Source organism: Oncorhynchus nerka, linkage group LG14, assembly GCF_034236695.1.
Source record: "Oncorhynchus nerka isolate Pitt River linkage group LG14, Oner_Uvic_2.0, whole genome shotgun sequence".
Classification (NCBI taxonomy): Eukaryota; Metazoa; Chordata; class Actinopteri; order Salmoniformes; family Salmonidae; genus Oncorhynchus; species Oncorhynchus nerka.
Window position 1 is genome coordinate 37,081,071 of NC_088409.1, and position 135,000 is coordinate 37,216,070.

At 43.8% G+C, this 135,000-nt stretch overlaps 5 protein-coding genes, 2 long non-coding RNA genes and 1 pseudogene across 10 annotated transcripts; 4 read left to right on the forward strand and 4 right to left on the reverse strand.

Moving 5' to 3' along the window:
• The first annotated feature begins 12,012 nt into the window (after positions 1-12,012).
• On the forward strand, positions 12,013-15,007 carry LOC115143544 (protein disulfide-isomerase-like). The gene is made up of 5 exons (XM_029684047.2): positions 12,013-12,266; positions 12,570-12,669; positions 13,562-13,705; positions 13,837-13,902; positions 14,138-15,007. Exons 2-5 carry the CDS (start codon positions 12,577-12,579, stop codon positions 14,351-14,353), a joined length of 519 nt encoding a protein of 172 aa, XP_029539907.1. The 5' UTR covers positions 12,013-12,266; positions 12,570-12,576; the 3' UTR covers positions 14,354-15,007.
• Positions 15,008-20,293: 5,286 nt separating this feature from the next.
• On the forward strand, positions 20,294-24,856 carry LOC115142381 (transcription factor SPT20 homolog). 4 transcript variants are annotated; one of them, XM_029681780.2, is made up of 5 exons: positions 20,294-20,396; positions 20,488-20,540; positions 20,631-22,527; positions 22,608-22,642; positions 24,160-24,856. In XM_029681780.2, the coding sequence occupies exons 1-4, from the start codon at positions 20,368-20,370 to the stop codon at positions 22,615-22,617; spliced, it is 1,989 nt and encodes a 662-aa protein (XP_029537640.2). In that variant the 5' UTR covers positions 20,294-20,367; the 3' UTR covers positions 22,618-22,642; positions 24,160-24,856. The 4 variants fall into 4 exon arrangements, with proteins under 4 accessions (XP_029537640.2, XP_029537639.2, XP_029537638.2 ...); XM_029681779.2 differs by lacking the exon at positions 24,160-24,856 and adding an exon at positions 22,722-22,953; XM_029681778.2 differs by lacking the exons at positions 22,608-22,642; positions 24,160-24,856 and adding an exon at positions 22,722-22,953.
• A 23,719-nt stretch (positions 24,857-48,575) lies between these two features.
• LOC115143547 (ataxin-2 homolog) lies at positions 48,576-50,408 on the forward strand (annotated as a pseudogene).
• A 13,406-nt stretch (positions 50,409-63,814) lies between these two features.
• LOC135559642 (hydroxysteroid dehydrogenase-like protein 2) lies at positions 63,815-65,539 on the reverse strand. The gene has a single exon (XM_065000026.1). It carries the CDS (start codon positions 65,537-65,539, stop codon positions 64,901-64,903), a length of 639 nt encoding a protein of 212 aa, XP_064856098.1. The 3' UTR covers positions 63,815-64,900.
• Positions 63,815-67,663, reverse strand: LOC135559641 (uncharacterized). Its single transcript, XM_065000025.1, has 3 exons — positions 67,581-67,663; positions 67,437-67,489; positions 63,815-67,347 (listed from the first exon to the last, which is right to left on the reverse strand). Exons 1-3 carry the CDS (start codon positions 67,607-67,609, stop codon positions 65,690-65,692), a joined length of 1,740 nt encoding a protein of 579 aa, XP_064856097.1. The 5' UTR covers positions 67,610-67,663; the 3' UTR covers positions 63,815-65,689.
• Positions 67,664-80,935: 13,272 nt separating this feature from the next.
• On the reverse strand, positions 80,936-82,938 carry LOC115142384 (uncharacterized). Its single transcript, XR_003865498.2, has 2 exons — positions 82,673-82,938; positions 80,936-82,423 (listed from the first exon to the last, which is right to left on the reverse strand). It is a non-coding gene; the product is annotated as an uncharacterized LOC115142384 (long non-coding RNA).
• A 1,676-nt stretch (positions 82,939-84,614) lies between these two features.
• LOC135559643 (uncharacterized) lies at positions 84,615-87,957 on the reverse strand. The gene is made up of 4 exons (XM_065000027.1): positions 87,849-87,957; positions 87,703-87,755; positions 86,072-87,612; positions 84,615-85,913 (listed from the first exon to the last, which is right to left on the reverse strand). Exons 1-4 carry the CDS (start codon positions 87,875-87,877, stop codon positions 84,615-84,617), a joined length of 2,922 nt encoding a protein of 973 aa, XP_064856099.1. The 5' UTR covers positions 87,878-87,957.
• A 15,829-nt stretch (positions 87,958-103,786) lies between these two features.
• On the forward strand, positions 103,787-105,910 carry LOC135574980 (uncharacterized). Its single transcript, XR_010465666.1, has 3 exons — positions 103,787-104,356; positions 105,539-105,646; positions 105,747-105,910. It is a non-coding gene; the product is annotated as an uncharacterized LOC135574980 (long non-coding RNA).
• The last annotated feature ends 29,090 nt before the right edge of the window (positions 105,911-135,000 follow it).

Consider the following 135,000-nt stretch of genomic DNA (forward strand, 5'->3'; position numbering starts at 1 on the left):
GCAACCCACCAATTCTCTCAGGGTCGGTGGTGCACCCGAGTACGCCCCGCTCTCAGGGTCGGTAGTGCACCCGAGTACGCCCGGCTCTCAGGGTCGGTAGTGCACCCGAGTATGCCCGGCTCTCAGGGTCGGTAGTGCACCCGAGTACGCCCGACACTCTCAGGGTCGGTAGTGCACCCGAGTACGCCCGGCTCTCAGGGTCAGTAGTGCACCCGAGTACGCCCGGCTCTTAAACAACGAGCTGATGTGAAAGTGGAAGCGCCTTGTACAAGATGGCATAACAAAACAACAAGAATCAGTTCAGAGTACTGGACTCCCTGACCCCAGGGTCCAGAAAGGAGGAGGAGAGGGGGAGTGAAGGAAAGAGAAGTGGAGGAGGTGGTCGAGGGAAGGGGAGGAGGGGTAGGGCGTCTAAACAATTCCATATTTCGCCAGGTCACTGAGTTCCATGTCACCGAAAGCTTCCCATGGGCAGACCACTGTGATGTCTGTGCCGAGACCCTCCATGCCGGGGATGTCGTCACCGAATCTGGTGGGAGAGGAGAGAGGGAGAAGTTCCATGAGCTAAAGGGATAGTGACACAGCAGACAAGGGTTGTGGTGGTAAAGTTGAGTTCGAGAGAAAGATGTATTGAAGTGTGTTGGTACTGTATAAAAGGAGTTGCATTTGGTATGTAAGGATGGATGCTTGTTATGTTAGAAGGCGCAATTAGTTTTTCTTGTTGTAGTAGAGTTATATTTGTGTGTTCTAAGGGAGTTTCCAACTCACCCCTTCTGGCCAGGCTTGGGGGCCTTGCTCTTGAAGGTACGGGTAGTCCTCTGCTTGAATTTAGGGGGGGCCTTCTTTTCAGCAGCAGTTGCAACGTCTGCCATTTCTGTTGGTTACCGAGAGCGAGAGAGAGGAAAGAGGTAGCTGGGAAATACGTAACTGAATAACAGTAGTAAATCCCATCAAGATATCAGTCAGGAGTAGATTATCGGTTTCTTTAACTCCATCGGTTTTATCCTCAATCTGTCTTAATCCAAAGCCCTTTCCCTAATACCTAGTTATTACCAACCCCTCCCTCTCTCTGTCCCGTTGCACGCCAAGAGTGATAATCCCTCTAAAATAACCCTGAGCGGTCTATATTGATTCAATCATACCAGATTAGATCTGGCACCAAGGCCAAAATAGTACCAAAATAGTACTGTACTAACCAAGGCCAAAATAGTACCAAAGCTACTTGTTAGCGTTACAATCTGTAGTTCGGCTGAGGTCACTTCAACCAGAACATTGTGTAACTAGAAGGTTCTTCTAGACCTTCGAAACCAGTAGTAGCCTATCCCAGTCTTCCATTTCAACTGCACTCTATACAATGTATATTTCTACAGTAGAATACATTGCACACATATGCTTTTGAGAGTTCATTGTCCATGCAAGCAATACTCTGCACCCAAACATGTTTTATTCCACCACTCTTGACATGCATCCTGTACAGGTGAATGACGTTCTGTTGTCAAGTCAACAGCCAATCAACATCTCTCCTACATCACATTCCATAGCTGCTCTACATGTGTTCCTTATATAGTGTCCTGGTATTGCCTATTGGTCTACTGGTCTCCTCCTAGTGTCCTGGTATTGCCTATTGGTCTGCTGGTCTCCTCCTAGTGTCCTGGTATTGATGATTGGTCTGCTGGTCTCCTCCTAGTATCCTGGTATTGCCTATTGGTCTGCTGGTCTCCTCCTAGTGTCCTGGTATTGTCTACTGGTCTCCCCCTAGTGTCCTCCAGCACAATTCAATTCCCTGTCTATCAGTGTGTTGAACGAAAAGCTCCAGCCTCTCTATTAGACGCTGCTCTCATCCTCAAGAGTCAGTTGTGTGAGCTGTCTCAAGTCTACAGCACACAAGTCTACCACAGGAGGCTGCTGAGGGGAGGACGGCTCATAATAATGGCTGGAATGGTATCAAACACATGAGAACCATGTGTTTGATGAGTTTGATATTCCATTTATTCCGTTCCAACTATGAGCCCGTCCTCCCCAATTAAGGTGACAATTAAGGTGACACCAACCTCCTGTGAAGTCCACAAAGGTCCTTCTCCAGAGCCAGCACTAAAGCAAGTGCATTGAACGCTACCCAGTCAATGACCATCAGCAATGGAGCACAATCTCAACAAGACAACTCCATGGAAACAGTACAATATTTCCAGCGAATTCTCTGCACTTTAAAATGTTTTCTGCAATTGTCTAAGGCATTGACGTCAAATGACCCTTACAGGGCATGCAATAAAGGTAACTAATGCTCAGAGCTGAGCGTAACAGGACGCTGCAGTTTCATCCTACCTGTCTGCAGTCTGTAGTGAACAGCTCTCCGGAGTTTGGTTGATCCTACTGAGATCCTGCTGTATCTCTCTTCCTCCTCTCCGACTGTCCTCCCCTTTTATACACCTCTGACTTAATCCCCTCTGACCTTTGCACTGTCACTCGCACACTCTGTCCCAGAGGTCAGAGTTAATCTCTGCAGGTAAACTGGAGGTAAACCCAGTGGCCAATGCATGACCGTGTGTACTGTGTATCCTACTGGGTGTTTACTGGCCACCAGCCCATCCCATGCTGCTAGCTGGCCTGACATAACATCCAGAGCATATAGCGAGTCCCAAATGGCACCCTATTCCTTATATAGCGCACCACTTTTGACCAGATCCCTATGGGTAATGAAAAAGGTGCCATTTTGGATGCAGTATATATGTATATCCACTGTGGGCCACGTTCCTGGAGAGTTAAGGCCCTGTAATAGGCTTACAAATGGCACCGACCACTTTGAGTATGTACAGCAGTGTATAATGTCTTGGCATGTGTAGGCTGTTGTGTAATTGAATGGATGAACACACATTGGTAACCCTGATGTAAAGTAAGCTTCAGGTTGGTATTTATAGGGAGAGAGGGACTGTTTTAGTCGGGGTGAGAGGGTAGTGTATCAGTGGCCTGTAGTTGTTGCAAGGGCTAATTGTGTTAACTGCAGAGATACTAAGAGAAGAGCTTTTGTGGTCTTATTAAGGCCCAGTTTAACTAAGTGTTTGCAACAAAAAACGAATCTAAAACAAACGCTATGTAGGATTTACACTTGGGCTCTATTCAATCTGTCTCACTGAAGTGTTACCGATTGTGTGATAGAAATGTAAAAGTCATTTCCGATTGAGCTGACATATTCAGATTTGACTGTGAACACAGTCCCCGCTAATTTCATTCACGCTGTAATGCTGCACTGCCATGATACGGATTGAATAGAGCCATTCGTGTTTTATCATTTATTCCAACTTCATTTGACCTTTTTGTTTATTCCTCAATGTTGAATTCCCCTTTTGAAAAGAAACTGGTTCAAACGCTAAGGAAATCTGGGTGTAAATGTTTAAAATGATGGGCAAATCATACTAAGCATATGTGTTTGTGTGAGCTTTACTATGAATTGACCCACGAATTGAACCTAACCCAGCTGCCCTGTGAACATAGTCCTTGTTCTATTATGTGTTTTGGACTCTCCACCTAACCCCAAAATGACGAAAGCAGGTTTTTACCTTATTTACATAAGTATTCAGACCCTTTGCTATGAGACTCGAAATTGAGCTCGGGTGCATCCTGTTTCCATTGATCATCCTTGGGATGTTTATACAACTTGATTGGAGTCTACCTGTGATAAATTCAATTGATTGGACATGATTTGGAAAGGCACACACCTGTCTATATAAGGTCCCACAGTTGACATGCATGTCAGACCAAAAACCAAGTCATGTCCATTAGGTAGAAGGAATTATCTGTTGAGCTCCGAGGCAGGATTGATCTGGGGAAGGGGAAGGGTACCAAAAAATGTCTGGCTCATTGAAGGTCCCCAAGACCAAGTGGCTTCCATCATTCTTAAATGGAAGAAGTTTGGAACCACCAATACTTTTTCTAGCGCTGGCCACCTGGCCAAACTGAGAAATTGGGGGAGAAAGGCCTTGGTCAGGGAGGTGACCAAGAACCCGATGGTCACTCTGACAAAGCTCCAGAATTCTCTGTGGAGATGGAAGAACCTTTCCGAAGGACAACCATCTCTGCAGCACTCCACCAATCAGGCCTTTATGGTAGTGGCCAGTGGCTTGGATTTTGCCAAAAGGCCCCTAAAGGACTCTCAGGCCACGAGAAACAAGATTCTCTGGTCCGATGAAACCAAGATTGAACCCTTTGGCCTGAATGCCAAGCATCACGTCTGGAGGAAAGCTGGCACCATCCCTACCGTGAAGCATGGTGGTGGAAGCATCATGCTGTGGGGGTGTTTTTCAGCAGCAGGGACTGGGAGACTAGTCAGGATCAAGGGAAAGATGAATGGAGCAAAGTACAGAGAGATCCTTGATGAAAACCTGATCCAGAGCACTCAGGACCTCTGACTGGGGCAAAGGTTCACCTTCCAACAGGACAACGACCTCAAGAACACAGCCAAGACAACACAGGAGTGGCTTCAGGACAAGTCTCTGAATGTCCTTGAGTGGCCCAGCCAGAGCCCTGACTTGAACCTGATGGAACATCTCTGGAGAGACCTGTAAATGGCTGTGCAGCGACACTCCCCATCCAACCTGACAGATATTACAGATGTGCCAAGCTTGTAGCATCATACCCAAGAAGACTTGAGGCTGTATTTTCTGCTGAAGGTGCTTCCACAAAGTCCTGAATAAAGGGTCTGAATACTTATGAAATGTGATATTTTGTTTGTTATTATTGGATATTGTTTGTAGATTGATAAAAAACAACAATTGAATCAATTTTAGAATAAGGCTGTAACGTAACAAAATATGGAAAAAGTTAAGGGGTCTGAATACTTTCCAAATGCACTGTATATGTGTTAGACAACCAACTTTGTGGTCAGTTTGTTTATGGTCTTTACTTGTTCTTGCCATCGTTGTTGTAATGCAATGTAACAAAACAGATACATTCTCAGCAACCTGCCCATAGCAACTCAATGGAATTTATTAATTGAAGGGTGTCTTCAAATGTCTTATATAATATTGTCTGCACAATCTCCATATAGACTGACGCCTTTGTTGTGGAAATCAATGACTCCCTGGTTCTCGGGACTAGCTTTACAGATGTAGGATCTTAATTAGAACTTTCCTGCAATGTAGGAATAAATACAAAAGAATCCACTGACATTTCAGACTTGATTTTCCCTTTTGAAAATTCCATCAACCCATACAAAAATGTCCATAAATTATAATTCACATAATAATTCACATTTCCTGTTGCTGCAGGATTGTTTTCCTGCTGTAGCAAGCTGGCTCAAATTAAGGTCCTACATCTGTAATGAACACCAGGGGAGACAGAGAGCTGGTTTCAAGCGCGCGGCGCAGCAGGTGTTTATTGCAAAGGTCCACAGGAGGAGGCAGGTAGCTGGGTCCAGGGGCAGGCAGAAGGTCATACACAGGGGGTCCAAAAGGCAACAGTACAGGCAGGGAAAAGGCTTGTAATGTAGTCCGGGAGATCAGGCAATAGGTAGATAACAGGGAATAGGCAAAAATCAAAGGCAACAGTGCTCAAAAGACATGTGTCACAAAACCAACAATACCTCACAGTGATGGGGTGCAAAGAACTGAACTAAATAGTGTGTGATAATGACATACAGTTGTGTGAACAGGTGATTAGAATTCAGGTGATTGGGAACTAGAGAGTGAGCTGCATTCAGGGGATCTAGGTGTTTGAGAGTGTGAGCCGGAAAGTGGTCTGGAAAGTAAGCTGTGTTCAGGGGATCTACGTGTTTGAGGGTGTGAGTTGGAAGCAGACTTTACAACTTCAAGTTTTAATATTACATGCACAAGTACATTGAAATGTCTTTCTTGCAAACTCAAAGCCCAACAATGCAATAATTAATAACAATGTATTACAAAAAAATAATAGTAATAAAAAATATGAAAAACACTAAGTAAAAACTCCATCACTCCCCTTCTTGGTCAAATAGTCCTTACACAGCCTGGAGGTGTGTTGGGCCATTGTCCTGTTGAAAAACAAATGATAGTTCCACTAAGCCCAAACCAGATGGGATGGCATCGCTGCCGAATGCAGTGGTAGCCATGCTGGTTAAGTCTGCCTTGAATTCTAAATACATCACAGACAGTGTCACCAGCGTAGCACGCCCACACCATCACACCTCCTCCTCCATGCTTCATGGTGGGAACCACACATACGGAAATCATCTGTTCACCTACACTTCATCTCACAAAGACGCAGCGGTTGGAACCAAAAATCGCAAATTTGGACTCATCAGACCAAAGGACAGATTTCCACCAGTCTAATGTCCATTGCTCGTGTTTCTTGGCCCAAGCAAGTCTCTTCTTATTATTGATGTCCTTTAGTAGTGGTTTCTTTGCAGCAGTTCGACCATGAAGGCCTGATTCACACAGTCTCCTCTGAACAATTGATATTGAGATGTGTCTGTTACTTGAACTCTGTGAAGCATTTATTTGGGCTGGGAACTCTAATGAACTTATTCTCTGCAGCAGAGGTAACTCTGGGTCTTCCTTTCCTGTGGCTGTCCTCATGAGAGCCAGTTTCATCATTGCGCTTGATGGTTTTTGCGACTGCACTTGAAGAAACTTTCAGTTCTTGAAATGTTCCGCATTGACTGACCTTCATATCTTAAAGTAATGATGGATTGTCTTTCTCTTCACTTATTTGAGCTGTTCATAATATGGACTTGGTCTTTTACCAAATAGGGCTATCTTATCTATACCACCCCTACCTTATCACAACACAACTGATTGGCTCAAACGCATTAGGAAGGAAATAAATTCCACATATGAACTTTTAACAAGGCACACCTGTTAATTGAAATGTATTCCATGTGACTACCTCATGAAGCTAGTTGAGAGAATGCCAAGAGTGTGCAAAGCTGCCATCAAGGCAAAGGGTGGCCATTTTGAAGAAACTCAATTATAAAATATAAATATAACACTTGTTTGGTTACTACATGATTCCATATTTGCTATTTCATAGTTTTGATGTCTTCACTATTATTCTACAATGTAGAACATAGTACAAATAAAGAAAACACTTTAGTGAGTAGGTGTGTCCAAACTTTTAACTGGTACTGTATATACAGCAAATATTTAGAACTCAATTCCAATACCATATTTACAAATGCAGGGATACAGGAGTGATGGAGGTAGATATGTATAGGGGTAAGGTGACTAGGCAACAGGATATGAGATCAACAGAGTAGCAGCAGCTTGTATGTGAGTGGGTGTGCTAGTGTGTAGAGACAGTATAAATGTATGAGCATATTATGTGTGAGTGAACAAATGATGGAGTGAGTGTTTGTGTGTGTGTTGGAGTGACAGTGTGTGCGAGTGTGTAGGGCCCTGAGAGTGTGCATAGAGACAGTGCAAATACTGAAATAAAAGGTTAATAAAGACACAAGGTCAACTCTGTCAAGGTAAACATCTGTACCACATGGGCGTGGAGTGAATCTGCCAACACCAATGGTGTTCAGTACAGAAGTCCCCCAGCACTAGTGGGTTAAATGTTATATAACTTCTGTTTAGGCAGAACATTTAGACAGATTTAACTCTTGCCCTAACCTGGATTAATTCCCTGCTCCTCCCTCCTTCGTAATCCTGAGCCAAGATTGGCTGCCTCCATTTGATATCCCCCTTTCCTTTGTCTTTCTTCTGGTAGGCTCTGCTTGAGTCCCAAATGGCACCCTATTCCCTACGTAGTGCCTTCCCTTTGAATAGAACCCGGTGGTCTGATAAAAAGTACTGCATTATGTAGGGAATAGGGTAGCATTTGGGATGTAAATTTGTCTTCGCCTGTTAATAACTCAGAAGACGGTGAGGCTTTGTAATCTACAGATCAGCTTTTACCTCAAACAAACTGTGATGACTTCAGAGACAACACCAGGGAACCGCAGTAATGACAGTAAATTGAGTTTAAAAAGCTATTTATACAAGTTACTGAGTGTAAAGTGAAAGCTGATTCATGGTGACTGAGTTTGAATTTATAAACACCTGTAATCTGAGAAAGAGATGATGACTGGACAGATAGATGGGTGGGTGATGAAAGAGGCACACGTGAGAGCATTAATATGGCTTTATCACTGATACTCTGAGAGAGTTAATACTACACACAGGCTCGGGTGTTCAGTCCCAAGGTAGGTTAAGGATCTCAACAGGCAGAGATGAATCCAGATGATGATGATGGGTAAACACACCTGACAACAGCCAGGTATAACGTGAGATGATGGTGATGGCACATCCTTCTCTCTTTCTCTCTCAGACAAGAAAATCAGAAGATGCACGAATTTGAACATTAATTTGTCTCTGTCTTCCCTCCACTCCAACTCTCTCGTTTTCCTCTTTTCATTCCAAATGTTTTTGGCAGTATTTCAGTGTTAAGATTTTACAACATGTTTTAAAACACCCGGGCCAGTTTACAGCAAAGGCCTTACATGTAATTAGTCTCTTTAACAAAGCATTTGTTTCCAAAAGCTAGAGATTTACTCTGGGACTGTAGTGGAAGGAAACCTTTTGATTCACTAGACTGTGAAATACCATCAGAGGCAAAAGGAGGAGTGAAAAAGTGGGAATAAGAGACGAGGAGATCAGCCAAGTGGAGTAGAGTATGTCAGAAACATGTAACAATGAGTGTGTTAAGTCTGAGCAAAACGTTGATGAATTGGAGTTCGAGGTCACAACAGTTGGTTGAAGGATATCATGCACCTATGGATATATAGATACATAACATATAGATACTGTGCATACATATGAGATCATGCAGCTATGGATACATAGATACATATAGATACTGTGCATACATATGAGATCATGCAGCTATGGATACATAGATACATATAGATACTGTGCATACATATGAGATCATGCAGCTATGGATACATAGATACTGTGCATACATATGAGATCATGCAGCTATGGATACATAGATACTGTGCATACATATGAGATCATGCAGCTATGGATACATAGATACATATAGATACTGTGCATACATATGAGATCATGCAGCTATGGATACATAGATACATATAGATACTGTGCATACATATGAGATCATGCAGCTATGGATACATAGATACATATAGATACTGTGCATACATATGAAATCATGCAGCTATGGATACATAGATACTGTGCATACATATGAGATCATGCAGCTATGATACATATAGATACTGTACATACATATGAGCTCATACAGAGATATGCCAAAGAGAGTGGTGACCGTCTGAGTGGAGTAGAGACACAACATACGTTTTGAGGCTCTCATGAGTTTAGCTCTTAAGAAGCCTTACTGTCTCTAATACTCTGTTAATAATATACACAATAATATACACGTACAGGCCAACATACAGTAAATTCACATGTATTTATTTTTTAATTTAACTAGGCAAGTCAGTTAAGAACAAATTCGTATTTACAATGACGGCCTACACCGGCCAAACCCTAACCCGGACAACGGTGGGCCAATTGTACACCACCCTATGGGACAGCCAGTTGTGATACAGCCTGGAGTCGAACCAGGGTCTGTAGTGACGCCTCTAGCACTGAGATGCAGTGCCTTAGACCGCTGCGCCACTCGGGAGCCCCATGCGTACATTGCAGACATTGAGGTGGTTAGAAAGAGACAAAAGGTAAATGTAAACTTAGAACACTGCAATCTATGCTCTCATGAGGTTTTTATTGGCCACGTTTCAGCCCTTCTTCACCAGGTTAGTTCTTATCTGATATTAAACACTTGTTCAGAAACATGGGATATGTGTATGTAACTTTCTCCAATATTGATTGGAGAGAGGATGAAACAAAAAAGTGCCTGCTTGAGACCCGATATGAGATATAACTAGAGCATGTTGAGGGATCTTTTAAATTCACACGTTCACATCGCCAAAGGGAGCTAAGACAAGATTGACACATATCACGATACTTGACGTCATCACCCTTCATCATTCAGTTGACATTGCAAGGTATTGCGCAACCAACAGATTATACCTACATGTTTACTATACTGGAGTGTAGATACAGGAAGTTACAGTATGTAAGAGGGACATGAAGCACTTGGAATGTGGCAAGCAACACGCTACAGTCGTGGATAATATGAAATGAACTCCCATTTTTATTTTCAGGAACAACAATGACCATAGAGACACCTTACCATAGAGACTTGATGTTGAGTTTGTTTTTCTTTTTGTTTAACACTTTTTTGGTTACTACATGATTCCATAAGTGTTATTTCATAGTTTTGATGCCTTCGCTATTATTCTACAATGTACAAAATAGTAAAATAAAAAATAAAAAAAGTCCTTGAATGAGTAGGTGTTATCTAAACTTTTGACTGGTACGCTATATGTAGATATATTTGTTTTTCCATTTTTTTTTAGAGTACATGTTAATTATACAGTTACATTTTTTTACAATATTATAAACAAGTAAAAATATGATAAAATCATATCTAGTTGTGAGAACTCTACAGGGTCACTTAGGTTATTGCTGATAGGGATGTCCCACAACTCATCACTAGGGAGGATTGGTCCTTGCTATTCGGGATCTTCCGTATATCCCTACCACACTGAAGTTGACATAAAAAATGGTTAAGGCTATGGTTATGGTTAAGGGAAGTTGCGGTTAAGGTTAGGGTTTAGGGTAGGGATGTCCCAGGGACCCTGGGTTACGCTAACCAAGGAGGATTCCCTTTAGATTGAGGACAGTCCACACCTGGCAAATTGCCCTCGCTATGACAAGTCTTAAGCTGGTTAAAAGCTGTTTATGAAACATCTAGCAGGACTGTGACACAGGTGACTCTGGTATTAGAGGACAATCTTTTCAAATGTGGGAACTGCTTTCATTTTAATGGAATAATCTCCTCAAAAAACGAAATGTTGGTATTCTTTTAATTAGTCCCAAAAGACTTTGAATGTCAGCGATCAAATTTTCAAGACATAGGACTTTCAAAAAGATAATTGTAACTTGCCACATCATCATGAGGATGTGTTATGCAAGTTAGTTCAACAGTGGACTAATGTGAAAAATACCAAAAGATCATTTTTGAACGGAGTATCCTTTAAGCCGCTTGTTTGTTCATTTTAAATGGCACATAGTGTACTGTACTTTGGGTAGTTTGTGTACTCAGACTCTATAATATAGAAAATATATACACCTTAAACAAATACTTTTCAGCACACATTTCCTCTTGGAATCCTCAAATTGCTTTTAATTGAAACTTTATTTTAAATAAATAAATCATACTACATATTCAACAATCTAAAATACTTCTCCTGCTTCGTTAATACATCTTCCAAAGATAAACATGTTACATAAAGGTTTGGTTTGTTGCGTGTCCGTTGGACACTAAAATAGCTGGTTGGCTTATTCTCTAGGGTCAGTCAGACCAAACAGCTGCCTGTTGCGTGCCACCACTATGGCCAGACCAGTGTCATCGGTAGGTATAAACACCCTGCTGATTCAGAGTGCAGTGTGGTCAAGTCACCACAGGAGGGAGGGCCACATCCAACCCTGCATTAGATTGAACGGCATGCACGCATGCATACAAATCAAATTCCTATAAAGTGGCATTGCTCTGTCAGAAAAGTAATGCTGTCATTTAGGTGAACAGCAGGACATTACAGAATGAGTAGGGAAAAGGATAAAGAAAATATATGCCCACTTCAAGTTGACTAGACCATTTAGATACTACAGATATTTATGTACCGAACAATCAGGATTAAACTAGAGATATACATCCTTGTTCAGTGAAGTGTCTGTATAGGCTGAAAATATGTGTCAGATTTGACTGCTTGGGATTTTTTCATATTGAGATTCTGAAGAAAAAAAACAAAAACATTTTGCATATGTATCCTCAGGTTAGGAGGTACATCCTTAGTCATACGCGTGTGTATGCCCGCCCGCCCGCCCGCCCACCCAGCCACACTCATGAACTGACACGGTGACACGTAGTCCAACACTCGCTGAACTTAACCTACCAATAACACCTGTCAGGTTCTCATACAGGCACCAATCAGCAGCACGAGGAAACGGCCATGTGGCAGACCCTGAGGTACAGAGGGACGGAAGGAGGGACACGACGGACACATGGACAGACGGACACAGACCTAAAACTCAACCGCCCGGCATAGAATCAAAAACGGACAAACTTCTCTGAGGCACTTCATTGTCTACAGCCTGCCGATAAAGTTATGGCACCGCTGCTCTCTCTGATTCTCTCCCTCCTGGCCGCCTCAGTCATAGCTGAAGGTGAGAATCTCTTTGCTTTTGGTCACGTACATGTTTTTAGATTTCCTAGATGTCTATCTTTTTAGTCTTTATTTCCTGTTTTCTTTTCTTTAAAGTCCTTCCTGAATGGTGTGATATTCTCTTCTATCTTTTTGACGTCTATGTTACGATATGCACACCAGTATACCCCTTAGAATATATATGCCCAATACATTGCTTCATTCTAAATGGTATGCTGAAATTGACATTGGGATTGAGCCTATGACTGGTTTCCTGAGAGCCATTCTACAGATTGATGGATTTTTCCTCTCCGTGTTTCTAAAGAGATGGAATGGTGGACAGCGCCCTCCCAACCCTGAGTGATGTCACTGCAGCCGAGGCCTTCATCGAAGCCTCTGAGGTGGACGTCATCGGGTTCTTTGAGGTCAGACAGGAAACAAGCGTGGGAAGGGCAGGATGGGAGGGGAATGTAACGCAGATTTTTAGCATCGTTGGCTAGACGCTACACCACTAACGTGCGGCCGGATGGGGCCAGCCAGATATAAACCATAACTCAGATTTGAGACGAGAAAAAAAAAACATGCATTCCTTCCTGTGCACTGTTGACTGTTCGTAGCTACAGTCCCAGCTGCTGTCAGGTTTGGTGAGAAACTAATTCCTGTGGCTGGCCACACGCTTGGCACATGAAGTGACTAGCTGGCGCTGCCTTGAGGATAGTAGGCGGCCGTCCCAGAGTGTCAAGTGGCGGCCCGAGCCCTTTGGCCAAACTCGGGGGACGATCGCTGTCATGCGGGGGACGATGGCTGGCTGGCGGACGGCAGGCTGCTGGACAAGAAAATGAGGATGCATCTGAGGAATTGGCACAGAGGAGGTCGCTGTAAACAAGTGTAAACAGAGCGTGGGTGAAGGGTGGAGAGAAGGGTGGAGAGAAGGAGTGGTGCAGAGAGAAAGGAGTGGAGGAGAGAGAGAGAGAGAAAGGAGTGGAGGAGAGAGAGAGAGAGAGAAAGGAGTGGAGGAGAGAGAGAGAGAGAGAGAGAGTAAATGGTGGACTGCCACGTACCTGCTGGGGACCAAAATATTATTTCAAGACATTCTTTGAGGATGATTGTATGACAAATACAAGGGACCTAAATATTATTCACTGAAATTCACATGGGCTAAGTGGCAATTTGAATCTCAAAAACAGACTTCAATAGTATATCACTGTAGTGAGTGTTAATAGACTCAAACATTCTTTCTCCCTCTCTGTTTGCCCCCTCTCTCTGCCCCCCCCCCCCCTCTCTCTCTCTCGTAATCTCTTTCCCTCTTTCTATCAGACTCCCTCAGATGAGACTTTTGGCTACAAGGAGTTTGTGGAGGCAGCTAAGTATGTGAAGCATATCCCTGTGGCTCTGTGCAGCGATAAGGAGGCATGGGCCAAACTCAGCATTGCGTCTGACACTGTCGCCATCTTCAGAAAAGTAAACTACTACACCACACCTTTCACTTTGTCCATCAGAAATCACCTGCTTGACTCCCGTTACAACTACTTCGACAACAAATTTACAAGAAAATATCAACTGAAAAATGTGATTTATGTGTGTGTGTTCAGGCAGATAACCACCAAGACAAGATCACCATGAACGAGCTTCGCTACATCACCGAGTACAACCAAGTTGTAGTCACTGACCACAGCACTGTTCATCTACACCTTACACACTACTCTATACAACAGCACCTATTAACAGTTATACCAGCCTTGTTATGATTACATCTTGCCAGCACATCTTTGTATTATTAGCCTTTCATGTTCAGTCATATAACCAGACCACACCTACAGACAGTTAATGTACTGGCACATGCCTATTTTGATATCTATTTCCTATAGCTCTCTCACTCTCCTCTCCTCTCAGACAGCAGTGGGTCTGTTCCAGTCTGAGGTGAAGGGGCACCTCCTGCTCTTCATCATCAGGGGGAGTGGTGACTATAAAGTACTCAAGGACCGACTAGGAGCTCTGGCCCCAGAATTTGTTGGGAAGGTGAGAGCAGGCAAGCAGCAACTGGACCTGAAAAGAGAGACTCAACAAAACCTCTGTTATATCGGCCATTTGATTCAAATCTTGAGATAATGTCCCTAATCCCCTATTTGGAATTGGCTCTTTTGAATCAACTATTTCATTCAATCTTGAATTTAATTTGCAAATTGGTTCAATGGAGTCCGATGTTTTGAGTCCCAGAATCTCAATGTACTGTATATTATATATAGTGCACTACTTTTGACAATGGTCTCGTCCAATAAAATGCGTGGGCATTTATGACGGAGACTCAGATATGAAGTGGCTCATGCCCGAGGGAGAGATCTCCACCGAGCGTGTGCGGGAATTCTGCCAGTCATTCATACAAGGCGATCTCAAGGTCAGAGGTCAAAACAGACTTTAGTTAAAATAGTATTGGTTCTCTTTCAAATGCCTTTGAAGGTTGATTGAGCCTGCCTGGATTGCCAGGGTTTGCACTTTTTGGACTATTTTATTGGTTCCATTCTGACAGGCAAGCTCAATTAAGAGCAGGTAAATAAGTATTGGAAAGAAAACTAATACTATTTGAACCCATATCTATGGCGCAGTATACGTTTCAGTGTCTTTGATAATATGTAGAAAGCAGCAATAAATTATACTGAGTGGCCTCCATTTAATGTATCTATATTGCTTCTCAAAATCTTTTTAGGAGGTGAAGCAGGCAGGAGAACCTCATCCTAAAACTGAGTTGTAAAATAAACAAATAAATGAATGTAAATAATTAGCTTTGTGACAATTATTGTGTCTGTTTTGGAGTCCGGATTGTTTTCTGCCTGAATCTTGTGTAGGCTGTGTGTGTGCTCTGGTGGTGTGTCTTTATGAGAGGGAAAGTCTGCCATCTGTGAGTTGACCACAGCTCAGTGGCTACTCACCACTGAGATTTTAGCCTAGTTTGTCAGCGTTGGCACTGATCTGATGGTTACAATCACAACAAACTGACCTCAGTAGACTAATAGGGCCTGGAGGGTCTAACAGAGAAAGAAGAATTGGAATTTGTCTTCAGAAAAAATAACAGTTGAGGATTTCAAATGCAATCGCAAAGAAACAATACAATGCAAAATATTACAATACATTTTGTGTATTTTCATGCAAATGCTATATTTAAGTGCGGACCTGTGTTCAAATACATGTACAGTATATTTGAGTGTCTGGTATATAAAAAACGTTTTCAAATACACAACCCAAAACAATAACTTTTATTTCCGTATTTGAATGGTTATTTGTAAAAACCAAATAGTCTGCCAAATTGTATTATTTGACAGTATTTTCAAATTCTTATGTAAATTCATGAGAGTGTATTTGAGTTTTTCAAAAGATTTAAGTGTATTTCCAAGTACATACAAAAATTAAACTACTTATCCTTTCAAATAAAAGATCAGAATACTTACTTCGAATGTATGAGCAATTAATTGAACTATTAAAAAATATGTGAACCGTTTGGAATAACCTGGGTGTCTGCATAAATTGGTCATACAATTTGATCTGATCTTCATCTAAGTCACAACAACAGACAAAGTCTGTTTAAACTAACAACGCAAAAAAATCTACGTTTTCATGTCTTTATTGAACTCACCATGTAAACATTCACAGTGCAGGGTGGGAAAAGTATGTGAAACTTTGGATTTAATAACTGGTTTACCCTCCTTTGGCAGCAATAAACTCAACCAAACGTTTTCTGTAGTTGCGGATCAGACCTGCACAGCGGTCAGGAGGAATTTTGGACCATTAATCTTTACGTTTCAGTTCAGCAATATTCATAGGATGTCTGGTGTGAACCGCTCTCGAGATCATGCCACATAATCTAAATCGGGTTGAGGTCAGGACTCTGACTGGGCCACTCCAGAAGGCCTGTTTTCTTCTGTTGAAGCCATTCTGTTGTTGATTTACTTGTGTTTTCGGTCATTGTCCTGTTGCGTCGCCCAACTTCTGTTGAGCTTCAATTGGAGGACAGACAGCCTAACATTCTTCTGCAAAATGTCTTGATAACCTTGGGAATTAATTTTTCTGTCAATGATAGCCAGTTGTCCAGGCCCTGAGGCAGCAAAACAGGGCCAAACCATGATGCTCCCTCCACCATACTTTGCAGTTGGGATGAGGTTTGATGTTGGTGTGCTGTGCCTTTTTTTCTCCACACATAGTGTTGTGTGTTCCTTCCAAACAAATCGACTTTGGTTTGAATCCTGACTCCAATGAGCTTTTGGAAAAGTCAACAGCCTAGGGGTTCAAATACTTTTTTCAACCTACACTGTGAATGTTTAAATGACGTATTTAATATAGACATGTAAAATACAATAATTTGTGTGTTATTGGTTTAAGCACACTGTGTTTGTCTATTGATGTGACTAAGATGAAGATCAGATAACATTTTATGACTAATTTACGCAGGAATTGAGGTAATTCCGAAGGGTTCACATACTTTTTCTTGCCACTGTAGTATTTGAACCCAGATCTGATTAAGTTGCATACAGTTGAAGTCGGAAGTTTACATACACCTTAGCCAAATAAGTAAAAAATAAGTAAAAAATCCCTGTTTCAGGTCAGTTAGGATCACCACTTTATTTTAAGAATGTGAAATGTCAGAATAATAGTAGAGAAAATGATTTATTTCAGCTTTTATTTCTTTCATCACATTCCCAGTGGGTCAGAAGTTTACATACACTCAATTAGTATTTGGTAACATTGCCTTTAAATTGTTTAACTTGGGTCAATTGTTTCAGGTAGCCTTCCACAAGCTTCCCACAATAAGTTGGGTGAATTTTGGCCAATTCCTCCTGACAGAGCTGGTGTAACTGATTCAGGTTGTTTAGGCCTCCTTGCTTGCGCGTGCTTCTTCAGTTCTGCCCACAAATCTTCTATAGGATTGAGGTCAGGGCTTTGTGATGGCCACTCCAATACCTTGTCTTTGTTGTCCTTAAGCCATTTTGCCACAACTTTGGAAGTATACTTGGGGTCATTGTCCATTTGGAAGACCCATTTGCGACCAAGCTTTAACTTCCTGACTGATGTCTTGAGATGTTGCTTCAATATATCCACATAATTTTTCTTCCTCATCATGCCATCTATTTTGTGAAGTGCACCAGTCCCTCATGCAGCAAAGCACCCCTACAACATGATGCTGCTGCCACCACCGTGCTTCATGGTTGGGATGGTGTTCTTCGGCTTGCAAGCCTCCCCCTTTTTACTCTAAACATGACGATGGTCATTATGGCCAAACAGTTCTATTTTTGTTTCATCAGACCAGAGGACATTTCTCCAAAAAGTACGATCTTTGTCCCCATGTGCAGTTGCAAACCGTAGTCTGTCTTTTTTAATGGCAGTTTTGGAGCAGTGGCTTCTTCCTTGCTGAGCGGCCTTTCAGGTCATGCCGATATAGGACCCGTTTTACTGTGGATATATAGATATATATCTATATATATAGATACTTTTGTACCCATTTCCTCCAGCATCTTCACAAGGTCGTTTGCTGTTGTTCTGGGATTGATTTGCACTTTTCGCACCAAAGTACATTCATCTCTAGGAGACAGAACGTGTCTCCTTCCTGAGCGGTAGGACAGCTGTGTGGTCCCATGGTGTTTATGCTTGCGTACTATTGTTTGTACAGATGAACGTGGTACCTTCAGGTGTTTGGAAATTGCTCCCAAGGATGAACTAGACTTTTGGAGGTCTACAACTTTTTTTTCTGAGGTCATGGCTGATTTATTTTGATTTTCCCATAATGTGAAGCAAAGAGGCACTGAGTTTGAAGGTAGGCCTTGAAATACATCCACAGGTACACCTCCAATTGAATCAAATTATGTCAATTAGCCCATCAGAAGCTTCTAATGCCATGACATAATTTTCTGGAATTTTCCAAGCTGTTTAAAGGCACAGTCAACTTAGTGTATGTAAACTTCTGACGCACTGGAATTGTGATACAGTGAATTATAAGTGAAATAATCTGTAAACAATTGTTGGAAAAATGACTTATGTCATGCACAAAGTAGATGTCCTAAATTTGTGGAGTGGTTGAAAAACAAGTTTTAATGACTTCCGACTTCAACTGTCCATGAAAGATCCAGTCACTGTAGGCCAGCCAACAGCAGTGGAAGAGGGGAGTTAGTGCAGATTTCTAGACATTAAGGGCCGTACAATAAAGTACAGAAGGATTGGAGCACTCGGGGTGAATATAAAAGACCAGAAAAAAGAACAGATTGTCTGCCTGCTGTGCTGAAAGAAACAGGAGAAGAAAACAACACACTCCAAAGAGAAAGAAAAGTTGAACGGTTGATCCAAATAAATTCCTTGAAAAGGGGATGGGAAGTTTCAAGGCAAAGACTTGGAATCAAGGATAATTAGTAGGGATGGAGTGCCAAGCGGAAACATCAGACGGAATAGGGAAACCACTATTTGGCAGATGTTGAGATTGAAAGGGATGGAGATATATACATAGCTACAGTATCTAAACAGCTGCATTCGAGTGCCTGTCTTTGTGGATGTGTACTGCAATCAAAGTTGAGACAACATTGGAAAAAATGCATCCACAAAGGAGGGTAGACGGTCAGATGATGAGGAGATGGGTTGTTGTCTTGTTTTATTTCATCCACACGAGGGAGACATTTTATGGAGATAGTGGGCACCTTAGAGCTGATCACTATTGTCAAGTCGGGGACAATTGTTGGTCACCGCCTTTCAAAGTGTGTTGCATTCTGGGGATTAAACATTTCTGACGTGGGTCTATATGTCGACTGCATGAACTTGACAAAAATCATGTGATCAAAGGTCATAAAGATTTGACTCCAAGTTTCTGCAGTTGCTCTTCACCAACTTCCTCCTGCATTGTGGGTGGCTCTATTGTCAACCAATCATTAGTGTTTTTGTTTAACCCACGCGAACAAAAACATGACTGAAACAGGAACCAATTTGCTGCAGTTAATGTGTAGCCTACAGTGCATAAATGATGTGATTGAGGCTCTCTCTCATTTATTGATTGTATAATGTAACACAAATTATTTCAGTTTGTGAGTGGGTGTTGGAGACGTTTTTTTTTACACCTTTTTCACACCTCTCCTGACTTTACTTCTTGACTTTGGCCAACAGTCAGTTGCTTTAGCCTTACCACTCAAACAAGCCCTACTATATGTTTGCCTCTGAAAAATTAAAGACTCAGATCATCAAAGCATATGTGTGTGCAGTGTTTGCATAATGTGAGTGTTTAATTGGCGTCTGTCTGAATTCAGGCCTACCTTCAAACTCAGTGCCTCTATGTGCAACTGAAACATGTTAACCATCTATTGTTGCTATGCTGAATGAAACACACAGTTTAAAATAAGGCATGTGTAAAATAATGGTGCCTAACTGCTCATTTAGCCTCTAATCTTCAAATGAACCAAGTGAATTTTGTACAAGCAATAATTTAAACCGATCAATGAAGTGCCAAGACAAAATGTGTTTCCTACTTTAGAGCAGTAGTGTCAAACTCATTCCGTGGAGGGCCTAGTGTCTGTGGGTTTTTGTTTTTTCCTTTCAATTAAGACCTAGACAACTACCGTAGGTGAGGGGAGTAATTAGTGGCCTTAATTCAGCAATCAAGTACAAGGAAGGAGCAAAAATCCCACAGACACTCGGCCCTCCGTGTAATGAGTTTGAAGCGTGCTTTAGAGTAAGGGCTGTCAAACCTGTCAGGAACTCAATTAGAGAATCAACCACACCTGAGTACATTTCTGAATTCCAAATCAACCCCTAGCCCCTACACTTACCACTTAGTCACTTATGGGCATTTGAAACGATCAGATAGGTTATAGCAATATGGTAATTGCATCACCGTGCCTTCTGATAGGCTGGATGCAATTGTTGCCATATTGCTGATGCACAGAAGTGTTTAGGCCAGGGTGTAGGATTTAGGGGTCAATTTGGAATTAGGAATCAATTGTAGTTCAGGGGCGTACAGCTGTCCTTAATTAGCCAATGACATTAGAAGGGTCTGGGATTTGTTTAAAAGGAGGAGCAACCAAAAAAGAGCATAAGGAATATTATGCTAGGGCTTATACCAGCCATTAGTTCTGATTACTGGGGAGCTTTTGAGGAGCAAAATGGCAGTGATGATTGGAATCGCTTTCAGGTAGGTTTTAAAAGTATTGCTCTAGTTTGTTTCCCTTGTCCTTCAGGTGTTACAGGTAGCTTTGTTTATAACATACTTTCTTTTTTTTTAGAGTTTCTTGGCTTTGTTGCCTGCTAATTGACGGGATAACCTGTTCTACATCAAGTGAGTTTCTACACATTAATTTCAAGTAACAGTTGTGGTACCAATAACTTCAAAGGCTGGAATTTTACTTTTTTTCTTTATCTAACCTGGGTGATGGGTATCCTGCACCAGGTTCTGATGCAGCAAGGCTCTATACAGGCCCACTTAGGTCAAAAGGATATGATAATTACAACTCTCCAACAGCTCAATTGCAAGCGCAGCTGACCAAAGAGCAACAGAAACATCTGGAAGCCATCCTGCAAAATCAACTGGCCCCCATGCCCCAGGAACCTCAGAAAATGTGGTATCCAGCTCAAATGCCCCAGAAGCAACCATTTACTGAACTTCAGCATCAGAAGGAACTGGCCTTCATACCCCAGCTATATCAGCAAGTGTGGTATCAACTTCAAATTCCTCAGCAGCAAAAGCAACCAGCTACTGTTCCTCAGCAGCAAACGGAACTGACCACCATGCCCCAGAAACAACCGTCTCCAATGCCTATACCGCATAAACGACCAACAACTATGCCCCAGAAAGCATGGTATCAAGCTCAAATGCAGCAAAAGCAACCGGCCACCATGCACCAGCAAGTGTGTCAACTGGCCCCCATTCCCCAGCAGCCTCATGACGTCTGGTATCCAGCTAAAATGGTCCAGAAGCAACAAGCAGCTGCAACTCGGCGGCAGAAGGAACTGACCACCATTCCTCAAGAGTGGCATCCAGCTCAATTTCCCCAGCAGCAGAGGCAACCAGCCCTAATACTTTTACCGCAGAAGGAACTGAACGCCATACACCAGCAGCCTCAGCAAGTGTGGTATCCAGCTCAAATGCCCCAGAAACAACCAACTGCTGAACCTCAGTGGCATCCAGCCAAATTTCCCCAGGAGCAACCAGTCCCTATGCGTCAACTGCAGAAGGAACTGACCGCCATTCCACCACTGTGGCAACCCGCTCAAATTCCCCAGCAGCATAAGCAACCGGCTGCCAAGCTTCAGCAAGTGTGGGAACAGGCCCCCATTCCCCAGCAGCCTCATGATGTTTGGTATCCAGCTAAAATGGTCCAGAAGCAACAAGCAGCTGCAACTCGGCGGCAGAAGGAACTGACCACCATGCCCCCGCAAGTATGGCATCCAGCCCAAATGCCTCAGGAGCAAAAGCAACCAGCTACTGAACCTCAGCAGCAAATTGAACCGACCGCCATGCCCCAGCCACCTCAGCAATTGTGGCATCCAGATCAATTTCTCCAGGAGCAGAAGAAACCAGCCCCTATGCATCTACCGCAGAAGGAACTGACCACCATTCCACCACAACTGTGGCAATCCGCTCAAATGCCCCAGCAGCATAAGCAACCGGCTGCCATGCCCCAGCAGCCTCACGACGTGTGGTATCCAGCTAAAATGGTCCAGAAGCAACAAGTCGCTGCACTGACCGCCATGCCGCAGACGCATCAGCAAGTGTGGCATCCAGCTGAATATCCCCAGCAGCAATTGGCCTCCATGACTCTACAGCAGAAGCAACTGACCGACGTGCCTCAGAAAGAGTGGCAACCAGCTCAAATACCGCGGAAGCAACCGGCTGCTGAACCGCAGCAGAACGAACCGGCCACCATACCCCAGCAAGTGAGGTATCCAGCTCAAATGTCCCAGCAGCAGAAGCAACACACTGCCATGCCACAGCACCAACTGACCCCCATGCCTCAGCAATTATGGCATGTAGCTCAAATACCCCAGAAGCAACTGAACCCAATGTCTCAGCAGAAGCACTACGAAAGCACTGAAGATGGTGCCTTTAGTAGCACTCAGGCCAGCATCGTTGAACAGTCTGGTGTCATCCCAATCTATTCCTACAGTTCCAAATCGCACTACGAGAATGGCAGGACTGTATTCTCCCAAACCCGCTACACTCCTAGGGAGGCTATGCCTGTTGACAGTGGAAGTGCTCCCAAGGACAGTTTTGTTGGTACTGGTGCACCTAGCGTATATCCATCACTAGTGAAGGATTCTGCAAGGTAATGGTTCACTTAAACCTGCTCTGAACTTTGCTCTCTAAATTTGAAGTCCTTTATACTAACCATATATCTTTCAACAGGAAATTGTAATAGATTCATCCTCTAGAAGCTAATGGTGAGAATTGCTTTTGACATTGGTTACTTAACATTCTGTGTTGCTGACACTAAATTCTTTCTGCTTTTGTTTCGACCAGGAAGTGTCTGGTGCTCTTGCTACTCTAGCGTGAGGGAGTACATGACCAATTCTACTTTCAAAACTGCCTTGTCTCTTTGAAATAATTGTTCTCGTGTCCATTGCTTGCTAATTGAGAACAGGTGGTGTGCAGTCTGTAGTAAAAATGACTGTTCAGTTAATTCTTTGGTTTTCTAATCTTTTACCTTTGCTACTGGTTGTTCAAAATAAAAGCTTGGGTCTACATAAGAGCATTTGTCAAGGGGTGAGTTGTCAGACATTCTTCATATGTTCATTAGATGTAGGCATGCATTGTATACAGTGAGACTGTCTTTAACCTCAGTCTAAGTTGTTGGTCAGTAAGATAACATATAGGGAATGGTTTTTATATGGTCAGACCATGGCTCATTTAGCTACTAAAATTGCATGACCTTTTGGTTTCAAACTTGAATTTGGCCTTATACTATAGCCCATACCACAAATGGCAATGAGTCAAATCAGTTTAGGAGTGTCTGTTCCATATCTAGCTGATGGCTGAAATGTTATTTTTTAGATGAGTCAACCCCTGTTGGCACATCTACCTCCATACTTCTGTTTGTATCGGTTACCTGTCTTACAATTGTGGGGTCAAAGAGGGAAACGTAACTATGTTCGGGAGTCAATTTCCCATAATAGTCAGTTTGTAGGCCAAACTGTTCTGAAGCTATAGATGTTTTTGAGACTGCTACAGACATATCTATCCTACCCTGCCTTTCTAAGGTCTTCGAAAGCAAAGTCAACAAACAGATTACCGACCATTTCGAATCCCACCGTACCTTCTCCGCTATGCAATCTGGTGTCAGAGCTGGTCATGGGTGCACCTCAGCCATGTTCACTACTAGCTGTAGTTTGTTTCCTCTTCTCTTCCAGGTTTTACAGGTAGCTGTGTTAACTGATTAGGATAAAATAACATTTGTAATATTCCTTGGATTTGTTGCCTGTTGATTGGAGGGATAACCTGCTATCCTCCACCTAAAGGTGTGTTTGTATAGCACAAAGTAATTCAGTTAAAATAACACTTTGTATAGTGCCAATAACTTTATTAAATGATGGCATTTTACTATGCTGAATTATCTTGGTTCCTAGGTACTTATCGATATAAAAAGACACCAGCTCCTATTCTAAAGCAACAAAAGGAACCGGCTCCTATGCCCCAGCAAGAAGGCCTCCCCTCCGGAGTGGTGCAGTGGTCTAAGGCACTGCATCGCAGCGCTAGAGGCGTCGCTACAGACCCGGGTTCAATCAGGGCTGTATCACAAATGGCTGTGATCGGGAGTCCCATAGGGCAGCGCACAATTGGCCCAGCGTCGTCCGGGTTAGGGGAGGGTTTGACCGGTGGGCTTTACAAGTAGCCGGTCACTGCAAATAAGAATTTATTGACTTGCCTAGTTAAAGAAACTAAACTGTCTCTTGTGTCCCAGCAACAAAAGGAACCGGATCCCATGCCGCCTCTGCAGAAGCAACCAGCTACAATGTCTCAGCAAGTGTGGCGGCTAGCGCAAATATCTTCGGTGAAGCAACCAACTGCCACGCAAAAGAAGCCTTAGCAAGTGAGGCATCCAGCCCCAATTCACCCAGCAGCAGAAGCAACCGACTACCATGCCTCAGCAAGTCTGCCATCCATCCCAAATGCCCCAGAAGCAACTGGCCCCATGTCTCAGCAGAAGCAATACGGGAGCACTAAAGATGGTGGTTCTGGTAGCTCTCAGGCCAGCATCGTTGAACAGTCAGTTCTCATCCCAATCCGTTCCTACATTTCAAAATCGCACTGAGGACGGCAAAATCCGCTACTCCTGGGAACGTTGTCTGTTAACAGTGGAAAAGCTCCCAATGACAGTGTTGGCATATTTGAACCAAGCACATACCCAACACTAGTAAAGGATCCTACAAGTTAACGTACAACTTTAATCTGATTTTAACTTTGCTTTCTGAATTTGAAGTTCTTTAACTAACCATGTTTCGGCCAACAGGGTAATCTAATGGTGGACTCATCCTTTAGAAGCTGATGGTGAGACTTTAATGTCAAATTGATGAAATAAGATTTTGTTGCTGACACTTTAATATCTTTCAGGTTTTAGTCATTCTTTTGTTTTGACCAGGAAGTTGCCGTTGCTCTTGCTACTCTTGCATGATTGAATCAATAAAAATGTGTCATTGAAAAACTGAGTTCTCTTGTGCCCACTGTGATTTCAAACATATAATGTGGGTTGTCAGTGCAGTTTGTAGTAAAAGGGAATGTGGCTCAGTTTTCAAATATCTGGGGTTTACATTTGCTACCGGTTATTCAAAGATTGGCTCTACATTGGTGTTGTCAAGTCGTGAAATGTCAGACCTTCCTCATGGTCATATTTTGTGTATATTGACACCCTTTCAAATGACTGGATTCGGCTATTTTGTCCTCACCAGCGTATAAAATCGAGCACACAGCCATCCATGCAGCCTTACTGAAGAGCTCAGTGACTTTCAACGTGGCACAGTCATAAGATGACACTGTTCCAAGTCAGTTTGTCAAATGTTACCCCGGTCAAATAAGTCCTGTTAATGTGATAGGCCACACAAACTCTCAGAACAATGCTGTACCGCATAATCGTCTGTCCTCGGTTACAACACTTGTTGTAAAGCTCGCTGCCATTGGACTCTATCACGATGGAAGTGAGTTCTCTGGAGAGACTGCTCACTCCATCGGGCAGGACGAATCTGGGTTTTGCGGATGCCAGGAGAACGCTACCTGCCCAACTGCATAGTGCCAACTAAAGTTTGGTGGAGGAATAATGGTCTGGGGCTGTTTTTGATGGCTTGGGCAAGACCGCTTTGTTCCAGTGAATGGAAATCTTAACGCTATAGCGTACAGTAACATTCTAGACAAATCTGTGGTTCCAACTGTGGCAACAGTTTGGGGGAAGGCCCTTTGCCATTTCAGCATGACAATGCCCCTGTGCACAACGCAAGGTCCATACAAAAACAGTTTGGTGTGGAATAATTTGATGGGCCTGCAAAGAGCCTTGACCTCAACCCTATCGAACACCTTTGGGATGAATTGGAACGCCGACTGCGAGCCAGGCCTAATCAATAATCAGCCCCATTAATGCTGTTGCGGTTGAATTTTATATTTTATTTTACCTTTAACTAGGCAAGTCAAGAACAAATTATTTTCAATGACTGCCTAGGAACAGTGGATTAACTGCCTGTTCAGGGGCAGAATTACAGATTTGTACCTTGTCACCTCGGGGATTTGAACTTGCAACCTTCCGGTTACTAGTCCAACGCTCTAAATGTAGTTGTGTAAGCATGCATTGTACACGGTGTTGACAATCCAGACGTATTCTTATACCTCAGTCTGAGCCTTAGGGAGCTAACATAAGGAATTGTTTTAAATGTTCAACCATGATCAATTGGCTGCATGAATCTTTGGGACACTTTAGCTATCAACATTTTATCGCAATGTTTTGATAAAATATAGAATTTTGCCTTTGCTACTATAGCCCACAGAAACACATTGAATAACACCTTTTCATTCATGGAAAAGTTTTGTAGTCTATCCATTATCTTGGTGATGGCACATATTTAACCCTTTATGTATGTTGGCACAACTACCTCCATACTTCCATTAGTTTGTATGGGTTACCTTCAGATGAGTACGTGAAACTTGTTGGGGTCGTAGAGCAAAACGGAACCATGTTTGTGAGTCTCCCCTTTCCATAGTGGTCATAATAGTTTGCAGGCCAAACCGTTCAGACGCCACAGACGCTTTCGTGAGAAGATGGAGTTCAGTTATGTCACATGGTCTGACAAACTCAGCTGTAGCTCGGCCCCGTACACCAGATGCGGAAGGGCGACATGGGCAGGCGGATAAAGTGGATTAAGATGCAGCCCATGCAAAAACCTGATATTTCTAGCTTAAATGTATAGATTTTTGTTGTTGTTTCCTATATTGATTCACATGAGCGTCAATAGGTTTTTAACCTATAGCTCATTCTTCCTGCAAGTGCATTAATCGATCCACAGGGTCTTAAAAAGTGGATTCAGTGTACTTTGATCTTTACAATGCCTGGAACGGTTTAACCTATCAATAAACAAAGATATTCCCAAACAGACAACAGAACGTCAATAAAGCCTCCTTCACTCATGTTGCCAAACACCCTCGTAAAACTGACTATCCTACCGATCCTTGACTTCGGTGATGTCATTTACAAAATAGCCTCCAACACTCTACTCAGCAAATTGGATGCAGTCTATCACAGTGCCATCCGTTTTGTCACCAAAGCCCCATATACTACCAACCACTGCGACCTGTATGCTCTCGTTGGCTGGTCCTCGATACATATTTGTCGCCAAACCCACTGCCTCCAGGTCATCTATAAGTCGTTGCTAGGTATAGCTCCGCCTTATCTCAACTCACTGGTCACCATAGCAACACCCACCCCTAGCACGCGCTCCAGCAGGTATATTTCACTGGTCATCCCCAAAGCCAACACCTCCTTTGGCCACCTTTCCTTCCAGTTCTCTGCTGCCAATGACTGGAACGAATGGCAAAAATCACTGAAATTGGAGACATATGTCTCCCTCACTAACTTAAAGCGTCGGCTGTCGCTGCAGCTGTACACAGCCCATCTGTAAATAGCCCATCCAACTACCTACCTCATCTCCATATTGGTTTTTGTTTATCTGGTTTTTTGCACACCAGTATTTCAACTTGCACATCCTCATCTGCACATATTTCACTCCAGTGTAAATTGCTAAATTGTAATTACTTTGTCACTATTGGCCTATTTATTGCCGTACTTCCTTACTTCATTTGCACACACTGTATACAGATTTTTCTATTGTGTTAATGACTGTACGTTTGTTTATCCCATGTGTATCTGTGTGGTTGTTTTTGTCGCACTGCTTTGCTTTATCTTGGCCAGGTCGCAGTTGTAAATGAGAACTTGTTCTCAACTGGCCTAACTGGTTAAATAATGGCGAAATAAAAAATAAAACAAGTCAATTTTTCTAAACCAAGTATTGTTGGTGAAATCATCTAACTACATAATATGAGAACTCAGACCTTAAATGGATCCATTTAAGTTCTAATGATGAAGCCGGCAAGGCACTAGCAGGGAAGCTTAGCTAGCATAATGTGACACATGGAACTCATTTCACAAACATTGACACAAATGAGCACAATTGCCTGCTGTAGTCGACTGCCTGTTTGGCCAAAGACTCATGACACGGGATGAAATTGTTTATGCATTCTTTGTGAGACACAGAGTAGGTGAACGGATGATCTCTGCATGTCTGGTTCCCACCATGAAGCATGGAGGACGAGGTGTGATGGTGTGGGGGTGCTTTGCTGGTGACATGGTCTGTGATTTATTTACAATTCAAGGTATAATGGCTACCAAACTATTCTGTAGCTATACACTATCCCATCTGGTTTGCGCTTAGTGGGACTATCGTTTGTTTTTCAATAGGACAAATGACCCAACACATCGCCAGGCTGTGTAAGGTCTATTTGGCCAAGAAGGAGAGTGATGGAGGGCTGCATCAGATGACCTGGCCTCCACAATCACCGCGACCTCAACCCAATTGAGATGGTTTGGCATGAGTTGGACCATAGAGTGAAGGAAAAGCAGCCAACAAGTGCTCAGCACATGTTCGAACTCCTTCAAGACTGTTGAAAAAGCATTTCAGATGAAGCTGGTTGAGAGAATGCCAAGAGTGTGCAAAGCTGTCATCAAGGCAAAGTGAGGCTACTTTGAAAAATCAAAAATATATTTTTGCACAACACACTTCTACCGGATGACTGAGGGTGCACCTGCAAAAGCCCCTGGCAGGATCTTAGTTAGCATGAAATAAGGGTGCACTTGATTAAGCTCACCCAGTGCACTGGGTAGGTAGAGTTCACTCTTTGAAACCATTGGATTTGCCCATGAATGCGCAAACCCTTCAGCACACCAGCTGAATGAAATCAAGCGCACCTAATCTCAATTGGGAAATTGGACCAATGGAAATTATGTTCAGTGGCTTGCAGATGTACCTAATTAACCTGCCAGATTAGAAGGGTCTAGGATTCCTTTGTAAGGTGCAACAAAAAAGACAATTAGATACAATATCAGGGATCATCTGGTAAGGCTTCTGGCTACCATTAGTTCTGAATACTGAGGATTTGATGAGAATAATGGCTGTGAGTTTTGAAATGTCTTTGAGGTAAGTTGTATGGCTCTAGTTTGATTCCCTTGTCTTCCATGTTTTAAAGGTATTTAACTGACTAGGATGTTTTTATTTTTATTTAGAATTTATTGGATTTGTTGCCTGCTAATTGGAGGGATAACCTGTTATCCTCCACCTAAAGGTGTGTTTTGTTCTGCACATATAATTCAGTAAAAGTAACACTGTATAAATAGCAGAACTTCAAATGATGGTATTTTACAATTTGAAACTTTCTTTTCTTTCGTAGGTAATTATAGATATATTCCCCCAAATCAATTAAAAGGAACTGGCCAAATGCAGCGGTAGCTACCGGCTCCCGTGCCTTGGCAGGTGTAGCAGCCACCCATAATGCCTCTGCAAGCGTCACGACTAGCCCAAATACCTTAGGTGAAGCAACTGGCCACAATGCTTCATCAAGCATCAGGACTGGCCCAAATAACTTAGGTGAAGCAACTGGCCATGGTGCCTCGGAAGCAACTGGTCACGGTGCCTCGGCAGTGGAAGCAACTGGACCCCGTGCCTCAGAAGCAGCCACCCACAATGCCTCAGCAAGCGTCACGACTGGCCCAAATACCTTAGCTGAAGCAATTTTCCACAGTGCTTCATCAAGCACCACGACTGGCCCAAATACCTTAGCTGAAGCAGCTGGCCACGGTGCCTCGGCAGTGGAAGCAACTGGACACAGTGCAATGCAAGCGGCCACCCACAATGCTTCATCAAGCGTCACGACTGGCCCGAATACCTTGGGTGAAATATCCGACTCCAGTGCCTCAGCAGAAGCAGCAACCCATAATGCCTCAGTAAGCTTCACGACTGGGCCAAATGCCTTAGCTGAAGCAACTGGCCACAATGCCTTATGTGAAGAAGCTGGCCACAATGCCTTATGTGAAGAAGCTGGCCACAGTGCCTCGGCAGTGGAAGCAACTGGCCACGGTACCTCATCAAGTGCGGAATATGGCTCAAATGCCTCGGCAGCAGCGACAGGCGCCCTTGCCTCGGCAGCAGCCACAGGCCTTGAACAGGAGGGCCAACTCCTCAAGCGACATGGATTTTAGTAGCAGTGATGTTTCTCAGGATTTTGGGTCTGAAGGTGACAATGAAAGCACCCAATGTCTCAGCTCCAGCAGCGTTCAAGGCAGCATCGTTGAATAGTCAGTTCTCATCCCAATATATTTACAAATCTGTGTATGAGAATGGCAAAACTGTCTACTCCCAAACCTGCCACACCACTGGGGAGGTTATGCCATTTTGATAGCGGAGATACTCTCAAGGACTGTAGTGACGTTGTCATCTCTGAACCAAGCATATCCCCACCTGCTAAAAACTCACAACCTGCTAAAGGAACCCTGCCACAAGGGAAGTCTACTGGGATGTAATGTGCAACTTTTACTCTCGCCTGCACTTTGCGTTCTGATTTAGAAATCATTTGTACTAATCATCTATCAACAGAATTGCAATGGTAGATTCATCCTTTAGATGACAAATCCAAGTTGTTGCTGACTCTTTCTTTAAGCTTCCACTGTATGCTTTTGCGTCGACCAGGGAGATGCTGCTGCTCATGCTACCCTGCATTACTTGTAAAACAATAAAATATTGTACCTTTTAAGTGCTTCCTTGTGTTTTGTAATACTGTGTTTAATGTCTACATTTGGCTTGCTGGTTGAGAACAGTGTTGATTGCCAGTGCAATTTGTAGTAAAAGGGAATGTTCCTATTCTTTTGGATTTGAAATGTATAATTAATTTGTTATCTTTGCTGCTGGTTGACAAATCCCAAGATTGGCCTCAGCAAGCGTCACGACTGGGCCAAATACCTTAGCTGAAGCAACTGGCCACAATGCTTCATCAAGCGCCACAACTGGCCCAAATGCCTTACGTGAAGCAACTGGCCACGGTACCTCATCAAGTGCGGAATCTGGTTCAAATGCCTCGGGAGCAGCGACAGGCGCCCTTGCCTCGGCAGAAGCGACAGGAGGGCCAACTCCTCAAGCGACATGGATTTTAGTAGCAGTGATGTTTCTCAGGATTTTGGGTCTGACGGTGACAATGAATGCACCCAATGTGTCAGGCAGCATCGTTGAACAGTCAGTTCTCATCCCAATATAGTTACAAGTCTGTGTATGAGAATGGCAAAACTGTCTACTCCCAAACCTGCCCCACCACTGGGGAGGTTCTACCATTTTGATAGCGGAGATACTCTCAAGGACTGTAGTGACGTTGTCATCTCTGAACCAAGCATCTCCCCACCTGCTAAAAACTCACAACCTGCTAAAGGAACCCTGCCACAAGGGAAGTCTACTGGGATGTAATGTGCAACTTTTACTCTCGCCTGCACTTTGGGTTCTGATTTTGAAATAATTTGTACTAATCATCTATCAACAGAATTGCAATGGTAGATTCATCCTTTAGATGACAAATCCAAGTTGTTGCTGACACTTTAAGCGTCCACTGTATGCTTTTGCGTCGGCCAGGGAGATGCTGCTGCTCATGCTACCCTGCATTACTTGTAAAACAATAAAATATTGTACCTTTTTAAGTGCCTCCTTGTGTTTTGAAATACTGTGTGTTTAATGTCTACCTTTTGTCACGCCCTGGTCAAAGTATTTTGTGTTTATCTTCATTTATTTGGTCAGGCCAGGGTGTGACATGGGTTTTTGTATGTGGTGTGTATGTATTGGGATTGTAGCTTAGTGGGGTGTTCTAGTTAAGTCTGCATATTCTTTGTGTGTTTCGTGGGTGATTGTCCTTAGTGTCTTTGTTCCTGTCTCTGTGTTAGTTGACACAAGTATAGGCTGTTTCGGTTTTCGTTACGCTCATTACGTTCTTTGTTTTGTAGTGTTTATAATTGATTCGTGTTTTACGTTTGTTTATTAAACATGGATCGCAATCTACACGCTGCATTTTGGTCCGACTCTACTTCACTACAAGAGAACCGTTACACCTTTGGCTTGCTGGTTGAGAACAGTGTTGGTTGCCAGTGCAATTTGTAGTAAAAGGGAATGTTCCTATTCTTTTGGATTTGAAATGTATAATTAATTTGTTATCTTTGCTGCTGGTTGACAAATCCCAAGATTGGCTCTACGTTAAAGCCACTGACCATCAATATCCCGTTCGGGATACTGAAGTATTTATTTTGTGTTGACATGTAAACATCAAATCCTCTTTTACAAAAACCTGAGAAAGCTTGTACCCCGGAGATGGGCTACTGTGGCATGTAACCCTCAATTCTGTTTTTGTGGTATATGCGCAGGCTCCATTTCACATCTCATGGTTGTCTGACTCTGTCAAATTAAGTGGGCTACTTGCTCAGTTTGATCCACCATAACTGAGCTTAACAGCTACTTTCACCCCTAATTTAGACAAGTTTCTGCTTACTTCCTTTAGGTAGGCCATTTGTCAACTATATTTTAATACATGCAGCTTCTCTTCTGTCATAACTTGTTGCCCCAGAAGACTAAATTAGTGCTCACATGTCTTACGTTGATAGAATAAATGCATTAGTAATCTTAACAGGTAAAATGATTTAAGGACCAGGTAGCATGCTAGAACACAGTGGAAACATTGGTCCTGTGACAAATGTCATTTTGACAGATTTTTAAGGAAATGAAATGCTGAGAATGGTGACTTCAGTTAGTCTTGGGTGTGTATTGAATGTGATTGAAATGCTGTCTGCTTGCAAAAGTGTCAAAGATGACACATTACATGTGCATTTTCCCCGAGAGGCTGATAGAAATATTTATCCACTCCTGTTCCAAAGACATTTTAAAGATGCATTTTTATCATTTCACTGCAACTGAAGGTAATATAAACTCTGCAAAAAAAGAAACGTCCTCTCACTGTCAACTGTTTATTTCCAGCAAACTTTAACATGTAAATATTTGTATGAACATAAGATTCTACAACTGAGACAAACTGAACAAGTTCCACAGACAGACATGACTAACAGAAATGGAATTGTGTCCCTGAACAAAGGGGGAGTCAAAATCAAAAGTAACAGTATCTGGTCTGCCACCTGCTGCATTAAGTACTGCCGTACAGCTCATGGACTGCACCAGATTTGCCAGTTCTTGCTGTGAGATGTTACCCCACTCTACCACCAAGGCACCTGCCAGTTCCCAGTTTTTAGGGGGAATTACCCTAGTCCTCACCCTCCCATCCAACAGGTCCCAGACGTGCTCAATGGGATTGAGATCTGGGCTCTTCGCCTGCCATGACAGAACACTGACATTCCTGTCTTGCAGGAAATCACGCACATAACGAGCAGTATGACTGGTGGCATTGTCATGCTGGAGGGTCATGTCAGGATGAGCCTGCAGGAAGGTTACCACATAAGGGAGGAGGATGTCTTCCCTGTAACACACAGCGTTGAGATTGCCTGCAGTGACAAGCTCAGTCCGATGATGCTGTGACACACCGCCCCAGACCATGACGGACCCTCCACCTCCAAATCGATCCCGCTCCAGAGTACAGGCCTCGGTGTAACACTCATTCCTTCAACGATAAATGCGAATCAGACCATCACCCCTGGTGAGACACAACCGTGACTCATCAGGGAAGAGCACTTTTTGCCAGTCCTGTCTGGTCCATCGACGCTGGGATTGTGTCCATAGGTGACGTTGTTGCCGGTGATCTCTGGTGAGGACCTGCCTTACAACAGGCCTACAAGCCCTCAGTCCAGCCTCTCTCAGCCTATTGCGGACAGTCTGAGCACTGATGCAGGGATTGTGCATTCCTGGTGTTTATATAAAAAAAAATGTGTTTCACCTTTAATTAATTTTAACCAGGTAAGCTAGTTGAGAACAAGTTCTCATTTACAACTGCGACCTGGCCAAGATAAAGCAAAGCAGTGCGACACAAACAACACAATGTTACACATGGAACAAACAAGCGTACAGTCAATAACACAATAGAAAAAAATAGTCTATATACAGTGTGTGCAAATGACGTGGAGAGAAGGCAATAAATAGGCCATATTAGCAAAGTAATTACCATTCAGAAAATTAACACTGGAGTGATAGATGAGCAGATGATGTGAAAGTAGAAATACTGGTGTGCAAAAGAGCAGAAAATAAAATAAAAACAATATGGGGATGCGGTAGGTAGATTGGGTGGGCTATTTACATATGGGCTATGTACACCTGCAGCGATCGGTTAGCTGCTCAGATAGCTGATGTTTGAAGTTAGTGAGGGAAATATAAGTCTCCATCTTCAGTGATTTTTGCAATTCGTTCCAGTCATTGGCAGCAGAGAACTGGAAGGAAAGGTGGCCAAATGAGGTGTTGGCTTTGGGGATGATCAGTGAGATATACCTGCTGGAACGTGTGCTATAGGTGGGTGTTATCGTGACCATTGAGCTGAGATAAGGCGGAGCATAGACCTCTAGATGGCCTGGAGCTAGAGGGTCTGGCGACGAATGTGTAGCGGGGGCCGGCCGACTAGAGCATACAGGTCGCAGTGGTGGGTGGTATAAGGGGCTTTAGTGACAAAACGGATGACACTGATAGACTGCATCTAGTTTGCTGAGTAGAGTATTGGAAGCTATTTTGTAAATGACATCGCCGAAGTCGAGGATCGGTAGGATAGTCAGTTTTACGAGGGTATGTTTGGCAGCGTGAGCGAAGGAGGCTTTGTTGCGAAATGGGAAACCAATTCTTGATTTCATTTTGGATTGGAGATCCAAAATTGTGGAAGGAGAGTTCTGGAAGGAGAGTTTGCAGCCTAGCCAGACACCTAGGTATTTGTAGTTGTCCACATATTCCAAGTCAGAACCGTCCAGAGAAGTGATGCTAGTCGGGCGGGTGCGGGCAACGATCGGTTGAAAAGCATTCATTTGGTTTTACTAGCATTTAAGAGCAGTTGGAGGCCACGGAAGGAGTGTTGTATGGCATTGAAGCTCGATTGGAGGTTAGTCAACACAGTTTCCAAAGAAGGGTGAGATGTATACAGAATGGTGTCCTCTGCGTAGAGGTGGATCAGGGAATCACCAGCAGCAAGCGCGACATCGTTGATACATACAGAGAAAAGAGTCGGCCCGAGAATTGAACCCTGTGGCACTCCCATAGAGATTGCCAGAGGTCCGGACAACAGGCCCTCCGATTTGACACACTGAACTCTGTCTGAGAAGTAGTTGGTGAACCAGGTGAGGCATTCATTTGAGAAACCAAGGCTGTTGAGTCTGCCGATAAGGATACAGTGATTGACAGTCGAAAGCCTTGGCCAGGTCGATGAAGACTGCTGCACAGTACTGTCTTTTATCGATGGCGGTAATGATATCGTTTAGTACCTTGAGCGTGGCTGAGGTGCACCAGCTTGGAAACCGGATTGCACAGCCGAGAAGGTAGGGTGGGATTCAAAATGGTCAGTGATCTGTTTATTAACTTCTTCGAGATAGGGGGCGCTCTTTTAATTTTTGGATAAAAAACCTTCCCGTTTTAAACAAGATATTTTGTCACGAAAAGATGCTCGACTATGCATGTAATTGACAGCTTTGGAAAGAAAAAACTCAGACGTTTCCAAAACTGCAAAGATATTATCTGTGAGTGCCCCAGAACTAATGCTTCAGGCGAAACCAAGATGAAATTTCATACAGGAAATGGTCCAGATTTTGAATGCCCTGTGTTCCAATGTCTCCTTATATGGCTGTGAATGCGCCATGAATGAGCCTCCACTTTCTGTCGTTTCCCCAAGGTGTATTTGTAGGCATATCATTGGAAGATTGACCATAAGAGACTACATTTACCAGGTGTCTGCCCGGTGTCCTCCGTCGAAATTATTGCGTAATCTCCAGGTCCATGCGCGTTCCATTTTCTTCAGAGGAGAAAGTCAACTGCCACGAATGATTTATCATCGATAGATATGTGAAAAACACCTTGAGGATTGATTCTAAACAACGTTTGCCATGTTTCTGTCGATATTATGGAGTTAAAACCAGTTAAGGATAGGCAGAATACTGCCCCCTTTGGAGGAATTGCGTGCCCATAGTAAACTGAAAATAAATCTGTCCAAAATTGCTAATATATGCATATAATAATAATTATTGGATAGAAAACACTCTAAAACCGTTTGAATTATGTCTGTAAGTATAGCAGAACTCACAGGGCAGGCAATCTCCCAAACTATTTTTGGGAGCCTCAAACTTGGGGCAACTTTGATGTCATCGCCCCCAACCAGCTATGGATCTGGAGACACTTTCTATGTCTTCCACTAGATGTCCTCATTCAGTACAGCGTTTAATTGTGCAAATCCCGCGTGTTTTGAGCCTTTGGTAGGCAAAAGACTGAGTGTCGTGAGAAAATTCAAGGTTACGGGAGCGCGCTTTTTGGAGACACGTTCCTTTGTTCCAGATCGCCTGCGAAGAAGCACGTTCGTCCGAGAGATTAGATAATAGTTTTGTACGTTTAGAACATCCTAAAGCTTGATTCTGCACTTAGTTTGACCAGTTTAGTCTACATATAATATGTAATTTTGAAGTTTTGATGCGCAACTGTTCGTGACCAGAAGTAAGTTTTGGTAGTATTTCAGCTGGAACTTGCAGCATTTGCTAATACAAAGACACACGAATTGAAACCAAACAATGTTTTGGGTAAGTATGACTTCTTCCACTACATTATGATCGAAGACCATCAAAGGTAAGGGAATATTTATGTTGTAATTTTGTGTTTCTGTTGACTCCAACATAGCGGAGAAATATTGCTTCTGTCTGAGCGCCGTCTCAGATTATTGAAAAATGAACGATTTCTGTAACGTTAAAAAGAAATGTGACAAAGCGATTGCATTAATGTAACGGCGTTCGTCTGTCGAAGGAGAGGACCAAAATGCAGCGTGGTGGTTACTCATGTTCTTTAATGAAAAAAAATAGCGATACATGAAATAACTAAATAAATACAAAACAACAAACGGAACGTGAAAACCTATCTGGTGAACACTACACAGAGACAGGAACAATCACCCACAAAATACACAGTGAAACCCAGGCTACCTAAAAATGGTTCCCAATCAGAGACAACGAGAATCACCTGACTCTGATTGAGAACCGCCTCAGGCAGCCAAGCCTATGCTACACCCCTACTCAGCCGCAATCCCAATGCCTACAAAACCCCAATACGACACACAACAAAATAAACCCATGTCACACCCTGGCCTGACCAAATATATAACGAAAACACAAAATACTATGACCAAGGCGTGACAGAACCCCCCCCCCCTAAGGTGCGGACTCCCTGACGCACCTCGAAACCATAGGGAGGGTCCGGGTGGGCGTCTGTCCATGGTGGCGGCTCCGGCTCGGGACGTGGACCCCACTCCATAAATGTCATAGTTCCTCCCCCTCGCATCCTGGGATAATCCACCCTCGGCGCCGACCGTGGCCTAATAGTCCTCACCCAGAACCCCACTGGACTGAGGGGCAGCTCGTGACTGAGGGGCAGCTCGGGACTGAGGGGCAGCCCGGGACTGAGGGGCAGCCCGGTACTGAGGGGAAGCCCAGTACTGAGAGGAAGCCCAGTACTGAGAGGAAGCCCAGTACTGAGATGAAGCTCAGGCAGGTAGTTGGCTCCGGTAGATCCTGGCTGGCTGGCGGATCTGGAAGATTCTGGTTGACTGGCAGATCTGGAAGAGTCTGGTTGACTAGCAGATCTGGAAGAGTCTGGTTGACTGGCAGATCTGGGGGGGGGGGGGGGGGGGGCCTTGAGGAACCTGGTAGCGTGAACAAGTTAATTTGGAAAAAAGTTTGCGTTGTAATGACTTAATTTTTTTTTTTTTTTACCCAAACGTGATGAACAAAACGGAGCGATTTGTCCTACACAAATCATCTTTTTGGAAAAACGGAACATTTGCTATCTAACTGAGAGTCTCCTCATTGAAAACATCTGAAGTTCTTCAAAGGTAAATGATTTTATTTGAATGCTTTTCTTGTTTTTGTGAAAATGTTGCATGCTGAAAGCTAGGCTTAATGCTATGCTAGGCTATCAATACTCTTACACAAATGCTTGTTTAGCTATGGTTCAAAAGCATATTTTGAAAATCTGTGTTGTTAACAAAAGGCTAAGCTTGAGAGCAAATATATTTATTTCATTTCATTTGCGATTTTCATGAATAGTTAACGTTGCGTTATGGTAATGAGCTTGAGGCTATAAATAAGATCCCGGATACGGGATTGCTCGTCGCAACAGGTTAACTTGGCTTTCGAAGTCTTAAGAAAGGCAGGGTTGGATGGATATAGATCTATAACAGTTTGGGTCTAGAGTGTCATCCCCTTTGAATAGCAGGATGACCGCGGCAGCTTTCCAATCTTAAGGGATCTCGGACAATACGAAAGAGGTTGAACAGACTGGTAATAAGGGTTGCAACAAGGGCGGCGGATAATTTTAGAGGGTCCAGATTGTCTAGGCCAGCTGATTTGTACGGGTCCAGGTTTTGCAGCTCTTTCAGAACATCTGCTATCTGGATTTGGGTGAAGGAGAAGCTGGGGAGGCTTGGGCAAGTAGCTGCGGCAAGTAGCTGTGTAACTCTGCAGTTGTTGCCATCCTGTACCTATCCCGCAGGTGTGATCTTCAGATGTGCCAATCCTGTGCAGGTGTTGTTACACGAGGTCTCAATGCAAGGACAATCAGCTGTCTGTCCTGTCTCCCTGTAGCGCGGTCTATGGCGTCTCACAGTACGGACATGGCAGTTTATCACCCTGGCCCCATCTGCAGTCTTCATGCCTCCTTGCAGCATGCCTAAGGCACGTTCACCCAGATGACCAGGGACCCTGGGCATGGTGTTTTTCAGAGTCAGTAGAAAGGCCTCTTTTAGTGTCCTAAGTTTCATAACTGTGACCTTATATGCCTTAACGACCGTTCAAGAGGTGCATGTTCATTAATTGTTTATGGTTCATTGAACAAGCATGTGTTTAAACCCTTTACAATGAAGATCTGTGAAGTTATTTGGTTTTTACGAATTATCTTTGAAAGACAGAGTTGTGAAAAAGGGAAGTTTCTTTTTTTGCTGAGTTTATTACATGTGAGGTTATAGTCCTGCCGTCAGTGTCCATATTTCAGTTACTATTCCATTTAACCCATACACTTAAATGAGGAATATTCTGTTTATTCATGCATACAGGGATACTCATGAGCGGGATATTAAAAGTGCATGTAAAGAGCTCATCCCGAGTAAGACCTTATGTGCTGTGCTCATGTTAACATGTTCAATGTCCAGTGGGGAAATGTCAGACCTTATTCATACAGTATGTTCATACTTTAGATGTAGTTATATGTAGGCATCAAATTGTATTAGTCAATTGCACCGAATGCAACAGGTCCTTACAGTGAAATGCTTACCTAAGCAACAATGCAGTTTAAAAACAAATATGACTAAGAAATAAAAGTATTTTATTTTTATTTTAACAAGTTTTTAAAGAGCAGCAGTAAAATAACAATAGCAAGACTATATACAGGGGGGTACAGAGCCAATGTGCAGGTGCACCGTTTAGTTGAGGTAATATGTAGGTGGAGTTATTAAAGTGACTATCCATAGATGATAACCGCAGAGAGTAGTAACGGTGTAAAGGCGGGATGCAAATAGTCTGATTAGCTGTTTGACTAGATGCTCAGGAGTCTTATGGCTTGGGGGTAGAAGCTGTTTAGAAGCCTCTTGGACCTAGACTTGGTGCTCTGGTACCGCTTGCTGTGCGATAGCAGAGAAAACAGTCTATGACTAGGGTGGCTGGAGTCTTTGACAATTTATAGGGCCTTCCTCTGACACGGCCTAGGACAGAGGTCCTGGATGGCAGGAAGCTTGGCCCCAGTGATGTACTAGGCCGTTCGCGCTACCCTCTGTAGTGCCTTGCGGACGGAGGCTGAGCAGTTACCATACCGGGCAGAGATGCAACCAGCCAGGATACTCTCGATGGTGCAGCTGTAGAACCTTTAGAGAATATGAAGACCCATGCCAAATCTTTTCAGTCTCCTGAGGGGGAATAGGTTTTGTCGTGCCCGCTTCACAACTGTCTTGGTGTGTTTGGACCATGTTAGCTTGTTGGTGATGTGGACACCAAGGAACTTGAAGCTCTCAACCTGCTCCACTACAGCCCCGTCGATGAGAATGGGGGAATGCTCGGTCCTCTCTTTCCTGTAGTCCACAATCAACTCCTTTGTCTTGATCACGTTGAGGGAATGGTTGTTGTCCTTGCACCACACGGCCAGGTCTCTGACCTCCTCCCTATAGGCTGTCTCGTTGTTGTCGGTGGTCAGGCCTACCACTGTTGTGTTGTCGACAAACTGAATGATGGTGTTGGAGTCGTGCCTGGCAGTGCAGTCATGAGTGAACAGGGAGTACAAGAGGGGACTGAGCACGCACCCCTGAGGGGCCCTGTGTTGAGGATCAGTGTGGCGGATGTGTTATTTCCTACCCTTACCACCTGGGGCGGCACGTCGGGAAGTCCAGGATCCAGTTGCAGAGGGAGGTGTTTAGGCCCAGGGTCCTTAGCTTATTGATGAGCTTTGAGGACACTATGATGTTGAATGCTGAGCTCTAGTCAAAGAATAGCAAAGAATAGCAGTGTGGAGTGCAATAAAATTGCATCATCTGTGGATCTGTTAGTGCGGTATGCAAATTGGAGTGGGTCTAGGGTTTCTGGGATAATGGTGTTGTGAACCATGACCTGCCTTTCAAAGCACTTCATAGCTACAGACGTGAGTGCTAGGGGTCGGTAGTCGTTTAGGCAGGTTACACCTTTGTGTTCTTGAGCACAGGGTCTATGGTGGTCTGCTTAAAACATGTTGGTATTACAGACTCCGACAGGGAGTGGTTGAAAATGTCAGTGAAGACACTTGCCAGTTGGTCAACACCTGCTCGCAGTACACGTCCTGGTAATCCGTCAAGCCCTGCGGTCTTGTGAATGTTGACCTCTTTAAAGGTCTTACTCACATCGGCTGTGGAGAGCGTGATCACACAGTCCTCCTGACCAGCTTTTGCTCTCATGCATGTTTCAGTGTTATTTGCCTCGAAGCGAGCAAATAAGTAGTTTAGCTCGTCTGGTTGGCTCGTGTCACTGGGCAGCTCTCTGCTGTGCTTCCCTTTGTAGTCTGTAAAGGTTCGCAAGCCCTGCCTCATCTGACGAGTGTCAGAGCCGGTGTAGTTCGATCAATCTTAGTCCTGTATTGACGCTTTGCCTGTTTGATGGTTCGTCAGAGGGCATAGCGGGATTTCTTATAAGGTTCCGGGTTAGCGTCCCGCTCCTTGAAAGCGGCACCTCTAGCCTTTAGCTCAGTGCAAATGTTGTCTGTAATCCATGGCTACTGGTTGGGGTATGTACGTACGGTCACTGTGGGGACGACATCATTGATGCACTTACTGATGAAGCCAATGACTGTGGTGTACTCCTCAATGTCATCGGAGGAATCCCGGAATATATTCCAGTCTGTGCTAGCAAAACAGTCCTGTAGCTTAGCTGCTGCTTCATCTGACCACTTTTTTATTGATCAAGTCACTGGTGTTTCCTGCTTAAATTATTGCTTGTAAGCAGGAATCAGGAGGATAGAATTATGGTCAGATTTGCCAAATGGAGGCCGAGGGAGAGCTTTGAATGCATCTCTGTGTGTGGAGTAAAGGTGGTCCAGAGTTTTTTTCCCCTCTGGTTGCACATTTAACATGCTGATAGATATTTTGTAAGATGTATTTAAGTTTCCATACATTCAAGTCCCCGGCTACTAGGAGCACCGTCTGCCGGTGAACGTTTTCCTGTTTGCTTATGGCAGAATACAGTTGATTCAATGCTGTCTTAGTGCCAGCCTCAGTCTGTGGTGGTATGTAGACAGCTATAAAAAATAAAGATAAACTCTCTAGGTAGATAGTGTGGTCTACAGCTTATCATGAGATATTCTACCTTAGGCTGGCAATAGCTTGAGACTTCCTTAGATATCGTGCACCAGCTGTTATTTACAAAAATACATAGTCCACCGCCCCTTGTCTTACTAGACGCCACTGTTCTATCCTGGAGGATAGCCAGCTGTATGTTGATAATGTCGTCAATCAGCCACGACTCCGTGAAGCAAAAGATATTACAGTTTTGAATTAATCTTCCGCGTAGGTCATGTATTTTATTTTCCAAAGATTTCACTTTTGCTAGCAGAATGGAAGGAAGTGGGAGTTTATTCGATCACCTACAAATTCTCAGAAGGCATTCCAGCCTCTGGCCCCTTTTTCTCCACCTTCTATTCACACAAATCACGGGGATCTGGGCCTGTTCCTGGGACAGCAGTATGTCATTCACGTCGAGCTTGTCGGATTCGTTAAAGGAAAAAAAAAGGATTCTGCCAGTCCGTGGTGAGTAATTGCAGTTCTGATGTCCAGAAGTTATTTTCGGTTATAAGTGTTGGTAGCAGCAACATTATGTACAAAATAAGTAAAATAATAAGTTCCAAACAACTCAAAAAACGAACAAGAAACACAATTGGTTGGGAATATGTCAAATATTCTCTACACACAACAGAATATCTTTGAACATGTACATTTTTCTAAACCAACTACTGTTGCTGAAATCATTCACTAACTGCATATTATGAGAATTCTGACCTTCAATTGATCTATTCATTGGAGGGATAACCTGTTATCCTACACCTAAAGGTGTTTGTTATCCACAAATTAATTAAGTTAAAAAAACAGCATTTGTATAGTTCCAATGACTTCAAATTCTGGCATTTGACTATTTTTGAACTTTTTGTCTTTGTTTCCTAGGTAAATTATAGATATATTCTCCACACTTCATTAAAAGGAACCTGCTCCTATGTCCCAGCAACAAAAGGAACGGGCTCGCATGCCTCTTCAGCAGAAGCAACCGTCCATGATGCCTCGGCAGAAGCAACCAGCCACAATGCCTCAGCAAGTGTGACGACTGGCGTAAATACCTTAGGTGAAGCAACCGGCTCTCGTGCCTCAGCAGCAGAAGCAACCAGCCAAAATGATTCGGTAGAAGCAACCGTCCAAAAGTTCCATTAGAAATCACCTGCTTGACTCGCATTACAAATACCTGGACAGCAAGATTTAAACCAGCCTGGTTAAAACTACACCTTGGCATCACATCTTTGTATTATTAGCCTGTCATGTTCAGTCATATAACCAGACTATACCTACAGACAGTTAATGTACTGGCACATGCCTATTTTGATATCTATTTCCCATACTTCTATCTTTCTTTTTGTCGCTCGCACTCTCTTGTTTTCTCACTCTAATACAGACAGACAGACAGACAGCAGTGGGTCTGTACCAGTCAGAGGTGAAGGGGTGACATCCTGCTCCTCATCAACAGTGGGAGTGGTGACTATGAAGTGCTCAAGGACCGGCTAGGTCAGGAGCTCTGGCCCCAGAATTTGTTGAAAAGTTGAGATCAGGCAAGCAGCTACTGGACCTGAAAAGAGCGACTCACCAAAACCTCTATTATATTGGCTATTTGATTCAGATCTAACCTCTTGCGACGAGCGATCCGGCATCGTAATCATAGCCTCAAACGAATTAGCATAACGCAGCGGACATAAATACCCCTAGAAACTTTTCCTATTCATGAAAATCGCAATATAACATCGCAATAAATATATTCAAACACAAGCTTAGCCTTCTGTTAACAACAGTCATCTCAGATTTTCAAAATATGCGTTACAGCCAACGCTAGACAAGCATTTGTGTAAGTTTATCATGGCATAATGCTATGCTAGGCTCTGCTGGCAGCAGGCAACATTTTCATGAAAATAAGAAAAGCAACCAAATTAAATCATTTACCTTTGAAGAACTTTGGATGCTTCACTCAGGAGACTCCCAGTTAGATAGCAAATGTTCCTTTTTTCCAAAAATATTATTTTTGTAGGCGAAATAGCTCCCGTTTGTTAATCATGCTTGGCTGAGAAATCGACCGGAAAATGCTACCTATACAACGCCGAACTTTTTTCAAAATTAACTCCATAATATCGACAGAAACACGGCAAACGTTGTTTAGGATCCATCCTCAATGTGTTTTGAACATATATATTCGATAATATATCCGTCGAGGCAATTGGTTTCTCATAAGAAGCGATTGGAAAAATGGCAACCTCAGTATTTTACGCAATATTTTAATTAGGAAATGTTTCAACTTTGGTTTGAGCACAAAAGTGACCTGTGTGTCTCTTTAGGAAGGAAACAATAAACATAGAAAAAAGGAAGAAAGAAATAATAAAAATCCCACCCACCCCGATTGTCAGACTAAAACAACAATCAAACATGAATACACTTGTAGAGATACGTTGCTGCTCGCTTTCCATCTTGCTCTTACTAGCTAAACCTTGGCGTAAACTAAAACCTGCGAACTCTCTAAGTTGAAAACAAACGTTGTGAATAGATATTTATGGCTGAATATTTACTGCCCACGGCAAGGGCTCCTTGAGTCGCTTTTTGAAAGATTAACATAAATGAGGGGGAAAGCAGTGGGCCTAAACCCACTAATTGCTTTGCCCAGTGGATATGGACTAAACCAAAATATACTCTCCTGTAAATGTAATAGAACTCACCCCGGAAAGATGTGGTTAGTTGAAAATGTACAAATCAATTATAGTGACCAGGAGATACCAGCAGTTCAGTCCGGATAAGAGAAAACAAACAAACTGCATTTTATCCCCCAGAGAGACCGTCCTGGCTCAGACGTTGCATTTTATCCCCCAGAGAGACCGTCCTGGCTCAGACGTTGTTCAGTTCTTTGAGAAAAGTGTGCATTTCTCCCGGTGTGTTGAAGAGATGGCTTCGGCCTTTGTACTGAACTTTCATCCGTGCAGGGTGGATGAGGTAGCCGGTGATGTTCTTCTCCTTCAGTGCTTTGGCGGCAGGTCTGAACTGCTTGCGACATATCTGGGAAAAGGCTGACCCTCTTTCCATCGATGGTGATGTCCTCTTTCAATCCCACCACACGGATATTACTACGTCTACTCTGGTTCTCCATCTGATCTACCTTGTTTTTTGAGGTAGGCATGGTCCCTTTGCAGTTGTATCAAGACCTGGTCATGTCTAGCGATGGTATCTTCAACTGTGCTAATGCGCAACTCTGCCTCAGTCGTTCTCAAAAGGAGATCATTCATGGAGGATTTCAGGTCGTCAATGGAAGAATGGAGTTCAGCCGATTTCTTAGCAATTTTCATAGAAAGACCTCTGTTACCATCCTGAATTTCCCGGAGGAGAGTAGCCAGCATGTCGGCAGGCTCGCAAGAGGCTGCTGCGAGCAACAGTCTGGAACTGTCGTCTGAGTTATGAGGGCTAATGCTAATCTTGATAGCTGTAGCGTTATCGTTATCTTGGGAATCAACAAAGTTTTGGTCCTCCTTCTTGCCTCTCGGTCGGAGGTCCATGGCTCTTTGGGAAGGTAAGTACTTGACAATTTATCAGCCGATGTTAGAATATTGTTTCAACGTTGTTATTTACAGTGCCTTGCGAAAGTATTCGGCCCCCTTGAACTTTGCGACCTTTTGCCACATTTCAGGCTTCAAACATAAAGATGTAAAACTGTATTTTTTTGTGAAGAATCAACAACAAGTGGGACACAATCATGAAGTGGAACTACATTTATTGGATATTTCAAACTTTTTTAACAAATCAAAAACGGAAAAATTGGGCGTGCAAAATTATTCAGCCCCCTTAAGTTAATACTTTGTAGCGCCACCTTTTGCTGCGATTACAGCTGTAAGTCGCTTGGGGTATGTCTATATCAGTTTTGCATATGGAGAGACTGACATTTTTTCCCACAGCGAGTCAGCCATAAAATGGCTCATGCCCGAGGGAGAGGTCTCCACTCACTCATAAGAGGCGATCTCAAGGTCTGAGGTGAAAACAAACCTGAGTTCAAATAGCATTGGTGTTCCTTCAATTGCCTTTGAGGGTTGATTGAGCCTGCCTGGAGTGACAGAAACTCTCAATTAGGAGCAGCTAGAAAAGTATTTGAAAGAAACAAATTCATATTGAACCCATGTCTATGGAGCAGTATATGTTTAAGTGGCTTTGATAATATATAGAAAGCAGCAGTGAATTATACTGAGTTACCTTTATAATCTATCTACATTGCTTCTCAAATACTTTTTTCTTAATTTTAGGAGGTGAAGCAGGCACTAGTACCTGATCATAAAACTGAGTTGTAAAAAAACAAATAAATGAATGTAAATAATAATTGTGTCTGTTTTGGAGTCCGTATTGATTTCTGCCTGAATCTGATGTAGGCTATGTGTGTGCTCTGGTGGGCATGGTGTGTCTTTATGTGAGGACTGCCATCTGCAAGTTGACAACAGCTCAGTGGCTACTCACCACTGAGATTTTGGATCTGATGGCTACAATCGCAACTGACTGACCTCAGTAGACTAATAGGGCCTGGAGGGTCTAACAGAGAAAGAAGAATTGGAATCTGTCTTCAGAAAAAAATAACATGTGAGGATTTCAAATGCAATCGCAAAGAAACAACAAATACAATAGAATGTGATGCAGTATAATACAATATATATCTGTGTATTTTCATGCAAATGTTAGATTTGAGTGCAGACCTGTATTCAAAAACGTGTTATAATATCTGGGTTATAATACAAATTGTATTATGTGACAGTATTTTCAAATACTTATTTAATACATTGGAGTGTAAAATAGTGTGATTTTGAGTTTTTCAAACACTTTCCAAGTGTATTTCCAAATGCATAACATTTAACTACTTATCTTTTCAAATAAAAGATCAGAATACTTACTTTGAATGTATGTGAAATTAATAGAAATATTTAAATAGTATTTGAACCCGGTCTGATTTAAGTGACATTCATTTGCCTTCCAGTTACAGTAGGCCAGCCTACAGCAGTGGAAGAGGGGAGTTAGTGCAGATTTCTAGACATTAAGGGCCGTACAATAACGTACAGAAGGATTGGAGCACTCGGGGTGAATATAAAAGACCAGAATAAAGAACAGATTGTCTGCCTGCTGTGCTGAAAGAAACAGGAGAAGAAAAGGACATTGGAATTTTCAAGGCACAGACTTTGAATCAAGTATAATTATCAGAGATGGAATGCAAGCGGAAACATCAGTCGGAATAGGGAAAACACTTTGGCTGATTTAAGGGGCTGGAGATATATGCATAGCTATCTAAACAGTTGCATTCGAGTTTATGTGTTTGTGGATGTGTACTGCAATCAAAGTTGAGACAACATTGGAAAAAAAGCTTCCACAAAGGAGGGTAGATGGTCAGAGGATGAGGAGATGGGTTGTTGTCTTGTGTTTTATTTCATCCACATGAGGGAGACATTTTATGGAGATAGTGGGAACCTTTAGAGCTGATCACTATTGTCAAGTCGGTGACAATTGTTGGTCACCGCCTTTCAAAGTGTTTTGCGTTCTGGGGATAAAACATATACCACGTGAGTCTATATGTCGACTGCATGAACTTTCCAAAAATCTGCAGAATCTCCAAGTTGCTCTTCACCAACTTCATCCTGCAGCCATCACCTGTCATGTGGGGTCTCCATTGTCACCCAATCATTATTGTTTTTGTTTAACCCACGTGAACAAGAACATGACTGAAACAGGAACCAATTTGCTGCAATTAATGTGTAGCCTACAGTGCATAAATGAATGATGTGATTGAGGCTCTCTCTCATTTATTACATTTAAGTCATTTATTGATTGTATAATGTAACAAAATTATTTCAGTTTGTGAGTGGGTGTTGGAGACATGTTTTTTTTTTACATAAAGGAAACCTTTTATAAACAATGGCAACACTGCCATGGTGATCTGAGCCTTGCTGTTGTAAAAGGACAGTATCGAATTTCGGTTGTCGCAGATGAACCTCTCCTGACTTTACTTCTTGACTTTGGTCTACAGTCAGTTGCTTTAGCCTTACCACTCAAACGAGCCCTACTATATGTTTGCCTCTGAAAAAGTAAAGACCCAGATCATCAAAAGCATAACAGGAGTGTTTAATTGGCGTCTGTCTGAAATCAGAATTTGTCCAAGATGTGGCACTATGTGCAACTGAAACCTGTTAACCATCTACTGTTGCTATGCTGAATGAAACACACGGTTTAAAATAAGGCATGTGTAAAATAATGGTGCCTAACTGCTCATTGAGCATCTAATCTTCAGATGAACCAAGTTAATTTTGTACAAGCAATAATTTAAACCGATCAATGAAGTGCCAAGACAAAATGATGGTGAGTAATTAGTCGCCTTAATTCAACATTCAAGTACAAACACCTCACCCTCTGTGTAATGAGTTTGAAGCCTGCTTTAGAGTAAGGGCTGTCAAACCTGTCAGGATCTCAATTAGAGAATCAACCACCTGAGTAAATTTCTGAATTCCAAATCAACCCCTAGCCCCTACACCTACCACTTAGTCACTGGGCATTTGAAATGATCAGATAGGGTAAAGCTATATGTTAATTGTTTCACCTTGCCTTCTGATAGGCTGGATGCAATTTTGGCCATATTGCTTATCCCTATTCAATCCTTTCTGATTCACAGAAGTGTTTAGGTTAGTTTGTAGGATTTAGGGGTCAATTTGGAAATAGAAATGGAATGTAGTTCAGTGGCTGACAGCTGTCCTTAATTAGCCAACGACATTAGAAGGGTCTTGGATTCCTTTAAAAAGAGCAACCAAAAGTCTGGAAAATATAGTAAAAGGGATATTCTGGTAGGATGTATGCCTACCATTAATTCTGAATACTGGCGAGGATTTGCGGGCAAAATGGCCGTGATGATTGGAATTGCTTTCAGGTATGTTTTGAAAAGTCTTGATTTAGTTTGTTTCCCTTGTCCTTCAGGTGTTACAGGTACATATGTTTATAACATACTTTTTTTAAGGGTTTCTTGGCTTTTTTGCCTGTTAATTGGAGGGATAGTGAGTTCTACATCAGAAGGTGAGTTAATTTAAAATAACACCTACGTAGTTCCATAACCTTTAAAGGCTGGCATTTTAGCTAACTTTTTTTTATTTTTATACCTAGGTGATTGGTCTCCTGCACTGGGTTCTAATGCAGCACGGCTCTATGCAGGATCACTTAGGTCTCTAGGATATGGCAATTATAAGTCACCAACAGCTCAAATGCAAGTGCAACAAAACATCCGGCCGCAATCCTGCGGAAGGAACTGGCTCCCATGTCCCAGCAACTTCAGCAAGTGTGGTATCCAGCTCAAATGCCCCAGAATCAACTAGCCACTGAACTTCAGAAGCGGAAGCAGCTGACTGCCATGAACCAGTAATTGTGGCATCCAGCTCCAATACCCCTGCAGCAGAAGCAACCGGCCGCAGAATCTCAGCAGCAGAGGAATCTAACACCTGTGTCCCAGCAAGTGTGGCATCCAGCTCTCATGCAGCAGCAACCGACTGCCGTTCCCCAGCAAGTGTGGCATCCAGCTCACATGCAGCAGCAGCAGCCGACCGCCGTGCCCCAGCAAGTGTGGCATCCAGCTTATATGCCCCTGCAGCAGAAGGAACCGACCGCATTGCCCGAGCAAGTTTGGCATCCAGCTCACATGCAGCAGAAGCAACCGACTGCTGTTCCCCAGCAAGCGTGGCATCCAGCTCAAATGCCCCTGCAGCAGCAACCGACCGCATTGCCCCAGGAAGTATGGCATCCAGCTCAAATGCCCCTGCAGCAGAAGGAACCGACCACCGTGCCCCAGAAAGTGTGGCATCCAGCTCAATTTCCCCAGCAGAAGCAACTGGCCCCTACACCTCTACTGCAGAAGGAACCAACCACCATAGCCCAGTAACCTCAGCAGGTGTTGCATCCAGCTCAAATGCCAAAGAAGCTACCAGCCACTGAACCTCAGCAGAAGGAACCGACCGCCATGCTCCAGCAAGTGTGGCATCCAGCTCAAATTCCCCTGCAGCAGAAGCAACCGGCCACTGAACCCCAGCAGAAGGAACCGACCGCCATGCCCCAGCAAGTGTGGTATTCGCGCTAAAATGCTCCAGCAGCAAAATCATCTGCCCGCCATGCCACAGAAGCATCAGGTCTCAATTTCCCAGCAGCCTCCGCTCGTGTGGCATCCAGCTCAATTTCCCCAGCAGCAGAAGGAACTGGCCGTCGAACCTCCGAAAGTGAGGTTTCCAGCTCAAATGCCCCAGCAGCAACTGGTCCCAATGTCTCAGCAGAAGCACTACGAAAGCACTGAAGATGGCGCCTCTAGTAGTTCTCAGTTCCAAATCGCACTACGAGAATGGAAAAACTGTCTTCTCCCAAACCCGCTACACTCCTAGGGAGGCTATGCTTATTGACAGTGGAAATGCTCCCAATGACAGTGTTGGCATATTTGAACCAAGCACATACCCACCACTAATAAGTCGCTCTGGATAAGAGCGTCTGCTAAATGATTTAAATGTAAATGTAGTAAAGGATCCTACAAGGTAACATACACATTTAATCTGGTCGTAACTTTGCTCTCTGAATTTGAAGTCCTTTTTACTAACCATGTATCTGCCAACAGGAACATCTAATTGTGGATTCTTCCTTTAGAAGCTGATGAGACTTTTTTAATGTCAAATTGATGACATAAGACTTTGTTGCTGACACTGTTCTAATTTCTTTCAGGTTTCAGTCATGCTTTTGACCAGGAAGTTTCCGGTGTTCTTGCTACTCTTGCATGACTGAATCAATAAACAATTTTACTTTCCAATATCTAGTGTCTTTATAATACTGAAGCTACTCTTGTGCTTGCTGATTTCAAAAAGATGGGGTGGGTTACCGGTATAGTTGGCAGTAAAAGAGAATGTGGGTCAGTCTTCAAATAGCTGGTTTTTACCTTCGCTACTGGTTGTTTAAATTCCAAGTTTGGCTCTACATTAGTGTTGTCAAGTGGTGAAATAACAGACCTTCATGTTCATACTTTTGTATGTTGACACAACTTCAAATGACGTGTTTCGGTATTTCAGCCACACCCGTTGCTGACTCGTATAATTTCTCACACACAGCCATGCAATATCCATATTCAAACATTTGCAGTAGAAGGGCCTTGATGAGTTTTGACTTTCAACATGGCACAGTCATAGGATGACCCTTTTCCAAGTCAGTTTGTTAAATTTCCACCCTGCTAAAGCATCCCTGGTCAATTTAAGTCCTGTTAAAATGTAATGGGCCACGATCTCACAACAGGGCTGTAGCAGTGTCATGTGTCCTAAGTTGAAACACTCAGCGTTCCAAACTACCTCCACGCATTGTCAGCACCAGAACTGTTGAGGATCTTCATGATGTGTTTCGATGAATGAGCAGCTGCATAAAGCCTACAATATGTGCAATTCCACTTGTGGCGTAAAGCTTGCTGATTGGACTCTAGTGCAATATGTTTCAGTATGACCATGCCCCCTGCACAACTCAAGGTCCATACAGAAACGGTTTGTTATTGGTGTGGAAGAATTTGACGAGCATGCAAAGAGCCTTAAACAAAACCCTATCGAACACCTTTGGGATGAATTGCAACGCAGACTGCGAGCCAGGCCTAATCAATCCACATCAGTTTCTGACCTCAATGCTGTTGTGGCTGAATGAAAGCAAGTCCCCACAAATGTTCAAACATCTAGTGGAACGCCTTCCCAGAAGAGATGAGGCTTTTATAGCTGCAATGTGGGGGAACCAACTAAATGCCTATGATTTTGAAATAAGATGTTCAACAAGCTGATCGTCCACAACTTTGGTCAAGTAGTGCACTTCAGATGTTATGTAGGCATGCATTTTACACGGTGTTGACAATCCAGACTTATTCTTCAAAGTCAGTCAGCCTTAGGGAGAGTATTAAGCTAACATGGAATTGTTTTAAACGTTCATACCATGATCAATTAGCTGTGTGAACTTTTGGGACATTATTTTAGGTATTTTATCACAATGTTTTGATAATATAGAATTTTGCCTTTGCCACTATAGCCCACAGAAACACAATGAATAACACCTTTTTATAAATGGCAAAGCTTTGAAGTCTGTCCAATATCTAGATGATGGGACATATTTAACCATTTTATGTATCACATTTTGCCACATAAGTCCGAATCCAGGTGAGTAATATATGGAATCAAGTAGTAACCAAAACAAGTGTTAAACAAATCAAAATATAATTGGCATTCTTCAAAGTAGCCACCCTTTGCCTTGATGACAGCTTTGCACACTCTTGGCATTCTCTCAACCAGCTTCGTGAGGTAGTCGCTTGGAATGCATTTCAATTAAAGAGGGTGACACAGCACATTTTTTATGCCAGTTCAAATAGGCTTTCCACTTTCCTTATATATTTATTTAGCAAAGGTGATAACACAAACACAGATTATTTTTTCATATAGGCTAATAATAGCAGCTGTGTGCAGCCAATGCGCCATGTCCATCTGGTCAGGGTAAACAAATTGGTAATGTTATGTATTTATAGTCCATTTGTGTGTCACGAGAAAATGTGATTTGCTGCTGAAATTGATCGGCGTGCATCAATGTCCATCAGCCGGTATAGAGAACGACAAGCCTCCGGGGACAGGCGTTCATTCGACGAGACGGACGAGTCCCCGTTCGCTGGTTCTAGCAGTGAAGAGGACGAACCGGAGGAGCTATCCACTTCCACCAATGATGAGAGCTCACTGGGTGAACAAGAACGGGTGGCCACACCAGGCCTAGCCACACCTCTAAACAATGCTGGCGGAGACCCTACTATCTTGGACCCTGACTCAGATTCGTCGCACCCCATCCCAGATGACAGTGGTGCTGCTGCTAAATCCGACTCCCAGACAAAAAACATAAAAGAGCCCTGTGATTGGCCAAAATACACTGCTAAAAAAAATAAAGGGAACACTTAAACAACACAATGTAACTCCAAGTCAATCACACTTCTGTGAAATCAAACTGTCCACTTAGGAAGCAACACTGATTGACAATACATTTCACATGCTGTTGTGCAAATGGAATAGACAACAGGTGGAAATTAGACAATTAGCAAGACACCCCCCAATAAAGGAGTGGTTCTGCAGGTGGTGAACACAGACCACTTCTCAGTTCCTATGCTTCCTGGCTGATGTCACTTTTGAATGCTGGCAGTGCTTTCACTCTAGTGGTAGCATGAGACGGAGTCTACAACCCACACAAGTGGCTCAGGTAGTGCAGCTAATCCAGGATGGCACATCAATGCGAGCTGTGGCAAGAAGGTTTGCTGTGTCTGTCAGCGTAGTGTCCAGAGCATGGAGGCGCTACCAGGAGACAGGGCAGTACATCAGGAGACGTGGAGGAGGCCGTAGGAGGGCAACAACCCAGCAGCAGGACCGCTACCTCCGCCTTTGTGCAAGGAGGAGCAGGAGGAGCACTGCCAGAGCCCTGCAAAATGACCTCCAGCAGGCCAAAAATGTGCATGTGTCTGCTCAAATGGTCAGAAACAGACTCCATGAGGGTGGTATGAGGCCCCGACGTCCACAGGTGGGGGTTGTGCTTACAGCCCAACACCGTGCAGGACGTTTGGCATTTGCCAAAGTACACCAAGATTGGCAAATTCGCCACTGGCACCCTGTGCTCTTCACAGATGAAAGCAGGTTCACACTGAGCACGTGACAGACATGACAGAGTCTGGAGACGCCGTGGAGAACGTTCTGCTGCCTGCAACATCCTCCAGCATGACCGGTTTGGTGGTGGGTCAGTCATGGTGTGGGGTGGCATTTCTTTGGGGGGCCGCACAGCCCTCCATGTGCTCGCCAGAGGTAGCCTGACTGCCATTAGGTACCGAGATGAGATCCTCAGACCTCTTGTGAGACCATATGCTGGTGCGGTTGGCCCTGGGTTCCTCCTAATGCAAGACAATGCTAGACCTCATGTGGCTGGAGTGTGTCAGCAGTTCCTGCAAGAGGAAGGCATTGATGCTATGGACTGGCCCGCCCGTTCCCCAGACCTGAATCCAATTGAGCACATCTGGGACATCATGTCTCGCTCCATCCACCACATTGCACCACAGACTGTCCAGGAGTTGGCGGATGCTTTAGTCCAGGTCTGGGAGGAGATCCCTCAGGAGACAATCCGCCACGTCATCAGGAGCATGCCCAGGCGTTGTAGGGAGGTCATACAGGCACGTGGAGGCCACACACACTACTGAGCCTCATTTTGACTTGTTTTAAGGACATTACATCAAAGTTGGATCAGCCTGTAGTGTGGTTTTCCACTTTAATTTTGAGTGTCACTCCAAATCCAGACCTCAATGGGTTGATACATTTGATTTCCATTGATAATTTTTGTGTGATTTTGTTGTCAGCACATTCAACTATGTAAAGAAAAAAGTATTTAATAAGAATATTTCATTCATTCAGATCTAGGATGTGTTATTTTAGTGTTCCCTTTATTTTTTTTAGCAGTGTATATGAATGGATCTTTACGGGATATGTTAGTGCAGGCAGGGCCACATCAGGAGGGGAATTTCCCAAGAGATGAGGGGCAACGAAAATGTTCGGTGGTCCACTACAATAGGTGGATGGCGAACGGTGAGCGAGTGGAGAGACCATGGCTTGTCTATTCCAAGCAAAACGATGCAGCCTTCTGTTTTTGCTGCAAACGTTTTTCACACTCGTGCAAATCTGCGCTGGTCAGGGATGGAACCAAGGACTGGAACAATCTGTGCCACCGCCTCAGCTTGCATGAGAAGTTGCATGACCACCTAAATAGTTTCCAGAGGTGGAAGGAGCTGGAGATCAGGCTGCTGTACAAGCAAACTATCGATGCCCAAGGCCATACGGGCAATTGCCGGAAAGACTCCCAACTGGGCAGCAGCTGCTACAGAGGCTTATAGCCCTGATACGCTTAAAGGCCACCCAGAATATTGCGCTACGTGGGACCACCGACTGGCTGAACAAGCCAAATAATGGGAACATTCTGAAGTTTGTGGTGATGCTGGGTATCTTTGATGGAATCATGAAGAAGCATGTAAGGAGAATACAGTCCAAGGAAACACATGTGAACTACCTTGGTAAAAGAATCCAGAACGGAATCATTGACATGCTGGCACAAGAGTTTCAGCAGGCAGTGTGCAGTGAGCTAAAAGCAGCCAAATATGTTTCTATAATTTTGGACTGCACACCAGACAAGAGCAAAAGTGATCAGATGACTACAGTGGTGCATTTTGTTTCAACTGAGGATGGTGTCAGTGCGCACGAGAGAGCACTTCCTGGAGTTTAGTGAACTGCTTGACTCAACGGGGTAGGCATGACCGAGTTGCTCATCTCAAAACTACAGAAACATGGCATCGCCATCATGGACATGAGAGGGCAGGGGTATGACAACGGGGCAAATATGCGGGGAAGGCACAGGGGAGATCAAAAGAGAGTGCATGATATCAATACAAGGGCATTTTTTTGTGCCATGGAGCACTCACTCACTGAATCTGGTTCTCTCTGATGCATTATTGTGTTTCTTGTAGGCAGCTGAGTTTTTTTAACACCATCGAAAGAGGATTTAGACATTTTTATCTGGAGCTACACACAGCTGGGACGTGCTGAAAGAGCATGTAAAAGATGGATTCACAGTGAAACCCCTCAGCACCATGAGATTGGAGAGCCGGGTGGAGGCTGTGAAACCTGTGCAATACCAACTCGGGGAGAATTATGATGCCCTGTGCTAAAACAAGGTTGGAGGCAAACAGCATTGCTGCCAAGATGAACAGATTTGGCTTCATGTGCGCAGTGGTCATTTGGTATGACACATTGTTCAAAGTGAAAATCACCAGAAAGAGTTTGCAGGTGGTGAGTTTTAACCTTTCACAAACAGTGGCTCAACTGAACTCAACCAGGGTATTCCTCCAAGACTACCACTCCGATGCAGCTTTCGCTGGCGCATGAGCAAGCGCAAATGAGTTAGAAGAGGAGATGTGTATCGTGCCCTGTTTCCGAGTGCAGCCATCCCAGGAAGAAGAGGAGTCTGTTTGGCTACGAGGGAGAGGATGAGCCTGTGACTGACCCTCAGCAGAAATTCAAAGTACATTTCTTTAATCAGTTTCTTGCTTCTGCTATTCAGTCCGTCAACAAGGGCCCTACGCAGCTCGAAGAGCACAGCAGTGTTTTCAGCTTCCTGTACAACACCCCACCATCAAGGACATGGACACTGTCGTGCTTACCGGGGACTGCGCAACACTCGAGAGGGCCCTTACGTACGGGGATTCCAGGGACATCAACACAAAAGAGCTGTGTAATGAGCTCAAAGTCTTGAACTGGAGACTGGTCAGTGAGGCAAAACCACTTGACGCACTGGAGTATCCAGACACCAAATGGCCTCCTTGTATCTCAATGCCTATGTTGCCCTGAGAGTTCTTCACACTCCCTGTGACAGTGGCAAGGGGAGAGCACACATTCTCCAAGCTCAAACGACCTGAGCTCTACTATGAATCAAGAGACTCAATGGACTCGCCACCATGTCAATTGATCATGAATGTTCTTACAAAATCAACCTCCAACAAGCAGTGCATGCGTTTGCTTCCAGGACGGCCATATAAGTCAACTTGTCTTTGAATGAAGGGAAGCGTTGATCATACACTCGTATTCATTCTGTCACTGAGTAATTTATTAAGATGAATTATTTATCGCCTGTTTACTTAGTATTTTTATTTATTTAAATAGACTACATCCTAATCTCTCTCTCTGTCTCTCGCTCTCTCTTCCTCTGTCGTGCTCTTTCTCACACTCACTCTCTCGATTTGATTTCAGGACCATAGACAGCTAGAAAGAAAACATCGCTGACTGCAATGCAGCTCAACAGCAGAGGGAAGAGGCCACTCTATGCGGGCCACGAAATAAAGAAATGGTGAAACTGATGTTGGACAATCAAATTCAATATGTAAATAAATACATTTGTTAAGGCTGGGTCATTAACATAAAGCTTATTTTACACTGCTCCAACGAAATGAGGCACTTGCTTCCCAAGATCAAATGATCTCACTCTTTTTTTACAGTTCTACAGGAATATTAAATTATATGTTAAATAAAAGTGTTATTTTTATTGTGTCGTGGCATGTGTGATAACAGGTGGCATATTTTTTAGTAAGAAACTCGGTTTCCTCATATAGGTAGTTGGCTGCATCGTGATTGCAACATTGTAACTTTCCGGTAAGGGCCCTCCTATATGTGCACAGGAGCACCAATCCTCTAATTACATATATAACTGGAGCCTATTTCTTCCTATTAAAAACAATAAGTGGTGAGCCTACCTGTTTGACAGACATAATTATGCTATCCATAGATGTCGGTATAGCCAAATCCTCCAATACTGCATGTACTCCTTAAATAGCTCCGTGAAGGGTTTGGTGTGTTTGGTTTAAACCAGGGCTCGGATTCAGTGAGGGTATCCCATACCCTTTGTTAAAGAAAAGGGTATCTACTGTTTGCTTTAAATGTAGAAAAACATACTTTCAAGGAATCCAGATGATATAAAGCGTTCTATAACAATGCTTAACTCTGTGATGCCTTATGGTAGAAACAAGCTTCCAAATGCCTGCAAAAGAAGTTTTAATTTAATTTTTTACCTTTATTTTACTAGGCAAGTCAGTTAAGAACAAATTCTTATTTTCAATGACGGCCTAGGAACAGTGGGTAAACTGCCTGTTCAGGGGCAGAACGACAGATTTGTACCTTGTCAGCTCGGGGATTCAAACTTGCAACCTTTCGGTTACTAGTCCAACACTCTAACCACCAGGCTACCCTGCCACCACAATGCATATGAGGATGTACTGATTCCTCTCTATGCCATTCTGAAACTGAGCCTATAATATTAGATGAGCTATTCTGTCCCTATTAATTAAAACAAATATTAAAAAGATGTTTGTTTGAACCCAGGAAGCTTTTAGGGAAGCACTTCTGTTGTTGGGTGGAAGCTTACATTTTTCTGCATTGGTAGAGCCTCTGTCTGGGTGGAAAGGGAACTTTTGAAAGTGCCATGGTTAGATTCATAAGGATGTCTAAGATGTAATTATTTGCAAACAGCATTGCAAACAAGACACCCAGGTTAGACATTGGAGAAATGGTAAGTTTGCTTAGTTGGGGGGTCGGCAGTTTTTTGTCTTGCCTAGGGCAGCACAACGTTGAGGGTCGGCCCTGAATGCAAACATGAATAAAGCAAGTAAAACAAGTATAAGGTTGCTGCAGTTTGACAGGGTTTTCATCCCCCCAGGGTGTAACGTCTGTCGTTAAATGGAAGACCAAGGTGCAACGTGGTAGGCGTACATTTTAAATGAATTTGAAATATTCCACCAAAAAACAATAAATAACTCAACGAATGTAAAGCTAGGAGTGCAACACATGCAACACACAAAGACAAGATCCCACAACTGAAGGTGGGAAAAAGGACTGCCTAAGTAGTATGATCCCCAATCAGAGACAACGATAGACAGCTGCCTCTGATTGGGAACCATACTCGGCCAACAAAGAAATATAAACATAGATTTACCACCCTAGTCACACCCTGACACAGGGCCAGTTTTCAGGAGTTTAAAAAAAAACATTTGACTTGATTAGAAAAAACTGGTCCCATCATAGCCCATATAAAATCCATTAACAACTGATTAATCACTGTCATACCTTATCGGGTCAAGCGTTTTCCTGGTAATGTTAAGGTGACACCAGTCTGCTTGCAGTTGTCAGTTATCGTCAGGTATGTGGATGATCAGGGCTTTATTCAGGAACGTTTCTTGGGCTGCTTTGTCTCAAGTGGGCGAGATGCGCAGTCTGTGTTTGACTTTGTGAATTCTGAGATGTCTGAGTTTAACTTAATGGAAAAACCCTTTGCCCAAACCTACGATGGCGCAGATGTAATGGAATGTATCTGCTATTTGTACTTTCAGATAAATCCCCTACTAATCCTTGATTAAGAGATCTGGGGAAGTGTACCAAAAAATGTCTGTAGCATTGAAGGTCCCTAAGAACACAGTGGCCTCCATCGTTTATAAATGGGAGGTGACCAAGAACCCGATTATCACTCTGATAGAGCTCTAGATTTCCTCTGGAGTTCAATCTCTACAGCACTCCACCAAGAGTGGTGAGGTGGAAGCCTCTCCTCAGTAAACGGCACATCACAGTTTGTCAAAAAACTCCTAAAGACTCTAAAACCATGAGAACAAGATTATCTGGTCTGATTAAACCAAGATAGAACTATTTGGCTTGAATGCCAAGCGTCACGTCTGGAGGAAACCTGGCACCATTGAGTGGCCCAGCCATAGCCCGATCAAACATCTCTGGAGAGACCTGAAAATAGCTGTGCAGCAACGCTCCACATCCAACCTGACAGAGCTTGAGAGGATCTGCAGAGAGGAATGGTAGAAACGTTAATTTGTAAATCATTATTATAAAGCAAATGAAACTCAGAGTTTGGTTTATATAGCCATATAAAAAAAGTTGTGTATGTATTTGGTTGTGAAGATCTTAGATTACATGTATTAAAAAAAACTACTCCATAAAAAATAAAAAAGGAATACTAAAATAGCCAATGTATCGTCATGTTGTATACATAATAACCCGAGGGGGGTCGAAATTGTTGTTCAATTGTTGCATGTAAATTTTTTAGTATCTAGATATTGTGTTATATGTTAGAATGTCTAATAAACAACTATATTGTATACATGAATGATATTGTTTTGTCAGAAATATATAAATATAACGATGACAGACGATACAGTTGTGTACTCTATCGCCCGCCCTGCTGATCAGGCTCTATCTGATCTACATTACGCTTTCATTATTTTGCTGAAAACCTTTATTGACCTTATATTATTATTGAATAGAGACTAGTGGTGAGGATAGGCAACAACATCTCCACCCTGCTGATCCTCAACACTGGGGCCCCACAAGGGTGCGTCCTGAGCCCTCTCCTGTACTCCCTGTTCACCCACGACTGCGTGGCCACGCACGCCTCCAACTCAATCATCAAGTTTGCGGACGACACAACATTTGTAGGCTTGATTACCAACAACGACGAGACGGCCTACAGGGAGGAGGTGAGGGCCCTCGGAGTGTGGTGTCAGGAAAATAACCTCACACTCAACGTCAACAAAACTAAGGAGATGATTGTGGACTTCAGGAAACAGCAGAGGGAACACCCCCCTATCCACATTGATGGAACAGTAGTGGAGAGGGTAGCAAGTTTTAAGTTCCTCGGCATACACATCACAGACAAACTGAATTGGTCCACCCACACGGACAGCATCGTGAAGAAGGCGCAGCAGCGCCTCTTCAACCTCAGGAGGCTGAAGAAATTCGGCTTGTCACCAAAAGCACTCACAAACTTCTACAGATGCACAATCGAGAGCATCCTGGCAGGCTGTATCACCGCCTGGTACGGCAACTGCTCCGCCCACAAACGTAAGGCTCTCCAGAGGGTAGTGAGGTCTGCACAACGCATCACCGGGGGCAAACTACCTGCCCTCCAGGACACCTACACCACCCGATGTTACAGGAAGGCCATAAAGATCATCAAGGACAACAACCACCCGAGCCACTGCCTGTTCACCCAGCTATCATCCAGAAGGCGAGGTCAGTACAGGTGCATCAAAGCTGGGACCGAGAGACTGAAAAACAGCTTCTATCTCAAGGCCATCAGACTGTTAAACAGCCACCACTAACATTGAGTGGCTGCTGCCAACACACTGACTCAACTCCAGCCACTTTAATAATGGGAATTGATGGGAAATTATGTAAAATATATCACTAGCCACTTTAAACAATGCTACCTAATATAAATGTTTACATACCCTACATTATTCATCTCATATGTATACGTATATACTGTACTCTATATCATCTACTGCATGTATCATCTAATACATGTATCACTAGCCACTTTAACTATGCCACTTTGTTTACATACTCATCTCATATGTATATACTGTACTCGATACCATCTACTGTATCTTGCCTATGCCGCCCTGTACCATCACTCATTCATATATCTTTATTTACCTATTCTTTATCCCCTTACACTTGTGTGTATAAGACAGTAGTTTTGGAATTGTTAGATTACTTGTTGGTTATTACTGCATTGTTGGAACTAGAAGCACAAGCATTTCGCTACACTCGCATTAACATCTGCTAACCATGTGTATGTGACAAATAACATTTGATTTGATTTGAATACATGGAAAACTAAGTATATGTTGTTTTCTAGGGTACACAAAAATTATTCTAATGATTGAAGTGTGCGTACCTAGTACGGTGTATCAGTACATACGTTAAGTTGTCTTTTAAAAAAACATATTGATGAGTTAGTTAATTAAGATGCTGAATATAAAAAAGGGGCTTCTTCATTTGAAGAACAATGGGAAAGTAATTCTGCTTTGAACGTTGATCAACTTGTAAACTCACTTTTGACAAAAATCGCCTTTGAATGTTTTGGAATCTAGTGAAGAGCTCTTCTTTGTCTACACCCATTCAGCATCGTTCACACCCTCTTATTAAGCTTTAGCCCCACCCTTCTTGTTTCACTCTCGGAGCACATACCTGATGCTCTGGCCGATGATTTGTTTACCTCTGGATAACATGAAAACAGCCTAACCTGTTCTGCTGGCAACAATTTCATTACACTTTTTTGCAGACGTTTACTGACACCGGACATATTCAAAGGGTGTTGTACACACGTCACATTAGCTAACGAGCCAGCTAGCTAATGTTAGCTAGTTGAACAACAATGCCATAATTACAATTCCTCAAACACAAGTATTTCACACCATTTTAAAGATAAACTTGTCTGATTTCAAAAAGACTTTACAATGAAAGCACATTGATGAGAAGGTGTGTCCACATTTGAATGGTACTGCATGCTAGACAAGAGATTGTCGGACAACAAAGAATTTAAATTTTTACATAAAATATGACCATTGGATGAATATACAATTTCATCCCATGTCATGAGTCTTTGGCCAAACAGACACATTATGCTAGCTAAGCTTCCCTTGCTAGTGACTTGCCGGCTTCATTGTTGGAACTTAAACGGATCCATTTAAGGTCTGGGTTCTCATACTATGCAGTTTGATGATTTTACTATACTTGGTTTAGAAAAATGTATATGTTCTTAGACCATCTGTTGTCTGTTCGGGAATATCTTTGTTAATTGATAGGTTAAACAGTTCCAGGCATTGTAATTTTGAAGTACACTGAATCCATTTTTTAAGACCCTGTGGTACGATAAATGGACTTGCAGGAGGAATGAGCTATAGGTTAAAAATCTATACATTTAAGCTAGAAATATCAGGTTTTTGCATGGGCTGCATCTTAATCCACTTTATCCGCCTGCCCATGTCGCCCTTCCGCATCTGGTGTACGGGGCTGAGCTACAGCTGAGTTTGTCAGACCATGTGACATAACTGAACTCCATCTTCTCACGAAAGCGTCTGTGGCGTCTGAACGGTTTGGCCTACAAACTATTATGACCACTATGGAAAGGGGAGACTCACAAACATGGTTCCGTTTTGCTCTATGACCACCAACAAGTTTCACGTACTCATCTGAAGGTAACCCATACGAACTAATGGAAGTATGGAGGCAGTTGTGCCAACATACATAAAGGGTTAAATATGTGCCATCACCAAGATAATGGATAGACTACAAAACTTTGCCCTTTATAAAAGAGGTGTTATTCAATGTGTTTCTGTGGGCTATAGTATCAAAGGCAAAATTCTATATTTTATCAAAACATTGCGATAAAATGTTGATACCTAAAGTGTCCCAAAGATTCATACAGCTAATTGATCATGGTTGAACGTTTAAAACAATTCCTTATGTTAGCTCCCTAAGGCTCAGACTGAGGTTGAAGAATACGTCTGGATTGTCAACACCGTGTACAATGCATGCTTACACAACTACATCTAGAGCGTTGGACTAGTAATCGGAAGGTTGCAAGTTCAAATCACCGAGGTGACAAGGTACAAATCTGTTGTTCTGCCCCTGAACAGGCAGTTATCCCACTGTTTCTAGGCCGTCATTGAAAATAAGAATTTGTTCTTGACTTGCCTAGTAGGTAAAATAAAATATAAAATTCAGCCGCAACAGCATTAACGGGGTCAGAAACTGATGATTAGGCCTGGCTCGCAGTCGGCATTTTTATTCATCCCAAAGGTGTTCGATAGGGTTGAGGTCAAGGCTCTTCGCAGGCCCATCAAATTCTTCCAAACCAAACGGTTTCTGTATGGACCTTGCGTTGTGCACAGGGGCATTGTCATGCTGAAAAAGCAAAGGGCCTTCCCCCAAACTGTTGCCACAGTTGGAACCACAGAATTGTCTAGAATATTACTGTACGCTGTAGCATTAAGATTTCCATTCACTGGAACAAAGCGGTCTTGCCCAAGCCATCAAAAACAGCCCCAGACCATTATTCCTCCACCAAACTTTAGTTGGCACTATGCAGTCGGACAAGTAGCGTTCTCCTGGCAAGCCGCAAAACCCAGATTCGTCCTGCCCGATGGAGTGATCAGTCTCTCCAATGGCAGCGAGCTTAACACCAAATGTTGTAACCGAGGACAGACGATTATGCGGTACAGCATTGTTCTTTGAGTTTGTGTGGCCTATCACATTAACAGGACTTATTTGACCGGGGTAACATTTGACAAACTGACTTGGAACAGTGTCATCTTATGACTGTGCCACGTTGAAAGTCACTGAGCTCTTCAGTAAGGCTACATGCATGGCTGTGTGCTCGATTTTATACGCTGGTGAGGACAAAATAGCCGAATCCAGTCATTTGAAAGGGTGTCAATATACACAAAATATGACCATGAGGAAGGTCTGACATTTCACGACTTGACAACACCAATGTAGAGCCAATCTTTGAATAACCGGTAGCAAATGTAAACCCCAGATATTTGAAAACTGAGCCACATTCCCTTTTACTACAAACTGCACTGATAACCCACATTATCTGTTTGAAATCAGCAAGCACAGTGGGCACAAGAGAACTCAGTTTTTCAATGACACATTTTTATTGATTCAATCATGCAAGAGTAGCAAGAGCAACGGCAACTTCCTGGTCAAAACAAAAGCATGACTAAAACCTGAAAGAAATTAAAGTATCAGCAACAAAATCTTATTTCATGAATTTGACATTAAAGTCTCACCATCAGCTTCTAAAGGATGAGTCCACCATTAGATTTCCCTGTTGGCCGAAACATGGTTAGTTAAAGAACTTCAAATTCAGAAATCAAAGTGAAGTGAAGATTAAAGTTGTACGTTAACTTGTAGGATCCTTTACTAGTGGTGAGTATGTGCTTGTTTCAAATATGCCAGCACTGTCATTGGGAGCTTTTCCACTTTTAACAGACAATGTTCCCAGGAGTGTAGTGAGTTTGGGAGAAGACAGTTTCGCCATTCTTGTAGAGCGATTTGGAACTGTAGGAACGGATTGGGATGAGAACTGACTGTTCAACGATGCTGGCCTGAGAGCTACCAGAACCACCAACTTTAGTGCTTCTGTAGTCCTTCTGCTGAGACATGGGGCCAGTTGCTTCTCGCGCATTTGGGATGGATGGCAGACTTGCTGAGGTATGGCAGTCGGTTGCTTCTGCATTGGAGCTGGATACCACACTAGCGGAGGCTGCTTAGGATCAGCGTCCAGCTGCTTCTGCGTCGGAGCTGGATGCCACACTTGCTGAGGCTTCTGTGGCATGCAACTGGTTGCTTCTGCGGTATTTGAGCTGGATAGCACACTTGCTGGCGTACGGCGGTCGGTTGCTCCTGCGGTAGAGGCGTGGAGGCCGGTTGCTTCTTCTGCTGGGAAAATTCAGCTGGATGCCACACTTGAAGTGTCTGCGGCATGGCTGTCAGTGCAGCGACTTGTTGCTTCTGTACCATTTTAGCTGGATACCACACGTCGTGAGGCTGCTGCGGCATAGGGGCCGGTTGCTTCTGTGCCCGATGCCACACTTGCTGAAGCATGGCAGCCGGTTGCTTATGCTGCTGGTGAATTTGAGCGGATTGCCACAGTTGTGGTGGAATGGCGGTTTGTTCCTTCTGCGGTAGATGCATAGTGGCTGGTTGCTTCTGCTCCTAGAGAAATTGATCTGGATGCCACAATTGCTGAGGTGGATGGGGCATGGCGGTTGGTTCAATTTGCTGCTGAGGTTCAGTAGCTGGTTGCTTTTGCTGCTGAGGCATTTGAGCTGGATGCCATACTTGCGGGGGCATGGTGGCCTGTTGCTTCTGTGGTTGAGGCATTGGGGCTGGTTGCTTCTGCAGCATGGTGGCCAGTTGTTTCTGCTGCTGGGGCATTTGAGCTGGATGCCACTCTTGCTGGGGCATGGTGGTCAGTTGCTTCTGGGGATTGTGCATTGGATGCCACACTTGCTGTGGTAGCTGGGGCATGGTGGTCAGTTCAATTTGCTGCTGAGGTTCAGTGGACAGTTGCTTCTGCAGCTGGGGCTTTTGAGCTGGAGACCACACTTGCTGAGCCAAGGTGGTCGGTTGCTTCTGCTGCTGGGGTTCAATGGTTTGTTGGTTCTGGGGCATTCGAGCTGGATACCACACTTGCGGAGGTTGCTGGTGTATGGCGTTCAGTTCCTTCTGCGGTAAAAGCATTAGGGCTGGTTGCCTCTGCTGCTGGGGAAATTGAGCTGGATGCCACTCTTGAGGCATGGTGGTCAGTCCCTTCTGTTGCCGAGTTGCAGCTGCTTGTTGCTTCTGGACCATTTTAGCTGGATACCACACGTCATGAGGCTGCTGGGGAATGGGGGCCAGTTGCCACACTTGCTGAAGCTTGGCGGCCGGTTGCTTATGCTGCTGGGGAATTTGAGCGGGTTGCCACAGTTGTGGTGGAATGGCGGTCAGTTCCTTCTGCAGTTAACGCATAGGGACTGGTTGCTCCTGGGGAAATTTGGCGTGATGCCACTGAGGTTCAGCGGTTGGTTGCTTCTGGGGCATTTGAGCTGGATACCACACTTGCTGAGGTTGCTGGGGCATGGCGGTCAGTTCAATCTGCTCCTGAGGATCAGTGGCCAGTTGCTTCTGGGGCTTAGCTGGATACCACACTTGCTGGGGCATGGCAGTCAGTTGCTTCAGCAGCATTTGAGCTGGATGCAACACTTGCTGAGGTTGCTGGGTTATGGAGGCCGGTTCCATCTGCTGCTGGGGTTCAGTAGCCGTTTGCTTTTGCTGCTGGGGCAATTGAGCTGGATGCCACACTTGCTGAGGTTGCTGGGGCATGGCGGTCAGTTCAATCTGCTCCTGAGGATCAGTGGCCAGTTGCTTTTGGGGCTTAGCTGGATACCACACTTGCTGGGGCATGGCAGTCAGTTGCTTCAGCAGCATTTGAGCTGGATGCAACACTTGCTGAGGTTGCTGGGTTATGGAGGCCGGTTCCATCTGCTGCTGGGGTTCAGTAGCCGTTTGCTTTTGCTGCTGGGGCAATTGAGCTGGATGCCACACTTGCTGAGGTTGCTGGGGCATGGCGGTCAGTTCAATCTGCTCCTGAGGATCAGTGGCCAGTTGCTTTTGGGGCTTAGCTGGATACCACACTTGCTGGGGCATGGCAGTCAGTTGCTTCAGCAGCATTTGAGCTGGATGCAACACTTGCTGAGGTTGCTGGGTTATGGAGGCCGGTTCCATCTGCTGCTGGGGTTCAGTAGCCGTTTGCTTTTGCTGCTGGGGCAATTGAGCTGGATGCCACACTTGCTGAGGTTGCTGGGGCATGGCGGTCAGTTCAATCTGCTCCTGAGGATCAGTGGCCAGTTGCTTTTGGGGCTTAGCTGGATACCACACTTGCTGGGGCATGGTAGTCAGTTGCTTCAGCAGCATTTGAGCTGGATGCAACACTTGCTGAGGTTGCTGGGTTATGGAGGCCGGTTCCATCTGCTGCTGGGGTTCAGGAGCCGTTTGCTTTTGCTGCTGGGGAAATTGAGCTGGATGCCACACTTGCTGAGGTTGCTGGGGCATGGCGGTCAGTTCAATCTGCTCCTGAGGATCAGTGGCCAGTTGCTTCTGGGGCATAGCCGTTGGTTGTTTCTGCGGTATAGGCATTGGAGCCGGTTGCTTCTGGGGCATGGTGGTCAGTTCCGTCCCCTGCTGAGGACCAGTAGCTGGTTGCTTTTGCTGCTGAGGAATTTTAACTGTATACCACACTTGTTGAGGTAGCTGGGGTATGGAGGCCTGTTCCTTCTGATGCTGAAGTTCAGTAACTGGTTGCTTCTGGGGTATTTGAGCTGGATACAACACTGCTTGAGGCTGCTTAGGATAACTGGCCGGTAGCGTCAGCTGTTGGGTCATGGCGGCCGGTTGCTTTTCCTGCTGGGGCATTTGAGTTTGATACCACATTTTCTCAGGTGCCTGGGGCATGGGGGCCAGTAGCTTTTGCAGGATGGCTGCCAGATGTTTCTGTTGCTCTTCGGTCAGCTGCACTTGCAATTGAGCTGTTGGAGAGTTGTAATTACCATATCCTTTAGACCCAAGTGAGCCTGTATAGAGACATGCTGCATCACAACCTGGTGCAGGACACCCATCACCTAGGTTAGATAAAGAAAAAATTAAAATGCCAGCCTTTGAAGTTATTGGTACCACAACTGTTACTTGAAATTAATGTGTAGAAACTCACTTGATGTAGAACAGGTTATCCCACCAATTAGCAGGCAACAAAGCCAAGAAACTCTTTAAAAAAAGAAAGTCTGTTATAAACAAAGCTACCTGTAACACCTGAAGGACAAGGGAAACAAACTAGAGCAATATTTTAAAAACCTACCTGAAAGGGATTCCAATCATCACTGCCATTTTGCTCCTCAAAAGCTCCCCAGTAATCAGAACTAATGGCTGGTATAAGCCCTAGCATAATATCCCTTAAGCTCTTTTTCGGATGCTCCTCCTTTTAAACAAATCCTAGACCCTTCTAATGTCATTGGCTAATTAAGGACAGCTGTACGCCCCTGAACTACATTTGATTCCTAATTCCAAATTGACCCCTAAATCCTACACCCTGGCCTAAACACTTCTGTGCATCAGAAATGATTGAATAGGTATAAGCAATATGGCAACAATTGCATCCAGCCTATCAGAAGGCAAGGTGATGCAATTACCATATTGCTATAACCTATCTGATCGTTTCAAATGCCCATAAGTGACTAAGTGGTAGGTGTAGGGGCTAGGGGTTGATTTGGAATTCAGAAATGTACTCAGGTGTGGTTACTCTAAAGCAAGCTTCAAACTCATTACACGGAGGGCCGAGTGTCTGTGGGATTTTTGCTCCTTCCTTGTACTTGATTGCTGAATTAAGGCCACTAATTACTCCCCTCACCTACAGTAGTTGTCTAGGTCTTAATTGAAAGGAAAAAACAAAAACCTACAGACACTTGGCCCTCCATGGAATGAGTTTGACACCCCTGCTCTAAAGTAGGAAACACATTTTGTCTTGACACTTCATTGATCGGTTTAAATTATTGCTTGTACAAAATTCACTTGGTTCATTTGAAGATTAGAGGCTAAATGAGCAGTTAGGCACCATTATTTTACACATGCCTTCTTTTAAACTGTGTGTTTCATTCAGCATAGCAACAGTAGATGGTCAACTTGTTTCAGTTGCACATAGTGCCACATCTTGGACAAATTATGAATTCAGACAGGCGCCAATTAAACACTCACATTATGCAAACACTGCACACATATGCTTTGATGATCTGAGTCTTTAATTTTTCAGAGGCAAACATATAGTAGGGCTTGTTTGAGTGGTAAGGCCAAAGCAACTGACCGTAGACCAAAGTCAAGAAGTAAAGTCAGGAGAGGTGCATCTGCGACAACCGAAATTTGGATACTGTCGTTTTCCAACAGCAAGGCTCAGATCACCATGGCAGTGTTGCCATTGTTTATAAAAGGTTTCCTTTATAATGTAAAAAAACATGTCTCCAACACCCACTCACAAACTGAAATAATTTATGTTACATTATACAATCAATAAATGAGAGAGAGCCTCAATCACATCATTCATTTATGCACTGTGGGCTACACATTAATTGCAGCAAATTGGTTCCTGTTTCAGTCATGTTCTTGTTCGTGTGGGTTAAACAAAAACAATAATGATTGGGTGACAATGGAGACCCCACATGACAGGTGATGGCTGCAGGATGAAGTTGGTGAAGAGCAATTGCAGAAACTTGGAGATTCTGCAGATTTTTGTAAAGTTCATGCAGTCGACATATAGACTCACGTGGTAAATGTTTAATCACCAGAACGCAAAACACTTTGAAAGGCGGTGACCAATAATTGTCACCGACTTGACAATAGTGTTCAGCTCCTCATCCTCTGACCGTCTACCCTCCTTTGTGGAAGCTTTTTTTCCAATGTTGTCTCAACTTTGATTGCAGTACACATCCACAAACACATAAACTCGAATGCAACTGTTTAGATAGCTATGCATATATCTCCAGCCCCCTTAAATCTGCCAAAGTGTTTTCCCTATTCCGACTGATGTTTCCGCTTGCATTCCATCTCTGATAATTATACTTGATTCAAAGTCTGTGCCTTGAAAATTCCAATGTCCTTTTCTTCTCCTGTTTCTTTCAGCACAGCAGGCAGACAATCTGTTCTTTATTCTGGTCTTTTATATTCACCCCGAGTGCTCCAATCCTTCTGTACTTAATTGTACGGCCCTTAATGTCTAGGAATATGCACTAACTCCCCTCTTCCACTGCTGTAGGCTGGCCTACTGTAACTGGAAGGCAAATGTATGTCACTTAAATCAGACCGGGTTCAACTACTATTTTTAAAAATTCTATTAATTTCACATACATTCAAAGTAAGTATTCTGATCTTTTATTTGAAAAGATAAGTAGTTAAATGTTATGTATTTGGAAATACACTTGGAAAGTGTTTGAAAAACTCAAAATCACACACTATTTTACACTCCAATGTATTAAATAAGTATTTGAAAATACTGTCAAATAATACAATTTGTATTATAACCCAGATATTATAACTCAGATACTGAAATACACATGTTTTTGAATACAGGTCTGCACTTAAATGTAGCATTTGCATGAAACAAATACTCAGATATATTGTATTATACTGCATCACATTCCATTGTATTTGTTGTTTCTTTGCGATTGCATTTGAAATCCTCAACTGTTATTTTTTTTGAAGACAGATTCCAATTCTTCTTTCTCTAGACCCTCCAGGCCCTGCCAGTCTTCTGAGGTCAGTCAGTTGCGATTGTAACCATCAGATCCAAAATCTCAGTGGTGAGTAGCCACTGAGCTGTTGTCAACTTGCAGATGGCAGTCCTCACATAAAGACACACCATGCCCACCAGAGCACACACATAGCCTACATCAGATTCAGGCAGAAATCAATACGGACTCCAAAACAGACACAATTATTATTTACATTCATTTATTTGTTTGTTTTTTTTACAACTCAGTTTTAGGATCAGGTACTAGTGCCTGCTTCACCTCCTAAAATTAAGAAAAAAGTACTTGAGAAGCAATGTAGATAGATTATATAGAGGCAACTCAGTATAGTTCACTGCTGCTTTCTATATATTATCAAAGCCACTTAAACGTATACTGCTCCATAGACATGGGTTCAAAATTCATTTGTTTCTTTCAAATACTTTTTTAGCTGCTCTTAATTGAGAGTTTATCTGTCACTCCGGGCAGGCTCAATCATCCCTCAAAGGCATTTGAAAGAAAACCAATGCTATTTGAACTCAGGTTTGTTTTCACCTCAGACCTTGAGATCGCCTCTTATGAGTGAGTGGAGATCTCTCCCTCGAGCATGAGCCATTTCATGGCTGACTCGCTGTCGTAAATGACCCAAGATTTTTTGGGAACTTCAGCCCGTTTACCAGCACAAACAGAAACTGAGACAAATAAATCATAGTTATGTTCAGTAGGGCACAGCGTAGCAAAACGTTCTGCAACCGAAACTAAAACTAAAATCAGTGTATTTTTTGGGACGAGACCAATGTCAAAAGTAGTTCAATATATATATACACTGCTCAAAAAAATAAAGGCAACACTAAAATAACACATCCTAGATCTGAATGAATGAAATATTCATATTAAATAAATTTTTCTTTACATAGTTGAATGTGCTGACAACAAAATCACACAAAAATGATCAATGGAAATCAAATTTATCAACCCATGGAGGTCTGGATATGGAGTCACACTCAAAATTACAGTGGAAAACCACACTACAAGCTGATCCAACTTTGATGTAATGTCTTTGAAAGAAGTCAAAATGAGGCTCAGTAGTGTGTGTGGCCTCCACGTTCCTGTATGACCTCCCTACCATGCCTGGGCATGCTCCTGATGAGGTGGCGGATGGTCTCCTGAGGGATCTCCTCCCAGACCTGGACGAAAGCATCCGCCAACTCCTAGACAGTCTGTGGTGCAACGTGGCGTTGGTGGATGGAGCGAGACATTATGTCCCAGATGTGCTCAATTGGATTCAGGTCTGGGGAACGGGCGGGCCAGTCCATAGCATCAATGCCTTCCTCTTGCAGGAACTGCTGACACACTCCAGCCACATAAGGTCCAGCATTGTCTTGCATTAGGAGGAACCAAGGGCCAACCTCACCAGCATATGGTCTCACAAGGGGTCTGAGGATCTCATCTCGGTACCTAATGGCAGTCAGGCTACCTCTGGCAGGCACATGGAGGGCTGTGCGGCCCCCCAAAGAAATGCCACCCCACACCAAACCGGTCATGCTAGAGGATGTTGCAGGCAGCAGAACGTTCTCCACGGCGTCTCCAGACTCTGTCATGTGCTCAGTGTGAACCTGCTTTCATCTGTTAAGAGCACAGGGCGCCAGTGGCGAATTTGCCAATCTTGGTGTTCTCTGGCAAATGCCAAACGTCCTGCACGGTGTTGGGATGTAAGCACAACCCCCACCTGCGGACATCGGGCCCTCAAACCACCCTCATGGAGTCTGTTTCTGACCGTTTGAGCAGACACATGCACATTTGTGGCCTGCTGGAGGTCATTTTGCAGGGCTCTGGCAGTGCTCCTCCTTGCACAAAGGCGGAGGTAGCGGTCCTGCTGCTGGGTTGTTGCCCTCCTACGGCCTCCTCCACGTCTCCTGATGTACTGGCCTGTTTCCTGGTAGCGCCTCCATGCTCTGGACACTACGCTGACAGACACAGCAAAACTTCTTGCCACAGCTCGCATTGATGTGCCTTCCTGGATGAGCTGCACTACCTGAGCCACTTGTGTGGGTTGTAGACTCCGTCTCATGCTACCCCTAGAGTGAAAGCACCGCCAGCATTCAAAAGTGACCAAAACATCAGCCAGGAAGCATAGGAACTGAGAATTGGTCTGTGTTCACCACCTGCAGAACCATTCCTTTATTGGGGGTGTCTTGCTAATTGCCTATAATTTCCACCTGTTGTCTATTCCATTTGCTCAACAGCATGTGAAATTTATTGTCAATCAGTGTTGCTTCCTAAGTGGACAGTTTGATTTCACAGAAGTGTGATTGACTTGGAGTTACATTGTGTTGTTTAAGTGTTCCCTTTATTTTTCTGAGCAGTGTATAGACAGTGGGGCAAAAAAGTATTTAGTCAGCCACCAATTGTGCAAGTTCTCCCACTTAAAAAGATGAGAGAGGTCTGTAATTTTCATCATAGGTACACTTCAACTATGACAGACAAAATTCAAAAAAAAAATCCAGAAAATCACATTGTAGGATTTTTAATGAATTTATTTACAAATGATGGTGGAAAATAAGTATTTGGTCAATAACAAAAGTTTATCTCAATACTTCGTTATATACCCTTTGTTGGCAATGACAGAGGTCAAACGTTTTCTGTAAGTCTTCACAAGGTTTTCACACACTGTTGCTGGTATTTTGGCCCATTCCTCCATGCAGATCTCATCTAGAGCAGTGATGTTTTGGGGCTGTTGCTGGGCAACACAGACTTTCAACTCCCTCCAAAGATTTTCTATGGGGTTGAGATCTGGAGGCTGGCTAGGCCACTCCAGGACCTTGAAATGATTCTTACAATGCCACTCCTTCGTTGCCCGGGCGGTGTGTTTGGGATCATTGTCATGCTGAAAGACCCATCCACGTTTCATCTTCAATGCCCTTGCTGATGGTAGGCTTTGTTACTTTGGTCCCAGCTCTCTGCAGGTCATTCACTAGGTCCCCCGTGTGGTTCTGGGATTTTTGCTCACCGTTCTTGTGATCATTTTGTCCCCACAGGGTGAGATCTTGCGTGGAGCCCCAGATCGAGGGAGATTATCAGTGGTCTTGTATGTCTTCCATTTCCTAATAATTGCTCCCACAGTTGATTTCTTCAAACCAAGCTGCTTACCTATTGCAGATTCAGTCTTCCCAGCCTGGTGCAGGTCTACAATTTTGTTTCTGGTGCCCTTTGACAGCTCTTTGGTCTTGGCCATAGTGGAGTTTGGAGTGTGACTGTTTGAGGTTGTGGACAGGTGTCTTTTATACTGATAACAAGTTCAAACAGGTGCCATTAATACAGGTAACGAGTGGAGGACAGAGGAGCCTCTTAACCTCTTCAACCAATGGGGGCGCTATGTCATTATTGGATAAAAAAACGTGCCCGTTTTAAGCGCAATATTTTGTCACGAAAAGATGCTCGACTATGCATATAATTGCCAGCTTTGGATAGAAAACACTCTAACGTTTTCAAAACTGCAAAGATATTATCTGTGAGTGCCCCAGAACTGATCTTACAGGCGAAACCAAGATGAAACTTCAAACAGGAAATAAGCAGGATTTTTGACGCTCTATTTTACTATCGTTTCCTTATATGGCTGTGAATATGCTGTGAACGAGCTTATGCGCTCTGCCGTTCGTCCAAGATGTCTGCAGCATTGTGACGTATTTGTAGGCATATCATTGGAAGATTGGCCATAAGAGACTACATTTGCCAGGGGGCCGTCCGGTGTCCTTTGTCTAAATTACTGTGCAACTCCCAGTGGCACTCATTTCACCATGCGATACAGAGGGAGAAGCAGCCTTCCAGGAACGATACATCATTAAAGAGATATGTAGAAAAACACCTTGAGGATTGATTCTAAACAACGTTTGCCATGTTTCAGTCGATATTATGGAGTTATTTTGGAAAAAGTTCGGCGTTTTTATAACTGAATTTTCGTTTTTTTTTGGTAGCCAAACATGACGCAGAAAACGGACCGATTTCTCCTGCACAAATAATCTTTCAGGAAAACTGAACATTTGCTATCTAACTGAGTCTCCTCATTGAAAACATCCGAAGTTCTTCGAAGGTAAATGATTTATTGAATGTTTTTGCTGGTTTTTGTGAAAATGTTGCCTGCTAATGCTAACGCTAAATGCTAATGCTAAATGCTAATGCTAAATGCTAGTTTGCTATGGTTGAGAAGCATATTTTTGAAAATCTGAGATGACAGTGTTGTTAACAAAAGGCTAAGCTTGAGAGCTAGCATATTGATTTCATTTCATTTGCCATTTTCATGAATAGTTAACGTTGCGTTATGGTAATGGAATTGAGGCTGTAGTCATGATCCCGGATCCGGGTTGGCTCGACGCAAGAAGTTAAATAAGAAGTTACAGGTCTGTGAGAGCCAGAGATCTTGCTTGTTTGTAGGTGACCAAATACTTATTTTCCACCATAATTTGCAAATAAATTCATTAAAAAACCTACAATGTGATTTTCTGTATTTATTTTTCTAATTTTGTCTGTCATAGTTGAAGTGTACCTATGATGAAAAGTACAGGCCTCTCATCATTTTAAGTGGGAGAACTTGCACAATTGGTGGCTGACTAAATACTTTTTTGCCCCACTGTATATTAGGAAAACCCTTCACATTACAATGTTTTCGTAATAACGTCATCTATTAACCTTTAACCTGTTGCGACGAGCAATCCCGTATCCGGGATCCTATTTGTAGCCTCAAGCTCATTACCATAACGCAACGTTAACTATTCACGAAAATCGCAAATGAAATGAAATAAATATATTTGCTCTCAAGCTTAGCCTTTTGTTAACAACACTCATCTCAGATTTTCAAAATATGCTTTTGAACCATAACTAAACAAGCATTTGTGTAAGAGTATTGATAGCCTAGCATAGCATTAAGCCTAGCATTCAGCATGCAACATTTTCACAAAAACAAGAAAAGCATTCAAATAAAATCATTTACCTTTGAAGAACTTCAGATGTTTTCAATGAGGAGACTCTCAGTTAGATAGCAAATGTTCAGTTTTTCCAAAAATATTATTTGTGTAGGACAAATCGCTCCGTTTTGTTCATCACGTTTGGGTAAGAAAAAAAAAGAAAATTAAGTCATTACAACGCGAACTTTTTTCCAAATTAACTTGTTCACGCTACCAGGTTCCCCAAGGGCCCCCCCACGCTCAACTCAAAAGATGGTGCACAGAATGCAAAAATATTCTTAGAAATATTTAACCTCCACACATTAACAAGTCCAATAGCTCAAATGAAAGATAAACACCTTGTTCATCTACCCAGCGAGTCAGATTTCTAAAATGTTTTACGGCGAAAACATAGCACATATTTATGTCAAACCACCACCAAAGACACAGCCAATATATAGCCATTTTGTCGAACAAAAGATGTAATCACAAACGCAGGATTAAAAGAAAAATAATTCACTAACCTTTTGAAAATCTTCATCAGATGACAGTAATAGGACATGTTACACAGTACATTTTGTTTTTTTCAATAATATGCTATTTATATCCATAAATCACCGTTTACATTGACGTCATGTTCAGAACATGCTAAAAAAATGTCCGGAGAAATTATATATTACTCCGCCAGATAACGCCAGATAACAGCAATACACATCATAAACTTTGACTAAATATACATGTTCTACAAATAGTTAGAAAGATACACTGCTTCTTAATGCAATCGCTTTGTCACATTTCTTTTTAACGTTACAGAAATCGTTCATTTTTCAATAATCTGAGACGGCGCTCAGACAGAAGCAATATTTCTCCACTATGTTGGAGTCAACAGAAACACAAAATTACAACATAAATATTCCCTTACCTTTGATGGTCTTCGATCATAATGTAGTGGAAGAAGTCATACTTACCCAAAACATTGTTTGGTTTCAATTCGTGTGTCTTTGTATTAGCAAATGCTGCCAGTTCCAGCTGAAATACTACCAAAACTTACTTCTGGTCACGAACAGTTGCGCATCAAAACTTCAAAATTACATATTATATGTCGACTAAACTGGTCAAACTAAGTGCAGAATCAAGCTTTAGGATGTTCTAAACGTACAAAACTATTATCTAATCTCTCGGACGAACGTGCTTCTTGGCAGGCGATCTGGAACAAAGGAACTTGTCTCCCGTAACCTTGAATTTTCAAAAACACGCGGGATTTGCACAATTAAACGCTGTACTGAATGAGGACATCTAGTGGAAGACATAGAAAGTGTCTCCAGATCCATAGCTGGTTGGGAAGGGTGGGGGCGATGACGTCAAAGTTGCCCCAAGTTTGAGGCTCCCAAAAATAGTTTGGGAGATTGCCTGCCCTGTGAGTTCTGCTATACTTACAGACATAATTCAAACGGTTTTAGAAGCTTTAGAGTGTTTTCTATCCAATAATAATTATTATATGCATATATTAGCAATTTTGGACAGATTTTTTTTCAGTTTACTATGGGCATGCAATTCCTCCAAAGGGGGCAGTATTCTGCCTATCCTTAACTGGTTTTAACTCCATAATATCGACAGAAACATGGCAAACGTTGTTTAGAATCAATCCTCAAGGTGTTTTTCACATATCTATCGATGATAAATCATTCGTGGCAGTTTACTTTCTCCTCTGAAGAAAATGGAACGCGCATGGACCTGGAGATTACGCAATAATTTCGACGGAGGACACCGGGCAGACACCTGGTAAATGTAGTCTCTTATGGTCAATCTTCCAATGATATGCCTACAAATAAGTCACAATGCTGCAGACACCTTGGGGAAACGACAGAAAGTGCAGGCTCATTCCTGGCGCATTCACAGCCATATAAGGAGACATTGGAACACAGGGCAATCAAAATCTGGACCATTTCCTGTATGAAATTTCATCTTGGTTTCGCCTGAAGCATTAGTTCTGGGGCACTCACAGATAATATCTTTGCAGTTTTGGAAACGTCTGAGTTTTTTCTTTCCAAAGCTGTCAATTACATGCATAGTCGAGCATCTTTTCGTGACAAAATATCTTGTTTAAAACGGGAAGGTTTTTTATCCAAAAATTAAAAGAGCGCCCCCTATCTCGAAGAAGTGAATAAACAGATCACTGACCATTTTGAATCCCACCCTACCTTCTCGGCTGTGCAATCCGGTTTCCAAGCTGGTGCACCTCAGCCACGCTCAAGGTACTAAACTATATCATTACCGCCATCGATAAAAGACAGTACTGTGCAGCAGTCTTCATCGACCTGGCCAAGGCTTTCGACTGTCAATCACTGTATCCTTATCGGCAGACTCAACAGCCTTGGTTTCTCAAATGAATGCCTCACCTGGTTCACCAACTACTTCTCAGACAGAGTTCAGTGTGTCAAATCGGAGGGCCTGTTGTCCGGACCTCTGGCAATCTCTATGGGAGTGCCACAGGGTTCAATTCTCGGGCCGACTCTTTTCTCTGTATGTATCAACGATGTCGCGCTTGCTGCTGGTGATTCCCTGATCCACCTCTACGCAGAGGACACCATTCTGTATACATCTCACCCTTCTTTGGAAACTGTGTTGACTAACCTCCAATCGAGCTTCAATGCCATACAACACTCCTTCCGTGGCCTCCAACTGCTCTTAAATGCTAGTAAAACCAAATGAATGCTTTTCAACCGATCGTTGCCCGCACCCGCCCGACTAGCATCACTTCTCTGGACGGTTCTGACTTGGAATATGTGGACAACTACAAATACCTAGGTGTCTGGCTAGGCTGCAAACTCTCCTTCCAGAACTCTCCTTCCACAATTTTGGATCTCCAATCCAAAATGAAATCAAGAATTGGTTTCCCATTTCGCAACAAAGCCTCCTTCGCTCACGCTGCCAAACATACCCTCGTAAAACTGACTATCCTACCGATCCTCGACTTCGGCGATGTCATTTACAAAATAGCTTCCAATACTCTACTCAGCAAACTAGATGCAGTCTATCAGTGTCATCCGTTTTGTCACTAAAGCCCCTTATACCACCCACCACTGCGACCTGTATGCTCTAGTCGGCCGGCCCCCGCTACACATTCGTCGCCAGACCCTCTAGCTCCAGGCCATCTAGAGGTCTATGCTCCGCCTTATCTCAGCTCAATGGTCACGATAACACCCACCTATAGCACACGTTCCAGCAGGTATATCTCACTGATCATCCCCAAAGCCAACACCTCATTTGGCCACCTTTCCTTCCAGTTCTCTGCTGCCAATGACTGGAACGAATTGCAAAAATCACTGAAGATGGAGACTTATATTTCCCTCACTAACTTCAAACATCAGCTATCTGAGCAGCTAACCGATCGCTGCAGGTGTACATAGCCCATATGTAAATAGCCCACCCAATCTACCTACCGCATCCCCATATTGTTTTTATTTTATTTTCTGCTCTTTTGCACACCAGTATTTCTACTTTCACATCATCTGCTCATCTATCACTCCAGTGTTAATTTTCTGAATGGTAATTACTTTGCTAATATGGCCTATTTATTGCCTTCTCTCCACGTCATTTGCACACACTGTATATAGACTATTTTTTTCTATTGTGTTATTGACTGTACGCTTGTTTGTTCCATGTGTAACATTGTGTTGTTTGTGTCGCACTGCTTTGCTTTATCTTGGCCAGGTCGCAGTTGTAAATGAGAACTTGTTCTCAACTAGCTTACCTGGTTAAAATTAATTAAAGGTGAAACACATTTTTTTTTATATAAACACCAGGAATGCACAATCCCTGCATCAGTGCTCAGACTGTCCGCAATAGGCTGAGAGAGGCTGGACTGAGGGCTTGTAGGCCTGTTGTAAGGCAGGTCCTCACCAGAGATCACCGGCAACAACGTCACCTATGGACACAATCCCAGCGTCGATGGACCAGACAGGACTGGCAAAAAGTGCTCTTCCCTGATGAGTCACGGTTGTGTCTCACCAGGGGTGATGGTCTGATTCGCATTTATCGTTGAAGGAATGAGTGTTACACCGAGGCCTGTACTCTGGAGCGGGATCGATTTGGAGGTGGAGGGTCCGTCATGGTCTGGGGCGGTGTGTCACAGCATCATCGGACTGAGCTTGTCACTGCAGGCAATCTCAACGCTGTGTGTTACAGGGAAGACATCCTCCTCCCTTATGTGGTAACCTTCCTGCAGGCTCATCCTGACATGACCCTCCAGCATGACAATGCCACCAGTCATACTGCTCGTTATGTGCGTGATTTCCTGCAAGACAGGAATGTCAGTGTTCTGTCATGGCAGGCGAAGAGCCCAGATCTCAATCCCATTGAGCACGTCTGGGACCTGTTGGATGGGAGGGTGAGGACTAGGGTAATTCCCCCTAAAAACTGGGAACTGGCAGGTGCCTTGGTGGTAGAGTGGGGTAACATCTCACAGCAAGAACTGGCAAATCTGGTGCAGTCCATGAGCTGTACGGCAGTACTTAATGCAGCAGGTGGCAGACCAGATACTGTTACTTTTGATTTTGACTCCCCCTTTGTTCAGGGACACAATTCCATTTCTGTTAGTCATGTCTGTCTGTGGAACTTGTTCAGTTTGTCTCAGTTGTAGAATCTTATGTTCATACAAATATTTACATGTTAAAGTTTGCTGGAAATAAACAGTTGACAGTGAGAGGACGTTTCTTTTTTTGCAGAGTTTATATTACCTTCAGTTGCAGTGAAATGATAAAAATGCATCTTTAAAATGTCTTTGGAACAGGAGTGGATAAATATTTCTATCAGCCTCTCGGGAAAATGCACATGTAATGTGTCATCTTTGACACTTTTGCAAGCAGACAGCATTTCAATCACATTCAATACACACCCAAGACTAACTGAAGTCACCATTCTCAGCATTTCATTTCCTTAAAAATCTGTCAAAATGACATTTGTCACAGGACCAATGTTTCCACTGTGTTCTAGCATGCTACCTGGTCCTTAAATCATTTTACCTGTTAAGATTACTAATGCATTTATTCTATCAACGTAAGACATGTGAGCACTAATTTAGTCTTCTGGGGCAACAAGTTATGACAGAAGAGAAGCTGCATGTATTAAAATATAGTTGACAAATGGCCTACCTAAAGGAAGTAAGCAGAAACTTGTCTAAATTAGGGGTGAAAGTAGCTGTTAAGCTCAGTTATGGTGGATCAAACTGAGCAAGTAGCCCACTTAATTTGACAGAGTCAGACAACCATGAGATGTGAAACGGAGCCTGCGCATATACCACAAAAACAGAATTGAGGGTTACATGCCACAGTAGCCCATCTCCGGGGTACAAGCTTTCTCAGGTTTTTGTAAAAGAGGATTTGATGTTTACATGTCAACACAAAATAAATACTTCAGTATCCCGAACGGGATATTGATGGTCAGTGGCTTTAACGTAGAGCCAATCTTGGGATTTGTCAACCAGCAGCAAAGATAACAAATTAATTATACATTTCAAATCCAAAAGAATAGGAACATTCCCTTTTACTACAAATTGCACTGGCAACCAACACTGTTCTCAACCAGCAAGCCAAAGGTGTAACGGTTCTCTTGTAGTGAAGTAGAGTCGGACCAAAATGCAGCGTGTAGATTGCGATCCATGTTTAATAAACAAACGTAAAACACGAATCAATTATAAACACTACAAAACAAAGAACGTAATGAACGTAACGAAAACCGAAACAGCCTATACTTGTGTCAACTAACACAGAGACAGGAACAAAGACACTAAGGACAATCACCCACGAAACACACAAAGAATATGCAGACTTAACTAGAACACCCCACTAAGCTACAATCCCAATACATACACACCACATACAAAAACCCATGTCACACCCTGGCCTGACCAAATAAATGAAGATAAACACAAAATACTTTGACCAGGGCGTGACAAAAGGTAGACATTAAACACACAGTATTTCAAAACACAAGGAGGCACTTAAAAAGGTACAATATTTTATTGTTTTACAAGTAATGCAGGGTAGCATGAGCAGCAGCATCTCCCTGGCCGACGCAAAAGCATACAGTGGACGCTTAAAGTGTCAGCAACAACTTGGATTTGTCATCTAAAGGATGAATCTACCATTGCAATTCTGTTGATAGATGATTAGTACAAATTATTTCAAAATCAGAACCCAAAGTGCAGGCGAGAGTAAAAGTTGCACATTACATCCCAGTAGACTTCCCTTGTGGCAGGGTTCCTTTAGCAGGTTGTGAGTTTTTAGCAGGTGGGGAGATGCTTGGTTCAGAGATGACAACGTCACTACAGTCCTTGAGAGTATCTCCGCTATCAAAATGGTAGAACCTCCCCAGTGGTGGGGCAGGTTTGGGAGTAGACAGTTTTGCCATTCTCATACACAGACTTGTAACTATATTGGGATGAGAACTGACTGTTCAACGATGCTGCCTGACACATTGGGTGCATTCATTGTCACCGTCAGACCCAAAATCCTGAGAAACATCACTGCTACTAAAATCCATGTCGCTTGAGGAGTTGGCCCTCCTGTCGCTTCTGCCGAGGCAAGGGCGCCTGTCGCTGCTCCCGAGGCATTTGAACCAGATTCCGCACTTGATGAGGTACCGTGGCCAGTTGCTTCACGTAAGGCATTTGGGCCAGTTGTGGCGCTTGATGAAGCATTGTGGCCAGTTGCTTCAGCTAAGGTATTTGGCCCAGTCGTGACGCTTGCTGAGGCATTATGGGTTGCTGCTTCTGTTGAGGCACTGGAGTCGGATATTTCACCCAAGGTATTTGGGCCAGTCGTGACGCTTGATGAAGCATTGTGGGTGGCCGCTTGCATTGCACTGTGTCCAGTTGCTTCCACTGCCGAGGCACCGTGGCCAGCTGCTTCAGCTAAGGTATTTGGGCCAGTCGTGGCGCTTGATGAAGCACTGTGGAAAATTGCTTCAGCTAAGGTATTTGGGCCAGTCGTGACGCTTGATGAAGCATTGTGGGTGGCCGCTTGCATTGCACTGTGTCCAGTTGCTTCCGCTGCAGAGGCACTGTGGCCAGCTGCTTCAGCTAAGGTATTTGGGCCAGTCGTGACGCTTGCTGAGGCATTGTGGGTGGCTGCTTCTGAGGCACGGGATCCGGTTGCTCCACCTAAGGTATTTAGGCCAGTCGTGGCGCTTGCTGAGGCATTATGGGTGGCCCCTTGCATGGCACTGTGTCCAGTTGCTTCCACTGCCGAGGCACCGTGACCAGTTGCTTCCGGGGCACCATGGCCAGTTGCTTCACCTAAGTTATTTGGGCCAGTCCTGATGCTTGATGAAGCATTGTGGCCAGTTTCTTCAGCTAAGGTATTTGGGCTAGTCGTGACACTTGCAGAGGCATTATGGGTGGCTGCTTCACCTGCCAAGGCCGGTAGCTACCGCTGCATTGTGGCCAGTTCCTTTTAATTGATTTGGGGGAATATATCTATAATTACCTACGAAAGAAGAGAAGTTTCAAATTGTAAATTGCCAGCATTTGAATTTCTGCTATTTATACAGTGTTACTTTTACTGAATTATATGTGCAGAATAAAACACACCTTTAGGTGGAGGATAACAGGTTATCCCTCCAATTAGCAGGCAACAAATCCAAGAAATTCAAAATAAAAATAAAAACATCCTAGTCAGTTAACTACCTTTAAAACATGGAAGACAAGGGAATCAAACTAGAGCCATACAACTTACCTCAAAGACATTTCAAAACTCACAGCCATTTTTCTCCTCAAATCCTCAGTATTCAGAACTAATGGTAGCCAGAAGCCTTACCAGAAGATCCCTGATATTGTATCTGATTGTCTTTTTTGCTGCGCCTTACAAAGGAATCCTAGACCCTTCTAATCTGGCTGGTTAATTAGGTACATCTGCAAGCCACTGAACATAATTTCCATTGGTCCAATTTCCCAATTGAGATTAGGTGCGCTTGATTTCATTCAGCTGGTGTGCTTAAGGGTTTGCGCATTCATGGACAAATCTAATGGTTTCAAAGAGTGAACTCTACCTACCCAGTGCACTGGGTGAGCTTAATTAAGTGCACTTTTTAATGCAGGATAATGAAGTTCCTGCCAGGGGCTTTTGCAAGGGCAATCTCAGGGGTCCGGTAGAAATGTGTTGTGCACAAAGGTTGCACACACATTGAGATCGTGTCCACAAATTCCATACTGTGACAAATTAAATGAAGTTGTCTGTTGACGTACGCTAGACAAGAGTGTTCAACAGCAAAGTGTAACTTCTTGTAGAAAATTCAATGCATATACAATTTCATTCATGTTCATAAGTCTGGCCAAACAGAGTCAACTACAACAGGCAAATATGTCAAGTTGTCCGAAAGTCCTGGGTGACATCTTATGCTAGCTAAACTATCATGTTAGTGCCTACCAGCTTCCTACTTTGGAACTTAATGGATCCATTTAAGGGCCTAATTCTCATACTACGCAGTTCGATTGCTAATTGGTTAAGAAAATGTGCATGTTTAAAGACAGTCTGTACAGAATATATTTGTTAATTGATCGGTTAAAGCGTTCCAGGCATTGTAAAAATCAAATACACCGAATCCATTCCATAGGAGCCTGTGGTACAAAAAAATGGACTAGTAGGAATGGGCTACAGGTGAAGAGTATTGAGGCAGTCAAGGTAAAAGACCCATCAAAATCCAGTTGAAGCTAGAACATTTTGAATGGGCTGCGTCTCAATCCACTGCATCTGCCTGTCGCCCTTACGCATCTGCGGTGGACAAGTTCCGAGCTACAGTGGTGTTGGTCAGACACCCCAAAAAAATCTATAGCTTCAGAACGGTTTGGCCTACAAACAGACCATTATGGGAAATTGACTCCCGAACATAGTTACATTTCCCTCTATGACCCCACAATTGTAAGACAGGTAACCCATACAAACAGAAGTATGGAGGTAGATATGCCAACAGGGGTTGAAGCATCCAAAATAACATTTGAGTCAGCTAGATATGGAACAGACACTCCTAAACTGATTTGACTCTTTGCCATGTGTGGTATGGACTATAGTATAAGGCCAAATGCAAGTTTGAAACCAAATGGTCACTCAATTCTAGTAGCTAAATGAGCCATGGTTTGACCATGTAAAAACCATTCCCTATATGCTAGCTTACTGAGGTTGAAGACAGTCTCACTGTATACAATGCATGCCTACATCTAAAGTAAGAACATATGAAGAATGTCTGACAACTCACCCCTTGACAGATGTAGACCCAAGCTTTTATTTTGAACAACCAGTAGCAAAGGTAAAAGATTAGAAAACCAAAGAATTAACTGAGCAGTCATTTTTACTACAGACTGCACACCACCTGTTCTCAATTAGCAAGCAATGGTCACAAGAACCATTATTTCAAAGACACCAGGGATTTTTGAAAGTAGAACTGTTCATGTACTCCCTCACGCTAGAGTAGCAAGAGCACCAGACACTTCCTGGTCGAAACAAAAGCAGAAATAAATGCAGTGTCAGCAACACAGAATATTAAGTAACCAATGTCAAAAACAATTCTCACCATTAGCTTCTAGAGGATGAATCCATTACATTTTCCTGTTGAAAGATATATGGTTAGTACAAAGGACTTCAAATTCAGAGGGCAAAGTTCAGAGCAGGTTAAAGTGAACCATTACCTTGCAGAATCCTTCACTAGTGATGGATATACGCTTGGTGCACCAGTACGAACAAAACTGTCCTTGGGAGCATTTCCACTGTCAACAGGCATAGCCTCCCTAGGAGTGTAGCGGGTTAGGGAGAATACAGTCCTGCCATTCTCGTAGTGCGATTTGGAACTGTAGGAATAGATTGGGATGACATCCGACTGTTCAACGATGCTGGCCTGAGTGCTACTAGAGGCACCATCTTCAGTGCTTTCGTAGTGATTCTGCTGAGACATTGGGGCCAGTTGCTTCTGGGGCATTTGTGCTACATGCCATAATTGCTGAGGCATGGGGGTCAGTTGGTGCTGTGGCATGGCAGTGTGTTGCTTCCGCTGCTGGGACATTTGAGCTGGATACCCCACTTGCTGGGGTATGGTGGCCGGTTCGTTATGCTGCGGTTCAGCAGCCGGTTGCTTCTGCGGTATTTGAGCTGGTTGCCACTCTTTCTGAGGCACGTCGGTCAGTTGCTTCTGCGGTAGAGGCATGGAGGCCGGTTGCTTCTGCTGCTGGGGAAATTCAGCTGGATGCCATACTTGCTGATGCGTATGCGGCATGGCGGTCACCGCAGCGACTTGCTTCTGGACCATTTTAGCTGGATACCACACGTCACGAGGCTGCTGGGGTATAGGGGGCGGTTGCTTCTGTGCCCGATGCCACACTTGCTGAAGCATGGCAGCGGGTTCCTTATGCTGCTGGGGCAGTTGAGCGGCTTGCCACAGTTGTGGTGGATTGGCGGTCAGTTCCTTCTGCGGTAGATGCATAGTGAATGGTTGCTTCTGCTCCTGGAGAAATTGATCTGGATGCCACAATTGCTGAGGTGGCTGGGAAATGGCGGTCGGTTCAATTTGCTGCTGAGGTTCAGTAGCTGGTTGCTTTTGCTGCCGAGGCATTTGAGCTGGATGCCATACTTGCGGGGGCATGGTGGCCTGTTGCTTCTGCGGTTGAAGCATTGGGGCTGGTTGCTTCTGCAGCATGGTGGCCAGTTGTTTCTGCTGCTGGGGCATTTGAGCTGGATGCCATACTTGCTGGGGCATGGCGGTCGGTTGCTTCTGTGGTAGAGGCATGGAGGCCAGATGCTTCTGGGGCATTTGAGCTGGATACCTCACTTGCTGGGGTATGGTGGCCAGTTCCTGTTGCTGCTGGGGAATGTGCATTGGATGCCACACTTGCTGAGGTAGCTGGGGAATGGCGGTCGGTTCAATTTGCTGCTTAGGTTCAGCGGCCGGTTGCTTCTGCAGCTGGGGCTTTTGAGCTGGATACCATGCTTGCTGGGGCATGGTGGCCGGTTCCTTCTGCTGCTGAGGTTCAGCAGCAGCTGGGGCTTTTGAGCTGGATACCATGCTTGCTGGGCCAAGGCGGTCAGTTGCTTCTGCTGCTGGGGTTCAGTGGTTGGTTGGTTCTGAGGCATTTGAGCTGGATGCCATACTTGCGGGGGCATGGCGGTCAGTTCCTTCTGCCGCCGAGTTGCAGCTGCTTGTTGCTTCTGGACCATTTTAGCTGGATACCAAACATCGTGAGGCTGCTGGGGAATGGGGGCCTGTTGCCACACTTGCTGAAGCTTGGCAGCCGGTTGCTTATGCTGCTGGGGAATTTGAGCGGGTTGCCACAGTTGGGGTGGAATGGCGGTCAGTTCCTTCTGCAGTTGACGCATAGGGACTGGTTGCTCCTGGGGAAATTTGGCTGGATGCCACTGAGGTTCAGCGGTTGGTCGCTTCTGGGGCATTTGAGCTGGATACCACATTTGCTGAGGCTGCTGGTGTATGGCGTTCAGTTCCTTCTGCGGTAAAAGTATTAGGGCTGGTTGCCTCTGCTGCTGGAGAAATTGAGCTGGATGCCAATCTTGAGGCATGGTGGTCAGTTCCTTCTGCCGCAGAGTTGCAGCTGCTTGTTTCTTCTGGACCATTTTAGCTGGATACCACACTTGCTGAGGTTGCTGGGGCATGGCGGTCAGTTCAATCTGCTCCTGAGGATCAGCGGCCAGTTGCTTCTGGGGCTTAGCTGGATACCACACTTGCTGAGGTTGCTGGGTTATGGAGGCCGGTTCCTTCTGCTGCGGAGGTTCAGTAGCCAGTTGCTTTTGCTTCTGGGGCTTAGCTGGATGCCACACTTGCTGAAGCTTGGCAGCCGATTGCTTATGCTGCTGGGGAATTTGAGCGTATTGCCACAGTTGTGGTGGAATGGCGGTCAGTTCCTTCTGCAGTTGACGCACTGGTTGCTCCTGGGGAAATTTGGCTGGATGCCACTGAGGTTCAGCGGTTGGTTGGTTCTGGGGCATTTGAGCTGGATGCAACACTTGCCGAGGTTGCTGGGTTGTGGAGGCCGGTTCCTTCTGCTGCTGAGGTTCAGTAGCCAGTTGCTTTTGCTTCTGGGGCTTAGCTGGATGCCACACTTGCTGGTGCATGGTGGCCGGTTGCTTTTGCTGCATTTGAGCTTGATTACATGCTTTCTGGGTTATAGCGGTTGGTTGTTTATGCGGTATGGGCATTGGAACCGGTTGCTTCTGGGGCAGGGTGGTCAGTTCCGTCTGCTGCTGAGGACTAGTAGCTGGTTGCTTTTGCTGCTGAGGAATTTGAACTTGATACCACACTTGCTGAGGTAGCTGGGGTATGAAGGCCAGTTCCTTCTGATTCTGAAGTTCAGTAACTGGTTGCTTCTGGGGCATTTGAGCTGGATACAACACTGCTTGAGGCTGCTTAGGATAACTGGCCGGTAGCGTCTGCTGTTGGGTCATGGCGGCCGGTTGCTTTTCCTGCTGGGGCATTTGCGTTGGATACCACATTTTCTGAGGTGCCTGGGGCATGGGGGCCAGTTGATTTTGCAGGATGGCTTCCAGATTTTTCTGTTGCTCTTCGGTCAGCTGCGCTTGCAATTGAGCTGTAGGAGAGTTGTAATTACCATATCCTTTTGACCTAAGTGGGCCTGTATAGAGCCTTGCTGCATCAGAACCTGGTGCAGGATACCCATCACCTAGGTTAGATAAAGAAAAAAAGTAAAATGCCAGCCTTTGAAGTTGTTGGTACCACAACTGTTACTTGAAATTAATGTGTAGAAACTCACTTGATGTAGAACAGGTTATCCCGCCAATTAGCAGGCAACAAAGCCAAGAAACTCTTTAAAAAAAAAGAAAGTCTGTTATAAACAAAGCTACCTGTAACACCTGAAGGACAAGGGAAACAAACTAGAGCAATATTTTAAAAACCTACCTGAAAGCGATTCCAATCATCACTGCCATTTTGCTCCTCAAAAGCTCCCCAGTAATCAGAACTAATGGCTGGTATAAGCACTAGCATAATATTCCTTATGCTATTTTTTGGTTGCTCCTCCTTTTAAACAAATCCCAGACCCTTCTAATGTCATTGGCTAATTAAGGACAGCTGTACGCCCCTGAACTACATTTGATTCCTAATTCCAAATTGACCCCTAAATCCTACACCCTGGCCTAAACACTTCTGTGCATCAGAAATTATTGAATAGGTATAAGCAATATGGCAACAATTGCATCCAGCCAATCAGAAGGCAAGGTGATGCAATTACCATATTGCTATAACCTATCTGATCATTTCAAATGCCCAGTGACTAAGTGGTAGGTGTTGTTCCTGACAGGTTTGACAGCCCTTACTCTAAAGCACGCTTCAAACTCATTACACGGAGGGCCGAGTGTCTGTGGGATTTTTGCTCCTTCCTTGTACTTGATTGCTGAATTAAGGCCACTAATTACTCCCCTCACCTACGGTAGTTGTCTAGGTCTTAATTGAAAGGAAAAAACTAAAACCTACAGACACTAGGCCCTCCATGGAATGAGTTTGACACTCGTGCTCTAAAGTAGGAAACACATTTTGTCTTGGCACTTCATTGATCGATTTAAATTATTGCTTGTATAAAATTCACTTGGTTCATTTGAAGATTAGAGGCTAAATGAGCAGTTAGGCACCATTATTTTACACATGCCTTCTTTTAAACCGTGTGTTTCATTCAGCATAGCAACAGTAGATGGTTAACATGTTTCAGTTGCACATAGTTCCACATCTTGGACAAATTCTGAATTCAGACAGACGCCAATTAAACATTCACATTATGCAAACACTGCACACATATGCTTTGATGATCTGAGTCTTTAATTTGTCAGAGGCAAACATATAGTAGGGCTTGTTTGAGTGGTAAGGCCAAAGCAACTGACTGTAGACCAAAGTCAAGAAGTAAAGTCAGGAGAGGTGCATCTGCGACAACCGAAATCCGGATACTGTCGTTTTACAACAGTAATGCAAAGATCACCATGGCAGTGTTGCCATTGTTTATAAAAGGTTTCCTTTATAATGTCAAAAAACATGTCTCCAACACCCACTCACAAACTGAAATCATTTATGTTACATTATACAATCAATAAATGAGAGAGAGAGCCTCAATGACCAACAATTGTCACCGACTTGACAATAGTGATCAGCTCGAAGGTGCCCACTATCTCCATAAAATGTCTCCCTCATGTGGATGAAATAAAACACAAGACAACAACCCATCTCCTCATCCTCTGACCGTCTACCCTCCATTGTGGAATCTTTTTTTCCAATGTTGTCTCAACTTTGATTGCAGTACACATCCACAAACAGATACTTATTTTCCACCATCATTTGCAAATAAATTCATTAAAAATCCTACAATGTGATTTTCTGTATTTATTTTTCTCATTTTGTCTGTCATAGTTGAAGTGTACCTATGATGAAAAGTACAGGCCTCTCTCATCTTTTTACGTGGGAGAACTTGCACAATTGGTGGCTGACTAAATACTTTTTTGGCCCACTGTATGTTAGGAAAACCCTTCACATTACAATGTTTTTGTAATAACGTCATCTATTAACCTTTAATAACATTTAATAAATTACATACAATATCATAGTCCACCTATCGTCATTCCAAAGTCCCTTTATTTCATGTTTAATGTGTCGTGGAAATTTCCTTAATTACCAAATGAGAGAGCAAATCACACACCAGTCAGAGTTATGCTTAATCTTCACCTTTAATAATAATTAAGCTTTTGCAATAGCATTTTGACTTTCAACATTTCTGTATCTCTAATGAAAAGTTGAGAGTGGTCAACATAATGGCAACTGAGATCTTTTATAGCAAAGTTCCACCCCCCCCCCCCCCCCCCCCCCCCCCTAGTCGGCATGACAAACCACAGGTCTTAGGAACTTACACAAAGACTTTACTTCAGAGAGGAGTATCCCATAGGCAGACAGCATTGGCTATAAATTATCGTTCAGTTTGGTCTCCTAAACAAAGCTCTTATCTCGTTCTTGGTACAAAATGGTACCAAGACATTTCCTCACACAATTGATATATATCAATTGTCATTTTAGACACTCCCATTCCAAATACAACCCATTCTGGACAAGCTCATGGAGAGGAGAGTGAGCCTCTAGGTCAAGATAAGGGCAACGAGAAAGGGAACATAGAATGGTTCCAGACACTGCCATCCTCCTCTCCCCGATGGGAAAAGTAGGGAGTGACTGGCACACAGACATTGTGGAGCCAAGGGATAATTGGTTCCCCCCCAATCATCCCTTCACGTGGTTTAAAATATACGTTTACACATGATGACAAGCTTGACCTCTCTCCTCTCTGCGGCCCAAGTAACTGAACCCAGGACAGAGAAAGTATAACTGCAAATGGCCACAACTATAGTACAACAAGATACATTCTAAATGAGAAGTAACTCACAAGAATATAATGAAAATAAAACATCTTATCTATGTTACCCAACTAATTCTGATTCATCCCCAACAAATGTTCTGAGGTTGGTTCTCCATAGTGACAGGCACAAAGGAATTTCTCTGTGGCCTGAGATTTACCAGGGGCGTGAGGGGCAATAAAAAAAACACGTCTTCAGACCCACAGATCTCTCCTCTGTTGTGGTTGAGAGATAATCTGTAGGGTTGTGGTCTCCTGTATTCTGACGTGATCAAGACAGTTTCTTTCCCAGGAACAGGCCCAGATCCCCGTGATTTGTGTGAAGAGAAGGTGGAGAAAAAGGGGCCAGAGGCTGGACTGCCTTCTGAGAATTAGTAGGCGATCGAATAAACCCCCACATCCGTCCATTCTGCTAGCAAACGTGCAATCTTTTGAAAATTAAATACATGACCTACGCGGAAGATTATTACAAAACTGTAATATCTTATGCTTCACAGAGTCGTGGCTGATTGACGACATTATCAACATACAGCTGGCTATCTCCAGGATAGAACAGCGGCATCTGGTAAGACAAGGGGCGGTGGACTATGTATTTTTGTAAATAACAGCTGGTGCACGATATCTAAGGAATTCTCAAGCTATTGCCAGCTTGAGGTAGAATATCTCATGATAAGCTGTAGACCACACTATCTACCTAGAGAGTTTTCATCTGTATTTTTTGTAGCTGTCTACATTCCAACACAGACTGAGGCTGGCACTAAGACCGCATTGAATCAACTGTATTCTGCCATAAGCAAACAGGAAAACGCTCACCGGGAGACGGTGCTCCTAGTAGCCGGGGACTTGAATGTATGGAAACTTAAATACATCTTACCAAATTTCTATCAGCATGTTAAATGTGCAACCAGAGAGGGAAAAAAACTCTGGACCACCTTTACTCCACACACAGAGACGCATACAAAGCTCTCCCTCACCCTCCATTTGGCAAATCTGACCATAATTGAATCTTCCCGATTCCTGCTTACAAGCAATAATTTAAGCAGGAAACACCAGTGACTTGATCAATAAAAAAGTGGTCAGATGAAGCAGCAGCTAAGCTACAGGACTGTTTTGCTAGCACAGACTGGAATATATTCCGGGATTCCTCCGATGACATTGAGGAGTACACCACATCAGTCATTGGCTTCATCAATAAGTGCATCAATGACGTCTTACCCACAGTGACCGTACGTACATACCCCAACCAGAAGCCATGGATTACAGGCAACATTTGCACTGAGCTAAAGGCTAGAGGTGCCGCTTTCAAGGAGCGGGACGCTAACCCGGAAGCTTATAAGAAATCCCGCTATGCCCTCCGACGAACCATCAAACAAGCAATACAGGACTAAGATTGATCGTACTACACCGGCTCTGACACTCGTCGGATGTGGCAGGGCTTGCGAACCTTTACAGACTACAAAGGGAAGCACAGCAGAGAGCTGCCCAGTGACACGAGCCTACCAGACGAGCAAAGCTAATTCTATGCTCGCTTCGATGCAAATAACACTGAAGCATGCATGAAAGCAAAAGCTGATCAGGAAGACTGTGTGATCACGCTCTCCGCAGCCGATGTGAGTAAGAACTTTAAAGAGGTCAACATTCACAAGACCGCAGGGCTTGACGAATTACCAGGACGTGTATTGCGAGCAGGTGCTGACCAACTGGCAAGTGTCTTCACTGACATTTTTAACCTCTCCCTGTCCGAGTCTGTAATACCAACATGTTTTAAGCAGACCACCATAGTCCCTGTGCTCAAGAACACTAAGGTACCCTGCCAAAATGACTACCGACCCGTAGCACTCACGTCTGTAGCTATGAAGTGCTTTGAAAGGCAGGTCATGGCTCACATCAACACCATTATCCCAGCAACCCTAGACCCACTCCAATTTGCATACCGCCCTAACAGATCCACATATGATGCAATTGTATTGCACTCCACACTGATATTTTTTTACTAGAGCTCAGCATTCAACATCATAGTGCCCTCAAAGCTCATCAATAAGCTAAGGACCCTGGGAATAAACAACTCCCTCTGCAACTGGATCCTGGACTTCCTGACGGGACGCCCCAAGGTGGTAAGATTAGGGAATAACACATTCGCCACACTGATCCTCAACACAGGGGCCCTTCAGGGGTGCGTGCTCAGTCCCTTCCTGTACTCCCTGTTCACTTATGACTGCACGGCCAGTCACGACTCAAACACCATCATTAAGTTTGTCGACGACACAACAGTGGTAGGCCTGACCACCGACAACAACGAGACATTCTATAGGGAGGAGGTCAGAGACCTGGCCGTGTGGTGCAAGGACAACAACCATTCCCTCAACGTGATCAAGACAAAGGAGTTGATTGTGGACTACAGGAAAGAGAGGACCGAGCATTCCCCCATTCTCATCGACTGAGGCTGTAGTGGAGCAGGTTGAGAGCTTCAAGTTCCTTGGTGTCCACATCACCAACAAGCTAACATGGTCCAAGCACACCAAGACAGTCGTGAAGCGGGCACGACAAAACCTATTCCACCTCAGGAGACTGAAAAGATTTGGCATGGGTCTTCATATTCTCTAAAGGTTCTACAGCTGCACCATCGAGAGTATCCTGGCTGGTTGCATCTCTGCCCGGTATGGTAACTGCTCAGCCTCCGACCGCAAGGCACTACAGAGGGTAGCGCGAATGGCCTAGTACATCACTGGGGCCAAGCTTCCTGCCATCCAGGACCTCTTTCCTAGGCCGTGTCAGAGGAAGGCCCTAAAAATTGTCAAAGACTCCAGCCACCCTAGTCATAGACTGTTTTCTCTGCTACCGCATGGCAAGCGGTACCGGAGCACCAAGTCTAGGTCCAAGAGGCTTCGAAACAGCTTCTACCCCCAAGCCATAAGACTCCTGAACATCTAGTCAAACAGCTAATCAGACTATTTGCATCCCCCCTTTACACCGCTGCTACTCTCTGTGGTTATCATCTATGCATAGTCACTTTAATAACTCCACCTACATATTACCTCAACTAAACGGTGCACCTGCACATTGACTCTGTACCACCCTGTATATAGTCTCGCTATTGTTAATTTACTGCTGCTCTTTAATTACTTGTTACTTTTATTTCTTATTCTTAGTCATATTTGTTTTTAAACTGCATTGTTGCTTAGGTTCTCGTAAGTAAGCATTTCACCGTAAGGACCTGTTGCATTCAGTGCAATTGACTGATACAATTTGATGCCTACATATAACTACATCTAAAGTATGAACATACCGTATGAATAAGGTCTGACATTTCCCCACTGGACATTGACCATGTTAACATGAGCACAGCAGTCTGGATTGTAGCTCATATCCCACATAAGGTCTTATTCGGGATGAGCTCTTTACATGCACTTTTAATATCCCGCTCATGAGTATCCCTGTATCCATGAATAAACAGAATATTCCTCATTTAATTGTATGGGTTGAATGGAATAGTAACTGAAATATGGACACTGACGGCAGGACTATAACCTCACAAATAACTTTTTTGCCCGCTTTGAGGACAATACAGTGCAACTGACACGGCCCGCAACTAAAACATGCGGACTCTCCTTCACTGCAGCCGACGTGAGGAAAACATTTAAACGTGTCAACCCTCGCAAGGCTGCAAGCCCAGATGGCATCCCCAGCCGCGCCCTCAGAGCATGCGCAGACCAGCTGGCTGGTGTGTTTACGGATATATTCAATCAATCCCTATCCCAGTCTGTTGTTCCCATATGCTTCAAGAGGGCCACCATTGTTCCTGTTCCCAAGAAAGCTAAGGTAACTGAGCTAAACGACTACCGCCCCGTAGCACTCACTTACGTCATCATGAAGTGCTTTGAGAGACTAGTCAAGGACCATATCACCTCCACCCTACCTGACACCCTAGACCCACTCCAATTTGCTTACCGCCCAAATAGGTCCACAGACGATGCAATCTCAACCCCACTGCACACTGCCCTAACCCATCTGGACAAGAGGAATACCTATGTGAGAATGCTGTTCATCGACTACAGCTCGGCATTTAACACCATAGTGCCCTCCAAGCTCGCTCACCCTGGGTCTCGACCCTGCCCTGTGCAACTGGGTACTGGACTTCCTGACGGGCCGCCCCCAGGTGGTGAGGGTAGGCAACAACATTTCCACCCCGCTGATCCTCAACACTGGGGCCCCACAAGGGTGCGTTCTGAGCCCTCTCCTGTACTCCCTGTTCACCCACGACTGCGTGGCCACGCACGCCTCCAACTCAATCATCAAGTTTGCGGACAACACAACAGTGGTAGGCTTGATTACCAACAGCGACGAGACGGCCTACAGGGAGGAGGTGAGAGCCCTCGGAGTGTGGTGTCAGGAAAATAACCTCACACTCAACGTCAACAAAACTAAGGAGATGATTGTGGACTTCAGGAAACAGCAGAGGGAACACCCCCCTATCCACATTGATGGGACAGTAGTGGAGAGGGTAGTAAGTTTTAAGTTCCTCGGCGTACACATCACAGACAAACTGAATTGGTCCACCCACACAGACAGCATCGCGAAGAAGGCGCAGCAGCACCTATTCAACCTCAGGAGGCTGAAGAAATTCGGCTTGTCACCAAAAGCACTCACAAACTTCTACAGATGCACAATCGAGAGCATCCTGTCGGGCTGCATCACCGCCTGGTACAGCAACTGCTCCGCCCACAACCGTAAGGCTCTCCAGAGGGTAGTGAGGTCTGCACAATGCATCACCGGAGGCAAACTATCTGCCCTCCAGGACACCTACACCACCCGATGTCACAGGAAGGTCATAAAGATCATCAAGGACAACAACCACCCGAGCCATTGCCTGTTCACCCCGCTATCATCCAGAAGGCGAGGTCAGTACAGGTGCATCAAAGCTGGGACCGAGACACTGAAAAACAGGCCATCAGACTGTTAAACAGCCACCACTAACATTGAGTGGCTGCTGCCAACACACTGACTCAACTCCAGCCACTATAATAATGGGAATTGATGGGAAATGATGTAAAATATATCACTAGCCACTTTAAACAATGCTACCTAATATAATGTTTACATACCCTACATTATTCATCTCATATGTATATGTATATACTGTACTCTATATCATCTACTGCATCTTTATGTAATACATGTATCACTAGCCACTTTAACTATGCCACTTTGTTTACATACTCATCTCATATGTATATACTGCACTCAATACCATCTACTGTATCTTGCCTATGCCGCTCTGTACCATCACTCACTCATATATCTTTATGTACATATTCTTATCCCCTTACACTTGTGTCTATAAGGTAGTAGTTTTGGAATTGTTAGCTAGATTACTTGTTGGTTATTACTGCATTGTCGGAACTAGAAGCACAAGCATTTTGCTACACTCGCATTAACATCTGCTAACCATGTGTATGTGACAAATAACATTTGATTTGATTTGATTTGACATGTAATAAACTCAGCAAAAAAAGAAACGTCCCTTTTTCAAGACCCTGTCTTTCAAAGATCATTTGTAAAAATCAAAATAACTTCACAGATCTTCATTGTAAAGTGTTTAAACACATGCTTGTTCAATGAACCATAAACAATTAATGAACATGCACCTCTTGAACGGTCGTTAAGACACTAACAGCTTACAGACAGTAGGCAAATAAGGTCACAGTTATGAAAACTTAGGACACTAAAAGAGGCCTTTCTACTGACTCTGATGACCAGGGTCCCTGGTCACCTGGATGAATGTGCCTTAGGCCTGCTGCAAGGAGGCATGAGGACTGCAGATGGGGTCAGGGTGATAAATTGCCATGTCCATACTGTGAGACGCCTAAGACCGCACAACAGGGAGACAGGACAGACAGCTGATCGTCTTTGCAGTGAAAGACCACGTGTAACAACACCTGCACAGGATCGGCACATCTGAAGATCACACCTGCGGGATACGTACAGGATGGCAAAAACTGCAGAGTTACACAGCTACTTGCCGCAGCTACTTGCCCAAGCCTCCCCAGCTTCTCCTTCACCCAAATCCAGATAGCAGATGTTCTGAAAGAGCTGCAAAACCTGGACCCGTACAAATCAGCTGGCCTAGACAATCTGGACACTAAAATTATCCACCACCCTTTTTGCAACCCCTATTACCAGTCTGTTCAACCTCTCTTTCGTATCATCTGAGATCCCTTAAGATTGGAAAGCTGCCGCGGTCATCCCGCTCTTCAAAGGGGGTGACTCTCTAGACCCAAATTCTTATAGACCTATATCCATCCAGCCCTGCCTTTCTAAAGACTTCAAAAGCCAAGTTAATAAACAGATCACTGACCATTTTGAATCCCACCCTACCTTCTCCGCTGTGCAATCCGGTTTCCGAGCTGGTCACAGGTGCACCTCAACCACGCTCAAGGTACTAAACGATATCAAAAATCAAATCAAATCAAATGTTATTTGTCACATACACATGGTTAGCAGATGTGAATGCAAGTGTAGCGAAATGCTTGTGCTTCTAGTTCCGACAATGCAGTAATAACCAACGAGTAATCTAGCTAACAATTCCAAAACTACTACCTTATACACATACGTGTAAAGGGATAAAGAATATGTACATAAAGATATATGAATGAGTGATGGTACAGAGCGGCATAGGCAAGATGCAGTAGATGGTATCGAGTACAGTATATACATATGACATGAGTATGTAAACAAAGTGGCATAGTTTAAAGTGGCAAGTGATACTGTGGGAGCAAGATGTACATATAGGGAGAAACATAATACAGTACCCTAGAGAAAGATACACTTAGAGTGCATTTGCCATTCTGGTAAAATGCATTGTCTATTGTATAGGACAGGAAGCCAAAGTAAGGCCATGAGAGCATAGGACAGCTGGACATACCAAGGTCAGAGGGACATACAAGGGAGGGGGTCAGCCAAATGACCAACTGATGGACTATAGACATAGGGCATATATTTTTAGGACATGAAGAGAAGAGACACATAGTCTACTAGTCCTAATAAGGACAAGCCAAACATAAGGGGCCCATAGGATAAGATGGGCATGTATTATTTTTGGGACATGAAGAGGTCCTGTCACCATTAAAACTTGACTGAAAGCAGATATGGGCGTTATTGGGCGTGAACAAGTAGGAAGCACAGATTGAAAGATAATGGTGGCAGATGGACTGAGGGAAGTAACTTCATTTGCATGTGGGATGGACTCATATGTTGTATGTGTATAAATCAGAGCCAGTGCTCTGGAAAAGTGTGTGTTCCGCAGACCATCTAGGCTTCTGATATGTCTGTATTAAAAGCCTATATTGAATTCACATGTTCTTGTAAGTGTTATATTTTGTAACGATCCTCCACGACACTACCGCCATCGAGAAAAGACAGTACTGTGCAGCCGTCTTCATCGACCTGGCCAAGGCTTTCGACTCTGTCAATCACCGTATCCTTATCGGCAGACTCAACAGCCTTGGTTTCTCAAATGACTGCCTCGCCGGGTTCACAAACTACTTCTCAGATAAAGTGTGTCGACAAAGTGTGTGAAATCAGTGTGTCAAATCGGAGGGCCTGTTGTCCGGACCTCTGGCAGTCTCTATGGGGGTACCACAGGGTTCAATTCTCGGGCCGACTCTTTTCTCTGTATATATCAACGATGTCGCTCTTGCTGCGGGTGATTCCCTGATCCACCTCTACGCAGACAACACCATTCTGTATACATCTCACCCTTCTTTGGAAACTGTGTTAACTAACCTCCAAACGAGCTTCAATGGCATACAACACTCTTTCCATGGCCTCCAACTGCTCTTAAATGCTAGTAAAACCAAATGAATGCTTTTCAACCGATCGTTGCCCGCACCCGCCCGCCCGACTAGCATCACTACTCTGGACGGTTCTGACTTAGAATATGTGGACAACTACAAATACCTAGGTGTCTGGCTAGGCTGTAAACTCTCCTTCTAGAACTCTCCTTCCAGAATTTTGGATCTCCAATCCAAAATTAAATCTGGAATTGGCTTCCCATTTCGCAACAAAGCCTCCTTCACTCACGCCGCCAAACATACCCTCGTAAAACTGACTATCCTACCGATCCTCAACTTCGGCGATGTCATTTATAAAATAGCTTCCAATACTCTACTTAGCAAACTAGATGCAGTCTATCACAGTGCCATCCGTTTTGTCACTAAAGCCCCTTATGCCACCCACCACTGCGACCTGTATGCTCTAGTCGGCTGGCCCCCGCTACACATTCATCGCCAGACCCTCTGGCTCCAGGCCATCTAGAAGTCTATGCTCCGCCTTATCTCAGCTCAACGGTCACGATAACAACACCCACTCGTAGCACACGTTCCAGCAGGTATATCTCACTGATCATCCCCAAAGCCAACACCTCATTTGGCCGCCTTTCCTTCCAGGTCTCTGCTGCCAATGACTGGAACGAATTGCAAAAATCACTGAAGATGGAGACTTATATTTCCCTCACTAACTTCAAACATCAGCTATCTGAGCAGCTAACCGATCGCTGCAGGTGTACATAGCCCATATGTAAATAGCCCACCCAATCTACCTACCGCATCCCCATATTGTTTTTATTTTATTTTCTGCTCTTTTCCACACCAGTATTTCTACTTTCACATCATCATCTGCTCATCTATCACTCCAGTGTTAATGTGCTGAACTGTAATTACTTCGCTACTATGGCCTATGTATTGCCTTACCTCCCCACGCCATTTGCACACACTGTATATAGACTTTCTTTTTTTCTATTGTGTTATTGACTGTACGCTTGTTTGTTCCATGTGTAATTCTGTGTTGTTTGTGTCGCACTGCTTTGCTTTATCTTGGCCAGGTCGCAGTTGTAAATGAGAACTTGTTCTCAACTATCTTACCTGGTTAAATAAAGGTGAAATACATTTTTTTTTATAAACACCAGGAACGCACAATCCCTCCATCAGTCCTCAGACTGTCCGCAATAGGCTGAGCGAGGCTGGACTGAGGGCTTGTAGGCCTGTTGTAAGGCAGGTCCTCACCAGACATCACCGGCAACAACGTCGCCTATGGGCACAATCCCAGCGTAGCTGGACCAGACAGGACTGGTAAAAAGTGCTCTTCACTGACGAGTCACGGTTGTGTCTCACCAGGGGTGATGGTCGGATTCGCATTTATCGTTGAAGGAATGAGTGTTACACCGAGGCCTGTACTCTGGAGCGGGATTGATTTGGAGGTGGAGGGTCCGTCATGGTCTGGGGCGGTGTGTCACAGCATCATCGGACTGAGCTTGTCACTGCAGGCAATCTCAACGCTGTGTGTTACAGGGAAGACATCCTCCTCCCTCATGTGGTACCCTTCCTGCAGGCTCATCCTGACATGACCCTCCAGCATGACAATGCCACCAGTCATACTGCTCGTTATGTGCGTGATTTCCTGCAAGACAGGAATGTCAGTGTTCTGTCATGGCAGGCGAAAAAAGCCCAGATCCCAATCCCATTGAGCACATCTGGGGCTAGTTGGATCGGAGGGTGAGGGCTAGGGTAATTCCCCCTAGAAATCTCCGGGAACTGGCAGGTGCCTTGGTGGAAGAGTGGGGTAACATCTCACAGCAAGAACGGGCAAATCTGGTGCAGTCCATGAGATGCACGGCAGTACTTAATGCAGGTGGCCACAGCAGATACTGTTACTTTTGATTTTGACTCCGCCTTTGATCAGGGACACAATTCCATTTCTGTTAGTCATGTCTGTCTGTGGAACTTGTTCAGTTTGTCTCAGTTGTAGAATCTTATGTTCATACAAATATTTACATGTTAAAGTTTGCTGGAAATAAACAGTTGACAGTGAGAGGACGTTTCTTTTTTTTGCAGAGTATATTAACTTCAGGTGCAGTGAAATTATAAAAATGAATCTTTAAATTGTCTTGGGAAAAGGAGTGGATACATTTTTCTATCACTTTTGCAGACAGCATTTCAATCACACTCAATACACACCCAAGACAAACTGAAGTTACCATTCTCAGCATTCCATTTCCTTAAAATCTGTCAAAATGACATTTGGCACAGGACCAATGTTTCCACTGTATTCTAGCATGCTACCTGGTCCTTACCTGTTTAGATTACTAATGCATTTATTCTATCAACGTAAGACATTTGTGAGCACTACTTTAGTCTTCGGGGGCAACAAGTTATGACAGAAGAGAAGCTGCATGTATTAAAATATAGTTGACAAATGGCCTACCTAAAGGAAGTAAGCAGAAACTTGTCTAAATTAGGGGTGAAAGTAGCCGTTAAGCTCAGTTATGTTGGATCAAACTGAGCAAGTAGCCCACTTTAAATGAATTTGACAGAGTCAGACAACCATGAGATGTATGCGCAGGCTCCATTTCACCACAAAAACAGAATTGAGGGTTACATGCCACAGTAGCCCATCTCCGGGGTACAAGCGTTCTCAGGTTTTTGTAAAACAGGATTAGATGTTTACATGTCAACACAAAATAAATACTTCAGTATCCCGAACGGGATATTGATGGTCAGTGGCTTTAACGTAGAGCCAATCTTGGGATTTGTCAACGAGCAGCAAAGATAAATTATATATTTCAAATCCAAAAGAATAGGAACATTCCCTTTTACTACAAATTGCACTGGCAACCCACACGGTTCTCAACCAGCTAGCCAAAGGTAGACATTAAACACACAGTATTTCAAAACACAAGGAAGTACTTAAAAGGTACAATATTTTATTGTTTTACAAGTAATGCAGGGTAGCATGAGCAGCAGCATCTCCCTGGCCGACGCAAAAGCATACAGTGGAAGCTTAAAGAAAGTGTCAGCAACAACTTGGATTTGTCATCTAAAGGATGAATCTACCATTGCAATTATGTTGATAGATGATTAGTACAAATGATTTCTAAATCAGAACGCAAAGTGCAGGTGAGTGTAAAAGTTGCACATTACATCCCAGTAGACTTCCCTTGTGGCAGGGTTCCTTTAGCAGGTTGTGAGATTTTAGCAGGTGGGGATATGCTTGGTTCAGAGATGCCAACGTCACTACAGTCCTTGAGAGTATTTCCGTTATCAAAATGGTATAACCTCCCCAGTGGTGTGGCAGGTTTGGGAGTAGACAGTTTTGCCATTCTCATACACAGATTTGTAAATATATTGGGATGAGTATTCAACGATGCTGCCTTGAATGCTGCTGGAGCTGAGACATTGGGTGCTTTCATTGTCACCATCAGACCCAAAATCCTGAGAAACACCACTGCTGCTAAAATCCATGTTGCTTGAGGAGTTGGCCCTCCTGTTCAAGGCCTGTGGCTTCCGCCGAGGCAAGGGCGCCTGTGGCTTCCGCAGAGGCAAGGGCGCCTGTGGCTTCCGCAGAGGCAAGGGCGCCTGTGGCTTCCGCAGAGGCAAGGGCGCCTGTGGCTTCCGCAGAGGCAAGGGCGCCTGTGGCTTCCGCAGAGGCAAGGGCGCCTGTGGCTTCCGCAGAGGCATTTGAACCAGATTTGATGAGGTACCGACTTGACTTACCTAAGGTATTTGGGCCAGTCGTGACGCTTGCTGACGCATTATGGGTGGCCACTTCCGAGGCATTATGGGTGGCCGCTTGCATGGCACTGTGGCCAGTTGGTTCCGCTGCCGAGGAACCATGGCCAGTTGCTTCACCTAAGGCATTTGGGCCAGTCGTGGCGCTTGATGAAGCATTGTGGCCAGTTGCTTCAGCTAAGGTATTTGGTCCAGTTGTGATGCTTGCTGAGGCATTGTGGGTGACTGCTTCTGAGGCACGGGATCCGGTTGCTCCACCTAAGGTATTTGGGCCAGTCGTGACGCTTGCAGTGGCATTAGGGGTGGCTGCTTCACCTGCCGAGGCACGGGATCCGGTAGCTTCACCTGCATTGTGGCCAATTCCTTTTAATTGATTTTGGGGAATATATCTATAATTACCTACGAAAGAAAAGAAAGTTTCAAATTGTAAAATGCCATCATTTGAAGTTCTGCTATTTATACAGTGTTACTTTTACTGAATTATATGTGCAGAACAAAACACACCTTTAGGTGGAGGATAACAGGTTATCCCTCCAATTAGCAGGCAACAAATCCAAGAAATTCTAAGTAAAAACATCCTAGTCATACCTTTAAAACATGGAAGACAAGGGAATCAAACTAGAGCCATACAACTTACCTCAAAGACATTTCAAAACTCACAGCCATTTTTCTCCTCAAATCCTCAGTATTCAGAACTAATGGTAGCCAGAAGCCTTACCAGAAGATCCCTGATATTGTATCTGATTGTCTTTTTTGCTGCGCCTTACAAAGGAATCCTAGACCCTTCTAATCTGGCTGGTTAATTAGGTACATCTGCAAGCCACTGAACATAATTTCCATTGGTCCAATTTCCCAATTGAGATTAGGTGCGCTTGATTTCATTCAGCTGGTGTGCTTAAGGGTTTGCGCATTCATGGACAAATCCAATGGTTTCAAAGAGTGAACTCTACCTACCCAGTGCACTGGGTGAGCTTAATCAAGTGCACCTTTATTTCATGCTAACTAAGATCCACTTTTGCAGGTGCACCCTCAGTCGTCCGGTAGAAGTGTGTTTTAGATTTTTCAAAGTAGCCTCACTTTGCCTTGATGACAGCTTTGCACACTCTTGGCATTCTCCCAACCAGCTTCATCTGAAATGCTTTTCCTTCACTCTATGTTCCAACTCATGCAAAACCATCTCAATTGGGTTGAGGTCGGGTGATTGTGGAGGCCAGGTCATCTGATGCAGCCCTCCATCACTCTCCTACTTGGCCAAATAGACCTTACACAGCCTGGCGATGTGTTGGGTCATTTGTCCTATTGAAAAACAAACGATAGTCCCACTAAGCGCAAACCAGATGGGATAGCGTGTAGCTACGTGAGAGTAATAGGATACAGCATGTGTCAAAATTGATTGATTGCTGACAGGTGTCAAAATTGATTGATTGCTGACCTTATGACCTGATGACATGTACAGAATATGTGCCCCCGCCCCCCCTGTTCGTGTGGTCATGTATTAGAGGGTGTTTGAACTTTTGGGGCCCATGCCCCCCTCCACCCTCCAGTTTTATCTCCCTTATGGTTGTTATCTATGAAGCAGGAATGTCTGGGGCTATAGATAGCGCTGGGGCCTCAGCATTATAAATGTCCAGAACAAGCCATTTTTTAAGACCTGAATATTAAGCATCTAAAAATATGTCTACAAGGGGAATTCTCGGAGTGCTCTGTAGCTCATGTCACGAACCCAACGCCAAAAGCTTGGAAGATATTTTGGTAGAGGCTCTCGAATGTTTTAACGGATTTCTGTGTACAAGCGAGGGCCATATTTCGTACATATTCAACCCGGAGGAATCTACGGTTAAGATATTCACAGATAGCGTGTCCCAACCCTTTTATCGTGCAGAACCAGAGCCTTTTTCTCTAGCGCTAAGGATGCGAGAATGGCTTAAAATAAGGCTAGCTTTGTGTCAAATGGAACGTGCCCTGAGTGCTTCAAGGCTGCCAGGATATGCGTTGGAAGAACAAGTCTGTGGACGTCAGGATCTAATGGCCCTGAGAGTCACATCCATGGGTTATACCCCGGACTCCAGAGTGACAATTTTAGCATGTGAACAATTTGACAGGTCAAATGCTACGAAAACGGTCAGTCCATATGTATCCTCCAAAGCATGCAAGGATGTAAATTTTTTTCAAATAATGTTCAGTTTTAAATGGCGCGATTACCACATTTTCCGAACCCTGATGAATAAGCTGGACAGTCTTTTCGAAAATCGTGAACAATTACGGCGATGGCCTAGGTTATCGTTGAGACATACCCCGGAACAACATATGTTATCGTTGAGACATACACCGGAAGAACAACAAGTTCGAAGGCGGATCTTTCCCTGGCAGGAAAGTGGACAGAGCTTCGACGGAGCGCGGAAAAGACTTTGTGATGGGGAATTGGAAACGGATAATGTTCAGGGCTAACAGGACCCCATATATCTGTAAGAAATAGTTAAAATAAATGTTGAATTATAACGTGTGTTAAAATGTAGGTGTTAATTTTTGAAAATGTATACCCCCCCATTTAACTAAGGGGTAGCGCTCTTTTCTCTCAAGCTAGGGTCTGGCGCAGACAACTGTAAGATCTGAAAAAAACCATGTATTATTTTATAGTCTATTCCTACATTGGGTATGTTATGAACATTACATTTTATTAAAGTTTGTAATAATGTACAAAGACCTGCATCCAAGGTTTTTTTATTTTTACATAAAACACGTGTGCTGCATGTTTAAATATTATTCAAATGGGTTACTTAATTCAAACATGTCTTAAAGGTTGTACGAAATATTTTGGAATTCAATAAAAGGAATGTTTAAAAACGGTATCTCACCCTTTAACTATGGGAAAAACCTATTTAACAACGTCTTCCAACTCTGTCACGAAGTAAAATAGAATCCGAGTGTTTGTGTGTGTGTGGGGAGGGGTCTTGAGGCGGAGCAACAGGCGTGTGTGTGTGTGTGTGTGTGTGTGTGTGTGTGTGTGTGTGTGTGTGTGTGTGTGTGTGTGTGTGTGTGTGTGTGTGTGTGTGTGTGTAACATAAATCCTAAGGTTGGGGGGTCCCAGAACTCTTATCTGTAGAGAACCGTTTGAAACCAAGGTGTGCACTATCATGCATAAGGCATGTCGAGATATCAGCCGAACAGCGGGGGTTAAACATAGATATCTCTAATCTGCGGTCCCCACACACCCCGTTTGCAGACAGAATGTCACGACATCCCCTCCTGTTGTTTGAATTCACAGCCTGTGTTCTCTAAACCAGACATACATGGGTTGGCGTGTAGCATACATCTCTCAAAAAAACTCATTCCGAACTTTTAGATAGTTAGGGACAGAACTATTTTTTAACGTTGTCAGCATTGCTTTAGCGCAAACATAAAGGCCCGAATATTGAGCTGCACGGACAGATTAAAATAATAATAATAATATTCGGAATAAGGGAATCTCGCATAATGGATATTTCTGGAGGTGAGTAAATGAAAAAAACATATTTTAAGATTTGTTTGAATATTATTGGAATATTAAACCCTAGTTATTTGGGTATTTCAGGCCAAAAGCCCAATATAGGTTTAAAAAAAAGTGTAGATATAGCGTATAACTGTTAACATTGTCTAATGGAATCTAGGATCCCCGACATTTACGCAGCTTTTACGCGATTTACCTGATCTGGAACATGATGGGGGTTCGCAGGAGCAAAAGTCTGGCAGACAATCACCAACGGCCTTTTTTCGTTGTAAGTCCTTATAATTAAACACATACCCAAGAAATATTTATATATAAACATTTTAAAAATAGGTTGTACTATTTTTTTAAACTATTTTATGTATTTACAGCCGACATACAGCCCTTTATGATAAAGGATGCGTTATGGACAGCTGACACGCAGGACTTTGATGCAATTCTACCGTTCACTGTGGCCCAAGTACACTGCTCAGAATCAAGCCCACCCGAAAACTACTGTTGGGCCGGGAACTTGCTGCTTCACGAGCCGCCGCTCCAGGGACAAGGTATGGGACCATTATACAGTTTTGTTATTAGTTATCAGCCTTTTTATTAGTTATAGATCTGTTGATAGCCTATGTTAAAACAAGGACAAATAATGTTTTTTCAGACTGCCCGGAGACAGACCCAGCAGAATCTGGAACGCTAGAGGGAAAAAGTCACACACCCCCGGTTTCGGCGATTCGTCACAACAAGCGCCAAAAAAGCCGAGGTATTTTAACTATGTACTGTTAATATATATTATTATAACGGAAAGGTATTTGACATTTGTATGTAGCTAACATATATATTTTTATATCTAATAACGTAATTATGTATGTATTATTTTCATTCAGACTCCGCACCGGAAAAACGGCACAGACGACCACATAAATCTAGAGCTGGGGATTCCGGCGCCCCGAGCATTCCGAATGAAACACCCAAGAGACCTGTTTTTAATGACATGTCAGATGTTGATGACCAGCTATTCTGTGATGCGGCCAACCTTATAGACCCAGTCAATTCTACGGCCTCAATACCTGCAGCCGAACAAGAAAGGTTTTTCACATTATTTTCCAGGGCTTTGAAATCGAGGAATGTTTTGCTATACAAATGACTGGGGGATTTAATTGAGAGACAGTACAGAGACGATATGTTATTCTGGCATAGAACAATTCCACGCATGTTAAACAGCAACCCCATTAAAAAACGCAAATACAGACGCTAAAATCATACATGTAACACCAACCATTACAGAAAGAAAAAAACGAACACTCTTAATTATCCAAAAATGGCAGAACTAACGCAACACGGGGAGACAGTTGAAAGCATCTTATCCCAGATTCCAGACGAACTCCTAGAAGTTATAAGACGTATGAACGATTCAGGAACGTTAGATGAAAGCATATTAACACAGATTCCAGCCGAACTCTTAGAAATGATTAATCGTATGAACCAGTCAGGGGGGGTTGAGGAAAACATGTTATCCCAGATTCCCGAAGCCCTCATAACCTTAATTAATCGTATGAACGCGAGTCAGACAATTTAGGCCCCGACAACCCCGACAACGATAGAACAACACGTAACGCCTAGGTCCGTAGAGTCTGAAACGCCACAAGATGTTTTTGGGGAATTGGACAATTATCTAATAAATCTGGCTGCAGATGTTCAGGATAGACGTGTCAGGGTTGTTTACAGGAATAAATTCAACAATACAGAGATTCGACAGTTTTTCAATTTCCTATGTGTGAATCAGAATCTTGACTATGCTGTATTTTACATGATGATAATGGACACTCTGAATGACCTGTTAGAAACAGCAAGAGATTATGGCGAACCTCGTGATGTCTTACAGTTGGAAATATGTGGAGATAGCCTGCATAATTCAGTATCTCTTATTTTACCCAATGGCGAAGCAGATCTTGAACAATTTACAGCGCTGGTAGAACGCCTTGTTCAGTCAAATTTAGCCATCATAGCCGATCGAACCCTAGAGCTTGTAGTGCAAATAATACGTCAACCACAGGGGGGCGGTGGGCAGAGAAGGAAGCTTGATAGCCTAATGCAGTCAGAAATCATAAGCAATAAAAGGGCCTACCTCATAAACATTCACAATCCCGATAATAAGCTATGTTTTGCAATAGGCCTAGCGCATTTACTTAACCCCGGATGTACTGATCTGACGGCATTGCAAAAGGCTAGAGAGATCCAAACGGCGGTGTGTCTCGGGATCCATGAAGGCGTGGCATTCTCAGACATTGTCAAATTTGAAAACCTTCTGAATATCAAGATTGTGGTTTTGTACCACAGTAGAGCTAATGCAGCTCTCTTGAAGTTCCAAAACACCCCCCAACCGCACCCCCAGATTCTGTACTTTTATGTGCAAAACGAACATTACTATGCCGTTACAAACGTCACGGCGTTCCTAGGGGCAACCTATGTGTGTAGATCCTGCCATACCGGCTACAGCCGAAAGGGGGGGGCACTCGTGCCGTTATAACTGTTCTGTATGTCAGGATGCCGAGTGCCCTATGCAGACCCTAAACTTGACACCATGTGAGGATTGCCATCGCACATGTCGTTCGACCTACTGTTACGATAAACACAAAATTGAAACATGGCACCCTAAGGCCTGTAAATCTGTAAGCATTTGTGCCATTAACAAGAAATGCCCAAAATGTCATTGCAATTACAGCCTTAAAATAGATAGCCCTAAACCACATGTTTGTGGAATCCTACAGCGTCTAATCTGTAAAGGGGGTCTGAAAAGCAGAAATGCTGAAGTGGTTCAAGAAGTGCCACACGAGTGTTATATTCAGCCCTTGGCTGAAGATGAACCTTCAGAGAAATATGTGTTCTATGATTTTGAGACAAATCAACAATCGGGGATCATTTGCCTATTTTTGTATCTACCATGACATTCACGGGGAAAAGTGGTCTGCAGAAGGATCCAATTGTGCACTACTCTTTCTAAAACATTTTAGAAAACCACAGTACCGAAACTTTACGTTCATAGCGCACAATGCTAGAGCCTACGACTCGTACCTTCTTCTGAACCCCTTGATACAGCAAGGCATAGCGCCGAGGGTCCTAGCGCAAGGGAGTAAAATCCTGTGTTTTGTAGATCCCGCCTTCAACCAGAGATACATTGACAGTTTAAGCTTCTTACCCATGAGATTGGCTCAAATGCCAGAGGCCTTGGGTTTTGAAAACTCTGTGAAAGGCTGGTTCCCCACTTCTTCACATCTGAGGAGAATCTACACTATATAGGATCATATCCCAGCCCAGAAATGTATGGGTGTGATCAAATGTCTCCCAAAGAGCGAGAGAGATTCATGACTTGGTATGAGACAGTAAGACATGGCACCTTTGATTTCCATAAAGAGATGGAATCATACTGTGACAATGATGTGGTTATACTTCGTGAAGGATGCCTCAGATTCAGAGAAGAGGTAATCAAAGATGCAGGTATTGACCCTTGGAGTTGTACAACGATTGCATCGGCATGCATGAAAACATACCGTACACACTATATGCCGACATCCTCTATAGCGATCCCCTCGCCTGACAACTACCGACGCCAGTTCAAGGCCTACTCTAGTGGGTCCATTCAATGGCTAGAGTATATGGCCCAGGATAAAGACATTTTTATTCAACATGCTTTGAATCGAGGGGAGAAGGCGTTTGGCTCTTACCATGTAGATGGCTACACCAAGATTGACGGGGTTGAGACCGTGTATGAGTACAACGGTTGTTTCTTCCATGGTTGCAAATCTTGCTTTGTGCCCCAGAACATATGTGTCCTAACCCAAAAGACTTTTGGGGAAATGTACGAAGAGTTTCAAGACAAAGTTGATTCGTTACAGGCTACTTACGGTCTAAAAGTGGTTGTTTTGTGGGAGCACGAATGGACAGCCCTCAAAAAGTCTGATCCTCATGTTCAAGCATTCCTTTCCAGCTTTGACATCCCAGAACCTCTGGAGCCAAGACAGGCCTTGTATGGCGGCCGTACCAATGCTTTGACATTGAGGTATGTAGCGCAACCCGACGAGACAATAGGCTATGTGGATTTTACATCCCTTTATCCGCATGTAATGAGTTCCTCATGCTATCCTATAGGTCATCCTGAAATTATTCATCGTGATTTTGACTTACCTCAAAACTATTTTGGTCTGATCAAAGCAACAGTCTACCCTCCAAGGGGTTTGTTTATACCTGTGTTGCCTTACAGGGGCCCTCAAGGAACACTTTTCTTTCCCCTTTGTCGCACCTGCAGTGAAAACATACAACAAACCCCATGTGATCACACAGATCAAGAAAGAGCACTGACAGGTGTATGGGTCACAGCTGAATTCTCTAAGGCTTTAGAGATGGGGTATCGTGTGGCCAAAATCTTTGAAGTATGGAACTTTCCAAAGAAATCAGACACTCTTTTTAAAGAGTACATCAAGACCTTCTTGAGATGTAAGCAAATGGCTTCAGGCTATACTGCATCGGTCGCAGATCAAGAAAGTAAAGACAGGTACATTCAAGACTATCATGACAGAGAAGGCATCCTTCTTGACCCTGACAGAATAGAGGTCAACAAAACCAAACGAAATGTGTCGAAATTGTACCTAAATTCGCTTTGGGGCAAATTAGCGCAGAGGTGTAATATGTTGACAACGTCGACTATTAAAGACCCTGAAGAATTTTGGAATTCATTTTTCGGACCAATACGAAATTTCACATTTTTCATTCTTGAGTCAAGACATTGCCTTGGTGCAATGGCGACGTAACAAGAAGTGGGTTCTACCCCGGGTAATGTAAATGTGTTTCTTGCAGCATTTACCACGGCCTATGGCCGACTTGAACTGTACAAGCTCATGGAGCAGCTTCAGAGGCGGGTACTTTACCACGACACAGACTCTGTGGTCTATGTAAGCAAACCAGGGGATTGGAGCCCCCACTCAGCAACTATCTGGGTGGCTTAACGAGCGAACTCGCAGAGGGTGACCATATCACAGAATGGTCATCCTGTGGGCCCAAAAGCTATGCTTTTAGAATGCTAAAGAATCACGTGGTATTGAAAGCCAAAGGAGTGACTCAAAACTATGAAAATGCCCAGCGTGTAAACTTGGAATCAATCACACGCTTGGTCGAGGGGTTCCTAAATGACAGGAATAGTGACTTGGAGATTTTGAGCTCCTACAAAAAGATTGTTAGGGATAAAAGGGCTTCCATCTGAGGAATGCCCCACTCATTAAAAGATTCAGGGTTGTCTATGACAAGAGAGTGCTTTTGCCTGACGGGACTACATTGCCCTATGGCTACTGACTTATGCTACAGGCCGCAGTGTGTCAGGCGTGACTCAAAAACTATGAAAAAAAATACACCTCGTGTAAAAACTAGGAATCAATCACACGTTTGTTTGAGGGGTGGTTCCTAAATGACAGGAATAGTGACTTTGAGATTTAGGAGCTCCTACAAAAGATTGTTGTGTATAATAAAGGGCTTCCATCTGAGGAAGGCCCCACTTACTAAAAGATTCAGGGTTGTCTATGACAAGAGACTGCTTTTGCCTGACTGGACCACATTACCCCTTTGGGTGTTGACTTATGCTACAAGCTACAGGGGTCTTAAAGCTTAAGATATAATGACTGCTGTAGAAGGTTTTGACCCCCGGTTGCAACTACCATTTTCGGCCTTAATCGCAGGGCCTTCGAATAGTGGTAAAACTTGTTTTGTAAAAAGTATTTTAGAGAATTCTGAACATGTGTTATCTCAAAAGCCTGATAATGTTGTGTGGTGTTATTCATGTTATCAACCTCTGTATAATGAATTGTTGAAGACAATAAAAATCAAGTTTGTTGAAGGAATACCTGATACCCTGTCTGATGATGAACTTTTACCTCCTCATAAAAACAATCTGTTGGTTTTGGAGGATATGCTATTTGCAGGTAGCGAACATCCCGAAATTGCCCGAGCGTTTACCCAATATACGCATCATAGAAACCTGTCCGTGCTTTACTTGGTGCAGAATGTGTTTCACCAAGGTAAAAATAGCCGCACCATCAGTTTGAACGCCAATTACATGGTTTTGTTCAAAAATCCTAGAGACAAACTACAAATGAACACTCTAGCTCAGCAGATGTACCCGGGAAGGAAATCCTACTTTATGGAGAGCTACGAGGACGCAACCCAAGCGCCATTTTCTTATTTAATCGTGGATTTAAAAGCAAATACTCCAGAACACCTGAGGCTACGAACCGGTCTGTTCCCGTGGGAGTGGCCGGCTGTGTACATTCCTAAAAAAAAGTAGCCGCTATGTCTCTGCGTTTAAAAAGAAACTTGCCCCTCTTGAGAAGCCTAGTTGGGGCTACATCTAATGAACGGAAGGCCATCTTGGGTCACTGTTCTTCAGATCTCATATTATCCCTATGTGAGATTGCTTTGAATCTTCTCAAAGGACGCATTCCACTCACCCTGACACAATTGAAAAAATTAAAGAGACAAAAGACCTCGATCAAGCTCTTTGCCAATAAAAGGGTCAGTCTTCAAAAGAAACGACATAGCATACAACAGTCTGGCGGTTTTATTCTACCTTTACTAAGTATAGCCGTGCCCTTCATCACCAGCCTTATTGCAGCCCGACGTGGTGGTTGAACACATAGGGTGATGGCCAATAAAATGTATCTGGTGCCACAACAATGTTGGATAGACTTAAAAAAAACAAATGCAGGGGCCCCCGAAAATATCAGACAAACAGCGGAAAATGATTTGGATACGGCCATGAAGGATATTTTGAATCAAAAAGGATTGAACCCCTATGATAAGGTCCAAAAATACACAAACCTCTTGCAAAGGTATTTGTCCTTGGTGAAACAAGGGGAGAGAGAGACAGGCCATTTAACTATTTCCCTACAGGACCCTTTAAAAGATGACGAGCCTCGCGAGAGCCACGCCCCTGTAAGGCCGGTACCTGCGAGCTTACCATCTGAAGATCAAATGCCTGTTGAAGATAAAGTTATGCATGACTTGTTAACCCATGTTCCGGCACGTAACAGGAAAAATGTTAGCTACATTATGAACAAGCTAAAAGACTCAAATGGGGCAGCTACTTGGAATGACAAAGGAGAGTTTATCCTTCTGGGGGCTGTTGTCAAGGGTTCACATATACTTGACTTGCTTAAAAGTACCACATCTGCCCACAAGGTGGCTGATGACCGAAGACCTCCAGGGTGGCTTCAGTTTCTTAAGGCCCTGGCCATCCTCAACATACCCCTCTCGGGTGTACCCAACTATAAGATTCGGCAACAGATTCACTCTTTAAAACACAAACCGTCACCGAGATACAGCACCCCTAAAGATGCCCCAAAACCCTCGCATCCTTATGAAATGAATGACGATAACCCATTTACCCCCCCTGAACGCCTCTGGACCTTTCCCTAATCCCGATCTCTCTGGGTGGTTAGCCTTTTGAATGACTTTTGAATGACTATGATTAAATTCAATAAATTTTATTTGAAAAATAAGCAATTTAACATTTGTGGCATTCTTGAAACATTTGGCGTGAGCATACGCCTTGATTACACGTTCTTAGAGGATACACATTTGAACACTTTTGATATTTTCTAACAAAACAAGCTACAACTTTATCATTACTTCTTAAATCATCCTTATAAAGAGACATAACATCTTCAAAAGAAACTCCCCGGGCTCTTTGGCATAGGTAGAATACACAGTGTTGACCGCATGTCGTTGAAAGGGTATCTTGCACCTGTTTGATATTGTAGTATATCTTTGAGCCATTTTTGGTCAGAAATTCTTTAATAGATTTGGGGAAATGTGAAAAACCGGGTGGGAAACCATAGGAATCAAAAAAAGTCCTCCTTCCTCTTCTAAGGTCACAGCTAGCCAATGTTCACCCGGCATGTTTTTAGGATGGGTATTGACAATAAACATTGCAGGCCGCACCTTCCATTTCTCCATAGGTAATTCATCACAAGCCAACACTCCGCAAAATTGTTTTCCAATCAGTCGGCTCATCAGCCCTTCCAACTCTTGGGTATTCATGTCTTTTGCTCAACGATCCTTAATAATAATCTACTAAAACCTGTCTTCGGCTATTCACCTCCAAGATTGAATCAGAGCAGGCATAAACAATCATGCTAACCGTACAGGCTAAAGGTGTACGGAAACGCATTTCCAGCCTGAGGTTACCTTGGGACACCACAGAAAGATTTCCTGAGGTGTCATCATCTGGGGATAAATTGAAAGCATACATTGTGTAACCCTCGGCAAAATCATTTCTGTCAATAGGTAAAGAGAGATCTTTTAGATGCCTCCCGGTAGCCAGGAATAGATTGTAAAATTCTCGCACAGATATGTTGTTATTAAATTGCGGTTGGAAAGCCTTAGCAGGGACCTGACGTCCGTCCTGACACAGAGCGACATACTCTGCATTGAAGTGTTGAAAATTAAAGTTTTTTTTATTTAAGCTGCCCGTATTGGAGGCGTGATCAACCAAACCTATAACTACGTATCGCGGTAAATGGCCTAGAAATAGGTTTTCTTGACTGCAGATTCTGCTGCCCACAGGTATGCTAAAGGTTTTCATGGTAATTCTTTGGAGAGGGTAAAGGGCATTTCCTTTCAGCAAAGCCTGTGAGTGACCCAGACGAACTGCCGGAGATACCGATACTTTTTTAATAAAAAGCGTGGCCCCCAACACTTTTAAGCTAAAGTCCCCATCCGTTGCAGACATTAGGCAAAACTCATCCTTGGCCCTGGTTAATTTTAGTCTTAAATCAACCGCATTTAAGAGTAAACGTTCTTGAAAGAAAATGTCAGAGTGTATAGGGCCTAGCAGATGAAACTCTCGAGATTCTGCACAGTAGCGAGCCCGGGCGGCCAGGCCTTTATTTGCACCTGTGGATGGGTCTGTCGATTCCATAGAGCCTCCTGCAGTATCCTTGCTAAAAGCCCTGCGCTGAATTGGGTCTTGAGAGTGTCTTCAGAGTAGTTGAGTAAGCATTCCATGATGGCACGGTAGGGGTATGTGGCACTGCTTTGACTGATTAGCCGTTCCCCAAAGTCACATCCACTTGGGAGAAGATGGTGGCCACTGGGTAATTAATGAGACTCACTTTGGCATCGTTTGCAATATCAGTACCATCTCTTTTGGTTACTTTTAGACGCAAATGCACCAAGGTGTTGTTGAGTTCCAGATAGTTGTCACCGTGGCCTGGTATGAAAAACTCTATGGGGCCGTTGTCTGTAATGGCAGAGAGTGGGGCTATCTCCACATAACTGGACCTCTCTACTGAATGTTGGGTTAAGGGGGCCGTGAAAAGATTGAGCTCTGTTTTTATAGCTTCAGAGGACATGCGGTGTAAAAGAGCCATGGTGCTTGTTCTTTTAGAAAATACTTCAGAGTATTCTTTTTACCGTTTTTGGTCCAGACCTCCTCACTTTACCCCGTCTTTGACTAACTGAGTTTCTTTTAACCGTTAACCGCCATTTTTTAGGCTCAAGTCTTCGCCTTATACCTGGCGGTCTCTTTTTCGGTCTTCGAGACAACATCATCAACCCCGAGCCTTCTTGACTCTCGACATCTGGTGACGCCCTTCTGTTTATCGCATTGGCGACAACCTCACTTACTATATTTTTTGCTGCTGATTTTAAATGCGGTTTGGCTATGCTGAAGCCTCTCTTCATAAACGGTAAAACCATCCTAAAGAGATTACTAAATATCCCTCCGATCCCGAACCATACATGGTGGGCGATCCATAATATCCTGGTAACCCATTACCCACTTGATCCACATAGTATGTGACATACCGGTTAGGGTCGAGATGTCGGTGTTCCATAATTTTAATTTAGATGTATTATGTATATAAAATATATAATACTAATATTATATATGTAGAGAGGTTTTGGTGGGTCTAAAGTGGAGTTTTACAATCGTTTTACCATAAGTAAATTCAATGTTTTCGTTCTGATCCGTTTTAAGCTCAACAAGAATGTTTTCAATATATTTCTTGCTTACAGGTACGTAGTGTGGCTTGTCGTAGGTGACAGTGACGATGTCCCCATCCTTTCCATCTATATGAACCGTTCTCAGGAGTGGCACACAGCTGTCTCCGACCCTTTGATAGGATATGATGTCGGTATACACAAATATGTTGTAAAATCCTGCATGTATATCCGCGGGAATGGGAATAATTTATCTCTCACATACGTCCATGTATTGGGCCCCATCCCTAACATGTAGGCTAAATTACCACTGGTCTTTATCCCCCCGGAAGCATCTCCTAAGATTTGTACCCTTTTATTTATAGGGTTGTACATCAGGAATATTTCCATACTGTTCTGCGATAGCCGTTCATTCAACTCGGAGACGAGCCTTTCGACGGTTCTATAGAACCCTTTTTTAACCTTAATAAATTTAGCAGGTTCCGTTAACTTTTTGAAATAAAATTCCCGGTCCTTATCTTTGATATTATACCAGCTATGGGGGTATGTAATCTCGCTGAGCCCTACTTCCCAGGCCTCTGATAACTCTATAGGCTTTGGAAAATTGGTTGTATAATTAGAACTCTGATTATTACGATATATGTGTGCTGACGCATTACTGGGGAGAGTCAGGTAGAAGCCGCTGTGTTCCATTATGCCCTCCGGTGTACACCCAAATGAGGATGTATTTTATCATGCATGGGGGTTTAAATTAACCCCTGATGCCTCCACTACATCCTTCTCTAATACCCAGCTGTTGAATTTTAGCGGCCAGTTTTTCCAGCAGACCAGCACCCATTTTTGACCTTTCTCTCTCTTTTGATCTAGAATCTCCTCTACGTGAAACACCTTGTCTTTACCAACCGTTACCTTCTGTAATTCCTGCTCATAAAAAGATCCCGTTATAAGTTCCCCGTCATAATCTTTTAATATGTAGACCGGGGGTATGCGCGGCAGACATTCTGTAACCGTGAAAAGCTCATCACTGTATCCTTGCACGTATTTTTTATTGAAAACACCCCTCAACTTGGATATACGAACCAAGTCCCCCACAATAAATTTAAAATGTATTTTTTTCTTACGGCGAAGAGGGAGCAAACCATACAGATTTTTAAAGACTTGAAAAGAGTTTTCCGAAGAGACTTCGGAGGGTTTCATCCTTATACTTTTATGATAACTATTGTTATACGCAATTACTAAATCTTGAACTATATCGATATATCTATGCGTGTTGTGCGCTGTAAAATAGCGCCACATCCTCTCCTTCAGAGTCCTGTTAAAGCGTTCAACCACAGAAGCTTTCAAATCCGATCCTGTAGCAAAATGTACTATATTGTGCTTTTTCATTAGTTTCTGAAAGGTCTTATTAAAAATTATTTCCGCCATCGGTCTGCACTTTCTTGGGGGCGCCTCCTTCCTTCAAGATAGAGGCAAATGCCCTGGTCACCTCAGCGCCGCTCTTATTCTTTAAGACCCGGACAAAAGCTATTTTAGAGAAAATATCTATGACCGTTAGCATGTAGCGGTTTCCTTCATTTTTATCTGCAAGGGCCTGCATGTCACATAGATCCGCCTGAAATTGGGACAATGGGTGTGTAGAAAAACTCTGTTTCTAGGAAAATGTTTTCTCACGGGTTTATGTAGAGTGTGCGCATCTTGTTCGGATAGCCACTCAGTGACTTTAGCATCGCTTAACCTGTGACCTGTTTCTTCGGCTAAAGCGCTGTAAACGCTCCTTACCACCATAAGACCCCGGGTTAGAGGGATTATAATAAATGTTTTTCAAAATCTGCTCTGCCATCCTTCTTGCCTCTCTGAGGTACAATAATGTTAATGAGCCACTTTCAAATAACAACAACATTTCATTTTCATTTTTGGGATTTTTATTTTCATGAAAACATTAGGTATTACGTATACAGACAATCCCTAATTCGTTGCAGGATACATGCCCCCCCTTTCTCTATGATCGAATCATGTAAAACCTTGTATATTTGGGTTAGATTAACAGGTTTGTTTCGCTGAATTTTTACAACAGACACATCCGCTGTAAAAGTATATAAACAACAAATATGATACATGGTACAATTAAAGGGTGTTTCAAACAAATAAAGTAAAATCTTAGACAAGGTTGTTTCTAGTTCTTCAGAATCACCACCAAGCCGGGTTACATTTACATTACATTTAAGTCATTTAGCAGACGCTCTTATCCAGAGCGACTTACAAATTGGTGCTTTCACCTTATGACATCCAGTGGAACAGCCACTTTACAATAGTGCATCTAGGTCTTTTAAGGGGGGGGGGGAGAAGGATTACTTTATCCTATCCTAGGTATTCCTTAAAGAGGTGGGGTTTCAGGTGTCTCCGGAAGGTGGTGATTGACTCCGCTGTCCTGGCGTCGTGAGGGAGTTTGTTCCACCATTGGGGGGCCAGAGCAGCGAACAGTTTTGACTGGGCTGAGCGGGAACTGTACTTCCTCAGTGGTAGGGAGGCGAGCAGGCCAGAGGTGGATGAACGCAGTGCCCTTGATTGGGTGTAGGGCCTGATCAGAGCCTGGAGGTAGTGAGGTGCCGTTCCCCTCACAGCTCCGTAGGGCAAGCACCATGGTCTTGTAGCGGATGCGAGCTTCAACTGGAAGCCAGTGGAGAGAGCGGAGGAGCGGGGTGACGTGAGAGAACTTGGGAAGGTTGAACACCAGACGGGCTGCGGCGTTCTGGATGAGTTGTAGGGGTTTAATGGCACAGGCAGGAGCCCAGCCAACAGCGAGTTGCAGTAATCCAGACGGGAGATGACAAGTGCCTGGATTAGGACCTGCGCCGCTTCCTGTGTGAGGCAGGGTCGTACTCTGCGGATGTTGTAGAGCATGAACCTACAGGAGCGGGCCACCGCCTTGATGTTATTTGAGAATGACAGGGTGTTGTCCAGGATCACGCCAAGGTTCTTAGCGCTCTGGGAGGGGACACAATGGAGTTGTCAACCGTGATGGCGAGATCATGGAGCGGGCAGTCCTTCCCGGGAGGAAGAGCAGCTCCGTCTTGCCGAGGTTCAGCTTGAGGTGATGATCCGTCATCCACACTGATATGTCTGCCAGACATGCAGAGATGCGATTAGCCACCTGGTCATCAGAAGGGGGAAAGGAAGATTAATTGTGTGTCGTCTGCATAGCAATGATAGGAGAGACCATGTGAGGTTATGACAGAGCCAAGTGACTTGGTGTATAGCGAGAATAGGAGGGGCCTAGAACAGAGCCCTGGGGGACACCAGTGGTGAGCACGTGGTGTGGAGACGGATTCTCGCCACGCCACCTGGTAGGAGCGACCTGTCAGGTAGGACGCAATCCAAGCGTGGGCCGCGCCGGAGATGCCCAACTCGGAGAGGGTGGAGAGGAGGATCTGATGGTTCACAGTATCGAAGGCAGCCGATAGGTCTAGAAGGATGAGAGCAGAGGAGAGAGAGTTAGCTTTAGCAGTGCGGAGCGCCTCCGTGATACAGAGAAGAGCAGTCTCAGTTGAATGACTAGTCTTGAAACCTGACTGATTTGGATCAAGAAGGTCATTCTGAGAGAGATAGCGGGAGAGCTGGCCAAGGACGGCACGTTCAAGAGTTTTGGAGAGAAAAGAAAGAAGGGATACTGGTCTGTAGTTGTTGACATCGGAGGGATCGAGTGTAGGTTTTTTTTCAGAAGGGTGCAACTCTCGCTCTCTTGAAGACGGAAGGGGCGTAGCCAGCGGTCAGGGATGAGTTGATGAGCGAGGTGAGGTAAGGGAGAAGGTCTCCGGAGATGGTCTGGAGAAGAGAGGAGGGATAGGGTCAAGCGGGCAGGTTGTTGGGCGGCCGGCCGTCACAAGACGCGAGATGTCATCTGGAGAGAGAGGGGAGAAAGAGGTCAGAGCACAGGGTAGGGCAGTGTGAGCAGAACCAGCGGTGTCGTTTGACTTAGCAAACGAGGATCGGATGTCGTCGACCTTCTTTTCAAAATGGTTGACGAAGTCATCTGCAGAGAGGAGGAGGGGGGAGGGGGAGGGAGGATTCAGGAGGGAGGAGAAGGTTGCAAAGAGCTTCCTAGGGTTAGAGGCAGATGCTTGGAATTTAGAGTGGTAGAAAGTGGCTTTAGCAGCAGAGAGAGAAGAGGAAAATGTAGAGAGGAGGGAGTGAAAGGATGCCAGGTCTGCAGGGAGGCGAGTTTTCCTCCATTTCCGCTCGGCTGCCCGGAGCCCTGTTCTGTGAGCTCGCAATGAGTCGTCGAGCCACGGAGCGGGAGGGGAGGACCGAGCCGGCCTGGAGGATAGGGGACATAGAGAGTCAAAGGATGCAGAAAGGGAGGAGAGGAGGGTTGAGGAGGCAGAATCAGGAGATAGGTTGGAGAAGGTTTGAGCAGAGGGAAGAGATGATAGGATGGAAGAGGAGAGAGTAGCGGGGAAAGAGAGCGAAGGTTGGGACGGCGCGATACCATCCGAGTAGGGGCAGTGTGGGAAGTGTTGGATGAGAGCGAGAGGGAAAAGGATACAAGGTAGTGGTCGGAGACTTGGAGGGGAGTTGCAATGAGGTTAGTGGAAGAACAGCATCTAGTAAAGATGAGGTCGAGCGTATTTCCTGCCTTGTGAGTAGGGGGGGAAGGTGAGAGGGTGAGGTCAAAAGAGGAGAGGAGTGGAAAGAAGGAGGCAGAGAGGAATGAGTCAAAGGTAGGCGTGGGGAGGTTAAAGTCGCCCAGAACTGTGAGAGGTGAGCCGTCCTCAGGAAAGGAGCTTATCAAGGCATCAAGCTCATTGATGAACTCTCCGAGGGAACCTGGAGGGCGATAAATGATAAGGATGTTAAGCTTGAAAGGGCTGGTAACTGTGACAGCATGGAATTCAAAGGAGGCGATAGACAGATGGGTAAGGGGAGAAAGAGAGAATGACCACTTGGGAGAGATGAGGATCCCGGTGCCACCACCCCGCTGACCAGAAGCTCTCGGGGTGTGCGAGAACACGTGGGCAGACGAAGAGAGAGCAGTAGGAGTAGCAGTGTTGTCTGTGGTGATCCATGTTTCCGTCAGTGCCAAGAAGTCGAGGGACTGGAGGGAGACATAGGCGGAGATGAACTCTGCCTTGTTGGCCGCAGATCGGCAGTTCCAGAGGCTACCGGAGACCTGGAACTCCACGTGGGTCGTGCGCGCTGGGACCACCAGATTAGGGTGGCTGCGGCCACGCGGTGTGGAGCGTTTGTATGGTCTGTGCAGAGAGGAGAGAACAGGGATAGACAGACACATAGTTGACAGGCTACACAAGAGGCTACGCTAATGCAAAGGAGATTGGAATGACAAGTGGACTACACGTCACGAGTGTTCAGAAAGTTAAGCTTACGTAGCAAGAATCTTATTGACTAAAATGATTAAAATGATACAGTACTGCTGAAGTAGGCTAGCTGGCAGAGGCTGCGTTGTTGACTATGTAGGCTAGCTGGCATTGGCTGCGTTGTTGACACTACACTAATCAAGTCGTTCCGTTGAGTGTAATAGTTTCTACTGTGCTGCTATTCAGGGCTAGCTGGCTAGCTAGCAGTGTTGATTACGTTACGTTGCGTTAAAAGAACGACAATAGCTGGCTAGCTAACCTAGGAAATCGCTCTAGACTACACAATTATCTTTGATACAAAGACGGCTATGTAGCTAGCTATGTAGCTAGCTACGATCAAACAAATCAAGCCGTTGTACTGTAATGAAATGAAAAATGTGATACTACCTGTGGAGCGAAGCGAAATGCGACGGAATGTTGAGTGCAGAAGTTCTGTTCGGTAGACGTTGGCTAGCTGTTGGCTAGCTAGCAGAGTCTCCTATGTTAAGGACGACATAAAACTACACACTCTAAACTACACAATTATCTTGGGTACGAAGACAGCAAAGACAACTATGTAGCTAGCTAACACTACACTAATCAAGTCGTTCAGTTGAGTGTAATAGTTGTGCTGCTAATCGGTAGACGGTGGACTAGCTAACGGTGGACGTTAGCTAGCTGGCTAGCTGCAGGGCAGTGTAGACTGCGTTAGGACGACGAAATACGATAATTACGCAATTATCTATGATACAAAGACGGCTATGTAGCTAGCTAAGAAGAAATTGCTAAGATTAGACAAATCAAACCGTTGTACTATAATGAAATGTAATGAAATGTAATACTACCTGCGGACCGAGTGCAGATGCGACCGCTCGCTCCAACCCGGAAGTCACATTAGATAACAGTTACTGAGTGGAGACAAAAGCGAGAATTGGACATGTGGAAAATGAAAGGGGCACTCCTAAATGATAATGTCAGACATAAGGATAATTCACTAAATCTTACCTAAGTCATTGTGTAAGAATAAGGCAAGGTTGTTACCTGGGCAGAGCCAGGTAACAAAGGGGGGATGGGTAAATAGTGTTCTAGAATAGGATGTGACTTACGGGATAATTAACTAATATTTTTTTTTTTTTAGCTAATAAACAGAACGAATAAGAAACTGTTTTATTAACCAAACCTGTATGTCCAAGATTTTATGCACTACAGGTGAACTGCAGGTGAAGTCACTCAATCCAGTCCCATAGGCCTGTTGGGGGGACCATACCAAGGACTCCTGGTGACAGGTAGCTGAAAGAGCTACCCGGATTCATATCGCACTGCGGGAGGGTAAGGCACATTTGACACTGTCGAACAATAACAGAGTTCGAGAGGAGAACTGGAATTAACAGAATTCTGGGGGCCATCTCTCGAATGAAAAATACCTTACCTGTCCTTTCCTCACTGTTGTTGTTCATAGAAGTGAAGATGTGTCTGGCTCTTGCTAAGCAATGTGTTCTAGGGGAGAGGGTGGGGCTTCACATGGAAGCTGTTCGTCTGAAGCTGTTTTATCGTGGGTGACATATTCCTGATACAGCACGTCCTACTAGATATGCGGAGAGTGGTAATTTGACCCATGGTTTAGACGGTGAGGATTTTGTTCCAAAATAGAAGAGATATCGGTGCAGGTTCCCATATTGATCGTGGACACAGGTCATAGCTCATGGGGAGAGAGGGCTATATGAATCCACTCACCTAGCATGGAAGAAGGTAGAGTTGAGTGGCATAAAGATACGCTTAACCCTTTAAATAGAAATGAAAGAGGATCAAGGGTTGTGGTAGGGAGATGACCAGGTCTTGGTCGACACCCTAGTACGGTTCTGGGTAGAGGAGTGTGGGTCGGTATGGTAAAGCTGTTCATGAAAGCAGGAATGCCAGATAATGACAGTTGTATTGATTTGCACTATTTATATCCCCAGGTTCCCCTTAAATCAAGACTTCCTCCCTTTACAGTGACAGGAGGAGAATATTACTGTCTGGCCCGGTACGGTACACATGGGAAATACGTGGGGGAAGTTAGTACTTGCAATAGGACAGAGAAGATGACCACTGACGAGACCATGTCTGAATTGACAGGCTGGTTGAACTCTGGGGATTTCAATAAAATAAAATGGGCCAGTGTTGACACCTAATGGTTGTGTGGGGTCATGTGCGTTGGATGTCTTTACACTCAGTCAGACAACAGGACATGAAGTTATCTAAAAGGGAAAAGAGAGGCACTCCATCTGGGTCATTTGATGACAAGGTATACATTGATAACATTGGGGTTCCAGGGGAGGTGCCAGATGAGTCAAAGCAAGAAATCAGATCCTAGCAGGATTAGAGTTAAGCATTTCCGGGGCTCTACTCTCACAAGAACGTGGACTGGATTAATTATAGTTATGATAATCAACAGCGCTTTAGCAGGAATACCAGAGGTGTTATTAAAGGTTTTGTAGAACAGACTGAAGCAACCAGCTGGAAGACCTGACAGAATAGAATTGCATTAGATAAAAGGGGGAAGTGGGCGTGATAATCAGGACCATGTCTTACATCCCAGGTAACACAGCTCCGGACGAATCAGTGCCCGAAGCCTCAGCTGTTTTGACCACCCTGGCTCACGGGTTGGCAGAAACTCTGGGGTGGATACTTCTCTGAACTAAATTGGGTTGACAGTATTTATGGAAAAATGTGGTGTTATGGGCTACCTTCACCTGTGTGACTGTGTTAGTTTTGTACGTGCGTGGTTGATTGCGTGTATGTATGAAAGTTATTGTTTCCAGGACTCTGGAGAGATCAATGACACTACAGATGGTGCGTTATGGGCCGATTCCAGGTTCTGACCCGTGGAGGACTGAAGGCATGTCTACAGAGGAAGTGGACGAATCTGGATCTGTCATTTGTGGGGAATTTATGTTTGATGAGAATAGTGTTGAGATGAAGGGGAATTAGATTGTAATTTGTTTCAATGATTAAAATGTTTTTTAATAAAGATTGTAACGAAAATCCTGAAAGAGGAGTTATGATTCTGATGTAGGTTTAAAAACAGTTGGAGTTAAGGTTAGATTTGATTAATGATGGGTGAAGAGTCGGATAAACATTTATAATAATATTTTTATTTTGTAGATTTGAATGTATAATATTTGATCAAAGGGAGGTTTGATAGAGGAAATTATGGTTGAAATGACTAATTATGTATACATTCCAATCAGAACTGACTAGTCCAAATGCTATAATGTACTGTACATGTGAATTTTCTCTCTTGCTCCCATTCCCAATTGTATATAATGTAGTCAGGAGTTTAGTAACAATGAAGGTCTGTTCTTTAGTTCATTCAGTTGTACAAATCTCCAGGTGGTGGGAACGGCCCATCTCCAGATTGTCTAGAATGTTGATTTATACTGACTGGCCTTGACTTCGTGCTGATAACGCGAAGGCTCAAGAGCTAGAGGGCCCCTCTACTTGTAAATAGAACGTTTGGAAAACGCTGACGTCATTTTCAGTTTGTAACCTGTGGAAATATGTGTATGCGTTTAGTACTCTCTTGAAATAAACGCTGTTACCTTTGGCTTTTAAGACTGGTCTCAATCTACTTCATGCATAATTAATGAACTTACAACTCATTAATGAATTAGAAATGAGTGCGAATTTGGTTTTGGCTATAAAACATACAGGAATTTAGAATTCCTCTATCAGAGACCCAGTTGTGATACAGCCTGGAATCGAACCAGGGTCTGTAGTGACGCCTCTATCACTGAGATGCACTGCCTTAGACCGCTGCTCACTAGGGAGCCCATGGTGATTCGTAGGGACAGAGATGTAGGGGCATGGGGAGGAATGTGCCACCTTCATAAAGCAAGGACTTCCTTACAGGATGTTAGGCAAAGGTATTGAACAGGAATATGTGAAACAGACTGTAAAGAGAATGATGGAGATGTGGCTGAGAGGGGTCAGAAGGGAGTGGGATTATCCAGTGTTGATGAGTGGGGAGGATTTGGCAGTAACAGATGAGAAGGCAGAGACGATGGCCGAAGTGTTTGTCCAAGTGCATAGCTCGGCTAATCTGTCAGAGGAGAGACAGACGGGGGGATAGAGAGAACGAGAGAGGAGCACCCTGGAGTGCTGGATAGGGAGGATGTAAATGATCCGTTGAATGCACCATTTACCATGGAAGAAATGAAAAGGGCAATAGGAAAGGCTGTGAAAGATGAGTTGTGTTAAGTCATGTTGACCCGTCTTAGAGATGAGGCACTGGATAAGGTATTGGGGTTGTACAACAGAGTGTTGGAGGAGGGGAAACTGTCAGGCAGCTGGAAGGAAGCAGTAGTGGTACCAATCCGGAAGCCAGGGAAGGGCCCACGAGGCCAACAAGCTATGGGCCAATAGCTTTAACATCACATGTATGGTAGATTATGGAAACTATGATTATGGAGAGGCTAACTAACTTCCTGGAGAGCAGGGGGCTAGTATCACCACATCAGAGTGGGTTCAGGAAGGGGAGGGGAACTCTGCTTCTAAGCAGAGCCCAGTGCTCTGCTTAGAAGCAGAGGTCAGGAAGGCTCAGGTGAACAAGGAGACTGTTGTGGCTGTCTTTTTTTGATGTGCAGAAGGAGTGTAATATAATGTGGAAGGAGGGGTTGCTAATCAAGCTTGATATTATGGGGGTAGAAGGAAGAACATACAACTGGATAAAGGACTTCCTCTTTGGAAAGTCTATCCAGGTGAAGGTGGTAGAGGTCGACCGATTATGATTTTTCAACGCCGATACCGATAACGATTGTTGGAGGGCCAAAAAAGCCGATATCGATTAATCGGCCGATTTTTATTTATTTATTTGTAATAATGACAATTACAACAATACTGAATGAACACTTATTTTAACTTAATATAATACATCAATAAAATCAATTTAGTCTCAAATAAATAATGAAACATGTTCAATTTGGTTTAAATAATGAAAAACAAAGTGTTGGAGGAAAAAGTAAAAGTGCAATATGTGCCATGTAAGAAAGCTAACGTTTAAGTTCCTTGCTCAGAACATGAGAACATATGAAAGCTGGTGGTTCATTTTAACATGAGTCTTCAATGTTCCCAGGTAAGAAATTTTAGGTTGTAGTTATTATAGGACTATTTCCCTCGATACCATTTGTATTTCATTAACCTTTGACTATTGGATGTTCTTATAGGCACTTTAGTATTGCCAGTGTAATAGTATAGCTTCCGTCCCTCTCCTCGCCCCTACCTGGGCTCGAACCAGGAACACAACGACAACAGCCACCCTCAAAGCAGCGTTACCCATGCAGAGCAAGGGGAACAACCACTCCAAGTCTCAGAGCGAGTACATTTGAAAAGCTATTAGCGTGCACCCCGCTAACAAGCTAGCCATTTCACTTCGGTTACACCAGCCTCATCTCGGGAGTTGATCGGCTTGAAGTCATAAACAGCGCAATGCTTGACGCACAGTGAAGAGCTGCTGGCAAAATGCACAAAAGTGCTGTTTGAATGAATGCTTACGAGCCTGCTGCTGCCTACCACCGCTCAGTCAGATTCTTGTATGCTTGTATGCTCAGTCAGATTATATGCAAAGAAGGACACGCTAGATAAACTAGTAATATCATCAACCATCTGTAGTTAACTAGTGATTATGATTGATTGATTGTTTTTCATAAGATAAGTTTAATGCTAGCTAGCAACTTACCTTGGCTTACTGAATTTGCAGGCAGTCTCCTTGTGGAGTGAAACGAGAGGCAGGTGGTTATAGCGGTGGACTATTTAACTGTAAGGTTGCAAGATTGGTTCCCCCGAGCTGACCAGGTGAAAATCTGTCGTTCTGCCCCTGAACGAGGCAGTTAACCCACCATTCCTAGGCCGTCATTGAAAATAAGAATGTGTGCTTAACTGATTTGCCTAGTTAAATAAAGATTAAATAAAGGTGTAAAAAAAAAAATATATATACAGTATATACAAAACATCGGCCAAATCGGTGTCCAAAAATACCGATTTCCAATTGTTATGAAAACTTGAATTAATTCATCGGCCATTCCGATTAATCGGTCGACCTCTAGACGGTGGGGAAGTCTCCATCAGTCAGCTACCTGGTGGATAACAGTACACCGCAGAGGAGTGTGATTAGTCCTCTGTTGTTCTCAATCATGATCAATGATGTTTACTCTCAGGTACGGACGGATATTGGGAGTTAGTTATTTGCAGATGATGGAGCCTTATGAAAGAGGGGAAGAAATGTGCCATACATAGTCAGGAAGGTGCAGGAAGCAATTGATGAGGTATAATGTTGGGCATTAATGTGGGGACTCTGTAGAGAAAACTCTGTTCTTTACTAGGAGGAAGGTGGGAGATGAGGTACGCTTGAGGTTATATGGGAGAAACTTGGAGAGGGTTCCTTGGGGTGTACTTTGGAGAGGGTTCCTCAGGTTCCTTGGGGTGTACTTTGACACTAGGCTGACATGGGCAGAACACATTGAGAGAGTGGTGGGAAAGTGTAAGAAGGTACTAAATGTGATGCGCTGTCAGACAGGGAAGGAGTGGGGGGCTGGGCGTTTCTCATTGAGGACCATGTCTGTTGCATTCATCCGATCTGTAATAGACTATGGCATTATAGTGTATGACTCGGCAGCCCAGACCTCACTGGAAAGGCTAGTTGTCATACAGGGGACAAGGAGTCACAATATGTAATGGGGCGTTTCGGACCTCCCCAGTGTCCGCACTACAGGTGGAGATGGGGGTTATGCCATTGCAGATTAGGGGACAGCAGCTGGCCAAAAAATTATTTGGTCAATCTACAGGGACATGGGTGTCTCATCCTGCAAAATGGATTCTACAGGCATGCTGGGAACATGAGCGAGGACAGAACACAAGCTTTTGGTGGGTGGGTAATACCCAGGCAAGGGAGATGGGACTGTATGGAAGGGAGTTTAGCCCCACGATAGCTATTCCTGTGACCCCATCATGGCTACTCGTATATAAAGACAGATCACCTGGCTGTATATACGGCAGAGCTGATGGCCGTATTGTTGGCCTTGCAATGGGTGGAGGAAGTCAAGACAGAGTAGCTATTTGCTCTGACTCATGTGCAGTGTTGATGAGTCTGCAGTCCTTTAGCTCACGTAGCAGACAAGACCTGCTGTATGAGGTACTACAAACCCATGGCAGGGTTAGACAGATGGGTATACAGACAAGATTTACTTGTCTGTATACCAGTGGACAGTGGACAGTGGTGGTGCAGAGATGACAGGAGCAGTGGAATAGAGACACTAAGGGCAGGCATCTATTCCAAGTACAGAGGAAAGTCAGGGACAGGAGGATGGCAGGAAGAGACAGAAGAGAGGAGGCTATTTTTACAAGACTAAGGGTGGGACACAGCCAGTTGAATAGGACTTTAAATGTGATAGGAAGCATCCAACAGGAAAGTGTGATTATTGCCAGGAAACAGAGACAGTGGAGCATGTACAGTACTGATACAGTATGAGAGGGAACGAGAGAGGCTGAGATCCAGTATGAGGGAGAAGAAGCTACAGGAAATGAGTTTAAAGAGCATACTTAGTAGAACGTCATTAAATACAGTCTGAAATATTTATATTTTTGGGGCTGGCAGGTAGGATATTTGTATTTATTATGGATCCCCATTAGCTGCTGCCTAGGCAGCAGTGTATGCATGTGTTTGTGCCTATGTTTGTGTTGCTTCACAGTCCCCGCTGTTCCATTAGGTGTTTTTTAATCTGTTTTTTAAATCTAATTTTCAGTAACTTGATGTGGAATAGAGTTCCATGTGGTCATGGCTCGATGTAGTACTGTGCGCCTCCCAAAAACTGTTCTGGACTTGGGGACTGTGAAGAGACCTCTTGTGGCATGTCTTGTGGGGTGTGCATGGGTGTCCGAGCTGTGTGCCAGTAGTTCAAACAAACAGCTTGGTGCATTCAAAATGTCAATACCTCTCCTAAATACAAGTAGTGATGAAGTCAATCTCTCCTCCACTTTGAGCCAGGAGAGATTGACATGCATATTATTAATATTAGCTCTCTGTGTACATCCAAGGGCCAGTTGTGCTGCCCTGTTCTGAACCAATTGCAAAGTCCTTTTTTTGTGGCACCTGACCACACGACCGAACAGTAGTTCAGGTGCGACAAAACTAGGGCCTGTAGGACCTGCCTTGTTGATAGTGTTGTTAAGAAGGCAGAGCAGCACTTTATTATGGACATATTTCTCCCCATCTTAGCTACTGTAGTATCAATATGTTTTGACCATGACAGTTTACAACCCAGGGTTACTCCAAGCAGTTTAGTTATCTCAACTTGCTCAATTTCCACGTTATTTATTACAATATTTAGTTGACGTTTAGGGTTTAGTGAATGATTTGTCCCCAATACAATGCTTTTAGTTTTAGAAATATTTAGGACTAACTTATTGCTTGCCACCCACTCTGAAACTAACTGCAACTCTTTAAGTGTTGCAGTCATTTCAGTTGCTGTAGTAGCTGACGTGGATAGTGTTGAGTCATAGACACGTTGTCTTTACTCAAAGTCAGTGGCATGTCGTTAGTAAAGATTGAAAAAAGCAAGGGGCCTAAACAGCTACTCTGGGGAATTCCGGATTCTACCTGGATTATGTTTGAGAGGCTTTCATTAAAAAACACCCTCTGTGTTCTGTTGAACAAGTAACTATTTTTCCACATTATAGCAGGGGGTGTAAAGCCATAAGCTGCACTGTAGTCTAACAAGACAGCCCCCACAATCATTTTATCATCAATTTCTCTCAGCCAATAATCAGTCATTTGTGTAAGTGCTGTGCTTGTTGAGTGTCCTTCCCTATAAGCGTGCTGCAAGTCTGTTGTCCATGTTAATCCACTTTGGCAAGCATTGTGGACCATTGCAGTGCTATATATACAGTGCATTCGGAAAGTATTCAGACCCCTTGACTTTTTCCACATTTGTTACATTACAGCCTTGTTCTAAAATGGATGAAATTGTTTTCCCCACTCATCAATCTACACACAATACCCCATAATGACAAAGCAAAAACAGGTTTTTAGACATTTTTGCATATGTATTAAGAATAAAAAACTGAAATCACATTTACATAAGTATTCAGACCCTTTGCTCAGTACTTTGTTGAAGCACCTTTGGCAGTGATTACAGCCTCAAGTCTTCTTGGGTATGACGCTACAAGCTTGGCACACATCTATTTGGGGAGTTTTTCCCATTTTTCTCTGCAGATCCTCTTAAGCTCTGTCAGGTTGGATGGTAAGCGTTGCTGCACAGCTATTTTCAGGTGTCTCCAGAGATCGGGTTCAAGACCGGGCTCTGGCTGGGCTGCTCAAGGACATTGAGACTTGTCCCAAAGCCATTCCTGCGTTGTCTTGGCTGTGTGCTTAGGGTCGTTGTCCCGTTGAAAGGTAAAAGTTTTGCCCTAGTCTAAGGTCCCGAGCGCTCTGGAGCAGGTTTTCATCAAGGATCTCTTTGTGCGTTACTCCATTCACCTTTCCCTAATTTTTCCCACCGTAGGGATGGTGCCATGTGTCCCCCAGACGTGACACTTGGCATTCAGGCCAAAGAGTTCAATCTTGGTTTCATTATACCAGCCGGCAGTCATGTGCCATTCACTGAATTAATGGCTTGCGCCTGGCCACTCTCCCATAAAAGCCTGATTGGTGGAGTGCTGCAGAGATGATTGTCCTTCTGGAAGGTTATCCCATGTCCACAGAGAAACTCTGGAGCTCTGTCAGAGTGATCATCGGGTTCTTGGTCACCTCCCTGACCAAGGCCATCTCTCCCGATTGCTCAGTTTGGCCAGCTTTAGGAAGAGACTTGGTGGTTCCAAACTTCTTTAATTTAAGAATGGTGGAGGCCACTGTGTTCTTGGGCACCTTTAATGCTGCAGACATTTTTGGTACCCTTCCCCAGTTCTGTGCCTCGACACAATCCTGTCTCGGAGCTCCATGGAAAATGTCTTCGAACTCATGGCTTGGTTTTTGCTCTGATATGCACTGTCAAATATGAGAACTTATACAGACAGGTGTGTGCCTTTTCAAATCATGTCCAATAAACTGAATTTACCACAAGTGGACTCCAAGTAGTAAAAACATGACAAGGATGATCAATGGAAACAGGATGCACCTGAGCTCAATTTCGAGTCTCATAGAAAAGTGTCTGAATACTTATGTGAATAAGGTTGTTTTGTTTGACACATTTGAAAACATTTCTAAAAACCTGTTTTCACTTTGTCTTTATGGGGTATTTTGTGTAGATTGATGAGTAAAAAAAAGAGGTACTTAAAAAAAAAAAGCTGTAATGTAACAACATTTGGAAAAAGTCAAGGAGTCTGAATACTTTCCGAATGTAGTTTCTCCCTGCCAACCGCCGATAAATACCCCTGAAGAAGAAGATTTCAAAGCATACGGAGGGGCTCAGTGAATGTTTTGGAAAGTGGGTCAAGGTGTCAGAGGAGACGCTGTAGAAGGACAAAGTGTCGGGCAGTCCAGACACACTCATTCTCTGTGGGAGCCGAAGGAGGAAGCAGAAATGGCGGTGCTGCTAATATTATGATAGACAACAAAAGTGTTATCAGAGCAGCACAGACTCCTGGTTCCTCATTTATCAATATTGCGTTGAAACTATACTAAAATACTACTACTTACGGATGTTGGAATGTTCGTACGCCTAGAAAAAGTGTGATTTATCAAACAATTCTATGAGCATCATACGCACACCGGTAGGAGATAATCATTGATAAATACAAATTGTTCTCAGTGCTCGTGCACTACCTTGGCTATTTGCATTTCGAAATGTCCCTAATGAACCATATAGCCAAAATCATCGATTTAAAGTCCACGAGGAAAACGCAAGTCCGTACCATGAAATACAAAAGGCGTAACCAAAAAAAGCTATTAAAAAAGTACTTTTCTGAGACTGAAATAGAGGTGCTAGTGTCAGAGATTGAGTACAACCAAAACATTTTATTTGGCTCGCTCAGATGTGGCTTCACCAGTAAAAAAATAAAAATAAAAAATAAAAACTTTTCTACAAAGAGAGGTCTATTAGGACAATTCAAGTTGCTTTAGCAGCGGCAAATATACTTGAAATGCGTAGGCAACTCCCACCAAAAAGCCGTCCATCCACAAAAGCTTCCACCAGTAGGCATATAGGCCAACATTGCTGTTCTACAGAATTAACGAATCGTGCGTTACACCTGACCACCTTGCCACCACATTCAGCGCATCTTTTGCCCATCATATAACCTACCACCTGCTTTTATGGCGATGTGGGTGCGGTCTCTCGCTCGTTCGTATTTGGGAACCCATTGACGACATCATGGCAAAGAACCTCTCTTGAAAAATTACTGCACTTTACTATATGGATTAGTATTGTAACAAATTCACTGATGTGGTCAAATTATATGATATAGGCTGGTAGGTAGGTAGGTCCGCCTGCTAGGTAGCCAGGTTCCAGGCCGGCTAGGTAGGTCAGCTGGACCTACCTACCTGGCCAGACCTAGGTTCAGCCGACCGGCCAGGTAGGTAGGTCCAGCCAATTAGGTAGGTCTGGCTGGCCAAGTAAGTATGTCCGGCTGGACCTACCTACCTGGCCAGACCTACCTACCAAATTAGGTAGGTAGGTCCGGCAGGCCAGGTAGGTTCAGCCGACTGGCCAGGTAGGTCCGGCCAGCTGGCTGAATCCTACCTGGCCGGCCGGCCCAACCTTCCTGGCCGGCCGGCCGGACCTAATGAAACAGGATTTTATTGAGCTGATCAACACCGTAAAAGGCTCTGAAAAGCATCCAATGATCTCTGGTCCCGTGCCGTCACTGGGTCACGGCTACGAAAGTTTCAGCAGGCTCTTAGCACTTCATATCTGGCTTAAAGACCATTCTGTTGGCATAACTTATACTGACAATTTCAACACAAAAGATGCTCTACAGGGACGATGGACTCAACCCAAACCATCTAGGCGCCTGGACCCTTTTCATATTTCAAGGCTGCGTTAAGATATTGACTCAGAGACCAAACCCTGCTCAGGTAATACCTCCCGTCCTCTCTAAGCGTTATTTTCGTACTGTTGTCTATACTGCCAGGTTGTATTGTCAGTTGTAGTCTTGTACTCATTCACTCCACTCTTAGATCTGCTATTTTTAGCTCAAAAGAGGAACCCACTGTGGCCTGCTCACCCAGTGCTTTTAGTTCAAGTGTAAATTCCATAAACCTGAATACCCCTGGTTTTCAAATCATGAGGAGGGCTTGGGCTATGCACCATCATTGGTTACTCTGAGAGTTGCTCATATTGACATTGGCTGCAGCCTCAGGCCCTATGCTGCTAACCTTGGCAAAGTCATTCCAACTTCTTATTGTTCCTCTATTACTAATAGGGTGAGACCAAATGGTGCAGTTTTATGAAATCTTATAGCCATACCAACAATATCAACATCAACTATCGGATAGGCCCTGCAACCGCCTATTGAACGTAGCTTGTTTGAATTGGAGTTTCCATGTGACTTTAAACACCATAAAGGACTTGGGTTGATGCATCTGAACATTAGGAGCTTACTTCCTAAACTGGATTAAGATCAAGATCTATGCAGATGAAGTTGGATATTCTGGTATGGACTGAATCTTGGGGACATTCTGGACTCTGATATTAAAACCATAGGCCACAGCTACACTCATAGGCTGTATAAAAAATGGCTCATACTGCATTAACCAAAATGTTTTATAACAATAATATTGGTAGTACAGTACTTAGTGTAAAATATAGGTTGACACTTGTTTTTTACGTCTTTCCCACTAGATGGCAGTGCTGGCACAGACATGAAGAGTGGAACATGGAACCTAAACTGAAGTTGGAGGTACATGAGGATTGTGGACTGATGCTGGGTTTAAATCAAAAGAGTTAGACCACATGTCAAAACAGCACATAGATGGGCTGCATCTCCTCTTCGCCAGCCTTCTTATGCACTAATGTGAAATTGCACTGGTGACCTATTCTGTGTGTATTCATGAAGGAAATGAGTCGGGTTAAAACATTACATAAAAAAATCTTTCTTGTGCAATTTATATTATTTAGGCTGCATTAAGATTTGTCTTTCAATTTTTTTAGGCTATCTGGCATTAGTGCACAAGCCTTAGCTTTAAGGCCTAACTTTACATGTGCCAAATAGCCTTCACGCCAAACGCTTTTGTGAACTGCCAGAACAATTCCACTGAGGCAAAAAGCAAAATGTCGAAATTAAATTAAATTAGAGTAAATCTGCAAAATGGAGAGTTTAAAATAAAGAGAAGGGAGGACCAGAAAAGTTATGTATTGGGAAAAATGTGGGTAGTTGGTAAAAGAGGATGATAGCAGTGCCTATGTGTGATGACGGGGTGGCAGGGTAGCCTAGTGGTATCCTAGTGGTAGCCTAGTAACCGGAAGGTTGCAAGTTCAAACCCCTGAACTGACAAGGTACAAATCTGCCGTTCTGCTCCTAAACAGGCAGTTAACCCACTGTTCCTAGGCCGTCATTGAAAATAAGAATTTGTTCTTAACTGACTTGCCTGGTTAAATAAACAATGACTGTGAGGCGCTACACTAATTTGATGGCAACAAGATAGGCCTATGTCGCGCCCAGGAAACGGTAGCCTACTCTTCAGATGGCTTAGATGAAAAGTGAAATCTGGCACTGACTGACTGTTCCTCTGTTCTGTGTCTGTGTTCTTTTGCCCATGTTAATCTTTTCTTTTTATTGGACAGTCTGAGATATGGCCTTTTCATTGCAACTCTGCCTAGAAGGCCAGCATCCCAGAGTCGCCCCTTCACTGTTGACGTTGAGACTGGTGTTTTGTGGGTACTGTTTAGTGAAGCTGCCAGTTGAGGACTTGTGAGGTGTCTGCTTCTCAAACTAGACACTCTAATGTACTTGTCATCTTGCTCAGTTGTTCCCCCGGGGAATCCCACTCCTCTTTCTATTCTGGTTAGGGCAAGTTTGCGCTGTTACACAGCGTTGTACTAGATCTTTAGTTTCTTGGCAATTTCTCGCATGGAATACCCTTCATTTCTCAGAACTAGAATAAACTGACGAGTTTCAGAGGAAAGTGCTTTGTTTCTGGCCATTTTGAGCCAGTAATCGAACCCACAAATGCTTCTTTAATCAGAACAACAGTTTTCAGCTGTGCTAACGTAATTGCAAAAGGGGTTTCTAATGATCAATTAGCCTTTTAAAATGATAAACTTGAATTAGCTAACACAACGTGCCATTGGAACACAGGAGTGATGATTGCTGATAATGGGCCTCTGTT

Coding starts and splice junctions, on each gene's coding strand:
- LOC135559642 (XM_065000026.1), bottom strand. CDS start 65,539: ATGGTCCAGAAGCAACAAGCAGCTGCAACTCGGCAACAGAAGGGACTG.
- LOC115142381 (XM_029681778.2), top strand. CDS start 20,368: ATGGCAGTGATGATTGGAATCGCTTTCAG. Junction 20,541..20,630: donor GATAACCTGTTCTACATCAA/GTGAGTTTCTAC, acceptor TATCTAACCTGG/GTGATGGGTATCCTGCACCA. Junction 22,528..22,721: donor CTAGTGAAGGATTCTGCAAG/GTAATGGTTCAC, acceptor TGTTTCGACCAG/GAAGTGTCTGGTGCTCTTGC.
- LOC115143544 (XM_029684047.2), top strand. CDS start 12,577: ATGGTGGACAGCGCCCTCCCAACCCTGAGTGATGTCACTGCAGCCGAG. Junction 12,670..13,561: donor ACGTCATCGGGTTCTTTGAG/GTCAGACAGGAA, acceptor TCTTTCTATCAG/ACTCCCTCAGATGAGACTTT. Junction 13,706..13,836: donor CTGTCGCCATCTTCAGAAAA/GTAAACTACTAC, acceptor GTGTGTGTTCAG/GCAGATAACCACCAAGACAA.
- LOC135559643 (XM_065000027.1), bottom strand. CDS start 87,877: ATGGCAGTGATGATTGGAATCGCTTTCAG. Junction 87,756..87,848: donor ATGATTGGAATCGCTTTCAG/GTAGGTTTTTAA, acceptor TTTTTTTTAAAG/AGTTTCTTGGCTTTGTTGCC. Junction 85,914..86,071: donor TGACCGCCATGCCCCCGCAA/GTATGGCATCCA, acceptor ACCATGCCCCAG/CAAGCATGGTATCCAGCTCA.
- LOC135559641 (XM_065000025.1), bottom strand. CDS start 67,609: ATGGCAGTGATGATTGGAATCCCTTTCAG. Junction 67,490..67,580: donor ATGATTGGAATCCCTTTCAG/GTAGGTTTTTAA, acceptor CTTTTTTTAAAG/AGTTTCTTGGCTTTGTTGCC. Junction 67,348..67,436: donor GATAACCTGTTCTACATCAA/GTGAGTTTCTAC, acceptor TATCTAACCTAG/GTGATGGGTGTCCTGCACCA.